We start from the raw sequence: 144,179 nt of genomic DNA, 5'->3' as shown, positions 1-144,179 counted from the left end.
AATTTAGAATTTAAAGTATTTTTATCAACTAAAATTTAGAACACAAGTTAGCAAATCTCATATTTAATTTAATTAACATTATATTTATTTTTTAATTTTATTTAAATTTTATTTTAAAATTTTTAAAATATTTTTTTTAAATATTCATATATATATATATATATATATATATTAAATATTTGTGAATTTTAAAATGTATATGAATATTTTTAAATATTTTTTAAATAAATATTCAATGAATAATATAAGAAGTAAAAGATGATTTTTCTTTTCCTGACAAATTACTGGTATCTAATTTAACACGTTGAAATCCCTGAGTATACTTGTTACTCCTTCCAAATCGAAGGATAGAATTAACATTTTACACAATCCCAAATATCAGTAGAATTATTATGATAATTATCTTAATCATAAAAGCACAGATCTATATAAATGTATCAAAAGAATATATAATTTTGTTTTAGTTTAATTAAATTTTAAGATTATGATAAAATTAATCCTTTTTAATTAAGTAATTATTATTAAATATTAAAAAAAAGAATTAAGTATTTATTATTTAATTTTTTTATTAATAAGTTGATATAATTAATAACCGGTGATGTAACTGTATTTTACATTATCATTTTTACTTTTATATAATTTAAAATTTTGTAATTTTATAATATTGAAAGTTTCTTTTCTTGTATACGCATTCAGGATAACCCGTGTATGGTTTACACATTCGAAAATTTTAATCTCATTTGACTTTTCTTCTTGTTGCTTAAAAATATATAACAAAAAATAAAATACAGTGTTGTTGTTGACCTGGCGTCTCCTTACCATCTTCTCCCTAGCGTCGTCGGCAACATCACCGTCGCACAACCCCGGACCACCGCAAACAACATCGTGCCCCCGCACCGCCAGCCACAAGTCATCATCACCGTGCCACCATTCATTTTCCCAATCATCATCTCAGACCTACATATCCAAAAACCCAATCCGATCTGAAAAATCCTTCGAACCCTAAACGCCGAAATCAAACTCCAAGCCAGAATCCCAATTCATTTCGCCACCATCTCCTTCACGCGAATTTCCGAATGGAGATGGCTCTCTTCTGTTTCTGGGTTTGTTTGCAGGTCTGATTGTGGTTACAGGTGGAGATGAACGAAGGAGAAGATGATTCGCGCCATGGCTTTCGAACAGCTGCGCGATTTTGATTTTCTCTGTGATTGGGTTTCTGCGTGTTTTCTCTGACAGGTGCGAGGGTGATGAAGGTTAGTGGTTGCGATCATGGCAGCGTCTTCACGACGGTTTTGTGGCGCTAAGGTTTGGCGAAGCAGCTGCGAGAGGCTTGCATCTCTGGTTTGGGGAAGGTTGCGGCGAAGCTTGCGAGGAAGGAGATCGAATCACGCTTGGTGGCGGAGGACGAAGGAATCGCGATTCTGGTGGCTGATACTATTCACGTTTCTGCGATGGTGGATAGCGGCGATTTGAAGGTTGACGGTGGTGGCTTCAAGGTGGCTGACGGCTAGGGTTTCTGGGTTTCCTCCTTTCCCCTATCTGAAACCCTAATTTTGGGTGGGAAAGGGGTTGACATGTGGCAGGTCTTCACTGGTCACGTTATGAATCAGTCAACAAGACTCTTTTGATGTCATGCCACCTCGTAATTAAAGGACACCTCACCATCCCACTCATCAATTTTTTTAACGCCGTCCAGCCAACTTAACGGGAAGGACTCAATTGATCTCAATGTTCAAAATTAAGGACCATTTTGATACACTTTACAAAACGAGGACCTATCTGAGACATTCCTACACAAATAGGGATGTCGAAAAGGATTAAACCTTAGAAAAAAGCAAAAATGGATGACCGAAGATTGACTTATCAAATTTGACTTTGAAAATGCACAAAATAGAATCCCATAACAGAATAGGACACAAAGGACATTTAGACTGATTTTGTAGATTCTGTTTGAATGTTAACATTAGATGTTGACAACAAAGAATTAAAACTATGTATAAACAATTAAATTTTTTTTAAAAGTTTATTAACATTAAGAATATAAAAGATATTAGAAATTATATAGACTGTTTTGATTGAGTTAGATTTTATCGACCTTATTTTCGTATACTTAATTACTAATTTTTATTTTATGTTAATGTCAAAGTTAATTTATAAATTTATTCAAATCCAAATTTCTTAATAAAATGAATTTATGTTTTCTTAAGAATCAATTCTTTGAATTCTTAACAAATAAATATTTTTTAACAACTAATGAATTAATTAAGCTCTATTTTAAAATACAAGTTTCTTTAAATATTTTATTTCAATCCTAAATTACAAAAAAAAAATCAATATATAATGAATCAAATATTAATCATAAGAACAAAAATTCCTCACATATTTAACTTTGGCCATAAATTTCATAAAAATTTGACCTCAACCATAGGGACCTTTCTTGGAGATCACATCATCGTGAAGATGAAGAAAAACAAGAAGAAGAAGAAGTGGAAAGAAGAGCTTATGGGGTGTGGGTCTCGGAGATTATGCTTCAGCAAACAAGATTTCAGACTGTTATTGCGTATTACAATCGTTGGATGCAAAAATGGCCCACCATTTACCATCTTGCACAAGCTTCTCTCGAGGTTTTGTTTCCTTTGCTTTTCCACTCCCTCTTTTCATTTTTTCTTTCAAAAAAGTGTTTTTTTAATGTGATTTTTGATGGGTTGTTGTGATACTCTTGAACATCAATGCAACTTTTTATGTTAATCCGTTATCAAGTTCCTTTCTTTTAGAGTTTGGGGGATTGTCATTAAAATGGGCAAGACTTTATTTATGCTTTGATGTTCTGGTTTTAACAAGTTACGTTCTTTGGGGCAGATAACTTGATCCCATGATTTTACATTCTAGTTGATAGTTTTTGAATTTTGTTGAATGACTGTTTTACCAAAATAAGTTGATGGTAGTGGAGTTGCCTCTGCTTCAAGACGGTTGATCTTTATTTTGTTTACTGTTGCACGGTTGTATATTATTATTGGAGCCAATGTTTTAGGGCTTCGTAAGAGAAGAAAGGGAGTTTTACATTACAGTTTTGCAAGCAAGGCTGTTGAAGGTTTCTGAAGGAAGAATGGGCTGCAGAGGGCTGCAGGCACCCACTACATACATTTAGGAGCCTCTGAAACCCTATGTGTTTTGGACTACTGTAGATAGTAGTACCATATTATTTCTTCTGATTTCTTTGTTCTCTCTGTTTTTCTTTTTTTCTGAAATTTTGTTTTCTTTGTGTGAACTTATTTAGAAACTAAAAGCCGTTATTGTGATTTGAAGACTAATTGTATACTCACCATGTGATTATTGCCATTTTTGTGCAGGAAGTAAATGAGATGTGGGCAGGTTTGGGCTACTACCGAAGAGCTCGTTTTCTCCTAGAGGTGCTTCCTCATGACAATTGACTTGTGTTTTCATCTCCTTCTCCTGTTTATCTTTTACTAGATCCTACAAGTTACCCTAATGGTCAATTTGAGATTGTTTTTGAAATAGTTAATTATGGTGTTAAACCTTCTTCATTATGTAGTTTCTGTCTTCTTAGTAAAAGCAGCAAAAAGGCAAGGCATTGAATGAATACATCAAAATCTCATAGTTCATGAACTGGATATTGCAAACATAGAGTATCTGAAGCCTTTCATGTCAAGATCTTTAATGTCTTGTTGTAGAACTTCCTTTACACGGCAATTTTGAATGGCCAAATACCAGATAATGACTATCATCACAAACTTATCATTAAATAAAAAATTGCCATGCACGACATCCCAACAAACTAAACTGCAGACTAACTTACATTTTTCTGATTTCAAACCAGGGGAAGTGAGAGAAGAGGGAGGAATAGAGCAATGTTTCTCGGCTATAAAATACTTAATAAAATGGGGGCCTCGAAGATGAAATAGAATACAGAACAAAAATGATATAAATTTTCACACAAAATACCCTGGGCAATATGAAAAATGAAGTCATGCAACATTATTAGATGCAACCTCTCTTTAATTTACAAGTTTCTGTTTAGCAACAAGAGTCTGTAGAAAATTTTTGGAATTGTATACTTGCATTTCTTGACTACAGTAGCTGGCGTTTCTCCAACAGAAGCACCATGTTGCACAAGTTCTTCACACTACAATCAGAAGTTAGTAAGTCAACACATAATTGAGAGCTCCATAGTTAATAAACACTGTAATTTGCTGACTACAAAGTATATCTAAACTGAAACTCATGTCTGAAGGTAAACTAAGGAATCCAATAAAAGAATTAAAAAATGATATTACACAAACCATTACAACAAAAAATGGATGTGCTGTAATATCAACAGTTGATTTTCTCAACAACAGATGAGATTCCTTACTTAACCCTTATTTTAGAGAGCTAAATCTATGTCACACAATTTTCTGAAGTCACTTGTCTGACATCATCTATAAGAAAACAGATAAATTTGCTAAGCTGCATTCCAAAATGCCAGGAGCAGTACCTCAGCTCATAACTTTCTGTGCAACTTGAAGTATGGTTGATGACATATGAGAAGAAACTATGCTACGGAACCCCAAATTAAAAATACACAAAAAAAATGCAGAAACTCATATTAACCATAATAATGAACCAGTATTATTGAAAGAAATGATTATAAGGACACACACAAAGGTAACAGTAAAGAAAAAAGTGAAACTTGAAAAAGTTGGAGGAATGTGTATTGAGACCTTGGAGAGGGTTCTGTTCCAAACAGTGACTTTGAAGCCATGACGTAGCAAGTTGGTTGCCATAGCCTAAAGGACTAAAATTCCTAAGTTAAGACATTTGTTTTAATATTTGTATGACTGTGGGTCTTGTTATTGTTTTCTTCATTTATTTATTGTTTATGTTTTCATTTGTTTATGATTTGTGTTGGCCAAACCCGACAATAGGTGAATTGTGATCGGTGGAAATGAAAGTATAGAATGAAAGGTTACATAATACTTCCATCATTTGCATCTATTCAACCTCTTTTCCAACAAAACTATTTTAATTTTTAGTTTTTTTTCTCCACTTTTTCTCTTTCTTCTGTTTTATTCGTCCACGTCCTCAACTGTCTCCTTCTCTTCCTTTTTTATTTCTTTTTTTTTCTTTTTTTTTCCTCCTCCACATGTTCTCCATATTCGACCGTTGTCTTATGTAGTTATATCATGTCGTGCTGCTGTCACGCCTTTTCCATGCCACTGTTGTTCCATTTCTTTCTTTTCCTTTTCTTCTTATTTTCTAGCTCATTCTAAGATCTTTATCAAATTAGATAAAAAAAATTGATACTTTTTTTTGAATAAATTTGATGACGAAATTTTTTATCAATAATAAAAATTATAAATTATTAGCAAATTTTATCGATAAAATTTAAAATATATTATTATCTGTAAATTATATACAAATTTGTGAAAATCTAAAGTGAAAAGTTATAATTGACCGATTTTATAGATGAAAAGAACAAATTGATAATAAAAAATATAAATTATCATCTAAAACGAAAAATAGTTAGGTCATTTTGGACTGAATTTTTCAACCAAATTACTTTGAAAAGTAGGTGTATTTTTTATCAAGTTTACATATAGTTTTAGTTTATATGTGATTAAATTACATATTACTATATTTTTTTTGTCAGAATTTTCTAAGATAAATTCTAATTTATTAATTAATTATCTCAATTAAATTTTTAGTTTTAATTGTTTCAAAATATGTTAATTTATAAACCCTGAAAATTTTGAAAACACAAAAAGAATGTGTTGATACATTTTCATGTTTCCCGAAATTTTGTCTTAGACATTTCAATAAATAACAATTATATATGAATTTTGGATATTACTCGGATGAAAATATGCACTTTCATGGCATAAATTATTTTCAATCGTTGACTTTAGTAACTATTTTCATTTTCATGCAAACATTCTTTTATATATAATATTATTAGTAGTCAAACAATAGTGATGTCATTATATTAAAATATTTCATTCCTAAAAATTGATATTATTTAATGCATAATTGAGATGTTTGATTTAATATCACTTTGTATTATTATTATTATTATTATTATTATTATTATTTAAAGGGTGGATTTATGCTTGGACAAATAATTTGATTTTGTAAATACAAATGAGAGTAAGATTCTTCAAAATATACGATATATATATATATATATATATATATATATATATATATATATATATATATATATATATATATATATATATATATATATATATATATATATATATATATATATATATGTTCGAGTACTCCTTAGTTATATTAGTATTAATCTCATCTTTAGATTATTGCACATGTTATAAGTAAATGTATTTTAAGTATTTGTATTTAAACATGTTCAATGTTCAATCTACGGTTATATGTGATTATTACTAGAATATCAAGTGATCAAACACTTGCTCTGATAAGATAAATGTGTTACAAAGCATAAATCAGGTTCATTCAGGTAAGGTTCCACAAATAATATAATTTATATTATAAATAGTACAATCTTACATTATTTACAATCTTATTAATTACACATTTAATATTCTATTGACGTAAAAGACTAAGTTATATGTCATATTTTTTTCTACAATTACCACCTCGTTCATCTTACCAAATACAAATACTTTGGAAATCAAAAGCTAAAAACATTCATAAAATTGTTAAAGTTTACAAAATATGCCTTCAACTATGTAATAAAATATGATATGAAATTTCTTTTTAATATATTTAAAACATCAAAATTATTATTGTAAGGACCTAGAAAATAGAGTATTAAAGCATATAGGTGTATTAAAATAATGAGACAGATTATTTTACTTTAAAATAATCTTATAATATAAATAGAATTTTTATAAACACGTCTCATTATTCTAAGAATACTTCATCTCTCTAGAACATTATTCCTCTGAGTTCTCTGACTTCTCTCTATCATCTCTCACTTCAGTGTTATCTGTTCGATGATCAGGAGGTGCCTAGGCGATCCTAGCGTTAAAGGCTTCGATCTTAACCGATCAATTTTGTGATTCTAGCTGGTAAGTTGTTTGTCCTCTTTCTCCTCTTGTTCTTGATTCTTGATCATTCAAGTAGTGTTGTTGCATGTGTCTCTCAGTTTCCTTCTTCAATTTTCAGCTCAATTTAGGTTCTAAGAGTTGTTTTCTATCACCAATTGGTGAGTTGTAGGTTTCTGTTGAGTTTCCTTGCGGTGCAAGGTACTGTTGGAGTGATCTTGTGAGCTGGACAGTATATCTCTGAGGTAAGGGGAGCTAGATTTTTTGTTTTAATTAATAGTATGACATGTGTCTGAGAAATTTTGTGTTATGGTGTTGTTTGAGTTGAATCTTAGGTTTTGAGCATATTTAATTGTATGTCTTTGAATGCAAAATCATGAAAACTGTGAAATGATGATTGTGAACTGAATTGGATGGTGTGTGCAGCTGTAATTGAACATATTAAATGGGAGTAATCTGTTATAGTAGTGATCAAATGGTAAGTGAAGTGAATTGTGCTTGTTTAGAGTCATTTTAGAGGAAGTGAGGTAGTGAATTTGAGAATTAGAGATCAAGTGCTGATATGGTCTGTTGGGGCAGTCTAGATAAGTTATATATGACTTGTTGGAGTCATCAAAATGGTCAAAAATAGGTTCAAAGTAGTAGATTAGAATTTGGGTTCCTAAGTTGATGAAATTGATGTTTTAGAGTAGGAATTGGATCATAAACACTTTATATGGATGTTAGTAAGGTTTAGAATCACTTAGTCAAGTCTAATTAAGTATATACAACAATCTAGGGGTGTTAGAAGTTGTGAAAAATGGTTAAAATTTGTAATGGCTGATTGAGTTGCATAATTCTGCAGAATTTCGTTGTACAGATTATGCAGACTCGTTGTGCGAATGGATTCGCATAGCGAGTGACCCTGGCGAGATGTTCTCTGCTAGGGCATTCCCATAGCGAATGGGCTCGTTGTGTGAATGGTTTGAGAGGGTTGCTCTCTGTTTGATGATCCGCATAGCAAATCGGGGCGCTATACGACTAGTTGGGGTCTGGAACTACTGCTAATTTTATTCGAATAGCGATTATGTTCGCTCTACGAGTGTTTAGGAAGTTTGAGCCACTGCCTGGGACTCTCGCATAGCGATATGGGGTGCTATGCGAGGGGTTTGGGGTTTGATACAATTAAGAGTTTATTCGCATAACGAGTTCAACCGTTGTGTGAAAATTTTTGACGGGTTGGTCTCTGTCCGGGGATTCACACAACGAGTTGGGTCGCTGTGCGAGAAGCCTCTGGTTTTGCTATCTGAATGTGTGCGTTGTGCCAATGGTATATGTTTAGTTCACTCTTTTTCTTTTGATCTTAAGTTGTTTTAAATGAAACATTGAGTGCCTTATGAAGTATGTTGGATTTGTATTATGTTAAATCTTTGGTTATTGTTGTAAGTTGTGTTTCAAAGTGAAAGTTGGTGATTTCAAAGTGTAAAGTTCAAAGTATGTTTAATGGATGTAATTCCATGATCCTCAAGGAGATGATACATGGTGGTGACCTATGTTGTGATTCAAAGTGAAATCTCTTGTTGAGATTCAAGTAAGTTTAGAATGAATGTAGGAGCTTAGTCTTGGGTGCTTGGGTGCTTCGAATTGATCCATGTCGTGAGAATTGATCCAATGGTCTTTCATTCTCAAGTAGAGAGGATTGATCCATGTCGTGAGGAGTAGCAGGAGGTCCTAGTCTTGGGTGCTTCGAATATGACCCAAGGTGAGTGATAACGGACTAACCTCGTGAGTGTGGTAGGGTGAAACCCATTGGCAATGGCTTTGCAAAGCAGTAGAAGCTACCACGAGTGCACAACCCGCCATAGCTCGACAATCATTCTAAGTCCGAACAGTCAAAGTCAGTGTAGTGTCATGTGTGAAGAGTTTATGTGATGTGAAGGAATGAGTATTATTCTATGAATCTTAGTAAACGAGTATATGATTAATCTTTGTTTAAACTAGCTTACCATGTTGTGTGCTTGTGTTTTTTATGTATTAATGTTCTTTCTTCTATAATGACCATCCTTTGGGTGAGAGCAGCGGAATAAGAGGTATCTCTAGAGCAGACATTGGATGGAGGTGATGCTGCGGAGTAGTTAGTTTGGTATAATTTTGTATTTAGTTTTGAGTATCCTTTAGTATGTATATAAAGCTTTACATTTGTAGTTGTTTTTGGATAACTGTAAAGTTAATACTTTATATTTTAGTTGGATAACTGTTCTATCTTATCATGTACGTGATGACTCTCTGCTATAGTTCATACTATATTTTGGGATGTCACATTAATGATATCATAGTAGTTCTTTCCTTAGGAATCCTGTAGGTTTTGAGTGTGTCTTGCTTGTGCTTGTGTACTCTTAGTTATGTCTAATAGTAATCCTTGTCTCTTTGAGTTGGACTGATGTCTTTTCTCTCTGTAAGCAGAAGATGGCACCTAGGCCTCCTCCTCCCCCACCCACTAATCCTGATGCACCTGATATGATGAGGATGATGGAATCGGTGATTAGTGCGATGCAACAGCAAAATACTGCTTTGGTCCAACAAAATTCTGCGGCAATGCAACAATTGGAGTCTGCTCAGGTTTCTGCTGAGGCCTCTCAGAGGCAGTATTTGGATCTGTTGAATAGTGGTAGGACTTTAATTGGACCTCATCTTCTTCTTCTACTCAACCTCAAGAATGGAGCCTTGAGAGTTTCTTGCAACACCGTCCAACTAAGTTTAATGGCCAGGTTAGCCCGGATGAAGCGGATAGATGGTTCAAAGATATGGAGCATATCTTCAACGCTAAAAAGAGGTGTTCATATGAGAATAGATTGACTTTCACGAAATATTTACTATCCGGGGAAGCTAGTCATTAGTAGAGGGCAGTAATACTCCTATCACTTGGGAGTTGTTCAAGGGAAAGTTTTATGCTGAATATTTTCCTGAGAGTGTCAAATTTGCCAAGGAAATTGAGTTTCTTCAATTGGTTCAGGGAAATATGTCAGTTTCTGAATATGCATACCGGTTCAAGCATCTGATCAGGTTTCATACAGTATCCATGAGTGAAGAGTAGCAGTGTCAGAAATTTGATAATGGATTGAAAGAACGGTGAAGATGTCAGGAGGGAAAACCACTTTAGGACGGTGAAGAAATCCACTTTCGTGGCAAGAAGAAAATCACTTTCATATTTATTTTGTGGCAGCAAATTAACAACAAAAATAATGTATTCCGCCATGAAAAAGCAAAGTTATGGTTAGGCATTAAATGATATATACTGTTAACCTTTCCTATCAAAACAAAGAATAAAGAGTTACCATTACATTACTATATTAATAACTTTAAATTTAGGCTTAAATATTAATTTAGTTATAATATTTTTTTTAATTTAATTTTAATTTTTGTCTATTTTCTTAATTTGGTTCTTTTTACTTGTATAAATATCTAACGAAAGTAAACAATGTTGACTACGTATTAGTTTGTGATTTTTTATTTTTATTTTGTTTAATTTAAAAATTAGTATCAATTCAATATGTCTCACATATTTTATATTTAATGTGATTTTTATATTTTTTTTAATCTTTATTTAAATTAATTTCATTTTCAATAAAATAGAATAATTTTGTCTTTATCTAGAAACCAAATTTAATTTTTATATAAATATAATAGTAATAGTTTTGTTAAAATTTACAACTTTATTAAATATTTTTAATTTAGGGTTAGAATTGGTTTAAAATTAAAATATTTTTAAATCAATGGTGTTATTCTTCATGTTTCATTTTAATTTTAAATTAACTGCAATCATAAACGAAAAATATTTAATACAAATATTAGTATAATATTTATATAAAAATTTAATTTAATTTTAAATTAAAAAAATAAATTATTTTATTTTAAAAAATTAGATTAAATTGAATATAAATTATGAAATTAAATTGAATATATAACATTGATTGATACGTGAACAATTTTTTTAAAATTAAAAAAAGTAAAAAACTATAAACTGATCTATAACAAATATTATTCACTGTTTATTAATTATTTTCATCAATAAAAAAACTAAATTAAACAAAATTGACAAAAACTGAAAATACATTGAGAAAAAAAAGTCAAATTAAATAAACTCAACAAAAATAGAAATTAAATAAGTATTTAAACCTTAAATTTAAGTTTGAACTGTAATCTCTTTTATTAAATTGAATTTCCAAAACAAATACTTAATTTCAATAAAAACTAATACACAATTTAAAAATATAAAAATTTGTTCATAAATATAAAATACCATTTATTTTATTAACAGTTCATTGTAATTTAAAAGTAGAATACATAAATACTTTTTTTTATATCTACTATTAATTTCAATTAATTATTTTAAATTAAAAAAGATAGATAACAAATAATTGTAAAACCCCGCTCATTTCCCCATTCGTGAAAAGGACTGGGAAAATTCCGTGGGAAAGGCGGTGGTCGAGAAACGTAATATTAGTGACTTTCACGTATCCTTGCGTTAACAAGGGTCTTAACCACGATGGTAACCAGTGTCTTAACCACGATGGTAACCAGGGTCTTAGCTAATAAATAAGATGTAATCGTAGCAATACATGCAACCCCTCTCTGTCGCACAAATGGCGGGTGACGGTAATGGACGGAGGCATGTTTCCGACGATAAAACGAAGAATGAGGTCACTTCTATCTCACGTAATCCTCTGCTGCTATATGCTTTGAACATCACGTGTTCAAATTTAAGGGTTAAGAGAAAGAAGAGGGAGAAAGGTGAAGATAAATGTTCTGTAACAAGTCAACTTTAATTATGATAAACGTTCTTCCTTTTAATGCGTTTTCAACATTATTTTCATTTCTTAAAATTTATATATATCATTGAATTATTTCTTAATAATCACTGTACGCAAAAGTTTACTCATACCATCTTATAACACAGTTTAAGGAAATCAAAATCACTTTTAGTAGCAAAAATAAATGTGATGAGATTTTACCTACTGTAAGAAATCAACAATCAATAACAACTAAAAGATATATTTAAAATTTAGAAGACTAAAAGATCGTGTATGGAAACAAACAATCACGATCACTCTCTCTCTCTGACACATACACAAACTCACTCTCTCTCACACACCAACTCATCTATAACCCAACAATAAGGTGATCTAAGAGTTATATGATATAGTAGGAAAATTTAGAAAGAAGGATAGGAGAGGTTTCCCATTAACAAAAATACTAACGATTAATATTTATAGATAAAAAAAAAAAAACAATACTGGTGATGTTCATAGGTAACCGATAAACCTTTAGTCACTTAATAGGAGGAGCAGGTGCGTGCTTCTTGGTGTTGTTCAAAGTTATCGTCCTCCACAACCACGCAAGCATCTTCTTCACCACCCGTTTCTTCTGCCTTCCACTTTTCCCTATCTTCATTGCAAAAACAACTCATCGGTATATATAGTAACTCTATAATTTAACCCAACAATAATGGTGATTTAGGAGTTATAAGGCGACTTAGTAAAAGTTGAAAAAGAAAAGAAGAATAATTGAGTTTAACTCTTTTCAATAACATATAGAAATTATAAAGTTAGTTTAATGAATTTATAAGAGAATAGGTGAGATTATGGATTTAACTCTTCCACGGCACCTACTTGTTCATAAAAAAGAAACAAAATAATGGTGATGTTCATAGGTAACGAATGAACTAGCATGAGATGAGAGGTTTACATGAGAATATTAGAAGGTGATGAAATAAACGTTAGAAGTCACCTCATTCTTCGTCTCGTGGCTGCAAACCTGTTTCTTTCCATTACCGCCACCTGCCATGTGTGCCACCACTATGTCCAGAATACAAGACAGAGGGAGAGGTAATTGTTAGTAAGGAAAAACAAATGGCTCTTGCTATATTTATAGGAGGACGAGTGCATGCCGTAGTGGTAAAATACCATAGTACCCTTTGCTTTTATCGCGTTTTTGCCCTAGGAGTATCGTGGAGTGGGCCTCTCTTGTCTGCTTATCAATGTGCAGTGTTGTGGAGTCTTATTAAAATTTTTCTCTCTCTTCACTCACACACACAGAGTGAAACCATTTCCCTGTAGAGTTTTCCTCTCTCTTCACTCACACACACAGTGTTCAACCCTTCCTCTGCTTTCCCTTTCAAACCATCGCATGACGAACAAAAAATGCAAAAATAATGCAGAAATTTTATACTTTTGAATTAAGTAATTATTATTAAATATTAAAAAAAGTCCAATTGAGTATTTACTATTTATATTTTACATTATCATTTTTACTTTCATATAATTTTATGATTTTGTAATTTTATAATTTTAAAGGAGGATAAAAAGAGAACCTCCTATCACAAATATGATTTAGGTTCTTCGACAACATATGATACTGTTATTTGTTTCATAATATCAATTTGTTGAATAACATGCTATTGGAAAAAAAGAAACCTTACATGATAAGCCCGTCCAATTATCTTTCCTATCATTAAATAAAGTAATGCATCTAACAACTGTCTGTTTCCCTTCAAAGTTTCTCTCTTTCTCTCTCTCTTTCAAAGTTTCTCTCTGTCTCTCTTTCAAAGTTTCTCTATTTCTCTCTTTCTCTCTTTCAAAGTTTCTCTCTTTCTCTCTCCTCTTTCAAAGTTTCTCTCTCTCTCTCTACCACTCCTATAATATTGTAAAAGTAATTATTATAAGAGTATACCTGTAATAATTATAGTAGAAAATGCTAATAGAAAATTAATTATTGTTATGCATAGATTATGTTCTTCTCCACCACCGTAACGATCCAGTTAGTAATCTCATATCACTAATTAAGTTGTTCCACAAATGATTATTATTATTATTATTATTATTATTATTATTATATATATATATATATATTTGGAATTGAATATTTTTGCATATGATGGTATTTGAAAAATAAATTAAGATAAAAGGTATGTATAATGGATGAGGTATGTGCTTTGTATGAATGAATATAATGACTCTTAAAAAGGAAATATTACGCTGATATGATTATTAAGTGGTGTATTAAGAGAGATAGTGATAAAAGTTTTGATTATGTTAGTATTAGATTCACATAAAACAAAAAGTCGAAATTTATGACTAAAACTCAGAAAAAAAAATCTCAAATAAAATATATATCTTGTCACAGAGAAGAGATTGATGTTTGAAATGCGAATCTATACTATAAATGAGTTACTAAAGCGTTTTTTTAATTCACATGGTCTAGAATTAAATGTCTTTTGTTTAAGCCATGATGTGTCTTTGTCATTGGTAAAGAGTCGTGATAATATAACTATGTGGGTCTGTCTATTATATAGCAAAGTCTTATTGTGTACCGTTTTGCATCGTGCCATCTAAATCTTAACCGTTAATTAATAATAACAACATATAATTGCAAAAAAGAAAAAATATTTGATGGAAGGTTGAGTTTCTGGTAGAGAAAACGTTCTGTTGAAGAGGATCTTTATTTCCTTTCTAGCGTAGTAGTACTGATAGTGATATTTTTGTCCAAGAGGATCTCTCTCTAACCATTCCTCCGCTGTCCCTTTAAAGTTTTCCGCTTTCTTATTATTTCCCTTTCAAACCATAGCAATACTGTGACGAACAAAGAATGCAGAAATAATGTTACTCAAAACCTAATGACAAAAGATGAAGTCGAATGAACCGTTATCTTATGTTGTATTTAGTATTAATCATTGTTTCTGCTGGAATGGGACGAAAAAAACGCCTGTTGTTTCCGTTCGGGAATGTTCCGTCTTCGCCGATCGGTCCTCCTTACTCTGGTCTTACATTCTGGATCTTCTTCTCTCAATGCCAAAATGGGAGTGACCGACGCTCAAGTCAGAATTTATCTCCGCAAGTCTAGTCAAAATCAGAAATCAAAGAATTTTCCTTCTTAATCAATTGTTATTTATAGGGTTTCAAGGAATATCATCACGAGTATTATTCTAGTGTCCGACCGAGAATAATTCGGTCGGTCTAATCTCAGTAGTAACACTTTCATCGTCCTTGGCCGATCGGTCTAACCTACTCAGTAGTAACTCAAGCATGTTCGGTCGGTCTAACCTACTCGGTAGTAACAATCATAACAAATTTTCTATAAAATAATTAGTATATTATTAATCCTAATATAAGAGCTCCACACACTTTATAATAGCAACTCAAACAATTACTCAAACTTCAACTCATATACTCACTTTATATTATTTATAGTACAATTTGTATTATTTTATTCTCTCATTAATTTGAGTGTTAAAGTATAATTCTAAAATGCAACTTCTTCCGAAATGTAGAGTTTTCTTGTTAAAATTCACAATTGATCGATCAAATACATTCCATACTAATATTGTACCGATTCGTGATTAAATGGGCATGACAAACAAAAAATAGAAATCTTCCTAATACACACAAAAACAAAAAGGAAAAAGCAAAAAATATTTTAATAAAAAGCTAGAAACAAAATTTGTAAAGGAGTTAAATCTAACAAATATTTCCATAGTATACCTATGGTGTTAGTTCATAGTCTACTATACCTATGGTCTTAGTGGATACCCATGCTTTCCAACATCACCTTGTAACTATATACTGATGAGATGTTTTTGCCATGAAGATAGGGAAAAGTGGAAGGAGCAAGAAATGGGTAAGAAGATGTTTTGCGTGGGTGTGGACGAGGACGATAACATTCTATATGTATGTAAAATTGCATTACGTACTTATTTTCTCATCACTTAGACGAAGTTATACATTTCATACAAAATTTACATAATTTTAAATACGTTTTTGTAGGTTTTGTTAATTGGTAGTGGGGTACATGTCTCTGTACGTAAAAACAGTGAGGACAATGGAGTTTGGTACCTTGTGTGGAAGAAGAAAATAAAGGAACGAAAGTAGAGTTGGTGGTTCAAAAAGAAAAGATGGAGTTGATGCATGGGGGAGGGATTCAACGTAGAAGAAGGAGAAGTGTGTTGGAAGGTTAGTATGAGAAACAAAGGAGAGAAAGGGAGGCTAAGGGTGGTTTATGTTTCTTTTTACACCAGTGAAGAAGATGGAGGAAGGAGGGGTGTTAGAGTTTTAATTGAAAAGTGAGAGAAATGGGTGTGGTTTACATGCATGTTACGTAGAAAAATATATAATAAAAGAGAGAGGAAAAGTGGGAGTTTGTGTATGTGTGTTGAAAGGAAAACATGAAAAGGAAATTATTTAAATAAATGTAGAGAAGAGAAGAAGAAAGTGGTTTTTGGATTTAAAGGACTGAGTGTCTGGGGTGGTTTACGAAAGGAAGAAGGAATGGTAGTGTGAGGTGTAAGTAAAAAAAATAAAATAATATTTGAAGAGAAAAGAAAGAGAGAGTGAAGTGTGTTACGTAATCAATGTGAGAGTTATGTGTTTTATAAGGGAGGGAGGAAAAGAGAGAGAAGAATTTGGAGTTTTGTTGAAAAAATAAAAAGAAGAAGAAAATGGGAGAAAGAAGAGGAACGCTACGTAAAAGTGAAAGGAAGGAGAGAGAAAAGGAGTTTGAATTTAGGATTTAGTGGGACCCTCGTGGGACCCACCTTGGTGAGAGAAAATGGTTTAAATAATAAGGCTAATGAGAGAAAATGGTTTAAATAAAGAGTTGATGGAGACAAGGAATGTGGTTATAGGAAAAAGGTTAATAGAAATTATAAGGTTGTGTATTTATTAATTACAAGAGGTGCGTTAGAAATTATGTTTTAGTGGACAGGAGTGTGTAGTTAGTAATTCAAGGAGATGCGTCAGAAATTGTGTACTTAGTAATTTCAGGAGGTGCATATTCTGTTTTAGTACACAGGGAATGTGAACTTAGTAATTTCAGGATCCTTGAGTAAAAAAAAGTATTTTAAACAATTATTGAGAATTATTAGTTATTTTGTTTTGCCTACATTTTCTATTGGTTTTATACATATTATTATTATTGATAATTATTGGTTATTTTGCTTGTCTTATTTTTGGTTTATTTATACATGTTATTGAGAATATGTATGAATTTGTGATTGAGCACAATTATCTTACTTTTAGTGTCGTGTATATAAACTATGTTATTTATTTATAATTTCGTCAAACGTGTACCATAGTAAGTTTAAGTCTCGTGTGAGACACAGATTCGAGTGTCACATTTCCTTCTGCACGAGGAAATAAAATGGTGAATGTTTTGTCCAATGACTTCGACTCGTGTTGAGTATAGTGCACCGATGCGTGTAGTATTAGTGTTTTTACTCGTTAGTCAATAAAGAGTCGGGTTGAGTTAGGCTTAAAGTCCATTTCTTAACACAAGTAAAGATTTTCACATCAACATAGATTTTTGTTCTATGACAAAGATTTAGTTCTTATTCTAGATTTTTTTTTCTTAAGTAAAGGATTTTTGACTTAAAAAAACAATATTACAACTCAATTCATGGTTGTATTCAAATTTCATTCGAACGAATACTTTTTTCTCGGACTAAAAAATACACACAAAAAATTAGTATTTAAAGGAGGATATTTCCATGAGATTAACTAAACCTCAAAAAATGAATTTAACTAATGGAGGTTTTTAACCTTGGTTAAGTTTTAAAGATTTATTTCAAAACTAAAAAAAATATAACATATTTATTTCAAAACCCTAGGAAAATAGAAAATATTTTAATTTTAAATATCTTTTCATTTTTTTTGTCAGTAACATATATTTTGATTATCAACAAATTTTATTAATAAAATTCGTCAATAATTTTAAATTTTTATTATCTACAAATTTTTTAGTAATAATAAAAAATAGTAATTTTTTCGTTAAAATTTGAATTGGTGGTGAGTGCAATGCACCCCTCTCTCTTTCTCAGTCTCACTTAGAACATAATTATTTGGCCAATAACCCTCTCACTCCAAATCAAACATATACAACACACCACTTTCTAATTCTCTCTTTTCTCATTCTATCACCAAAACGTCTTGTGTCTTGTTTGTGTGATGGAGATTTCTAAGGTTAAGGTTTATCACATTCTCATTCTTCATGTTTTCGCATTGGTTTTTCCATTGGTTTCAAGATATGATATTTCTTTTTTTCTCTTTAATAAATTGTATTTGAATGTTTATTATAAAAATTTACTTTATTCTTTTAAAATGCAAAAGTAGTATATAGTAAAAAAAAAAAGAAAAAATCTCCCCACATACGTTAATACTAGAATAAAAAGGTAAAATGACATAATTCAACTTTAATTAAAAATATAATTTTTTAAAATATTTTTAAAAAATTCATAAAATTATCTGAATTTATGAGAGCTTAAATTTTGTTAAACCTAAATTTAAGTACAGTATAATTGAAAAGTAAAATTCATGAATTTTTTACATTGACTGTTGCTTTTAGTCAAGCTATATCATTTAGAGAGTATGTAAATTAAGAGGGATATATCCAATATTTTTAAAATGCCAATAAAAAAATATTTTTATAAAGTTAAATACTATTTATTAAAAACTATGTATTTAAGTAATCACTAAAAAGTTTTTTTAAATGATTAAGATGGTTAACTATCATAATAACTCTGGTAGAATGAAAATATATTTTGATAACTGTCTATTTAGGAAACAACTATTTTATAATTTTTTAATAATAAAATATTATATTTAAACAGTAATTACAAAAATAAATATTTTTTTTCAGATAAATAATATTATATGTACTTGCTACAAGGTTGTATAAATGATAGAGATATGTCAAGAATCATAAAGATAAATATAACGAAAGGTCATGTTTTATATTTTTTTACATATTTTTTTATCAGCTAAATCTCAACCATTGATTAATAATATATCAATAATACTAAGAGAGAAAAAAAAGGAAGTGGTCAAAGGGTTGTGGGAGAAATTACATTGGGTTGCCACTGATAATGCTTTTGATCATAAACCACCCGGAAGTTACGTGATAATTGTTATACTAATATTTTAAGTATTTTTTATATTATATTATTAGATTAAATAGTAAAGTAATTATTTTATATTTCAAGAATCTTATTCATGTCAGTGAAAACTGGCAAGGAAAGAACAACGAAAATCACGTCGTGGACGATAAACTTGAAAAAACATATCTTAAAAAACAGCCATGGGTTGTAGGACTGTATACAACCGTGCTTATTTTAAAAAGAAATATATAATAAAAGCTGTAATTAAATGACGTAAAAAATTAATAAAATAATAGTATTGGGAGTTTTTAAATGAATGTTAAACTTTTATATTCATTTTACAATTATAACTTTTATTTTTTATTTTCTCTTCATAAGTATAATTTTTGTTAATGACTTTATTATCTCTAAAACTAGGTAAGTAATTGATGAAAGGAAATATTAAAATATCATTTTTAAAAGTAAATAACGAGAAAGTATAGATTGATACTATTCAAAATTTATTCTTCTCTTTTGCAATTATTTTTATCAAATTTTTATTCAATAATTTAATTAATATTTTAATTAAATAACTTGATTTGCTATTTTATTACTATAGACGTTCATGAAACAAACACAATTATGTAATAATTGGAAGAAATAAGTTGACATTTTTTTTTCTTTCTATTTTTACTCTAAAATTAAATAAATTATATTTTATTATAATATAATATTTTATTTTAAAAAAATGTAGGTGTGATGGAGGTTATTTGTAAACAGTAATGGTTGAATAGAACTAATATGGTTGTAGATCCACAACAGTGACAACAACGGCCACCCTTTATTTTGTTGTAGCAATAGATAAAGGAGCACAATGAAGCATGAAACTGTTAGATTATCTATCCAAAGCACATCAATTATAAATAAAAATAATTAAACCCTTTAATTAAAGAATCAAGTCAGAATAATATGCAAAAATATACCTAAATTAATTATTTCAATAATATAAATTAAAAGTATTTGATTTTTTAACTATATAACATTTTGAGTCTTTTTTTTATGAGGATAAAAAAAATGAAACAGTCATAATGTGTATATAAGAATTATAACTTTCTTTTATTTATTTTTTAATGGTTACTTTTTTTATCAATTACTTATCTTAAGTTTTAATATTTCTAATTATTTGACTTTTCATCAATTAAAATATTATTTATAGTTTATATATAATTATTTTTTCATAAAATATATACCTTTAATCATAATTTTTTTAATTAAATTTTTTTAATAAATTAACTAATAAAATTTAATCAACTCAACACACATTTAATATAAAATATAATCAACTCTAACGCATTTAATTATATACTATATATATATATATATATATATATATATATATATATATATATATATATATATATAACACAAATTCCTAACAGAAACTGTTCTCTATTCTCTAGAGTCCTCGTTGGCACATCCATGGTCATGATTACTAAAATAAAATTTATAATATCTATTTTTATAGGAATGTGATCTTTTAAGGAATTGAGTTGAAGACATTAACTTGGCCAAGTCAACTTTATAGTAAGCGTCTTTTAATTTAAATATATTATTATATTCCTTCACTTAGACCTATTTCTTAAACTACATACCATCTCATCCTAATTGATTCGATAGCTTCTTAAAGCTTGAACCTCGTTATCTTCTTTAATAATGACTATAAGCAAAAGGTTTACTTAGATTACCGTCTTCATACAATTTAACGAAATCAAAACAACTTTTAGTAACAAAAACAATGTGTTCTCATTGGCTGTAAAAGAACATTTATATTCACTTTTCTTCCATTGGTATTATTACTAAGATCTAAAAGATATATTTAAAATTTAGAGCAATCAAAATAATATTTTTTTTCTGGAGAGACATTTAATATTTTTAAAAGCTTACTGTCAAAATATCGTTAACCCTTCTTAATCTTTTCCAGTAGCGTTCTTAAAAGTCAACTTAAGATAGATACGTTCATAAATTTTAGAATTTCATAAACTGAAGAGGATGTCCCCACCTCTTAATCATGATTCGTCAATTAATAAAATACAATTATTTTTACATTAAAATGATGACAGATAAAAGTCAATCTCAATGGTCTTTTAATTTTCATAATTACCAAAATCCATCAATTTTTCTAAAAATATATAAAACATGAAATGATATACAAATATAAATATATAGACGGACAATAACAAAAGTAACCTTATCCGTCATTTAATAATTATAAAATAACTATGCATTGTTATTATAATTATTCTGTATATATCAACCCATCGATGAAATTACCAATCATATAATATCGTAAAAGTAATTATTATATGAGTATATATATATATATATATATATATATATATATATATATATATATATATATATATATATATATATATATATATATATATATATATATATATATATATATATATATATATATATGCATTGTAGTAGAAAATGCTAATAGAAAATTAATTATTGTTATGCATAGACTATATCCTTCTCCACCACCCGTGTAACGATGTAGTTAGCAATCTCATATCATTTATTAAGTCGTTTCACAAATTATTATTATTATTATTATTATTATTATATATATATTTTTGGGTTATTGAGCTTCCTTCCTATGTGGAGAATAGGTCCAAATAAAGTGATCATTTATGTCTTACTAGGTTAAATAGAGATAGGTCAAATTAGTAGGACACATGAGACTCATTTGAAGAGAGACAAAAACCAAGTGAGAGAAAAAGAAAGAGAGAAACTCATTCCCTGATGACGGAAGGCTTGAGCTGAATCGGGAGACAACGTGAAATCTGGACTTGATCGGGCTGAAGAACCGGGAAGCAGCGGAAGAAACGGATTTACTCGAGAACCCTGGGTTTTGGAGGATTAATCGGTGAAAACTCTAGGGTTGAAGGTAAGGAAGGATTTAATCGGTGGAGAAGAAATATGCAACGATTAAATCGATGAAATGGAAAGAAATCATGATTTGAATCGGTGAATGGGCAAAGAACGATGGTGGAAGAAATGATAGGGCACCAAACAAAGGTTAAATCGGTGCGAAGGTGTCAAAAAGCAAGGATAAGGCAAATCTGAGATATGGATCGGTGGAGATGACTTACGTGAGGATCTGTGAGGGTGGATCTGTGAGGAAAATGGATGCTGGATGAGACGCGCTGGAAGAAAGACGAACGCGAGAGTGATGGTTTGTTCTCTCGAATGATTGAGAGAGAAAAATGATGAGTTAGCGTTGGGGCCTTCCAGGGACAGGCTTACGTGGCAGAGACGTAGGCGTGACGGATGACGCAAGCCACGCAGAAGTAAAGGATTGGGCGAGCGTGATGTACGGGAATGAAAATCTGATTTGGAAAATGAGAGAATGGATGATGTGAATGGAAGGTAGCTAAAGAAGATCCTTTGGGATTCTCTAGCCTTGACTTTCAATGGAATTAAATTCTGGAGTTCTCTCTACAGAAAGTTTACTCTTGAATTTTACTCTGCTGATGCATTTTCCAGCACCTAAAACTCTGCCCAAAAGTCATCCCAATGAGCTTCCCTTATCCATCTAGTTTCCTTCCAGTGGAAGGCCGCCTGAGCTAGATCTCCATCTTCCAAACAGCTCTGCAACCATCACTTACACCACTGGTTTTCACCCTGCATCTCTGCTGCCATCTCTGGATTCCTTGTTCCGATGCATTCCATCTGGCATTTCCGCTGGAGCAACTTCATCATTCCCGCATAACCTTAAACCTGCACTTGTGTTTTGGTTGCTATGAAGTCGCTCATTGTTGGATCGAGCTGATATTTGGACAGTAGGTTCCAGACATATGGTTCTTCATTCTGACCGTTCGGATCGTCAATCGGAGTTCTAGATTGGAAGAAATCAGTCTTGCACCAACAGCCGTATTTTGGAGAATTTTCATCTTCTTTTGTTCTCATTTGTAAGCATTTGGGCTTATTTAAATTGGCTTATTGAACACATCATTTGGTGTTATTATTGGAGACTCTTTTGTACCCTATTATTGATCATAGTGGATTTTTCTTTGGTCTGGACGACTCGTGGTTTTTACCCTTGCATTGAGGGGTTTTCCACGTTAAAAATTGTTGGTGTCTATTTGTGCTTTGGATTCTATTTTTGTTCTATTTGTTTGGTGCTCTTCACAGATTCTCGCAAGAAGGGGGATTGAATTTCCGCTGTGTTATTACTTTTTCCAAGTTGTTATATATTTTGGCCTTTTCCCCATCAGAGTGGCATCAGAGCTCTTTAGTTAAGGGACTGTTTACTTTGTGTGAATGATGGAGGCACATACAAAATTGATTCCTTTTAATGGAGAAAATTATCACCTATGGAAAGGCAACATGAAGGACTTTCTAGTTGTGACAAATTTGCATCTTCTTGTTTTTGCTTCCAATAAGCCGAAGAATGAGATTTTGAACATTAACAGGTATGTGAATTTATCAGACAGTTTGTTGATGATAATGTTTATAATTTTGATGCTAATGAGACACATGCGAGAAGCCTATGGGATAAGTTTGAGTCCTTGTATGCTTCTAAGTCAAGGACTAATAAATTGTACTTGCTGAAAAATTTTGTGGAGTTGAACTACAAGGAAGGAACTCCTGTTTCAAATCACTTGAGTGAATTTCAAGGACGTTATGATCAATTAGTAGGAGTGGGTATAAAATTTGATGATGATTTATTGGGCTTATTCTTATTAAATTCTTTACCGTAATCGTGGGAGACATTTCGGGTTTCCGTGGATAAGTGCTACCCCTAATGGTGATATTTCTTTGCAAATGACAAAGAGTGGTACTCTTAATGAGGAGATGAGAAGGAAGACACAAGGTACTTCATCTCATTCATAAGTGCTTATTACAAAGAATAGGGGGAGAAGCCAGAATAAAGAACAAAGTAGTGGTAGAGATAAAAGCAGAAGCAAGTCCAGGTCTCGGTACAAGAATGTGGAGTGTCACTATTGTCACAAAACAGGGCATATAAAGAAGAACTGTTTTTTGTTGAAGAAAAAGAGCAAAGACAAAAAGGGTAAGCAAAGAGAAAAAGATACCGATGATGGTGATCTTGTTACTACTACTACATGTGGTGACCTTATTTGTCTTCATGATTATGACACTATTAATTTTGTATCTGATGAGAGCATGTGGATAATTGATAGTGATGCTACACTGCATGTTACATCTAGGAAGGAGTTCTTCACATCTTATACACCTGGTGATTTTGGAGTATTGAAGATGGGTAATGATGGAGTGTCTAAGGTTATTGGTGTTGGTGATGTTCACTTGCAAACAACCATGGGGATGCAATTGTTTCTTAGAGGAGTTAACCATGCTCCAGATGTTCGCTTTAACTTGATTTTTGTGCAGGTACTTGATGATGGTGGATTTGATAACCACTTTGGTTCTGGAAAGTGGGAGCTCACCAAAGGTAACCTGATTGTGGCTAAAGGGGAGAAAAACTCTAAGCTTTACTGGACAAAAGCTTTGGTTGCTAAAGATAGTGTGAATGTCGTGTATATGGAGTCATCTTTGTGTCACAGAAGGCTTGGGCATATAAGTGAAAAATGACTTAACTGCTTAGTTAAAAAGGATGTTCTCTCGGGATTGAAGAGTGTAGAGTTGGAGAAATGTTCTCACTGCATGGTTGGTAAACAAACCAGAGTATCCTTCAAGAAGCATCCTCCTTCCAAGAAGTCAGAGTTGCTTGAATTGGTGCATTCTGATGTTTGTGGCCCATTGAAGGTAAAGTCTTTTAGTGGTGCACTTTACTTTGTTACTTTTATTGATGATTGTTCCAGGAAGCTTTGGGTTTATGCACTATAGAGAAAGGACCAAGTGTTGGACAAGTTTAAAGAATTTCATGCTTTGGTTGAGAGGCAGTCAAGCAAGAAGCTGAAGCGCATTCGTACTAACAATGGTGGTGAATATTGTGGACCATTTGATGCTTATTGTAGACAGTATGGTATTGCACATGAGAAGACTCCTCCCAAAACTCCTTAACTCAATGGTATAACGAATAGGATGAACATGACATTTATTGAAAGAGTTAGGTGTATGCTTTCTGAAGCAAAATTGCCTAAGCATTTTTGGGGTGAGGCATTATTTACTGCAGTGCATGTTATTAATCTAAGTCCTGCAATTATTTTGAACTCTGAGGTGCCAGACAAGATTTGGTTTGACAAGAATGTTACTTATGATCATTTGTGTGTCTTCGGTTGTAAAGCATTTGTTCATGTTCCAAAGGATGAAAGATCCAAGTTGGATGTGAAGACAAGGCAATGCATCTTCATTGGCTTTGGTCAGGATGAATTTGGCTACAAGTTGTATGATCTCGTTGAAAAGAAAGTTGTTAGAAGTCGTGATGTGCAATTCATGGAAGATCAACCCATTAAAGATATTGATAAGGTGGAGAAGTCTACACCTAAGGAAGATGGTAATGTGGCTGAATTTGATCCAATTCGGTTGTCTATTAATAATTTGGATATTGATGTTCATGATGATGAACAACATGGTGATATTGATAATTAGCATATTGGAGATGACTTGGATGTTCCTATTGATAATGTTGATGAAGAAGAACATGATGTGTCACTAGATGAGAGTCTTGGTGATATACCTGAGTTAGCAGAAGCTCAACCCAGAAGATCTGAAGGCCAAAACAACCTTCTAAGAAGTACTCTACCAATGAGTATGTAATGTTGACTGATGAGGGAGAACCTAAATGTTATGATGATGCCATTGAAAGTGAAGAAAAGCAAAAGTGGTTGGATGCAATGCAGGATGAGATGAAATCTCTGTATGATAATCACACTTATGACTTGGTGAAGTTGCCTAAGGGTAAGAGAGCCTTAGAGAACAGATGAATTTTCAAGGTGAAGCAAGAGAGCAATTCTACATCTACCATATATAAAGCCAGATTAGTGGTGAAAGGCTTCAGACAAAGAAAGGGTGTTGACTTCAATGAGATTTTCTCACCTGTGGTCAGGATGACATCCATCAGAACTATGTTAAGTTTAGCTGCTACTCTAGATTTGAAGGTTGAGCAGATGGATGTGAAGACAACTTTCCTTCATGGTGATTTGGAGGAAGATATTTACATGAAGCAACCAGATGGTTTTCTTGTTGAAGGCAAGGAAGACTATGTGTGTAGGCTACAAAAAGGCCTATATGGTTTGAAGCAAGCTCCGAGACAGTGGTATAAGAAGTTTGAGTCTATTATGTGTGAGCAAGGCTACAAGAAGACTACTTCTGACCATTGTATTTTTGTCAGGAAATTTTCTGAGAATGATTTCATTATATTGTGTTACCAATAAGGAGTATTGGTAAATCTTGAAGAAATTTGTTTTGATGATGCTACAAGAAGTTTTAGTTGAAGAAGATATTAAAATTAGTTAAAAGCAATTTGTAGAAATTAAATGTAGTAGGAAATTCTTGTAAACCTTGTAAACTTGCATTTTTAACTGCAATAATCGATTATGGAATGGCAATAATCGATTATCACAAAGTCATACAGGAATAATCGATTATCTCTTCATATAATCGATTATCACATTTTGAAAACCCTGTAACGGACTTGAATAATCGATTATCACTTACAATAATCGATTATTCATGGCAGTTGGGAGCTGACCTTTGGCATTCAGTGTACTTGGCTATATATTTTGATTTGGAGAAATCAGAAAAAAAACGTTGTTGAACAGAAGCTCTTGCAGAATACTGTTTGTCAGAGGAAGTTCTCAGAAGCTATAGTTCAAGTTCCCTTGCTTGGTCTCGTGAACAGGAGAGGCTCGTGTGTCGTGTGTCGATAGTCGGAGCAAGCTCTCTTCGAGTTAGCAAGGTGCTTTGCCTGGTCTCGTGAATAGGAGAAGCTCGCGTTTCGTTTGTCGATAGTCGGAGCGGTTCTCTTCGAGTTGGCAGAGTGTTCTTCTTCCGGTTCGTTCGTCGAAGGAAGGTTTATTTATCTGCTTTATTCACTATTAGTTGTAATCTGTGAAACCATTTTTAGTGAAAAAGGTTAATCACTATTTATAGTGATTAACGACTGGACGTAGAATCTTTTGATTCGAACCAGGATAAAAATCCAGTGTATCAATTTTTCTACTCTCTATACTCTTTACCTTTTACGCATGTTAACTGTTTGATTAATTTTCTCTAAGAAAATTGTTTTTCTAAAACGAACCATCAAAACTTGATTTGTGACCGTAACACGCTTTCCGAATATTTTATTCCGCTGCGCAACTCTATAACGGTACTGATTGTTCCAACAATTGGTATCAGAGCTTGCTTTGATATTTTTTCAAATTTTTTTTCGAAAATGGCCGGTCATCAAACTCAAGTATATGCCGAGGGTGCCTCCATCAACAGACCACCACTCTTTACTGGTGATAACTATGCATTCTGGAAAGTCAGAATGGAAATTTTTATGGGGTCTGTTGACAGAGGCATCTGGGAAGCTGTACTAAATGGTCCCTATATTCCAAAAAGAACTATTGATGGTGTAGAAGTAGAAAAACCATACTTTAACTGGACTCCAGAGGAAAATAGAAGAGCTCAATTTGATATTAAGGCTCGTAATATTATTTCATCTGCTGTTGTGCTTGATGAATTTTATAGAATTTCTGTGTGTAAGACAGCACAGGAAATGTGGGAAGTTCTGAGAGTCACACATGAAGGAACAGAGGATGTGAAACGTGCAAGGAAGAACACTCTCATTCAGGAATATGAGATGTTCAGAATGCAACCTGGAGAAACAATTTCTGATGTCCAAAAGCGTTTCACTCACATAGTGAACCACTTGACAGGGTTGGGTAAGACTTTTGATACTGATGAATTGAATGTAAAAATTTTGAAATCATTGGACAGGTCGTGGCAACCAAAGGTAACTGCCATCTCTGAGTCTCAAAATCTCACTCAAATGTCAATGCCAATTTTGTTTGGGAAACTCCGTGAGCATGAGCTTGAGTTGAGAAGATTGACGGCTGAAGAAGATCAAGGCAAAAGAAAGACACTAGCCTTCAAGTCCGAAATCTCCAAAGTAAAGAAATCTAATAGGATTGAAGATGATGATTCTGATGATGAGGAGAACATGAGCCTCATGATAAAGAAATTTGCCAAGTTTATGAAGGCAAAAGGTAAGGACAAATTTCATAAAGAAAGGAGAGAAAATCAAGAATCTTCTTCAAGTGTTAAATGCTATGGATGTGGAGAAAAAGGACACATGAAAACTGAATGTCCAAAGAACAAGAAAAGTGAAGAAAAGAAAGAAAGGAAATTCCCAAAGAAGAAGAAAGCTTACATAGCTTGGGAAGACAATGCATCTAGCTCAACAAGCTCAAGTGATTCAGATGAAGAAGCCAATATTTGTCTAATGGCTGAATCAGAAGATACTGGAAGCCAAGTATGTGATTCCAGCTTTGAATCTAGTGAATTTGATGTACAAAAGGTTTTTCTTGAATTGCTTGATGAATCTGAAAAATTGAATGTTGCTCATAAAAATTTGAAAAAGGAATTTAAACAATTGCAAATTAAGTATGATAATGCATTAGATGAGGAAGTCATATTAAGAAACAAAGTTAGTAATCTTGAAACAAAATTGTCTGAATCTAATTCAAATGAAAAACCTGTTGAGTGTTTATCTTGTAAAAGTCACATGTTTGACATTGACATATTAGAAAATTTACTTTCTAAAGAAATCAAGCCTATCTCACATGTTCAAAATGTTTTTAGGAAGAGCAATCTTAGAAATATAAACATGCATCTTCATAAAAAGTCTAAAGTTAAGAGAACTCGTAGAGTTTGGGTTGAGAAAGGGACTTTTGTGAAAAACAAGGTGCATGATGTTTGTTGTTTTTATTGTATGAAAAAGGGACATACTTCTAACAAATGTAAAATTAAACATTTTGATGTTCCAAATGGAAAATATGCTTGGATTCCTGTTATAAAGTAAATTGTCTCTAACCTCAAAGGACCCAAATGAGATTATGGGGACCAAAACTCTATTGTTTTTACTTTGCAGGTTAAGTTTTCAAAAGGATAAGAGAGCTCTATGGTATTATGCTCTTTGAAGTGATGCTACAAACCAGGATGTAACTCCATCAAGTGGTATCCAAAAGCCTTCATTCAAGCACCAAGTAATTGAGCTAAGTGTTGTTTAAACTGTGGTGTTGCATCCTGTATTTACTTGATCTTCCATTATTTAGTTACTGTTATATCCATGCCTGGTTGAGAAAATGATATGTTGATCACTGTTTCATTCATCCTGTGGTATGTTCGTGTCTGTTTACACATTTTGATCAAGTGAATTCATTTATTTAAAATATTCATGTGTTGAATTTCATTCATGTCATGTAAAGCCATGTGCATTGTTATTTCAGTGCTTTGTTGATAATTATCTATTGAATTTGTGTTTAACTGGCTTAGTATTCAATTTCATGAGTACTTTGAAGTTACTTTGGTGTAATCTCTGTCAAGCATCAAAAACTATGAAAAAGTCATTTAAATGAGTTGGCCGACATATTTTCATTAGCAATTTTTAATGATTGAGATATGTGAAAATTAAATTGTCATTTCTATTTCAAAGTTGGTTCTGTGGAGATTTATTTTTAAGTTCAAATGCATAACGAATGAGCTATGATAATATACATTGAGAGCCTGGATGCAGAAAATGAACTTATCAAATTTGCATAATTTTGATGTAAATTATTTTGTTTAAAAAATGTTGAAAGATAGCACCTGAATCAGCTCTTGTGATTGAATTTTTTCATATGTTGTTTTGATATGCATAGTTGAATATATGAAGTTGAACAAATTGGGATATGAGAGTGCATGAATCATAGTTGGTGTTTGGGAAGTTGAAATTTGTGTTGTCAAAATTAGTTTCTGAACTGATTGTGCTAGCTGAAATGCTTTCTTGTTAAACTTGGAGATAGATTTTTTGAGCTTAGAAGAGAGTTAGGAGTGTTAGACATATCTTAGAATCAAAATCTATGCAAATTTTTGCATTTTTCGTAAACTTAACGCTTCATAATCGATTATCACTAAGTTATAATCGATTATTCATGCATTAAAATCAATTCTGGAAAATCTTGAGCAGATAATCGATTATCATTATGCATAATCGATTATCATGCAATTCTGGGCAGTAATTATTGAACTGATAATCGATTATCACAAGCCATAATCGATTATCACGCTGACAGGTTCAAAAATAGAGCCGTTGGAGCATCCCATAACGGCCATAAACGACCATAAACGGCTAGTTTGTCCATTCTTCTTATAATGTAATATTTATTTTCATAAATAAAATGATCTCTTGATTATATGCATCCTTTGATTAATTGAGGGGGAGATCATATTTAGGGGGAGCCTTCAACATCCGATCTTTTTGCTTCTGATCAAAAAGGGGGAGAAGAATAATACAAGGGGAGAAGTATAAATTATTACAGGTATTGCTAACCTTGTTGTTGTTTGTTAGCTTGTATGTTTTGCAGGTAAGCCAAACTTGCTTTTAAAATTGAATTTTTGATCATCATCAAAAAGGGGGAGATTGTTACCAATAAGGAGTATTGGTAAATCTTGAAGAAATTTGTTTTGATGATGCTACAAGAAGTTTTAGTTGAAGAAGATATTAAAATTAGTTAAAAGCAATTTGTAGAAATTAAATGTAGTAGGAAATTCTTGTAAACCTTGTAAACTTGCATTTTTAACTGCAATAATCGATTATGGAATGGCAATAATCGATTATCACAAAGTCATACAGGAATAATCGATTATCTCTTCATATAATCGATTATCACATTTTGAAAACCCTGTAACGGACTTGAATAATCGATTATCACTTACAATAATCGATTATTCATGGCAGTTGGGAGCTGACCTTTGGCATTCAGTGTACTTGGCTATATATTTTGATTTGGAGAAATCAGAAAAAAAACGTTGTTGAACAGAAGCTCTTGCAGAATACTGTTTGTCAGAGGAAGTTCTCAGAAGCTATAGTTCAAGTTCCCTTGCTTGGTCTCGTGAACAGGAGAGGCTCGTGTGTCGTGTGTCGATAGTCGGAGCAAGCTCTCTTCGAGTTAGCAAGGTGCTTTGCCTGGTCTCGTGAATAGGAGAAGCTCGCGTTTCGTTTGTCGATAGTCGGAGCGGTTCTCTTCGAGTTGGCAGAGTGTTCTTCTTCCGGTTCGTTCGTCGAAGGAAGGTTTATTTATCTGCTTTATTCACTATTAGTTGTAATCTGTGAAACCATTTTTAGTGAAAAAGGTTAATCACTATTTATAGTGATTAACGACTGGACGTAGAATCTTTTGATTCGAACCAGGATAAAAATCCAGTGTATCAATTTTTCTACTCTCTATACTCTTTACCTTTTACGCATGTTAACTGTTTGATTAATTTTCTCTAAGAAAATTGTTTTTCTAAAACGAACCATCAAAACTTGATTTGTGACCGTAACACGCTTTCCGAATATTTTATTCCGCTGCACAACTCTATAACGGTACTGATTGTTCCAACATATTGTTGTTATATGTTGATGACATGCTTATTGTTGGGAAAGATGTATCCAAAATTGACAGGTTGAAGAAGCAACTGGGCGAGTCATTTGCCATGAAAGACATGAGAGCTGCTAAGAAGATTCTTGGTATAAGTATCACTCGTGATAGAAAAGAGAAGAAACTTTGGCTATCACAGGAGCACTACATTCAGAAGGTGTTGCAAAGATTCCAAATGGAAAATGCTAAAGTTGTAAGTACTCTTCTTGCTACTCATTTTAAGTTGAGTGTTAAACAAAGTCCTTCAAATGAAGCCGAGAAGATGGATATGAGCAAAGTTCCTTATGCTTCTACGGTGGGTAGTTTGATGTATGCAATGATATGTACAAGGCCTGATATTGCACATGTTATTGGTACAGTCAGTAGATTTCTGTCAAATCCAGGTAGAGAGCATTAGAATGCTGTGAAATGGATTTTGAGGTATCTTCGTGGTACTAGTGGTTTGAGGCTTTGTTTTGGAGGTGATAAGCCTACTTTGGTGGGTTACTTAGATTCAGATATGGCTGGAGACATTGAATCCAAAAAGTCTACTTCAGGCTATTTGATTCATTTTGTAGGGGAGCCTTGGCTTGGCAATCAAAGTTGTAAAAGTGTGTAGCGTTGTTTACTACTGAGGCAAAATTCATTGCACTTACTAAAGCATGTAAGGAGTTGTTATGGGTGAAGAAATTCTTGCAAGAGGTTGATTTTGTGCAAGGGAAATACTTGTTGTATTGTGACACTCAAAGTGTTATTCATCTTAGTAAGAGTCCAACTTTTCATTCTAAATCCAAACATATTGATGTGGTATCATTTGATACGTGATGTTTTGGATGTTAAGCTGTTAGAATTAGCGAAGGTTCATACAGATGATAATGGTGCTGATATGATGACCAAGGCATTGCCAAGAGGAAAGTTTGAAGTTTGTTGCGAGATCGCCGGTTTGGCGAATACATCCACATAGTCGTGAGGGGGAGATTTATTGGGTTATTGAGCTCCCTTCCTATGTGGAGAATAGGCCAAATAATGTGGACCTTTATGTCTCACTAGGTTAAATAGAGATGGATCAGATTAGTAGGGCACGTGACAGTCATTTGAAGAGAGGCAAAAGCCAAGTGAGAGAAAAAGAAAGAGAGAAAGTCATTCCTGCATAACCTTAAACCTGCACTGGTGTTTTGGTCCTTGTGAAGTCATTCACCGTTGGATCGAGCTTTTTTGTGGACATTAGGTTCCAGACATATGGTTCTTCATTCTGACCGTTCGGATCGTCAATCGGAGGTCTAGATTGGGAGAAATCGGTCCCGCACCAGTAGCCCTGTTTTGGAGAATTTTCATCTTCTTTGTTCTCATTTGTAAGAATCTGTGCTTATTTAAACTGGCTTATTGAACACATCATTTGGTGTTATTATTGGAGACTCTTTTGTACCCTATTATTGATCATAATGAATTTTTTTTGTCTAGACGACTCGTGGTTTTTATCCTTACATTGAGGGGTTTTTCACGTTAAAAATTGTTGGTGTCTTTTTGTGCTTTGGATTTTATTTTTGTTCTATTTATTTGATGCTCCTCACATATTCTTGCAAGAAGGGATATTGAATTTATACTGCTTTATTACTTTTTCCAAGTTGTTATATATTTTGACCATTTTCCCCTCAATATATATAGAGAGAGATTGATAATATAAAAATAAATCATTTAGGAGCAACTATGTATATGCATGAGTAAGTTCATAAAACTTACGGGCTCGTTGACCCTTTTGAATTTATGCATTATTCTACGTTTACATATAACATACTATTATTACATGTGAAAAAATATAACATAATAGTAAAATTTTAACTAATTATATACTCAAACAAAATATTAATTCGTCCATTTGGTATACAATATAATATTATTCAATCACGATTTTGAAACATGATGAATTTTTTAATTATATTTTAAAATATTGTGAATTCGTAAATTAGATTTCACATGAATTTTTACACTGAATTTCAAAATTTAATAATATCTTAAATCATATTTTAAAATCTGATTAAGTGAAAAGGAGACGTATCAGGTTAAGAAAATCCGGATAGAATAATTATAGAAAAGAAAAGAAAATTATATCCTTATTAAAACGGTACTTTAAACATTAAGAGAAAGTTGGGAGATACAAGAAAAAAATGAATAAATTAAACAATAACATGATCTATAATCAAACAATGAGATTGTATATAAATAATAGGGTGTACATAGCAATCCAGATTCAAAAAGGGAAACAAATGAATTACAAGACACTATAAGACATAATAGGAGGAGGAGCTTCGTGCTTCTTGGTGTTGTTCAAAGTTATCTTCCTCCACACCCACGAAAGCATCTTCTTCAGCACCCATTTCTTCTGCCTTCCACTTTTTCCTATCTTCATTGCAAAAACAACTCATCAGTATAATAGTCACAAGGTGATGTTGGAAATGAATTAACACCGTAGCTATACATTAGAAATAGTTAAATAAATCTTATAGAACTCACCTCATTATTCTTCGTCTCACTGCCGGAAAGATGCATCCGTCGTCCATTATAACCACCTGCCATATGAACCCAGGAAGAATGTTGAAAATTGAGAGGAGTTTGCAGGTATTGCTGCCATTCTATTCCTATATTTATTCCTCGAAAGGAAATAAAATTCTTCTAAGACACCAACCATATCACTATCAACGTCCGCACTGCTAAAAGTCTTCTTAAAGGCAACGATATCACTATCAACTTTGCTGAATGCAAATAAAATTATAAATTGAACTATATTTATAATTCGTAAATTAGTTTAGGCAAATTAAACTATATTTTAATTTTATCAAACTGTACTGAATTGTACTATAAATTGAACTGTGTTTCTTAATGAATTTTTAAATAACATTAATTTTGAACTAAATTACATTATTTAATTTTTTAACTTGAATTGTACTAATTTTAAATTAAACTCTATTAATTTTGAATGATACCATGATATTTTTAGGTTTTAAAAAAATAAAAAATATAAAATTAAATAGATAAGAAATATTTTTCTTTATAAATTCTTTCCTAAACAACAAAATTAATTATAAATTCTTTCATAAACAACAAAATTAAAGAAATTAATAGACTTTAAATATAAGTTGTATTATAAAATACAACACATTTTTAATAATTCAAATTACTTAAAGGTCTTGCTCTCATGAGATTATCTCTATAAAAATAAAATAAAATATTTCATATTTTTTAAAACTTAAATATAAATTAAAAAAATATATAATTTTTTTTATATAAACTTGCTCAAATATTTATCATGTTGTTATAGAAAAAAATATCTCTTAGGAACTAATTTTGTGTGCCAATTAAATTATATAATTCAGTTTTGATAAAAAATAGTTTAATTTTTCGTATAAATATGCACTTGAATTCTCAGTTGGCACAAACCCGTCAAAATCACACCCCTTTAATTATTGTATGCAGGAAAACGCGTTCAAAAACAAAAGACACATTTCTAGAACTTGCACTTCAGCTATACAGAACCGTCTGCAAAAAAAAATTTCATCTAAATCTTAACTGTTGATATAGATTTGAAAACGTTCTGTTAATTATAAAAAAAATATATTTGAATTTTGTTTACGATGAATTAAATTATTCAACAATTTTATTATAGAGATTAATATTTAAATGAATTGGATTTTTATTTGAGATTAATTTTAATCAGGTTGAAAGAAAGAGAAATAATAATTTAAATCTAAATAAATTATAAGAAACATGAGTATAATTTTAAATTGGATTTTTTAATTTAATTTAGAATGTTAATTATTATAATTATAATGGTTTGCATAAAATTTTAATGAAAGATAGTAGAAAATTATAAAATTTTATTATATATTATTATAAAATTTTATTATATATTATTATTATTATTATTATAATTTTTTTAGACTAAAAGTTACAATAATATGAGTACAAATTTAATGTATTCGAAATTTATATTTTCCTTTTGTGTCATTAATGCAATACATCTTAAAATTATAATGAATATAAAACATATTATTAAACATTATAACAATGAATTAAATTATTTTATATGGTATAGAATAAAGTTATATAGTTAAAACTAACGATTAATTGAAAATAATGTTAATTTAATTTGCTGAGAAAAATTTTGGAATGTTTTTGAGTTAAATCATGTTATTCATCCTTCTCATATTTAATACTTTTCATCTGGAAGGCGTTTTTAAACTTCAACATATTGAAATAAAAATTTAATTGATTACAATTTAAGATTTTTTTTATTGAACAATTTGCTTATAATGATAAATCCTTAGTTTCCACAACATTGACAAATTTCACAGTAACAATAATTTATATTGCATGGTCGATTGGGTTGTAGTGATTGTGTTAAAAAATTCAATGTTTTTTCCTTAAAAAAAAAAACATATCAGAATGAAAATTTAATTAATTGTAACTTGTGATTTTTTTCTTACAAAAAATTTCATCATAATGATACATTTGTAGAATTTTAATTAATAATACCCCATTTCATCTAGGTAAATGAATTTTTGTTTTAGTGAAAAAAAAATATAAAAACTAGGTGTTTAAATAATTTTTAAAAGAAGAATCGAAATATTTTTTTAAATTATAAATTGAATTAAATTAAAACAATTTAGAAAATTATTATTTTTAAATAATTAGATAAATAATAATATTAATATAATAAATTAACAAAAAATGAAAAGAAAAAGAAGAAAAAAAGAAAAAGAAAAGATATAAACAAAAAATCTAAGCACAATTTGTTTGATCCATCTTTAAAAAAAAAAGAAGAGAAAGTTTTATGAGCTTCTTAGTGCTTTCTTGTATCTTCAAGTTTTCCCTTGATTCCCATTTTACCCTCACCTTATCACCTTATTTCATTATTTTGTTCACTAGATTTGGCTCTGCATTAATACACATTTAGGCTGTGTTCACTTCAATTAATTTACTGTTAAAAGAAAATTTAAAAGACGGATTTGTGAGTAAGTATCGTGTTCAGATACGATGATTTAAGAGGAAACGAAGACGCAGATTTGCGGGATCAATTGAAAATCCTACCCCTATGAAGTAAAAAGATTTGCAGAGAAAATAAGCTTTTTATAATATTAACCCCATTATCATTGTTCAGTGTGAAATTGCAAAAAAAGAGAATTACTTCTTGATTTTATGAATATGATTTTTGGAATCGAATACGAAAAAATATATATTTGATTCTGATAATGTAACTGAATACATATTTACGTGGTACTGTTTTTTGTGGTTTTATTTTATTTTTTTGTGTTGTTTAATCCATGCAGTAAGTGATCTATTTTCCTAATTTTAATAACAATGACAAACACTAATAATCATATTAACACTAATAATAATAATAATAATAATAAAATAATAATAATAATAATCTTTTTTATGTTAAAAATTAATTTTTATTTTTTTCTCTATTTATAATAATTTTTATAAATATATATAATATTAATAATTATCATTTTTTATTATTTATATTATTAAAGATATTTTAGTAATATTTAATTTTTATTTATTAAGTTATTTTTTATTTCTCTTATCAATCAAATCCTAATCCTGTGTTAATTTAAAAAAAAAACTGAGCACGTTTTGTTCGTCCCAGCTTTTAAAAAAATTGAGAAGATTTTATTGTTACATCCTGTTTTTGTTTTTAATAAATTAAATCCGTTTTGTATTCGTTTTCTTTGGGCTAGAACCCAATTTCTTTTAACACCCATACTCCCTCAAATTTACTGTCACACCCCCAACACATTTGACATTTTTTCATCCTCTCTAAAATCCTTTCCATTCACTATCCTCAAACACGTACAATATTAAACTTTTCAAATGTTAAGTGATTTAATAAACATGCTTAAGTGATTTACCAACACATGCTTAGCAATATTAAACTTTAATTTATAAGACTTTTCAAATACGCATTGATTTGAGAACTCGAACTACTTCCGCATACCAACGTAGCTTTCATATATTAACCAATATGTTTTTAATAAGAACAGTAAAAATTAATTATTATTTTTTATTAACTAAATTATATTTTTATATTAATCACATAGACAAATAAACGATATCCACTCATATTAACGGAAAAATAGAGACTTTTCTATGCATCTTTTCTTTAATAATGGTTGAAGTATAACATTTTGAAGATATTACATGATAAAAAGATATAATACATATACAGACGGAGAACATATGGCAATCGAAATTCAAAGCAGAAACAAATCACGACACGACACGACACGACACATCATCATATGTTATTTGTGTGTAGCTTATAATAATTACATGTGATGTTTAACCTTGAGTTACTTAGGAGCAGGAGTTTCTGTATCCCCCTTCATGTTCTTCAAAGTGATAGTCCTCCAAGCCCACGCAAGCATCTTCTTCACTCCCAATTTTTTGCGCCTGCACCTTCTACTTTTTCCTAGCTTTATTGCAAAACCAACTCATCAGTATATACTAACGGGTCGGGTCGGTCGGGTCGGGCATACTTTTTTCCAAGTAACCAATGAACTACCATTAGAGGTTTACATGAGAATATTAGAAGTGATGAAATAAACTGTACAGTATAAAATATTAACCGAGTGGTTACAAACAACCAACCGGATATTCAGGTAATCTGTTTATATCTTATTCTGTTTATATTTTATTGGGCTTATATCAGCTTAGGATCCATGAGGTAAATTATAAATATAAAGTCAGGGCCGAAAGCCAGGTACGTTCCACTTACGCATTATTCACTCTAGGCTACTCTCAAATACTTAATAGTGATAATCATTCACTAAATATTCAACCAAGAGCCGAGGCTCTTCAAATCACACGCCTAACTTGAGCGTCGGACTATCTTTTGCAGGTACATCCACCCTCGTCAAGAAGGAGACCGATCGGCTTGCGCCAACACCGATCGGTCAAAAGTAGGAGTTTAGAAGCGAGCGAGCGGCCCAGACGCGTCAGCAGGTTAGTCTCTCGGTCCCCAAAAGTATCTACCGAAACATTTTGGCGCCCACCGTGGGGCCGAGCGTCAAACCCAATGATGACCACGCGGAGCATGGATGAACAACAAAGCACCAGAAAGATAATTAGAAACCACAAGAAACCAAGACGAGCGTTCGGTCTCGACATCACTATTTTAGATCAACACCAGAAACTTTCGACAAAGTGAAAACTACACTAGATGAATCATCATCTCTACGTGAGACGTCATCAACAAGATAAGTATTTTTTGAAATATGAATATTTCATAAAATATCTAATTGATAATAGATATTATAACAACTATTTTTATTTTAAATATATAGTATAATCCATAATATATTATATGATATATGATATATTATATATAATATAGTATATAACTATAAATATAGTTATCTAATTATTATAACCGAAACATTTTCTGACATGATTCAAATAGTCAAAGAAATTGTTGTGTTAGAGATAACTATCAACAACAATATTATAAAATCTCGAAACGGTTTTGATACCTTGTTTATTATCTATGTTATTTATTCGGTGCAATTCATAATATCTGGTAACCGAATCATTTATTATACGGTTATATACCATAATATATATCATCATGAGAATTTCAGCAATGAACATCTTGAAGAAATATATATCAAAATCCACGCCATCAACTATGCAAGTGCAGACTAAGATCTAGTCATAAACGAACTTCATGCTTAAAGTATCATGGAATTCAATTAACAAAGGGGAAGTCTCCTATTCCAAACACTGATTGTCAATTTTGTCAGTAAAGTTCATAATTAACGATCAAGTCCAAGACCGAGCGGTAAATCCCTCTCGGGAGAGAGGTAAAGCCCTCTCAAAGCCAAACGGTAAAGCCCGTTCACTAGGAAGCACTCCTAGCTCAAAGCAGAGAGGTAAAGCCCTCTCAAAGCTGAACGGTAAAGCCCGTTCCCTAGGAAGCACTCCTAGGTCAAAGACCGAGCGGTAAATCCCTCTCGGGAGAGAGGTAAAGCCCTCTCAAAGCCGAACGGTAAAGCTCGTTTACTAGGAAGCACTTCTAGATCAAAACAGAGAGGTAAAGCCCTCTCAAAGCCGAACGGTAAAGCCTGTTCCCTAGGAAGCACTCCTAGCTCAAAGATGAGAGGTAAAGCCCTCTCAAAGCTGAACAGTAAAGCCCGTTCCCTAGGAAGCACTCCTAGGTCACAGACCGAGCGGTAAATCCCTCTCGGGAGAGAGGTAAAGCCCTCTCAAAGACGAACGGTAAGTCCTAGGTTAAAGTTGAAGACCGAGAGGTAAATTCCTCTCGGTTCCTGTTGAAGGACGAGCGGTAAATCCCGCTCGGTTAGTGTCGAAGGTCAAGAGGTAAAATCCTCTCGGTTATTGTTGAAGGCCTAGAGGTAAATTCCTCTCGGTTCCTGTTGAAGGACGAGCGGTAAATCCCGCTCGGTTAATGTTGAAGGTCGAGAGGTAAAACCCTCTCGATTAATGTTGAAGACCGAGAGGTAAATTCCTCTCGGTTCCTGTTGAAGGACGAGCGGTAAATCCCGCTCGGTTAATGTTGAAGGTCGAGAGGTAAACTCTCGATTAATGTTGAAGACCGAGAGGTAAATCCCTCTCGGTTCCTGTTGAAGGACGAGCGGTAAATCCCGCTCGGTTAATGTCGAAGGTTGAGAGGTAAAACCCTCTCGATTAATGTTGAAGACCGAGAGGTAAATTCCTCTCGGTTCCTGTTGAAGGACGAGCGGTAAATCCCGCTCGGTTAATGTCGAAGGTCGAGAGGTAAAACTCTCTCGATTAATGTTGAAGATCGAGAGGTAAATCCCTCTCGGTTCCTGTTGAAGGACGAGCGGAAATCCCGCTCGGTTAATGTCGAAGGTCGAGAGGTAAAACCCTCTCGATTAATGTTGAAGACCGAGAGGTAAATTCCTCTCGGTTCCTGTTGAAGGACGAGCGGTAAATCCCGCTCGGTTAATGTTGAAGGTCGAGAGGTAAAACCCTCTCGATTAATGTTGAAGACCGAGAGGTAAATCCCTCTCGGTTCCTGTTGAAGGACGAGCGGTAAATCCCGCTCGGTTAATGTCGATGGTCGAGAGGTAAAACCCTCTCGATTAATGTTGAAGACCGAGAGCTAAATCCCTCTCGGTTCCTGTTGAAGGACGAGCGGTAAATCCCGCTCGGTTAATGTCGAAGGTCGAGAAGTAAAGCCCTCTCGGTTAATGTAGAAGACCGAGAGGTAAATTCCTCTCGGTTCCTGTTGAAGGACGAGCGGTAAATCCCGCTCGGTTAATGTCGAAGGTCGAGAGGTAAAACCCTCTCGGTTAATGTAGAAGACCGAGAGGTAAATTCCTCTCGGTTCCTGTTGAAGGACGAGCGGTAAATCCCGCTCGGTTAATGTTGAAGGTCGAGCGTTTAAACGCTTTCAATTCCGCAAACGCAGCCTCCCTCAAACTCATCAGTCCTATAGTTAACCACGGCTAAAGCCAACCGCTTAACTCGGACTTGGGGGGCATAGTGTACAGTATAAAATATTAACCGAGTGGTTACAAACAACCAACCGGAGATTCAGGTAATCTGTTTATATCTTATTCTGTTTATATTTTATTGGGCTTATATCAGCTTAGGATCCATGAGGTAAATTATAAATACAAAGCCAGGGCCGAAAGCCAGGTACGTTCCACTTACGCATTATTCACTCTAGGCTACTCTCAAATACTCAATAGTGATAATCATTCACTAAATATTCAACCAAGAGCCGAGGCTCTTCAAATCACACGCCTAACTTGAGCATCGGAGTATCTTTTGCAGGTACATCCACCCTCGTCAAGAAGGAGACTGATCGGCTTGCGCCAACACCGATCAGCCAACAGTAGGAGTTTGGAAGCGAGCGAGCGGCCGAGACGCGTTAGCAGGTTAGTCTCTCGATCCCCAAAAGTATCTACCGAAACATAAACGTTAAATAGTTTTATGTCAGCACATTAAGTGGGCACCATGTCAGTCAATTTTAACTCCGTTTGTGAAAACTTAGCGGACATGACTTTTTCAAATATTTGGACTTAATTAAGATAATTTAAAAGTTTATGGACGCAATTGACACCGAAAAAAAAAATGACCCACTTGAGATTGACCAACAAATATGAGGACCAAATGAGGGTTTAAATCTTATTATTATTATTATTTTGCGAGTAATGAGTATTCGCGGGTCGGATAGTATAATATCTGCACCCGACCCGTTTAGAGGCGAATATTAAAATACCCGTTATCCGTTACCTGCGGGTAATAAATATGCGCAGATAGTAATCATCCATCACGAATTTTATCTGCGAGTGTGAATTTTTTTGCCATCCCTAATGATCTACATGTGTGACTATTTAGTTTGTCATTTTAGTGAATAAACAACTAGATTCATGGGAATGTGACTACTATATCATGCCTTAGATTAAAACCATATTCAAGTAAGAATTACATATGACTGGATTGAGATAATGATACTTACCTTCTATACATTACAAATCAAATTTCAACTTTGAACATTTGTATGCAAACATAATGAATTTGACTTAATTTTGCAGCGTTTTAAGAACACATTACCTATAGCAGATAACACAATTAGGAAGATACGAGAAGAATGAACAACTTATCTTCTATAGGGATGGACTTAGGACCCATGGCCATAACTTTATGAACAATTTTATTGTTGTTGAATACATTAATTAGCTTACTTTTGATAGTTTAAGTTTTGGATTGCTTTTTAAATTGTTTATTATAATTACTTGAAACACACAATATATATAATTTTGTGATTGCTGAGATCACTTTCTGTATTTTAGATATGGTTTTATTGTAAAAAAAGTTATTTAAAAAAAACAAAATAGATGTCGTTTAGTGTCAAAACCAACGTCGATTAAAGTTTGGTAATGCATAGTCCAATGTCTAAATGCTTACAGTGGCCAACCAGAAATTTCACGCTCAGCAATGCAGGAGCACGCTTAGCATGAGTTAACATCAGTCCTTTCTGAGCTGATGTTAAATTGACGTCTCCCAAATAAGATATGAAGGTTAGATTGAACTTTGAATGTTCAAAATAACAAATATCAAAAACTTTTTTTTGCAATGATGTCTCATATACTTACTATTTTTATTTTTATTTTAATGTCAAATCAATCCATAAATTTATTCAAATCCAAATTTCTAAATAGAATGAACTTGTGCTTTGTTAAGAGTGAATTCTTTGAACTCTTAACAAATAATTTTTTTTAACAACTAAAAATTAAAACAACTAATGAATTAATTAAGCTCTATTTTAAAATACAAGTTTCTTTAAATATTTTATTTCAATCCTAAATTACAAAAAAACATTTTTCAATATATAATGAATCAAATATAAGTCATGAGAACAAAAATTCCTCACATATTCAACTTTGGCCATAAATTTCATAAAAATTATAGAAAATAAAAATAAATTATGTAATTTAAAGCATAACATACATTTTACACCAGACCGAATAATTACTTCACATTAGAAAATATGTGCAACTAAGCCGATAGAAAATAATTCTAAAATAAAAAGTTGAAAACCAAATTGAAGATAAAAAAAAATGGAATTGACTTATCAATTTAACATAGTGTTTTTTCCTTGTTACATAAATGTTCTCTTGAGACGAAACATGTACTTCCGCGTCTTTTCAAAATTTTGACCTGGAGGCTAAACTTCCGTTCCGTATTTCTTTTTTCTTACCCAACTCTTTCTATTCGGATGGAGTTAATTTCAGTTTTTCATTATCACCATTGCCACTAAGTTCCATCATGTCAGAGAAGAAGAAGAATATGCGTGGAAGGAGAACCGTTGGGGCGAGCAAAAAGCCTCAACCTTTGGTGGAAGTGGAAGACATAGAGGACGTTATGTCCTTCTCCAAAGACGAGACTCACAAATTGAGACAGTCCCTTTTGAACTGGTACGACCTCAACCGTAGGGACCTTCCTTGGAGATCACATCTACGTGAAGATGAAGAAAAACAAGAAGAAGAAGAAGAAGTCGAAAGAAGAGCTTATGGGGTGTGGGTCTCGGAGGTTATGCTTCAGCAGACAAGGGTTCAGACTGTTATTGGGTATTACAATCGTTGGATGCAAAAATGGCCCACCATTTACCATCTTGCACAAGCTTCTCTCGAGGTTTTGTTTCCTTTGCTTTTCCACTCCCTCTTTTCATTTTTTCTTTCAAAAAAGTGTTTTTTAATGTGAATTTTGATGGGATGTTGTGATACTCTTGAACATCAATGCAACTTTTAATGTTAATCCGTTATCAAGTTCCTTTCTTTTAGAGTTTGGGGGATTGTCATTAAAATGGGCAAGATTTTATTTATGCTTTGATGTTCTGGTTTTAACAAGTTACGTTCTTTGGGGCAGGTAACTTGATCCCATGATTTCACATTCTAGTTGATAGTTTTTGAATTTTGTGTAATGTCTGTTTTACCAAAATTTGACAAAATAAGTTGATGGTAGTTGAGTTGCCTCTGCTTCAAGGTGGTTGATCTTTATTTTGTTTACTGTTGCTCGGTTGTATATTATTATTGGAGCCAATGTTTTAGGGCTTCGTAAGAGAAGAAAGGGAGCTTTGCATTACAGTTTTGCAAGCAAGGCTGTTGAAGGTTTCTGAAGGCAGAATGGGCTGCAGGCACCCACTCCATACATTTAGGAGCCTCTGAAACCCTATGTGTTTTGGACCACTGTAGATAGCAGTACCATATTATTTCTTCTGATTTCTTTGTTCTCTCTGTTTTTTTTTTTTCTGAAATTTTGTTTTCTTTGTGTGAACTTATTAAAAACTAAAAGCCGTTATTGTGATTTGAAGACTAATTGTATACTCACCATGTGATTATTGCCATTTTTGTGCAGGAAGTAAATGAGATGTGGGCAGGTTTGGGCTACTACCGAAGAGCTCGTTTTCTTCTAGAGGTCCTTCATGACAATTAACTTGTGTTTTTATCTCCTTCTCCTGTTTATCTTTTACTAGATCCTACAAGTTACCCTAATGGTCAATTTGAGATTGTTTTTGAAATAGTTAATTATGGTGTTAAACCTTCTTCATTATGTAGTTTCTGCCTTCTTTGTAAAAGCAGCAAAAGGCAAGGCATTGAATGCATGCATCACAATCTCATAGTTCATGAACTGGATATTGCAAACATAGAGTGTATCTGAAGCCTTTCATGTCAAGATCTTTAATGTCTTGTTGAAGAACTTTGTTTCTGAATTTGATATATGTGAAAGACCTTCAATCTGATGTTGTTGTGTAATGATAATGAGAATGAAAGTCCTACTTGAAGAAAGTAAAAGTGTACATCAACAAGGGATAATTTAGTTTTTACCAATATATGCTGCAAGGTTTGACCAGATTCTTTCCATATCTGCTGTCAGGGGGCAAAGAAAGTAGTTGCAGAAGGTGGCAAAATTCCTAAAGTGGCTTCCATGCTACGAAAGATTCCTGGAATTGGAGACTACACATCTGGAGCAATTGCTTCTATTGCATTTAAAGAGGTGGGCAGTTTCTGTGATTGTGCTTCCATAAAAAATTGTTATTTCTCATGCTTTACGTTATCAGGTGGTACCTGTTGTTGATGGAAATGTGGTAAGGGTGATTGCTAGACTAAGGGCTGTTTCTGCAAATCCAAAAGACTCAGCGACTGTTAAGAGATTTTGGTGAGTTTATGTCAACTTTTGGAACAAATTATAGTTTTCATATTTCAGTTCTCAGCAAATCTTTTACCCAGTTAAGAAACAATGGGAAAGAAAGAAGCTTTTTTCTTTTTTTTTTTGGTTTTGCATCAAATTACACATTCTAAATCTATCTTGCATTCTTTTCCACAACTAATGGGGATACACATGTACGGCACAGATAATTGAGTAGAGTGGAATCTCTGAGTTTCTTATCAGATATGATGTGTCTCTAAAACCTAAAAGAGGTGGCTTTTTTTAATTGGTTGTGCCTAACAATAGTTAGTTTTGCTAATTTCTTACTGGCACTATATATTTATTTTATAATCAATTTTGTATTTCTTTTCATTTACTCTTTCTTGTTGGGTTGGAATTGGAGATTAAGGAAATTAGCAGCTCAGTTGGTTGATCCTGTTCGTCCTGGGGACTTCAATCAGGCTCTCATGGAACTTGGGGCAACTGTATGCACCCCTTTGAACCCAAGTTGTTCCTCATGTCCAGCATCAGAATTTTGTCAAGCACTATCAAATGCTAAACACAATAGTGCAGTAGCAGTTACAGATTATCCCGTTAAGGGTGTGAAGGTCAAACAAAGATGTGATTTCTCTGCTGTATGTGTTGTTGAGTTACTTGGAGCTGAAGCATTGTTAGACAAAAGCCAGTCTATTAGCAAGTTTATTCTTGTCAAAAGGCCTGAAGAAGGGTTGCTTGCTGGTCTCTGGGAGTTTCCATCTGTCTTACTGGATGGAGAAACAGTTCCATCGACTAGAAGAGAAGCAATGAATCGCTTCTTGAAAGCAAATTTCAAAATTGACGTCAGAAAGACTTGCAATATAGTTTTGAGGGAAGATATTGGGGAATTTGTTCACATTTTCAGCCACATTCGCCTCAAGTTGTATGTTGAATTGCTAGTGTTACAATCTAAAGGTGACAGCCTATTTCTATATGGCATTGCAACTTGCTTATGAAATGTTTTCTCCTAAGTTTTTTGGTTCTTCCAGATCACACTTGCTTACACATGCTTGTTTTTTGAACTTTTTTTTCTTCCAGAAGGAGAACATGATTTGTTCAAAAGCCCAGATAATAAACCAACTTGGAAGTGCGTTTACAGCAATGCACTTTCTGGTATGGGACTGACAACAAGTGTAAGAAAGGTAGTATTCTTTCTTAGTCAAGGATAAAATTTGAAGTTTCTTTTATTCATCTGGTTTTACACCATATTTTGTTATTAAAATTGCCATGGTGCTGCAGGTGTACAACATGGTTCAAAACTTCAAGCAGAAAGCTCTTCCTTCTAAACATGTGCCAACCAAAAAGAGAACTAGAACTGCACAAAGAAGCTAGCCTCGTGGATCAGATTTCCCTCATCGTGCTCATTAATTAATTACATATTTTAAACGGTGTAACACTTTTATTGCATTTATTCTTATTTGACTGCGTTGTTAATTGTTCAAGGTACTTTTACCTTCTTTATATTTATGCATTGGAATATGTAATATCTATAGCCTTGCATATCTTTGCTACAACTGGTATGCTTCTCCATAATTTTAAGGTGCCAATATATTTAATTTATGAAAATCAATCTTCTGCTGTTATAAGTTGCAACTGATTCAATCTCCCCGGTTCAATTTATTATCGTACACAGTAAATTAATAGTCAAAATTTAATTTTGAGTTTTGAGGTTTAGAGTTGTAAATAGTGCAGAGTTAGCAAAATAAAATTCATTTCTCCTTTTCTCTTTACTTTTTGTCATAATTTTTTACATATAAATTTATTAAACAAGATTACAATTTAAGTATAAACTTCTCGCAAATAATTATAATTATAATCTAAAAGTATATGTGTAATGTAAAAAGAATCAACTTAAAAATAAAAGAAATAAGCCTTTTTAATGTTTTTCTTTGTTTATTATCAAAGCTATGTTCAACATTTGTAATCTATGATTGAAATTTACGTAAAGGATTCTCTACATTAGGAAAGTCCTTCCTTATATCTACACATAGAAAATGTTTATAATTTTTTTTTACCTCTTTCTATTTTTCTCTAAAAGAAACTCTAGTGGTGAGAAATGATTGGAGAAATTCGGAAAAAAATAGAAAGAAAAAAACAAGCTAAGTTGTATTTGATTTGCGTAAAGCAATTTTATTGTTCATAGATTCATTGCCACTTGTGGTCACTATTTATGCCACTCTTAGTTTTGTAGTCTAGTGTTCCCAGTTTATGTGTTTATTTATTTATTATTCTTAAATAGATAGATAGAAGAAAAGGCTTCAAAATCAGTGGTACATATTGTCCCAAGACCGTGTGGATCAGAAACTTCTCTCATTTTGTTCCTCCCACGCATATTTCTGACTAAAACCATTAACAAACCACTGAAAGAAAAAAAAATGGTTGGTGACTAAACAGAAAAAAAAGAAGAGAAGAAAAGAAAAGTAAAAGAACACAATCAAAGCATCAAGAGAGAAAGAATGCAAATGGCAACTTTGTTAAGAGGTGGAGCACTTGGTGATTCTAGCTTTCGTTTGTGTTCATTACCATCAACTTCTTCTTTGCATGTCTCTCAGAATGTTGCCATACCCACCTCATCATCATCATCATCATCACCAATACTACCTTTGGTATGTCTCTCTGATTGTTCGACTTAACCTCAAATTTAATCCATTAAGAAAATTTTCACTTGTAATATTATCCAAGGACTAACTTTTAGTTATAGCTTTCACCTGTAAGTATTGGATGAGATAATATTGTAATGAACTAACACAACGGAAATATAAAGTGATGTGAAGATTCTTTTCAATATTTGTTCTTCCTGTGTTGCAGATTGCAAGTAAATATAAAACATCCAGCAGAAACAGAATCACCTGCTCTGCTGTTCAAGAGTCGTCTCCTAGCACAACAGCAGGTGAATTTCTGCATTTACATAATGAAAAGTTTTAAAACTCTTTGGTTTGATTGTTTTATTTGCTAAAATTTTTCATTGGGGTGACTGTGATTAGTCTAATTGAAACTGTTACTGAAATTTCTGGTCTTAGCTACTGCTGAAACAAAAGAGGAGGTAAAGGAAGCTCCAAAAGCTGCACCGGCAAAAAAACCTCCAGCTAAAGCACCTGTTAAGCCTCTACCTCAGATGATGGAGGAGGATGTGATCCCTTCCCTGAAAGATATATTTGAAGCCCAAGAAGATTTATCAAACATTGAGCTAGTCTTTAAGGATAATAGGGTTAGTAATGCAGATATACAATGAGAAACTATTATGCAGTTCATGTCATTAATATATAGACTATTGATTCTTTGACACACCTAAATTTTGTACATTCATTTGATATTATCTTTTCTTACTTTTTACTTTCTTTCTTTTTGAAAAAATACAAAAAGCTTAAACTTTTATGATCGTTTTACCTTGTGTTCTGTGTCAAATGAATGTAAAAGTGTGTCATGGTACCATTACTCTAAAATCTGTATCACATAAGTAATTAATTGAGTGTTATTAACTCTTTTTTCACTAATAGAAAATCTTGAATACATGTGAAATATATAACATTAGAAGAACTCAATTAATTAAGTGTGTCTTCATAAGCTTGCTCTTTCTGACATGAACATCCTTTGAAAGTGTTTTTCTGTTAAAACTTCAAATATTTGATGAAGTACTATATTAAAAGTAAAAATGTTTCAGAAGAATATAAGAAAGTGATTACTGTATAGAATTATTATTCATCTCACAAAGCTTTTACATTATTGAACAATTCATTGGGTTGTGATTGACAGTTAGAAGGTTCTCTTTTGAAGAAAGGCAACCCCTACTCATTTTGGGCCTTCTTTCCCACAGGACTCATTGGTATGCACCATTTTTTTAGTTTGCTTGAGAAAGTGGTATCACAATACATTTATTGAGTTAGGAATTTAGATTCTCTGTTGGATTTCTCTGTGCTGTTCTTCTGTTGTGTCTTTAGTATACAAACATCTGTGGACAGCACCAAAAAAATCTAACAAAAAATCTTGAATTAGATGGCTCATGTAAAGAAATGATAGCATGAGATTGTGTTTCCGTTGAACAGGTCCAAAGGGGTTTTCTCTGTCATCGTATAACGGAGGAGCAAGCACTGTTGAGCCATTTCTTGTTGATGAAAAGAAGGTCACAGCAAAACACATAATCTTTTGGGTGGAAAAACGTTTGGCAGCACAGGGGATTCTTCCTATATGGAAAGATTAATCTCTAAAAGATGAAATTATAGTTTGGTTGCTAATGATGTGTAGCATACAATTCAATATTCTCTTGTTCCTTTCATTAATGACTGGTATACAAAATGATAATGTTCATCAATGCGTCACTGCACACATGTTCATGATAAGAATGACTTTAATTTGATTAGTTCTCTACTAATGTGTTAAAATTGTGCATAATGGTTTTTATTTTTATTTTTTTTAAGTGAAGTGATACACAAATTGTCTTACTTTTAATTGAAATTGTGAATCTAATGCATGATTCATTATACAAATAAAACAACTCTTGACTTTATTTAAAAATATTAGAAATCATTTTTGTTATGTATGTCTTTAATATATTAATAGAAAATTAAAGTTGTTTTCAAGGTATATGGCTTCTGGAAGAAGAAAAAGAATCAAAGTCAATTTTATCAAGCACAATGTAATTTTCAATTTTATAATTGAAGTCAATTTTAGTAAACGAGTTTTCTTCAATACAAAACTATACTAACAGAACATGAGAGCATAAGGTTTTTGTTACTTTTTGTTTCTGATTATGTTATTTATTCATGTAAATGTCAATTCCTAGATTTTATGATGAGAGAATTAATTATTAAATTTTATATTCTCATTTGATATTAATTACTAATTCGTTTATAAATTTAAAACTAGCGAACCAAACCAAATAATTAATTTAATTTAGTTTGGATGATAATAGTTATAATTCACTTAAATTCGTTTTAGTTTACATAAAGTAATTAAAATTTCTTGTTGTAAAACTTTTTTTTATTTCTTTAAAATTGAAAATCCCTACTTTTGATTTTAAAAAGTGTTGAGAAGTTAATTCCCTCATACATAAAATTGAATGTCCTAAATATCGCATGTAAATTTTTAAATTACTGTAATTTCTTAATATTAAGCAAAATCGTAAGCAAAATTGCGGCTGATACAGTTGCAATCTCGTTACAGAATAAACTAAAGCAAAAAGCATAATATTTAGTAACAGAGTAAACTTTGCTTTATTGTATTAAATTTTCCTAAATTGGGTAAGAAAAAGTAAGAGACAAAATCCCAGAATTGCTGTATAAATTTTTGAATAAAAGAAAAATCTCAGAAAATTAGGAAAAAGGGAAAAACCCCATAGAGCCTAGTAGAATCATTCAAGTGGAGCTGAAATTATCTAGCCTTAATATTTGGTATAACAAAATGAACCATATTGACTCATTTTTATCATAAATAAGAATTACATTGAAAACAACAAAAGTACCATTAGCTGATTCTACCAAATATTAAAACAAAAAAACTTATTAATTTTTTTTCCATGGTTCCAAAGACTTAGACTAACATGAGCTAATCAAATGATAATAAGTAAGACTTTAAAAAAATAGTGGGATATATGCATAAGTATAGTTTGTATACGTTTTAAAAAATATTGTAATATAAATCGAAATTACTTATATTTGATGATAATAAAAAAAAAACAGTTTATTCATTAAATATGTATTTTTAAAAAAGTTTCTTCAATATAGCGAATCTGAAGCTATGTGAGAGATCACAACCTCCTTCAAAACATCCTTACACCAAACTATACTTAATTATCCAAAGCTTGATATCCAAAGTCCAACCAAAATAATCGATTTTCCCGCTTTGTTTTCAACTTAGATCAAAATTATTATTTTTTTCTATCGATAAATATTAGTCATTAATATTTTCTTAACACATTTATAAATTTTTCTACTAATTTTTTTTTTCAATTTCTTCAAATCACAAATTATAATTAATATCAAAAAGTTCTTAAAGGATATTTTCAATGAGAATTTTAATTGTGATAAAATTGAGAATTTTGAAGTTCTTTTAATAAGATGGATTTTGGATTTTTTTTCTTCTCGAAATCATATTTCTTAACTTAAATAAGTCACCTCTCCTAATATAAATTGAAAGAACATTATTCTTTCACACGAAAAACTACCATTTAACAATCTATTATAAAAACAAAATGATTTTACTAAAAATAAACTTTTTGACATTTATAAAAAAAATCGAGTGAAAAATAATAAAAGACAATATCAAATAACAGTAAAAGCTTTTTACAATAAAAGACAATCCTTAATATTATACGAAACAAAGTAAGAGATTACAGTTTAAAATGTAAGTTTTAGAGATATAAAGAATAACACTATTACTGCAATAACACTTCTGTGTCAAACAGTGTTCAAAACCTTAATTGCATATAATGAGATCAAAAACAAAAACATGTACATTCCTAAAAAGGAGAGATGTTACATGAAAACCAGAAATCGAAGTTTGCTTCAGCTTATAGCGATATCTATCAAGTCTTCCATAGAAAGTCCAGCTGTCAACATAATATATTTTAAAAGTTTTCATTAGCGTATTCTGAAATGATAACAGTAAGATAGTATGAAAACTCAACAGAGAACAGAAATTCCACTTACGAAGTTGAAAACTTTGGATTAAAGAAGAAGGATGAGTTAAAGAAGATTCAGGTTTGAAGAAACTGAGTTCCTGATTCTTCCAAACACAATACTTATAAACAGCAAATGCAGACGCAAAGTTTCCAAAGGATATCCATAACATTCCAGTTTTCGACATTCTTGCTTCTGCTTCTAAATTTAGAGTCACAAAAAGAGTATTCTGTGCAGAGAAATTAAACCTAAGCATGTTCTACCTCTCCCAAAGCTTCCTTTTATATTAAGATAATTTTTAGAGATATTAAGATATACAGATAACACATATTAAGATATACAGATAACAGATATAAATATGTTTTTCCTTTAAAAATATGGTTATTTCGTTATTTAGTTCAGTATATAAAATAAAAAGATATTTTCTTGATGCTACTTTCAGGATGTAATGTCGTTTTTTAATATATTGTTACTATTTTTTATCAAAACTAAATTTATTTATAATATAATCATGATTTTTTCGGTTTTGAATATAAATTTATGATTTGAATAATTCAATTTGATTTGCTCAAAGTATTCCTAGCATTAATACGGGTGAGTTTTTAAATTACAAAATCTACTTCCTAGCATAAAGAATCAAATATATATTTATACTATTATACTAAAATTAAGTATTTCAATGGAATTAAAAATAAAATATTAATAACCTAAGAGAAAATAATTTTATCATCATGTGTTAATATAACAAAATTATCTTTAAGATAACAGTCACTTTTACTTATTTTTAGAAAAAGAATATTAGTAATGGTGGTTAAATATTGGATGTATATTGAAGCATATATATTCTATATAGATTTAAAACATATTAATGATAAAATATGAATATAAAATATAATATTTAAAAAATATAATTAAGAGTAAAATATAAAATGTATAAATTATTAGCGAAAACACATGTATACTTTTTAAAATTTGTATTCTCTATTGGGTTTTATGTGTGCACTCTTTTATTTCATGGTAATAAAAACATATTTTTATTACAATGAACAATTTTATTACAAATTAGTAGTTTTTTAAAAGTATAAAAATAGAAACTAAATATAAAATGAACAATTTTATTACAAATTAGTAGTTTTTTAAAAGTAGTTATTAAATTTAAAAAAACAATTTCAAAATCAAAAGGATTTATATTCTTAGAGATAAAACTTGTAGTGCAATGCGTACACCAAAATGGCGGTTAGAAATAGTTAAAAAAATTAAATCCTTATAATGGTAGATTATATATTAAATTTATTTATTATAAATCTACGTCTTATTTGGTAACACTATTCCCTTCTTTACAATAACAAAATATAAACATATAGTTTAAAAAATGAAATATTATGATAATTATTAAAAGTTGTTTTCTAAATTTATTGGACCTTATCAAATTTTGAGAAGGATTGATTTAATAGTTTATGATATTGTTTTATTTCCTCATATGACAAATCTTCATAATGTATTTTACATTTCTCGGTTAAGAAAGTATATGTTAAACTCGTTTTATGTGTTGGAAGTTGATGAGATTCATGTACGTGTTGTTGAACTGATAAGAATAGAAGATTATCATACCAAACAATTAAGAAGAATGGATTATATGAGATGTTAGGATGATTCTAAATGGGAGTTAGAAGAGAACATGAGAAAGTCTTATCATCACCTTTTTCCTAGTAAGTGAATTTTCAGGATCAGAATTTTTGTTTTTGAAGAGAATGTAAAGACCTATAAAATAATCTAAGAGTATTGATGACTTTTAAAAATAATACTCAATTATTTTATTAATAAAAGGTCAAGACTATAAATAAAATTTCTATTAATAGAGCTTCATTTTATAAATATCACCATCACTCTAGAATTTTTACTTAAAGCTTTTCTTTATCTTCTTTATAGAATTTTGACCTTCTTCTTCGTCATTTTAAAGATTAGAGATCATAGAGTGATCCTCGCAGAGAAGTCTACAAATCCATTCAATCAGAGTTAAGAATAAAGTAAGCAAGTTCACTATTTACTCCTTTCAAAGGTAAATGAGAGTTTTGAGTTGCATGTGGCTTATGGTTTAACACATGTAACTCAAAATAACTCAAAGTGAATTTTTGTTTGTCTGTGATCATAAGGATATGTGTAATTGGTTGAATTGATTGAAATCTATGTGGTTCATATATAGTATGGTGAAATGAACTATCAAGGGGCATCATATTGGTCAAATTATTCCATCTCTCGAAGTTTAATCTTGTATCTATGTTTTAAAACAAAGGAACATGTAAAAGGAGTTAGATAGGCTAAATTAAGTTGATTTTCCCTTAAAAAAAGAATCATAGAGAGCTTCAAGACCTTACACTCACAAGGTAACTCAGAGTTTGCTAGGTGAACTTGATTTAAACAAGCTTCCAAAGTCTAATTCATTCGATAAGTGAATGAGTGTAAATTTTGAAAAAGTTCGAGAGACAGAGGAGGTTTGGTCATTTAACAAGTTTTCCTTTGTTGGATGAATTTATATGATTTTAGTTCTAGTGCTTTACTTGCTAGACGAGTAACCTATTTGCTTTGCGAGTACATCCCAACGGTAACTCACTAAGCGAACAAGTTGACTCATTTAATGAGTATATGATTGTTTACACAGAAATATGTTTGAAATTTTGGAAATTTTAGGTGGATTACCAATTCTATGGATAGAGATGTTGAGTGCAGTGTATGAATATATGTCTTTCTTATGGAAGAATATCATATTGGTTAATCTAGTGATATGCATTGAGTATGAGTCCATATTGTGAAGTCATCCTAACTTTACTAAACTCACATACTCATATTTAATATTGTTGGGCATAACAAAGTTTGTGAGCTTACTGACTTGTAGGTGTTGGGAACCACTTTTGGACCATTAACGTTTGGTGTCACACTATTTTTCTATTCTAAGTCACCTTAGTAAAATTAGGTTTTCCATTTCGTTAATTGTTAGATCAAACTGAAATTTTGACAACTAGTCCTAGACACGTGATTATTCACTTTGACCGTTGACATCTTTATTTAGAGGTTTGTGGATAGATTAATGCATCTTACATTTTTGTTGTATTTAATGGAAACCTGATAATTAAATATTATGCTAATGTAATAGAAAATTAATAATGAATTATTAACATCTAATTTGAAATAAATAATAGGTGAATTATGTTATGAAACGAGTTTGTATTGAGGAAAAGTACATATACATGACATGTTGATGATTTAAGATTATACGAGAAATTGATAAATAAGTTAAGTGTGATATGTTGTTCTTTAACTTCTTTCTTGTGATTGTGTTGACTATCTTAGTGATGCTTATTATGATGTTTGATGTTCAATGAGTTGTTAAATCTATGTGTGTGTTAGTGGTGGTTAAAGTTGAATGAGATGAGATGTTGTTATGAATGTGGAAAGGCTATTGAAGTTTAGTCTTCTTTTTTTCAATAAAAAGCTAAGAGTCTTGAATCAAAACAAAACATATGTAGAATTATCTTAGCTTTGAGTAGATAACACTAAGATCAAATTTATTACGTCTCTTAATCAGAAAAATTTAAGATTTTATTTATAAGAAAGACAACTATAAATTGTTTTTATTCTCCAAAAATATAAAGATGATAAAAATAATAACAAAAAAAGATGGTAAAGATAATAACAAAAAGAGCAATGTAAGTAATAGAGATATATAAAAGAATAACACAATTACTGCAATAACTATTAATGTTCAAAACCTTAATTCCATATAATGAGATTAAAAACTAAAACATGATATAATATTATTCGATAACATGAAAACGTATATTCCTAAAAGAAAAGGGCAAATCTTGGATGAAAACAAAAAACAAAAGAAGGAAAAAGAAATTGAAGATTGATTCAGCTCACAATGATATCTATCAAGTCTGCCCAAGAAAATCCACCTGGAAAATAGAAACAAACATTTTTTTGTGAGAAATCTTCAAAACAATCAAAAGCAACTGAATCTGAAATCATTCATTGCTCGAAGGTATAGTAATCAACCTAAATATTGATAACTCTTTGGAAAAGATTCACCGAAAGAGATCATAACAATGAGAATTGAGTGAAAGTATAAGAAATTGAAAACACTTTTAATCTAAAATATAATAATAAGAAGAAAAAAATACCAGAGCGAAGACTTGAAGGCGAAGAAGAAGAATTAGGGTTTGAAAAATTGAGATCCTGATTCTTCCGGACATAATACTCAACCGCAAATGCAGGCGCCACCAATGCAAAGGATGCGAAGGATGCCCATAACATTCTAGTTTTCCCCATTCTTTCTTTTTTCTGCTTTTGAGTTTTGAATTTAGAAAGCCAGAAAGAATGTTATTTGCAGAGAAATTAAACCTAGAGACCCAATTTCACCTTTCTACCTTAGATTTAGAAAAAGTGTTATTTAGATTTATAATTAATAAATATAAATCATTTACTCGTTAATTTAGAGATAATTAATATATATTTTGAGCACTGTCTTTTATTAACAAAAGGTTTTTATCATTCCTAAAACTAATAACTCTACCTAATTTTCAATATTTGAAAAAAAAAAATTAACATAAAAAATTACATTTGTCTATGACAAAAATATGTGAGAAATGACAAAAATATTTAGTTAATCACTAATTACTCACATATTACCAACCGTTAAAATTTCATAGATAATCTTGATGTTGGTAAATTTTGAATGAATTTTTGAATTGTGGAAAATATCAATTCATGAGTAATTTTTTATTGTTTAGCTTTTATGAATAATGCATACGCACCATCGTTTCATCAATATTTCCCATTAATAAACTTTCATGGGTAATTTTCCACCACTTAACATCTGTTGGTATTATAGATGGACCATAATCTGTGGATAATTTTCATCTCAATGCATCCTATCATCAAATAAAAGTACCAAAGGATGTTTGTTTGGTTTGACAATTCAAAAAACATGCTTTTAATATGACTCAATTACTCATTTTGTTCTCATTTTAGTTGAAAAATTACAAATAAGTTTTCACTTTTATTTTTGTTTTAATCAAGTTTCAATTTTTGAAAAATTAATTCAATTAGATAATTTTTGTTAATACATTAGAAACAATGTTAAAGGCGTGTTACATTTTTTTTTAATTCACTTAATTATATAAATATTTTTCAAGCATTCAGTGTATTATTTAATATATTCAATTGAATAAATTAAAAAACTATTAATTAAAATTTAATTTATAAATATTTTAAGTTATAATATTATTATATAATTTTTTTTTTAAATATTTTTCTTAATTTTAACTAAACATAGACTTTTATGAATTGAGTATGATTGTTTCAACATGTAAAGAAACTAATATAATAATCCTCATTATAGTTTTTGGAAACCTTTTGGAAAACCTAATTTTGTCTTCTCCCTCTTCTTTCACGTTTTTTTTTTCTATTTTTTTTTTATTTTTTATGTTATTTTTGTAATACACAAAGTGTTAAGCTTATGAAATTAATTGTTTGTTGTTATTTATTTGTATATACGTCTTTTATCTTCTAATCAAATAAAACTAATCATTTTTACATTATAGCTTATTAACATAATGTTTAATCTACATGCAAATGAGTGAAAAGATTTTTTATTTTAATTAAAGTTTTTTAAATTTTCGTATGATTGAATAAGCTTTTATTAATAATTGAGACTATACCTTAATTAAAAATAAAAACCTTAACAAGAATTGATTAAGACTTTACAATACTTTACTTGGGTTGAAGTGATAAAAGAATATATATAATTAAATATAATAAAATTTGATTGAAACAGTACTTTCCTTGAATTTACTATAAATAATATAAAAAATTATCACTTTTAATTGAAACTGTATTTTAATTAATAGTAAAAAATGCTAAGAAATTAGTTGAAATTTTATGTTAATTGATTGAAAATCTAAGATAATAATTAATTAAACAATAATATTAGGAGAAAAAAATATGAATTTCTTTATCATTTTTACATGACACCACCAACCAAATTTCTATTTTGCTTATTGGAAATGCTCTGAGCGAACATTATATTCATTGGTTTTGAAACTTTTAATCGCATATCTCCTCATGGAAGTAAGTAAACTAACTAACTTACACCTATTTGATTCTAAATGTTATTGTACTTGGAATGTCATTGTACTTGGCTTCTATGATAGAACATTTTGTTTCACCAATGTACATTCATTTCTATTTTATATAGAGCACTTTCTTTTAAAAGTTCATTTCACATTTTCCATGGCCTAACTGCAAAAAAATGAGATACACCCTTGGAAATCCTCTACATTGTCGCTAATGACAATTACCACTACCTCAGGAATGCATAGAAGAAGAAAAAAAACAAAAATGACATTGATGTACCACGTCAAAATGTAATTATATTTATCTCACTGATGATAAATATCTACTTTATACAAGAGTATATTTAATGGTGGTGTTGATTGATTGATTTTAGTGTACTGAGACATGAATCCAGGTTTTAAACAAACTGGATGTATGAAATTTCATCAAAATAGTCTCGGAACTGTACAGCTAAAGCACGATATTTAGTAACACAACAGACTAAACATCACTTCGTTCATACAGTTGGTTAATTTCCCAGGAAAACAAAAAAGCATGAAAAAAAAATTACGGTTGCCTCGGGCCTGTTTTATTATGGCCATTTCTTCTCCCAACATTAAGTCAAAAGCATAAATCCCATAGAACCAAAAAGAAATAATTTCACCGGAACGTTATCTAACCTTCAACCTGCCAAAGACAATAAAAGTTTTTCAACGGACACTCGCCTAAATGTGAGTGATCATGAAAGAATTAAAAGTAACTGCAATTGAAAAATCTCTAGCAACAGAAAAAACATATCCAATGTTGTCTTCTATCAAATGTAATGTTGAGGTTTACCTATAGAAGTTCAAGTGCTAGGATCGGTGAAGTTCAAATTTATCAAACATCACTTGTTCCTCCGCCAGATGCACTTAGAAATTGGATTTGAACCAAAACGTTAACTCTGAATGAGGTTACCCCAATATTTTTACGATAACATCAGAGAACATGAGATCTCAAGCAAAAAGAGTATGTACAAAGCTCATTTTCTATATTCATTCTATGAAGTAAAGATCACTGTTCCTTCAACAGATGCACAACAAAACAATACCAAATTAAATTTAATCAATCCACAACCTCGCTGACAGGCGTAACCAGTCTAGTTATAACTACAAGACAACTGCACTATCCTGATCTTAATATCAAACTAGCACTTTTAAGAAGAGCTCGAAGAATACAAACACAGAGGATGTACATTCCAGAAATTGATTCAAGATTGATAGAAACATAATACAATCTAATTCAATTCCCTCATTTTTCTCATTCAATCATTTATATACAGTAATAAACCTATGTATTTAGTTACAACAATTATAATAACATAAATACGCAAAAACAAAAAAAAAATCTAATTAATACAGAAATTGTTGGTTCCAGACTACAATATTTATTAACCACGAATTGCAAACCCTAAATGTGAAAATTTTCTCCATTGAAAAAAAAATATAACAAAACAGGACGGGTTTGGCGTGAAATTAAAAAAAAAAACAGAGAGAGAAATGAATTACCTAATCGGAAGCCGAAGGGGAGACGGGAATAGAAGAAGGTTTTGCAGAAGAGGATTCGATTTGGGAGATTCTGTTTTCGAGAACGCGAAACTCATGTTCCAAGTAAGAGGGAAGCGCATAACGCTGAACCAACAAGTCCTTCAAAACGGTTTGGGAAAATACGGCATATACTGATGCGAAACCAAAAGAGAACCATAACAATCGACTTCGCGACATTTTTTCTTCTTTTTCGCAATTCTGAGCCTGGACAAATTTGGAGCGGAGTGATGAGAAAGATGGACAGATAAATATAAATATTAACTTTAGATATATAAAAAAATATGTATGAACAAGAGAAAATTCACAATTTTGTATTGGACATTTTTTACAATTTTACCCTTAATAAATAATAATTTTATTACAATTAAAAGGTTTAATCTTGATTTTCTTTTAATTTTTGTAATTTCTTTTAAATCAAATTTAATTTTATTCCATTAAATCCTTTTTTAGTAACAGTTTTGTTTACAGCATATAAACTATGCCAAGTATAATTTTTTTCATATTTTATTTTCTTTAAAAATGTTAATTTTTACTTTATTTTATTTTATTTTTAATTTTTTCATTCATTTTTTATATTTTTTATTTTTATTTTATTCATCCTAATTTTAATAATATTCAATTATTATAGGATATAAAACATTTTTAATAAAACACAACAATTAATCAAATAAAAATAAAAGACATATAATTGTCATTACAATTATTTAAAATAATATAAAATAGTAAGATATATTTATATACATGGTTCTATATTATAAGAAAATATACTACATCGAATCAAAAGTGTATTATAAACTTTACAAATCAAGAAGAAACAACAAAATATCTTATTCTAAGCTCCTCCGTCACCAACTAGCTCATGCTCACTAGAGACATTTCCTAAGCTCACACCATTAAGGTAATCATTGCAAACGAGATAACATACACACAAACGAACCAACAAAGACACAAGATAAGCTAAAGTACCAAAAGAACATACATGCATTTTAAAACATTAATATTACATTCATAATATAAATCAAGCAATACAAAAATAATTCATCAACCTTAAACTTTAACCATCCGAATACATGTATTGATGTCAGACTCATGAGGGACCTGCCTCGTGTGTGGTGAAATAAATTGCCCAATATCAATATACCACTCCATCAAACTACCACCACTAAGGTTAATCCGTTAAATATTTTTGGCCAAAATCAGTGACTATAGACTAAGACCTCTTGGTACTCTCCACGACATATTCCCTCATCTCTACTTGAGATTGAGAATTATTGAGAGTTTCATAATCATCCCCCAATCTTGGAGCCCCTATTTCAATACATTACACAACATTACAACCAAAAGGATTTCTCCATGGAATCCTTTTCACATCATACGTAAATTCACACTTTCCATTTCATTTGAATATCACCACACATATAACACATACTAAAAATTCATACATAACCTCATGCACAACCATCATAACATGCAGTATTGATCACTAAACAAACATTACAGTATCAAACATACCTCCCATCCATAAGAATAAAAGAAAAGAATCAAAAGAACTTAACCCATTAAAAGTTACACTCAGCACAACTACCCTGGCGTTAAGCCCCAATGCTATAGGAATAGTGGCGCTGAACACAACTATCTTGATGCTCAGCGTCAACAAGAGCAATTGCTCTCGGGTTTAAGAGAGCTAAGCATCATACAAAACCACTCAACACTATATCATAAGAGAACAACTTGCTCTTTAGATGAACCTTGCACCCATCCAAATGATCAAAATGGCATCTTAGGCAATAGAATTTATTCAAAAACAAATTTATAACTTAAATTAGATACCAATTTGGTGACTTAGTTAGGAATCAAGGTTCAACCAAACAACCTACAACCCACAACTCATGAATCATAATTCTAATGTTTTAAACAAGATTTTCCAATGCACTAACTAGCAAACTAAGTCCTAAATGGCCTCAAAGTAAACACCAAACAATAGTTTTACTAATAAGACCCTTCCTCCAAGATTTCACCTGATAAAAGCCCCATTTCTTGGCTAAAACTGATTCATACATTGTCTTATTGACAAACCAAAACCCTAAAAGCTCATATACCAGATTCTACGCAATTCACATCAAAATTTGTTGAACTAAAAACCTACACAAGTCTTAAATGGCCTTAAAACCAACTCAAACATTAGGTTTCTCTCCAAAACACTCCTCAAGAAAATCACCTATTAAAACCCTAAATTAGACCCAAAACTAGACAAAACTTTCACTTTCAACTACTTCAAGGTTAAACAATAGTTCGTAACTAATTACAATAGCTCAAGTGGTCAAAACAGGAAATATACAACAAGTATTCATCGTAATCATCTCCTAATATCAAATATCACACATATAGGTAAAGTCCAAGCAATTTCACCACAACCCAACAAAATTTCCACAAGCTAAATCTCTTTAAATCAAACTCTAACATACCAATTCAAATTATCAAAGCATTAACATAATAGAAAAGAGTTATTTAACTTCCCTTACCGGTTAAAGGATCAAACGATCCTAAAAAAAATCTAAAACTACGTCCTCAGTTCAGAGATCTCTATCTGTACCTACAAACCACAAAAACATGACTAGGGTACACAGTTAGAACAACTGATTAATAGAGAACTTAAAGGAAAGCTTAGATGACACGTAGTGAAAAATTGCTCACATGCATTGAAAAATATGAAAACTAGAGAAAACAATAGAAACTAACTTACTATTTTGCAAGAACTCTTTGGCTATACCAGAAGGCCTTGTCGCAGTGGTCACTTTGACACCTTCTGATCTTCAAACTGATGACCCTGTAGGTAGAACACCTAGAGAAGGAAAAGCTCAAGAGGAAACTGCTTTTAGAGGAATAGTAAAATTTGAAATAATGAATTTCATTTTATAAAACTTCTATTTGTAATTTGAACTTTTAACAATAAAATATTTGAATCTCATTACTCAGATATTTTATGGTTTTTACCGTTACAATTTTTTTAATAATTTTTCTTCTTCAAATTAAAACTAAACTTAATTTTTATATAAATATTATATTAATATTTTTATTAAAATTATATTTTTATCAACCAGTATTTTTAAAATTATTTTTTTAAACAAATTCTAATAATTATATTAAATAATATAATGAGAGTTGATTTAAAAATAATTTTAAATATTTGTTAATCAATAAGAAAATAACAACACATAACATAACATTCTTATATGTTGACATCCATAAAAAACGCCAGCAAAATCTAACCATAAATGATAAAAAAAAATAACTCCAGTGTCAACTTAAATAATTTTATTCAATATCAATTCGAAACAATTTTCGCCAATATTAATTTAAAAAATATATATTGATGATACTTGTAATAAATTTTGAAAAAAAAACATAAATTAAAATTGACTCAAAATATTACCAATATTAATATTCTTTTGATCATTAACAACTATTTAATCTTATACACGGGGAAGATTTTTTGGAATTTTATTTTATTGATTTCAACTACTTTTGAGATAAAAAAATATTTACAATTTCAAAAATATGTTTAGAATAATAGTTTGATTTTGTAAATTTTTATGAAAAAAATAAATTGTTGTGTGATGAATTAAAAATTTCTCTCTTACTATTATTGTTGTATGAGCTAACTATATCATACATAATTTTTGTTTCTCATGTAAAGGCTTTTTCCGTTTTAAAATGAAATTAGGTATCGTAAAACCATTTTCTTGGTAAATTTACTCAAAATATTAATTTGATTATTGAAATAATTTATTTTGAAAGATTTTATACGAAGAGGTAAAGTTAATCTTGAATAGTAATTTAAATAATTTATCGTAGATTAAAATATAATTTAAAATTGAGCATTCCATAAAATATGAAATTATTTCTATCAAATTAAAATTGTACTTCATAACATTATTTTGATATTAGATGAATATATTTTAGAATATTCCCGGTCTGATTTGAGTTCCGTATGAAACTCGAGAAGGTTGGAAGTAATTTAAAATGCACATGCCAAACTAACTCACCTTTCTTCTACTACTATATATAGCCTAATACCCTTGATCTCCTCTCCTCCCATCTATTTGGACGCAATCATCGCCAACAACGGAAAACGAACGATGCCTCCTTTGACCTCGTGGCTGCTGCTCGCTATTCTCGCGCTAACAGCGCTGGCGATGCCTCCAGCACGCGCCGCGCCGGTTGCGTCGTTCGACGATCAGCGAGAGTTTGACTATTTCGTGTTGGCCTTGCAATGGCCCGGCACTTACTGCCAGCGCACGAGCAGTTGCTGTCCAACCAACGGTTGCTGCAGAGGGTAATCTAGTAATTTACACCACTTTTTCCTTTCCATTTCTCAATTTGTTACGTTCCATTGGTTCAATTCTTAGGTTTGATCATTTTGCAATTTTACTTTGACTTGAAAACGTGGAGTGATTAATCCGTTTGTGTTGTGCCTTTTTTTGTCGAATTTGGACTGTTTTTTTTTTGTTGGTGATAAAATTACTCTATGGAATGGATTTTTAAGAGGACAAAACTTAGTTATAGTTCTACAGCTACTTTCGTGTTATTCTCTAACCAGAATTGGAATTTTACGTCGGTAATTTGTGTGGATCTTTAATGCAAATCTAGGCGAGTTAGCAAAATAAAACTCTAATTCTGATGGCAGAATAATGGCAAAGGTAGCTAAGGAACTTTATGTAAGCTTTATCTTTTGTTTTTTTGTTATGCAACTTATGTGAAGCACTTGATGAGAGGCTGACATGTTTACGTTTCTGATTGCAGCTCCAATTCTCCAAAAATATTCACCATACGTGAGTATTAGGTTTCAAATGCGGCATTGTCGTGGTGGTGGAATACTTTTTGCTTGTTGTTGTGAATCTAGACCTCATGGAATACTTATTACTTGTTTTTCTTCAATTTGGCTACTTGCTTCGACTGTGTTCTGAGTTAATTTCTCCTTCTGAGGTTGCCGTTCTAATTATAGTCTGCATGGAATACCCGTTACTTGTTTTTCTTGAATTTTACTACTTGCACTGACTATATTCCAGTTTAATTTCTTCTTTTGAGGTTGTTGTTGTAAATTTAGACCATGTGGAATTCTTTTGTTTTTCTATGAAAATAAGTATTCAAAAACATCATTATGTTTAAGACCATGTGGAATCCTTATTACTAGTTTTACTTGAACTTTCCTACTTGCATTGACTATGTTCTGAGTTAATATCTTTTTTGAGGTTGTTGTTGTAAATTTAGATCATGTGGAATTCTTTTGTTTTGCTTTGAAAATAAGTACGCAAAAACATCACTATGTTGAAGACCAAGTGCAATCCTTATTACTAGTTTTACTTGAACTTTCCTACTTTCATTGACTATGTTCTGAGTTAATACCTTTTTCTCAGGTGTGAATCCCTGGTCCGGTCTAGAAAAGCAATGTAAAATTCTACTAATATTTTAAATCATTGAGAAATTAGCTTAAAGTATGACTTTTTGGTTTTTGTTTCGTTCTGAGTTCTTTTGTCTGTCATTTCTTCCTCATCAATCATTTTCTTTTAGATTACTTTGTTTGTTAAAAATAAATCTGTTTTGGGTGGTAAAAAACATATTGATCGTTTTGCTTATGTCCGTTGAGTAACGAGGTTCCAACAACAAATAGCTTAACAGGTTCTGTCTACGTGTATGATAGATGGACTCTGGCCTGACTACAATGATGGAACCTGGCCATCCTGTTGTTCTAGAGCCAGTTACAATCCGAAAGAGGTATATTGCCCTGCCTTATTTTGCAAGTCATTTGATAACAAATAACATACACTGGTTTCATGCTTTGACTGATAAGAGATTTCCTGAAGAATGAAAGTGAATTGGCTCTCAGAGTTGTACTGGAAAGTTTATGGCCGTTTCTTGTAGTTTTACTATGTAATTGGTTCAAAGCCAATTAACTATTGATTGAACAAAGCCAAGACAGCTCTCTTTTTTGCTTTTGAAACTGCAATATTTTAATGCTTTCAAGTGTTAATTGTTTGTATTTTGGTTGGTTGCATTAGTGTTACTTTTATATATTATTACAATTTGGTGTCTTCATTTCCACCATTGTTTCATCTTGTGTGTAGATATCGACTTTGACTAATGCTTTAGAGCAATATTGGCCATCATTGAGCTGTGGGAAGCCATCATTATGCCATGGTGGGAAAGGAACATTTTGGGCTCATGAGGTGGTTGTTGGAATTAGTTAGCTTCCTATTCAACCTTAAATTATCATGGACTAATTTTTCTTTTTTCAATTGCGCTTCTTGGGTTATCAAACCTGGCTGGCATCGGCAGTGGGGTAATAATCTTTCATAGCTTTTGGTTTCTTACCCGGTTTAATGAGTTTATTCATTGTTTTTCTTGAGTATTAGTAGCGTTGTTTTCCTAAAACCTGCAACTTGTGGATCGAGTGAGGTGTATCCGGTGTTAAATTGGTGCAGAACAGAATGTTCAAAGTTTTTAATACATCTTTGTTTTTACTCTTTTTGCTGTTTTCTGAGGCAAAATGATATGGTTTTCTTGTACTTTTACCAATTTTCTAATAGTGTAATTTCATTTGCAGAGACACATGGCACGTGCTCTTATCCTGTATTTCGAAATGAATATGATTATTTTCTGGGAGTTCTGAATGTCTATTTCAAATACAATGTTACTGTAAGTTTGCAAAATCTTTGCTTTTTTAGTACCAGAATTTTCTCTGTTTTTTCTTTAGGCAATGACTTCATATGAAATATAATCAAAATACATTGATTGACATAATTAAATAAATTTGTACGTTTCTCCATTCCATTGATCATTATCATTTTTCCTCATAGATATAGCATGAAAATTTCTTTACTGAATACTATTAGTTAGACAACTAAAGGTTATTACTCAATGCAACTGTCAATTTTTACTTCTATCTTCCCGCTTCCAATCATCCATAAAAACTATTAAAATTGTATACTGATTAATAAGTTAGGCATCCCCTGATTCCTCCTGCAATAGGTATAACGTTTCAGTGCCGATTAATGGATTATTTGACCAATAATACCTTCCTCCGGTTGCTAGAATTTGTCTGTTGATTAATGAATTAATTAATTTGTGGTCTTTTTGGCCATGGTGCATTTGAGAATATGTGAGAGATGAGTTAGGCCATGGCTATAAAGGAGAAGCTATCCACGAGAGAGAATAGTTTCAGAGTAGGAAGTATTGGGAGGAGACTTTAGGGTTTCTCAAGTACTCTGGGAGTGCTTTATTCTTTTCAATTCTGCGTCTAAGTTCTCCCAAATTGGCTCTGCTGAATATAGTCATTTTTTTCTCTGTTCTGCACCTATTACATTTTCATTTTTCTTTTTCCTATCTGCTGAACCACTCCAATTAGTCTGTTGCTAGTGTGGTCCAAATACATGCATAGAGCCTGAATTATACCAAAAAAATTTTGTTGGTAACTTGGGCTGCCATCTTATCAATTGGCATTGAAGACATAAAATCTTGGTCACAGGTTCTCAATTGTTGAAAAACTGCTTAATTGGTTTGGTGCTTACTCTATTTTCAGAATGATTACTAGTTGTGTTTGCAAAACTTTTTCATTGTTAGAACTAATGCTTGCCTGCATTGGCACACACTCTGAATATTGTTTTTTTCAACACTTCTCCAGAGTGTTCTAAATGAAGCTGGATATGTTGCCTCTAATACAGAAAGGTATCCCCTTGGAGGCATTATCTCTGCCATTGAGAATGCTTTTCATGCCTCTCCTTTAATAATTTGCTCAAAAGATTCTATTGAGGAACTTCGTCTATGCTTTTACAAGGACTTCCAGGTATGAAATCTGCTCTACTCTGTAATATATGTTTAGCACACAAGAAACGAAGATATGTGCAAATATTTGTCTTATTTATGGTGGGAGATTGGCATATTTAGATTTCATTTGATGAGTTGAGAGATAAATTGTTAGGAGTTGGATAGTTTATGAGAGAAGAAAGAAAAGAGAGTAGACAGTTAGGAAAAGCCGGGAAGTATGGGTATAAAAGAAATAACGCATTATATTGTGGGGGATAGAGAAAATGATATAATTTGTATAGACCGGTTTCAGGACCTGGTGAGAGGGGTTAGGCCCTCGTCTTACATGTGTTCTCTTTATTCGTTACAGTGAATAATATACCCATTATTTGATTCTTTCTGTTGTGTGAGAGTGCATATCAGTGAGTGAGGTAGACAGTTAGGAAATTATTCTCGGATTCCTAACAGAGTGGTCCGACCTGCTGGATCCTTGCAGAGAGAGATCGGAGTAATGGAGGGAAGAAATGAAGGACGTCTAAACGTGGTGGAGAACCAGCTCAAAGCGATAGAGATTGCAGTAGACAGACTGAAGGCTGAAAACGTAGCGATAAGACAAGACTTGGCGGCCATTTGCCAGGATCTTCAGGAAATCATGCGGATGTTGGAGAATCGCAATCGCGAACACGAAGATGGATCGGATGGGAGTCAAGTATCGGTGAACAGTATGCAGAGGACGAGGCGAGGCGAGAGGGTGAGAACGGAGGGCGCGAGGCGGATCGAACGGAGGGACAGTTCCATTGGAGGAAGAAGGTAGAGCTTCCCGTATTTGATGGAGTGGATCCTCTGAACTGGATCAACCGGGCGAAGCGTTTCTTCAAGTTACAAGGAGTGACAGAGGAAGAGAGGGTCAGCATCGCATATGTCAGCATGGAAGGGAGTGCTGGCTATTGGTATCGGTTCTGGCGGGAAAAAGCGACAAACCGCACATGGGAAGGGCTAAAATGTGTGATGATCGGAAGATTTGGGGAAAGGAACCAGGGCTCGATTTTTGAAAGGCTCATGATGAACTGTCAGACTGAGACGGTCGAGGAGTACATTAGAGACTTCGAGATTTTGATAGGGCAAACAAGCGGAGTGACGGACGAGCAACTCCTAGGCTATTTCCTCGGGGGTTTACAGGAAGACGTGAGGAATCGAGTGCGACCGCATGATCCACAAAAACTCATGACGACGATGCGAATCGCGAGAGATGTGGAGGTTCTACCGGGAGGAGCTAAGACTTGGGGAGGAGGCGCGAATTGACCACAGGTATTGGGGGGACGAACGTTGGGGACGATAACCCGAGTGGAACCGATGCACAATCCGGAGGGACGGACGGCCGACACGGAGAATGTAGGCTCTGGGGAAGAGATGGAAACTTAGGACAGACTACGGGGAGGGGTGTGAGTGCTACGGGGAACAACACCATGGGCAGAGGGGTGCGAAACCTTCCATATCACGAATATCTCAAGAGACGGGAAGAAGGACGTTGTTTCAGGTGTGGGGGGCAATTTGGACCTGGTCACCGTTGTCCGGAAAGCAGCTTGAGGGTGCTGATTTTGGGTGAGGATGGGGAGGAAGACCCTAGAGAAAACGAGGCAGAGGTTGAACACAAGCGGCTAGAATTATTCTTTCTCTCGACAGGAGGATTGACCCAGCCGAGAACCATGAAACTTCAAGGGAGTTTGCATGGTTGACAGTGGCGCTAGTCACAACTTTATATCCAAAGCATTGGTTGAGGAGTTTCAACTGGAGGTGGATAAAGGCCAGACTCATTCGGTCTATTTGGGGGACGGACAGAGGAAACAAACCCAAGGTCGTTACAGAGGGGTAGTGTTACAGATTGGAGGAGTCGAGATTATAGAGCAGTATCATGTCTTCGAATTAGGGGGTGTCAACTTGATTCTGGGAGTGGATTGGCTAGCTAAGTTGGGGGAGGTAGTGACGAATTGGGACAAGTTGACCATGTCCTTCAAACAAGGAGGAAGAGAAGTGATAATTAGAGGGGACCAGACCTTGGTGCGGGAAGTAATAGCACCTGAGGCCCTGCTAAAGATTCCTAACACTGAGACAGTGACAAGGGTATTGGTTGATGATCAAGTTAATGTGATTGAAAAAGTTGATCATCCGTTTGATGAGAAAGGGCGGTGGAGTCGGTGTAGAGTGGCCAAAGTTAGTTTTTTAATCTGCCCATTTTGGTTTTTGGCTCAACTCACCTTTAACTTGTCATTGAAGTATACTACAGTCACATCAAACACAATCTTAAGCAGCGCATCCAGTCTTTTTACCTTCTTGGTCTCCCTAGCATTCTTGGGATTATATGCAGTTTATATAACTCTTATTCGCATGAAATTACCGGATAGTGATGGAAAGAGTGGTGAAGCTAGTACAGCTCAGTTTCTGGGATATCTTGGGCTTTTCAATGTTTTAATTTTTCTTCCCGTTGCCCTCATACTAAATATTACCAAGATGGAAAGTTTTCATTGTTGGCCAATACGTGTTTTGAATAGAAGACAACAGCAACTTGAAGAGGAGTTAAGAGAGCAAGTGCTGATAGAAGGGAATGAAGGACGGGTGGATGGAGCAACAAGCAGTTTCCAGAATTCAACCTTGGGGACAAGGTTGATTTTCAGGATGGGGGTAATGTTAGGAGTTGGATAGTTTATGAGAGAAGAAAGAAAAGAGAGTAGGCAGTTAGGAAAAGGCGGGAAGTATGGGTATAAAAGAAATAACGCATTATACTGTGGGGGGCAGAGAAAATGATATAATTTGTATAGACCGGTTTCAGGACCTGGTGAGAGAGGTTAGGCCCTCATCTTACATGTGTTCTCTTTATTCGTTACAGTGAATAATATATCCATTATTTGATTCTTTCTGTTGTGTGAGAGTGCGTATTAGTGAGTGTATCAGGGAGTGAGGTAGATGGTTAGGAAATTATTCTCGGATTCCTAACATAAATAGCTTAGTCTGCGTTAGCTAGACTTTTGAATTATTGATGTCAGTGTTGTACTCTGGTCAATTTTGATGTAATATTGCATAAGACACATGTAATAGTTATGAGATCATTGAGAAGTTTTAGACCTGTATGACAGACATTTAACTCAATGTATAGAATTGGTAGGAATTTGGTTTATTTGTAGAAATTTAAGAAATACGCCACTGGTTAAACAAACTTTCATGTACATTATCAGAGAATCCCCATTAATTCTATGATTTCATGGGATTCTATTCAAAAACAGTAATTTGGCCATTATTAATTCTAGAATATATTGTTTGCCGTTTTGCAGCCCCGAGATTGTGCTGTTAGTTCTGATGTTAAAATTGACATGGTTACTTCAAAAGGATGTCCCAAGTATGTTGGCTTGCCTGAGTCGGTTTCAGTAGGTAAGTTCACTGCCATTTCATCTTTTATATTCTTATTTTTAGTTGTTTCAGTTGCTCTTAGCCACCAAACTAATTTTCTATAACTTACATATTGACATTAGTGACCAGTGGATTAAGGATGAAGGAGCTGGTCTGTAGTCTGTTCTAGTTATCATGTAATGAAGCATTTGTTTGGAAAATGGTTAATAATTTTTGGACTTCGTGGGAAAATCTGAAATTAATTGACCTGAGGCACGAGTTTGGTTAGATTAATTTAATGTGAATTGAACTATCGAGTATTATTGACACTTCGTCAATGGTAGGTGGCCGCAGATTGATTTGTTCATTAGCTATTTTTTTCTCTTTTTGATTTAATTGTAGCAACATGTTGGTTGTTAATTGAACTAAGTATGAGCAAAGGCTTCCCAATCCTTGCTAATCCAAGATTGCTAATGCTACACCCTTGAGGTAGTCCTGGGCTTAAAACAACTGGGGAGCCAAGAAAGTATTTTTTGGGCCAAGAAAGTATTTTTTGGGCCAAGAAATCACTTGAAAACAGTTTTGTCCCTCTCCAACTGCCACAGATACTTACCCTCTCACATACCTAGCTGAAGATAACTAATAGAATTGGAATTTTTTGTTATTGGTATAATATAAACTATTGTAGTTAGTCTGCAAACTGCTCAATTACGTGAATAATATCTCAATCCCAGTAGTGGCTTTGAGTGAGAATCCCAGTGTCAATAAAGATGCCTCCGGTATGAATTTCCAAGGGTATCACCGATGTTTGGAACGTGTTTGTAATCATGTGAGACTTTTCAGAACTTGTGAAAGTATACCCTAGAAATGAATGTTTAAAAATTGCGAGGCATACCAAAGCCAGGGCATAACACAGGCCCAAAAGAGTAAGGGGACTAACAGTTGATGTAAAACAAAATATTCCTAAATATCTATGCATCATATACCTAGCATTCTTAGACGGTGTTCAACTTAATTGCTAATTTGTTCCAAAAATTTACCTCAAATTTCAAAATTATAGTGAGAGTGGAAAGGGGTGGGTCTTTCCTTTAGAAGGAGCTGCTTTTGTCCAGGTTTATGTTGAGGTACTAGGCAATCTGTAACTGTTATCTGCTGCTATTTTATTGCTGTCTCTATTGTCAAGTATTATTACCTAGTGGATGAAATTTCTTTGATTTAAGCATACCTTTTAATATGAAATTTTTTTATCTCGTGAATTCGGCACAAAGTTGTGTGAAAACGTTGATCATTACATATTAGGAAATCCATTGCAACTTATTAATGCCACAATTATCTATGCGTTTGTAGGGCGCGACGGACTTCAAAGTCAAGCCTCTGATGATGCAGCTATATAAGGTTATGGTACTGTAATTCTATCTGTAAATTTCTGTATCTTGCGCAAGAACAAAGGCACACGAATAAAATTATTTAGATGTTGTACCATTTATCAATTTGGAGACAAGTGAATTGAATGAAGACCTGGACATGTGGATTGGGATCTAGACGTGCTAAAGTCTGGCCGAGAAAAATGAAGTGATGCTTGAAAGTATTATTTGGGAATTGGGAGCTGTCCCGAGCCTATTGCCATGTATTTGGAGTCTGGGTTTTTATCATTTTCTTTATTATTGGAAGAGTGTACATCCGTATAATGGAATATGTTGTATCATATATGGAACTATGAATATATTTACTTTTCCTATAATTTACCCTACATCTCTGTTTCTTTGCATACATTTGCATCACGTATGAATTCATGTACGAGTTCGTGTTACCTTTAATTAGGTGAGTGAAACACCAGCCAGACTTCAGTCGACAAAAACTTGCCATTTTTATTTTTCGTTTTTTAATCATTCATGTACTTCAATCTTCGTTTTCAATTTATGATCATAATTGAGAATAGGCCCTGCACCATGTTAGTTACAAAATTACAATCATTACATCGTCTATTTTCCCCCTTTCTAGCTTCAGTAGGAATAGTAAGCCCGGCTTCAATAAGATTAGTAAGACTTACTCATGCTTACCACATCTTTCAAAGTGACACCACTTGCATAATAATAGAGACAAATGAAGGCTCTAAAACTTCTCTTCGTGATTACTTTTCTTTGTTCATTCTTTCTTCCAAGCCCGGAAGCAGACTCGTGTACCAGCAATCTAAGCCTCAATGTTTCTATTCCCTTTGATACAACCAACCTTCTCTGTCTTTCTGTATGGGATGCTCAAAGTTTCATCCTCAGAGTAAGTGCACCATTTTTGAATTTCAATCTCATGTATATGACCTTATTCCAGTAGCACCGCATGTATATACTAACCTATGTGTAAACTTTGCAGTATGCTCAGACTTATGCAAACATTTGGAGTTTCATTCTTTCTACCCCAGACACAAATTCTTACATAGCCATGGGATTCTCTGTCAGTGGCGGCATGGTTGGTTCAAGTGCCATGGTGGGGTGGGTGGCATCAAGAGGAGCCAGTGGAGGGATCAAGCAGTATTATCTTGGTGGGGTCACTCCAAATCAGGTGGTTCCTGATAAGGGCAACCTACAGGTGATAGCCAATTCAACCTTCATCACTTTACAGAACTCTCGTCTGTTCATGGTGTTTCAGTTACAAACCGCTGATCCTTTGTCCTCGCTGATATTTGCCACTGGATCCACCGGTTTATTTCCTGCACCACCAAGCTTTGCACTAACCAAACACCTAGACAAGGTTTCCACAAGAATAGACTACTCAAAAGGTTAGTTAGAAATACTCTCTTAAATGATTGTTTTCTTTTAAATAAATTTATTTTCTAAACGACAGTCTACGGACTTATTAATCGTATATGAGCTAAATATAATGATTATTTTCCTTACAATTCGGTAATAACTTAGCTGTTGTGATTTTTTTTTAGCCATGATCTGAAAAAGTATTGCTTGAACACTAAACCTTAATTTTCTACGTCGATAACTGAGTTTTAAGGCAAAATCAAAAAAGATTTTTTAGTTATGCTTTGGCTTGATTAAGTTTTTCTTTTTCCTATTATTAATTTAGTCTTTATTCAATCTGGTACCTCAATTAATATAAGTTTATATCCCTCAATTTAAAAAATGCAATAATGTAACTGTTTTCAAATTTAGTAAAATTCCTTAATTTTTAAAATGCAACAATATGATGGTTTATTTTTGTTGAAGTAATTTTATTGGTTGTATAAATTGTCACTATATAATAAATATAAATTACATTACTTGTAAATTAAAATTATTAATGTTAACTTGGTGCAGATTAATGGTTATATTGTTAATTGTGTAAAAATATTAACTTGGTGGATATCAAAATGAAAAGACCTGATTAAGTTTTTTATTAATAAGACTAAATTAAATAAAATAAAAAATTATTGAATACAAAATAATTAATTCCTTTAATTTTTAACAAACTTCTGATAACTGAAACAAACAAAGTTAACTAGTAGTGAATAATATATGTTTTTCTTTTCTTTACTTGAACCCTCTACATAAATATGATTAGTGGCTAATATTGAAGTGTGCGTCATTATATATCATTATGCCTGTGGTTGAAATTTGACGGCATACTATTCAGAATTCATTGATTCAGCCGGAGAATTCTTTGGTTGGGCATTATAGAGTGGGTGAAGTGTTCAATCAAAAACTATACTAGTAAAAGCCAAAACAAGTAGAGAAGAGTAAATAGTGGAACTTCACGTGTTGGTTGTGACAGTTCCATTTCTTAGAACATTGAGTCCTCTTTTCGAAACACTGAGAGAGAGAGAAAAAAAAAAACAGCCGACAAACTGGTTTGTGTTGCAACAACAGTCTTTAGTCTTAGATTCACACGTTCTTTTATGTTCTCTACGACTTGGAAGTTATGGAATAACAACCAGATCGAGTTCATTTGAAGCAATCTGATTCTTCAACTTTAGGCCTTAGGTTAGGTAGGGTCAACCTTAACCGTATTTCTATTTCCCCTGTCAATATATGCATATATTTACATTAAAAACTTTCGGTTCATAATTTTATTCTAGAATTTATAAAACCGTAGTTTCTCTCTCTCCAAATATATAATATCTTTTAGCTATTTCTATTGCGCTCATTTTAGTGAAGAAAATCAAAGTCAAAGTTAATAAAAGAAATTTTTTGTTTAAATCTTTTTTAACGAAAAACTAAATAACTAAATGTTTTATTACCTGAAGTTTTAATATATTATCTTAAACTGCAAAAGTAAAATAAAAATCGAATCATTTGTGAAAAAAAGAATACATATTTCAAACTATTAAAGGATCCCGATTTAGATTTTTGCCTAGGACTTCAAATGTCCTTGAACCCATTTTTCGTCCAAATAAAACTTCAGTAAGATGTATTACTCCTTTTTTCCTCTTCCCACTCATTTAGAAGTTTCAGACGATACATCCTTTAGTCAATTATCAACATGTATTTTAATTTTAAAAAATCGTATCCTCATCATTTGGTTATACACTTATTATTATTATAAATTCATGTTGTTGATCTTAATCTTAGTAACTTTTAGTGCAGGTTGAATCAAATAAGATTTATTTATTTATTGACTTTAATTTTTATGCGTTTTTAGTATATTTTTAACATCAATTAAAAATCAATTAATTTTTATTGACTTTAAACTTTTTGGTAGATGGAAAGTATACTGACCCAAGGACCCAAGAGAAAGAATAAGGAAAACAAGCCGGACAATAATTATGGAGAGTTGCGTGCTTTAAGGGACCTAAGTTGAAATATAAATGATAGATATATACATATACAATACGATATACAAAGAGAGGATACAGAAATAAAATATACGACACAAAGAGTTAATGATGGAAAGATCACATAGAAAAAAATAATAATTATAGTTCTATTTAATGATATTGAAATTCCCAATTTAAGTTTTTATTTTGATCTCTTTTCTCAAATCATCCGTAGACGAGACTCAAAAGTTAAAATTCATGAGAAAATCTCAAAGAAAATAAAGCAAATTCCACTTCACCCACTCCATTTCATGCATTCTAAATTTGAAGTTTCGTAGGGTTAATAAAATTATCAACATAATAGGAAAAAAAGTGCTTTCAGTTTCTATTCTTCCAATAAAATATTTTGTATTAATAATTGCGTCTTTGAACTTTTAAAAATATATAGATTTAACCCTTTTTATTAATTAATTTAACCACATTAAACCAGAAGTATAGAGGACTGTAAAGACTTTTTTCCAACTTGACATTATTTCTTTGGAAAATGGAGGTTATTAAGACAAATACTGTTTCTTTAAAATACCGGGTTAGCGTACTAAGGATCACTGACTCCATACAAAAGGATGCTTTAAATTTGAAAAAAAAAATTCTCTTTCCAAAAAAAAAATCAAAGTAGATATAACATAAGAAAATATAGGGAGAGATTGCTTTTTCTTTATAAGAAAAGTGATATTTTGACATAAAAAAACTTTTTATACTCATTTTGGCGTTATCTTTTAATTTTTTTTTCTTTATAAATATAAAAGTTGACCTTTTAAATGATTATTTTATCCTCAGTATGTTCCCAAATGACTCATCTATCATTTTCCTTTTCATAATTTACCTTACGTTGGCAACACTTTATTGTCTTTGAGAACATGATGATTTTTCCATAATCAAAATCAATATTTTGTTATGAATAAAGGAAACTTAAAAATAATGATAAAATATCACATTTTTATATTCGTTTACATATAATATAAGTATAAGAATAAAATGGTGATAGTGAATTTTGGTATTTTTTAAGAAAGAAGAGAATATAAATAATGAAAAAAAAAATATCAAAAGAATATAAAATATTTATGTGTGTCAAATTATCATTATTGGAAACTTAATGGGTTAAGTTAGCTAGCCTTCCTTTCACCATGATTATTGATACACCGCTACCTGTACCATTGTTTATTGTATCAATCTTTCCCTTTCCTTTACTTAATCATATAGCAGTACGTCTTTCTTGCTTTAACAATCTCATGAATACGTTTGCAAACACATAACACAAGCATAAACAATAGAGAGAAATGAAGATATCTGTAGCATTTCTCATGTTCACTATTTGTTTACATGCTTCAGCCAACATTGGAAGTTCACAAGGGGATGGAAATTCTTCACAAGTAGATGGAAGTACTTCACAAGCACCAGACTCCTGTGTCTCCAATCTAAACCTCAGTGTTCCTCTCCTCTTCGACACAACCAATCTCAATTGTCTTCCTGTTTGGAATGCTCAGGGGTATATCCTTAGAGTAAGTCGTGCATTATTCTTGAATTAACCAGTTTTTGTAAGTTAGTTCAAAATAACCCTTCAAAGTTATGTTATTGTCATTATAATATGATTGTGTATCCAATTTCAAGATCAATGTTTGGATAACAAGTTTAACGGTGACCAATCATAAATTAATATCAAACCAACTAACCGTATATGGATGCATTAACTGTGCAGTATTCTCAGACTTCTCCAAACATATGGAGCTTCATTCTCTCAGCACCGAACACAAATTCTTATATAGCAATGGGGTTCTCTCCCAATGGAGGCATGGTTGGTTCAAGTGCCATTGTGGGGTGGATCTCATCCAATGGGGCAGGTGGAGGCATGAAACAGTATTATCTAACAGGACTCGCACCAAACCAAGTGGTGCCAGATAGAGGCAACTTAAAAGTTCTAACCAACTCAACCTTCATTACATCACAGTCCTCACGTTTGTACATGGCATTCCAGTTACAGACCAACCAACCTCTGTCCCGGTTGATTTATGCCTTTGGACCTAACGGTGTGTTCCCTTCAGCACCAAGTTTTGCATTAACACAGCACCAAGACAAAGTCTCCATTACGTTGAATTACGCAACAGGTTAGTAAAAAATCAGCCATGCAAGTGTTTTTGCACATTCTTGTGAATAAATTAACTGAGTGAATCGGGCTAGGGGAACATGCATGAGAAGAAATTACATTAATCCCTTTTTCACAAATTTTACTCCGGGATACACAATCTTTATACAGTAAAGGTAAGAAGAAGAAAATGAAATGGAAAAATATGCTAAAATCAGTGATACGATGAAGATGGATGGACAGATAAATTGTGTAGTATATATTGCATAAATTATGCATCTCTCATGATTTTATATGTGCATATGACAAGGTTTGAAAAAAATGATATTTCGAAAACAGGTAGACCAATTAGGATTATTCTAGCAATGACCTTTTGGTTGAGTTGATTTTGACAAATGATTGGACCAATACCTGGCCCATTCTTGCTGTCAAAAACTATTTTGCAGTGGTTTGTGGTTGTTGAGAGGACATTCTTTTCTCATATTCATGTAAGAATAATCTAGTTGAAATGTAAATCTGACTCGACCTTCCACCAAACCAAACCCACATATGTTCTTCTTTTTTGTATATATATACATATATATATATATACATATATATATATATACATATATATATATATATACATATATATATATATATATATGTATGTATGTATGTAGTTGAGTAGCTTGGCCAAAAGGTCGACATTTTGCTCTTCCTTGTGGACTTTAATGTAAAATGGGAAATGCTACTATTGTTCATGCTTGCCCTCAGTAAGTTCGTGAATAGATATAGTAGTCATATTTGAATATTAGGGATGACATTGAAAAGGTTTTTATTTTTGTTGGGAACAAACATTGAAAAGGTTTGTTTATGATATTATTGGAAACAGGTTCAAGTGCATTAGGAAAGTCATATATGAACCTGAAAAGAAGCCATGGAGTGCTGAATATCTTGGGATGGGGCATCCTAATCATAATGGGAGCAATAGTTGCTCGTTACTTCAGGGAATGGGATCCATTTTGGTTTTATTTTCACGCTTCAGTTCAATTCTTGGGTTTTGTTCTTGGAGTAATTGGTGTAATTAGTGGTTTTGTGTTGAATAATCAACTCCATGTTGACGTTACTCTTCACAAGGCTCTTGGAATCATCATTTTCGTTCTAGCCTGCTTCCAGGTATACTTTACATTTTAAATAATTCTGCACTTTATCTTAAACTTTTTCAAACTATATATCCTTTGGAATACTCAAAAACTTTATATGGTTTTTGTAGGTAATGGCTTTGCTTGGTCGACCAAAGAAGGAATCAAAAGTGAGAAAGTATTGGAATTTATACCATCATAACATGGGGAGAATTTTGATTATACTAGCCGTGGCTAACATTTTCTATGGAATCCAATTAGGGAAGGAGGGAAGTGGATGGAATATAGGTTATGGTATTGTGCTGGCCATATTACTTACAATGGCACTTACTTTTGAGACACAACTCTGCAGTAAAGACTAAATTTTTTTCCTTCATACATTTTAATTTCTTTCACCACTGCCTTTTATTTGCAACTTTACTTCCATTTGTAACTTATTTTTGTACCAAGAGAATTTCTCATCAATTAATTTTATGTTTAACATATATTTTAATTATGCATGCCTCTTCCTCTTAATGCCAAAGCTAGCTTCAACAAATTGCTGTCAGTAGTCCATTACATTATATAAAAATGAGATTGTACAAAACTCTATTGTTGATAAAGTAAACATACATTAATTAAAAAATATATTTCCACCCCAACGTTTAATAACTGGTGTTGTACTAAATACTTTGAGAAGTTTGCAATTTTTTTATAAACAAAAGACACAATTCTACACATAGTAGTTATAATGAAATTAAATCTCCAGATTTTTCGAATCTCCTAAGTGGGGATGAAAATATATAATATAATCGTTCGATCAGCTCAAGAACCAAACTGTCCAGTTAGCTCAAAAACTGGAGTTATCATTAAATATAGTTATAGACGTAATTAAATCATCTCTAATCATAGATTTGTGATATTGTGATAGGTTGGTTACATTCTTTGTACATTTATTACTATTATTGTGAGACATTTACTCACTTTAGTATCGGAGTGTTTTCTGCATATAGCTTTCCAATTTAATTGAATAGTGCAAGTGTGAAGTGGAAAAAGAACTTTAAGGATGAAAATAAAAAAAAGTAGAAACATATAGAGTGAGAATATGAAGTAAAAATAACATTAGTTAATGTCAAAGTTTAACCTAAGTCTAATTTATACATCAGAATTGTTTTTTTTTTCAGCATATTCCTATGCAAGATTCACGTAATTATGAGTCTTCACATGCATACATGAATGCCTGATTATTATTTTGCATAAAAAAGAAAATTAATTAAAATGATTAAAAATATTATTCAGATATACTGATGTCAACTCTTTATTTTTTATCAGTTCAATATTCTTATTTTATATAGCAGAAGTTCAAGTCACATTATGAAGGTATATCATTATTACCATGATAAGAGGTATGCTACAAGACAGTAGTTCCAACAACAAAGTCTCCTCAAACTAACTTATTATGATACCATTTTGGTTGATTTTGCAGCTCAAAATTAACACCGTACGCAGTTGGCTGGTTGGTCTTCTCTAACATTTGAATGAAACAATAGCAGTGCCTGCATGTCTTGTTCCAGCCGGCAATGCCAATTGTCAAAAACAACCATTTATAATTTCAAGGATCATCATACTTTTTCACTATAAAATTGAACATAATTAGTGACACACTCTGAGTAGTTACTTCTGCCGTCTTTGGTGCTTAATTATCTTCCTCCACACAAAGATGAAGTTAACAAGTTTCTGTCAGATAATCTTGTTCATTATGCTCTATAGTTCATCAACCTTTGTGACTTCTCAAGATTCATGCTCCTCTAAATTGCAGCAACTTCAGCTTCCTATCCCTTTCGATACAAGTTCACTCCTCTGCAGTTCTGTTTGGCCTGCTCACAGTTTCATCCTTAGAGTATGTGACTTACATTTTTCTGTCAACAGACTCTGAATAAACTTTTCAGAAGCATTGGTTTTATACAGCTTCATCACAACACTTTAAATATATTCATTAGAGTATTTGAAATATACATAACTGAACTTGAGTGTAACATTAAAAATTTAATCAGGTATCTTGTTTTTGTTTGGTTCTCTGATCAGTATGCTAAGGCTTCATCAGATGTGTGGAGCTTCATATTTTCATTCCCATTAGACCCAAAAGCTTATGCAGCGATAGGGTTCTCGAAAGATGGAAGCATGGTGGGTTCTAGTGCCATTGTGGGGTGGATGCCATCTCCAGGTGCTGGGGGCATGAAATATTACTATCTGGGTGGAAAATCAAAAGATGAAGTGATTAAAGACAGAAGTGATCTTTATATTATGAATGCATCATTTGTTCCAGCAACTGGTTCACTTGGTTACTTGATCTTCCAATTGAAGACCACTCAACCTTCTTCCAATCTCATATTTGCCATTGGACCCAATGGCCAGTTTCCTGATTATCCAAGCTATGACTTGCCCAAACATATTGATGAGACATCAGTAACCATTGATTATTCAAAAGGTTAGTGAAGAACACTTTTGTTGTTCATCATCAACATCAATACATGGCACATGCATAACAAATCATGAGTCTGTTAAAGTATTAATTACTGTTTTTTCTTATCATAGATTGAAATTACTCCTTTTAATGAACCAATTTGGATATTAATCTGCAGATCTTTATACATGAATACGTTATACATGCGTTGAAAAAAGTTTTTGGAACACAACGCCTTCATATTAAGTAACACTGATAGGATTTTGATGAATTGGAAAGTGATGATAATTGTGTGTTGAAATCTCACCTTGATTAGTAAGATGAATTTAGAGTATATAACTAGTGAATGTAAATCTTATTTTATAAACTAATTTTATAAGATTGAATTAGATTTAAAGTTCACCTCCATATCAAAATGTTCCAAAATATATTCTACCAAGATTTGTTCTTTATTAAAACTATCATGTCACTTGTCATATCACTATTAAACTACCATTAATGTTTAGTCCACACTCGTAACGTATATGTCTCAGTGTGAGGGAATGTGTTGAATCATGTACACGAGAGATAATGTAAATTTATGATATATAAGTGAATACAAATCTCGTCTTATACACTGATTTTATAAGACTAAATTAGATTTAAAGTTCACTTCTTAAACTATGTATACATGTTTGGCATATATCTCATGGTGTGGTTAAATCTGAATGTTATAACTTTGGCTCTCTTGCAGGAGGTTCAACTAAAAACAATTCTAAACTAAATCTTCGAAGAAGCCATGGAGTTCTGAACATTATGGGATGGAGCATTCTAATGATTATAGGATCCATAATTGCACGATACTTCAAAGAAAGGGATCCCATGTGGTTTTATCTGCATGCTTCAATTCAAGCATTTGGGTTCCTTGCTGGCATACTTGGAGTTTTATGTGGATTGCTCTTAGATAGGAATCTCGAAGTCACTCATCACAAAAATGTAGCATTCCTCATCATCATCCTTGGCTTCCTACAGGTTAATTAATTAACCATTTTGTCTCTCCTTTAGTTTTATATCGAACTCATTTTCTGATATAAAATCAAAGTTATTTTCACTCATGTTATTTATTTGTGACTTGATTTGGTAGGTGTTAGCCATTATATTAAGACCAGGAAAAGAATCAAAGATAAGAAAGTATTGGAATTGGTATCATCATAATGTGGGGAGGATTTTGATTATCTTTGCAATTCTTAACACCTTTTATGGACTCCATTTGGGAGGAGAAGGATCTAAGTGGTTTCTTGCTTATGGAGTCACTATTGCTATCTTGGTCATTGTCTTTGTGTTCTTGGAGATAAGAATGAGAATCATTGCAAGAAGAGACTCTAAGTCATATCCTCAATCCGTGGAGATGCCTTATTAGCATAAACATGTTTATTTTGAATCCAAAATCATTCATATTTTGTAATGTATCATAACTATTTACCACATCCCCAAATACAAGTTTCAATATGGAAATGGGACAAAAAGGAATATAATTAATTTAAGGGTTAAATATGTTTTTCGTCCCTTAAGTATCACACGATTTTGGGTTTAGTCTCTACTCGAAACTTTGATTGCTTTTAGTCCTCATAGTTTTGAAACTATTACTATTAGTCCTTAAAATTAAACGGTGTTAACTTTTATTTGATGTGGCAAATGGCGAGGCCACGTCTTATGCCAGCTTGCCTCTTCACTCTCTGCCACGTTGCTTGTGCTTGAGAACTTCGTTCATCTTCTCCGGCAGAGCAACCACGATTTCGCTTCGTTCATCTTCTCCAGCAGATCAAGCAAGCATCTCCATTCTTCACCTGCAAAGAATCCAAACAGCGGAGCCCCTTCTTCAAACAAGGGAGCCCTAGGGAGGGGTTTGCCTCCCCTTACACGCGTGCACCCTAGCCTCCATCGGACCAGCCACCGTGTCGGACCTTCCGCTCAGTCTAAGGCGTCGCTGGCGACACCAATCGCCACCGGGACCATTGTCAGCCGCGGCGTCGATTTCTCCCTCCTTGCCTTTTCTCCGTGCGCGAGAGAGAAAGTGGATCTCTGTGGGAATGTGCTTTGAATTGATAAAACGATATTATTTCTAGACTAGAGTTTCAATTTAAGCTCTCAAAGATTCCCTGCTTTATTTTAATTTTCAAAACTATGAGGACTAAAAGGAATCAAAGTTTCGAATAAGGACTAAACTCAAAATCGTGTGATACTTAATAGACGAAAAACATATTTAACTCTTAATTTAAAGACTCATTTAAACTATGCACCAAAAAGGAGTATAATTAATTTAGAGTGTTTTTTATTATCTTTATTAATTTGTTTTGTTAGCTTTGAAAACGCTTCATCTCCCAATTTGATATATTTTCAATTATCATCAAATTAGATAATGTACAAATTTTAAATCAACCTTAGAGAAAACCAATTTGAAACGTCGTCATTTTAATAGATTTCAATGCAATCAATTTAATAGATGGATTTTTAAATAGTATTTTGAAAATTCGATTTGAAAAGCATGTTTTTAAATCTGTTGTAAACTGATGTTGAATTTTATTTATTTTTTAACAAAACTCTTAAATCGGTTGTAAGGCCAAATTTTCTTTTTTATAAGCCTTTTTTTAGTTGTCTCTTGTATTAGTTATATTTTAATAAAAAATATTCTTAACTATTTTGGATCATAGATAATAAATCATAGGATATGTGATTTTTCGGAAGATGAAAGATTTTGAGAAGACTTAGATGTACTTTTTATCTTTGGTAAATTGTTGGAGTTATATTTTTTATTCTTAATAAAAAAATTATGATTGCTTCCTTAATACATTTTCCATAATTTTTCTGTTTCTCTTTTTTTTTCTTTCAGATTTCTCTTTAAATAATGAAATAAAGTTATGTAAACAGAGCTTTATAGTGTAAAACAAAATAGATTTCTTTTTATTGAGAACGAAAGGTTAAAAAAAATCATCAGAAACTAAAGAAACATTCAAGATTTTGTCATAGACTAAAAGTTAAAACTCTAATACTATTATTCTATCTCTATTCATTAATTCAGAGTAGTTTTATATTATAATTAAAAAACAAATAAGATGTATTAAACTAAATTAACAATTTTTTTTAATAAATGTAAATTAGTTATAAATTTCTTATATGTAAAAGTAGAAACAGCCTTAACAAAAAAAATTTAAAACTGAAGACCAAGTTATGAAGAAGCTAAAAAGACATGAGTTGGAAAATAAGAAAATAAAAGAGATTAAATTTTTGGGTTGGCTTTCTACTAATTATATGGTTGCATGGAACATATTTATGAAGAATAATTGCATGCATGATTTTTCTTCACGAAAAGTATTAAAATAAGATGTCGTTTTCTCGACACTTTTCTAATTGTCATTGAATCTTGGTGAGTTTTTTTTTTTCAATCATTGTGTTTCAAAATTAAAAAGAAAAATCTAATTAATGAGTAAAAAATTACTATTCTGTGTGAACAACTAGTTTGCTATTTACTGAGAGTTTCACACTTCATTTTGATACTTTTATGTTAAGAACTAGTTTATTAACCAAGAGTTTCAATAATTAAGTTTAGAAAAATTTCTCTTTAAATATTTGTGAAGGAGAAAAATAAGAAGATAAAAATAAAATTAACTTCTTCATAAATTAAAACTAGCTTATTCTTCTTTATAAGTTAAAATTAGCTTATTAACTCTTTCACAAGTTAAAATTAGATTATATTATGAGGTAAAAGTAAAGTTTTAGAAAAATTATATTAGAATTTTTTTACAAATTAACTTTATTTTACCTTATAAAAAAAGTTAATTTCAAACTTTCTTCTTATTTCTCTTTTCTAGAAGTGTTTGTAAATAACATGTAGTAAGTTTAACTCTACATTAATGACAGATTTATTAACAAATGACATCATTTTTAATTCCAAACTTTAAGACATTGATACTAATCAATGTATTTTAGTTTTAAACAAGTCACCAAAATGAATAAGTGATCTTTATTTTGAAACATCGAATTTATGAGTTTTTTTGTTATATGATATTTAACTTTGTTATTTTTACTGATTTAGACTCATGAATTATCTCCAACAATTAACACTTAAAAGAAAGTTTTATATTATTTTTTCAAATTCAAAGCATAATTTATTTATTTTTTGTTACAAAAACGTGTATATAAATATTATCACATTTTTTACTCAAGTAGAACCTTCACTTATTTTCTTTGATATTATAATAAATGAAACTTATATTTTCTCATGTTTTTACTAAAATGGCATTCATACCTATATGTTTAAATACACATTGACCTCCCTCTTATAAAAGGATAATTCCAAAGAAAAACAATTTACAGAAAGGGATGCAAGTAGAGTGCACAATGTGTGTTGTGTGGACAAGTAGAAGAAAGTATAAATAATTATACTTTGAAGATATGATTTTCTTTTTCAGATTGAAGCATGAAGCTAATTTTATTAGGCAATCATCATACATTGACCTCCCTCTTAGTAAATGATGCTTAGTCCCCTTATATTTTTATTTATTAAAAATTCTTTAATTTTTTATGTTTTAAATTTTTTAATTTTCACAAGTTTTATTTAAGTTTTTGTTAAACAATATTTTAAAAATAAGATAAAAAAAAGCTTGTATAACTTTATTGAAAATGTAAGAGGAGAAAACGATGTTTATTCTAAAACTAGTGAGAATTGAATCTCATAATAAATACAATTTTTCAGTTAATTAAATAGTAAATTTTGTTAAAAACCGTGTTTTAACCTTAAACCAACTTTCTAAGATATTGGAAATCATCTTAGTTCTATTTATATGTCACTTTAAATGTCTATGAATACTAACATCATTGCATAAACAAAAACATAGATTAATAAACGCAACTTTTCATTAATACTAATCCCATAATTGTGGATGGCTCTAATTCCTTATAACAACTAGATTTGGAGATTAAATAAGAAAGGGAGAAAAATGAATAAATGAATAAGCTAGAAGAGATATACAAATAAAACAATAATGTTTGAGAAATGAAACAAAAGGGGATTTAATTTAAATATGTTATAATCATTACTTTCATTCCCTATTAAAGCAAAATATAAATGAAAATATATAAAAAATGTGTTGATCATTGAGAAAAATTAACAAATAAATAACTATCAGCAAAGATCAAATGAGAGGATAACAATAAAACTATATTTCTTTTGATATAATTACAGGTACAAATCGAAAGCGATCATCCAAATATACTGCAAAATCAAATATACTTGACTAAATATTACACCCTAACATGTTTCAACTTGCAAACAAGTGGTTTGTTCTAACTTCTTTACACATGAATGTTGCAGTGCTTAATTAGTAAAAGTTTCTTAATTATATCACCATAATGATACTTTAATCATGTGCATGACAGTGCCAAAGTATAGTGTGTCAACTACATGGACTTGCATTCATTTCCAAGTTCAGAGATGGTTCTGTTGTAACAATGCTTCCTTTTGGAATACATTATCTATCTACAACTCTGGAAAAATTGGCAACAGTCTTCCTTACATTTTAGCCCCCAAAAATGGTTTGGATTTGCAGGCTTAGTTCCCAGAAAGAGAGAAAAAACCTCTTGAATTAGGGGACCTGGTCATGAGTGAAGGAATGGCACCACTGTGTTGAACCAAATATACAATAAATGAAATCCATGCTGCAGCACCAAGGCAGACCACAAAACCAAACAATACTCCATCTACTTCTTCCAGGAAGAAATCTAATAACATATATCCATAAACCAATATTACCAGCACAGCCACACTCCAAGCCACTTTCTGCATCAGTAAATGAACAAAGTTAAGAGGTAAGTATGGAAATTAACTCGAAGACCAGTACAAAATCATTATGAGATGATTTTATGTTGATCCATTTGGAAATCCAAGTGAGTCTAAATTCCATGTTAGATAAAAATGAAAAAGTTGAACAACATGTAAGGTAGAAGACCCATAAATCTATTATTGTCTTAAGGTTTTGGATTCGAAATGATATCAATCTTCTATCTGAGTTAAACTTAAGTCTCGTTAGTGTTGTATATCTCTACTGAACCTCCTTCCTCAATAGAACTATCAGTAACTTTTCCGTTGAAATCAAATTTAGCTTTTAATTTAACTAATGCATTTCAGAAACTAAATTGGAGTTTGGAGGGGGTCAACTACAGTAGCAGTGAAGGTAACTTCAGTAATCATAATAAAAATAAGTGTTTCTTTCTTCTAATATTTAAGTTAAACTGCGTATGATTGAAGTGCTTTACATACAAAATTTCTGTTTGTCATTTGACAAGCTTCTAGACAGTGGTGTTTAATTTACATTTTCCTTTTCTTGAGTTCTACTTGGTGGTGCTTCATTTATCTTATGAACAAAAGGAAATACAAGAACAACTCTGTATTATTTGCTGTATTATACTGAAATCATCCTGTCATGTCACGAGAATTTCTCAAACCAACCTCATTTACCAAAATGTCCCCTTCAGTTTTTAAGGTCATATGTCTTCAGCTTAGAAAATCCATAATATGAGTGAAAAGAAAGAGTCCTTTATCAAACAAATAAAATCAGAGTTCATAACCAACTTTGTTTTAATATAATGAGAGAATTATGCAGGGAAAAGGAAGTAGCCTCAAATTATGTGAAATAGCCAACTGAAGCTTCATTAATCTGCCATTTCATTTTTTGCCACTGAAAACTGATTACAGGCACATCAAAATTGCTAGGCAAAAGTTGCCAGCATTCTCATGCATAACTCAAGTTTGGCATTTAGTCCTTATACCAAGTCTAATCAATAAAGAAAACATACTATCTTTTGAAGAATAAAATTACAGCCAAAAAGGTCACTGTTAAGTATGAACAGTCTTACATTCTGCTTTGCCTTGTTATCAAATTCTTGGTATTTGGAACTTACAGCATCATAATAACAATTACCAAGTAAGAAAAAAGGATAAATATAACCAAAGGGTTAGATGTTACCTCTACTATAGGCCCTATTCTGAAGGTTCCCATCACCTCCTCTTTGGACACCAAAGTGAGAAGGGGGATAAGAGCAAAAGGAATCTGTATTGCCTGGACCACATTAAGCCATTCATTCAAGGTGTCCAATGAACTTTCTGATGTATTAAAAACAATAGCACAAATCATAGTTGGAACAATTGCACAACTTCTGGTAATCAATGCCCTCAACCACTTCTTTATGTTGAGCTTAAGAAAACCCTCTGTTATAAACTGGCCAGCATACGTGCCAGTTATGGTACTACTTTGGCCAGCTGCTAATAAACCAATACCCCATATGTAGAGAATTGGAAACAACCCTCCCCCATACCTTTCCTCAAGATATTGCCCTGCATTTACCAATCCTATGCCATTGGCCTGTTCTGTACCATAGAACACTCTAGCAAAAACTGTTATTACAGATAGATTGATCAACAGTGTGACTAAAAGTGCAACTGAGGACTCAATTGAGTAGTAGTTGAGAGCCTCTTGAACCTGGCCTTTGTTACGGATATCAATGTCCCTTGATTGTACCAATGCAGAATGGAGGAACACATTATGTGGGGTTATCACACACCCCACAATTTCCACAGCCTGGCGAAGAGTTTTTGAACTCAGTCTTGGGATTAAAAGACCTGCAAGAAGCACCAATATGGAGAAACATATGAAGATTAGTGGTAACATGTTTTTGGACATTGGAAATAAGAATGGATTATGATCAAATGAATTAATGTGCTCAAACTAAGTCGTTTGATAAATTTCTACCCATCATTAGTTCTTCTTCACTGGGGTTTGTATCAAAGAACATCCACGCAAAAGAAAGGCCCATAGTGCCAATGAAAACTGCGAAAACTCCTTCCAACTTCCTCACTCCATAGTTCTCGAGAAATAGAAAAAAGAAACTGTTCAACCAGACACCAAAAAAAAAACCAGAATTAAAAACAGTGAAACACAAGATTTATTTATCTTTCCACATCTTTAAATTTAGCATAGTAAACTGGTGTTATTGTATGATTTGAGAACTTTAACAGCCAGGATAAGAATACAAAAAAGCTTAACACAAGTCTTGCAAAAGATTGTTTGAGTAATTCTAAACCATCATACATCATCTTGTTATAATCTTTTTGTTTCCTTTGTATAGTAACTGTCGAATATTTTTTACATCTTCAAAACATTTAGTGCATGCTTAGATAACCTTAAAGTACGTTTAAAAGATACAAAAAAGAATCATTTTCCAAAAGTATGTTTAGAATATATATATATATATATATATATATATATATATATATATATATATATATATATATATATATGATATTACTCAATCTGATAAGCTTACCAATCCGTGGCTGTGATAACCACACCAGCCCAAATGGGGATAAGGCCATGGCTAAGAATCTTGAAAGCAATGGCACTGCCAATAACCTCCTGAATATCAGCAGCAATGAGAGCCATCTCAGCCAAGATCCACAGAACCAACCTTGCCCAATTGGAGTACTCCTCCCTGCACAGCTCCGCCAGGTGCCGCCCGGTCGCCACCCCGAGCCTCGCCGACAGAAGTTGTATCACCAACCCCATGATGGTGGACCACATCAACAACCAAAGCAAGGAGTAACCTGCAATCGCACCAGCTTGAAGATCCCCTTCGAGGTTCCCCGGGTCCAAAAACGCCACGCTCATCAACAACCCTGGCCCTGTGAACAGCCACAGCTTCCTCCACGAAAACGGCGGCACCGCCGTGGACCCTGCTGCGCCGGAAGACTCCAAGTCAAATATCTGCACCTTGTCCTTGGCTGCATACACGGAGTCTTTCTCTTCTTCTTCTTCTTCTTTGTCTGCATGTTCCCAGTTTGAGGGTAATACATGGGGTGAAGACAACGGTATTGACTCGCATTCTGAATGTAACAAATGGTTTTCTTCTTCCTCCTCTTCTCGGTTTTTCTGTTTGCCTTGTTGCTGTTGTTGTGACTGAGAGTTCATGTTGCATGCAGTTATGGAATAACGACATCTTTTCTCATGGTGTTTGGGGTTGATATATTTTCCTGTTCATCTTGTTTTGGTTACGTGGGATGGGAGAAGAAGATGGAGAGAATTTAGTGCAATGATATCTATGGCTGCGCAATCAATAATTGAGACCGCATGCTATTTTTGTACAGTTCTCCTATGTTTATGTCCAAACTGCTATATTTTTGGAGATACTAATCAGATCATTTGATTCGCTATTTTGAGAGCCTCGCGTGTTGCAAAAGTTGGTGAATGAAAGCAGATAAAATACCGATTACTGAGAAATTGTTACAAGCTGAATTAACACAAACCAAACCCATCGTAAGTATAACTTTATGCTCTTTGTATTGATCACTTGAAGTCTTAGTTTTCCAGTTGAGAAGATTTGCTCCACATCGAAAAGAGTAAACTCCAATATTCTTCTTTGTATTGAGTGGCATATGAGAACATGATCTGATACTTCAGAAAAATATAATGTAACCAGAGAGCATAACCCATTTGGAAATGAAATCTAACCTCAACTAGGAAGTTGCAATGTTGGTTTGGTTTGTTTTGTTTTTGAATTCCAACACACAGGTTGACATTGGGTGTTACACATGTAATTATGAGAGGTTTAAAGATTTTGTAGGATGGCACTAGAATATAAAAGATAATTATATATAAATTGTCTAAATTTAGATAGACTTAAAAAGCATATTCATCCATGAAATTTTATATTTTTGTAAATTCTGTCAGAATTTTTAATTTCACAAATTTTACTATCTCAGTTTTAAAATTGTACGTACTTCAAATTCATATATATTTTTCTCATTTAAGTTATTTTACCACTATTCAGATATTTTTTTAACGTAAGAAAATCAATAGGATAAATTAAACAAAAATAGTTCAACATAGAGAATTTTTACGTAATTCATTGGCATGTCGTTACCCTCCCTTCTTGTAAAAATTGTCTCACATGAGTCACTTGTCACACTCGATAGTCAATTAAAAAAATAAAATATATATAATTTTTATAGTATATCACACCATTAGTTATTTAATAATTAATTAATAAAAAATAATATTTTGAGACTTAAATTAAAACTGTAGTTATAAAGATAAACAAAATAGTAATTAAATGATAAAAGATATAATTGAATCAATTAAAGCTAGCTGGAGACACACTAAACAGAACAGAAACTACTTACTGGCTCGTGTTTTTCCTATGTGCTTGTTTGGTTCGTCAAACAAAAATCAAGTTTATTTTCAAAAAGATTGATTTTAAGGTGTCTTTTTTGTCAAACATAGAGAACACATGCACAAGTTGAGAGCGTCAAGACAACACTAAGAAGAAAACTAATGACTGTCTCCTCTGTTATGAAACTTCAGTAATAGGAAATATCAATAACTGCATAAATACCATCGTATAGTATAATCCTTGAGCATATACAACGGGAAATGATACGAAAATTTAGGGCTTACAACTGAGTCCTGGTACAATAACCAAACAAGCAAGCCAAAACTTCAACTCATAATACATACAGTATACTAAGCAGTGATCAAATTTTTCATACAGCTGCTCATCAAACCTTTATTTGACCCGATTACAGTTTCACTTTGCACAGAGTGTAGAGTACAAAATCTCAATCCAAACATAAAAAAATTACAAAACTTTAGAACAGCACAACATAGTATTTCATTTGGAGTATTCATTAATTAATTGATTAACCTTGGAAATTCAAATGATATAATCTGACCACTCAGAGATAAAGGAAGTATGGTCCATGGACTCCCCAGGCACATCCTCATGCTTAGAGGGTGTCTCCTTCCCACCAACCAACCTCGCCGGGTTCCCAACTGCGGTGGTCCTTGGCGGCACATCAATCAAAACCACCGAGCCGGCACCAACCTTTGCACCTTCCCCAATCTTGATATTTCCCAGAATTGTAGCACCAGCGCCAATAAGCACCCCATCCCCAATCTTGGGATGCCTGTCACCACCAACCTTGCCAGTCCCGCCCAGCGTGACATGGTGCAGAATGGATACATTGTTCCCAATCACCGCTGTCTCCCCCACCACCACCCCAGTGGCATGATCAAACAGAATCCCCTTCCCAATCCTCGCCGCCGGGTGAATATCCACCGCAAACACATCAGCAATCCGAGAGTGCAGTGCCAATGCCAACGGCCGCCGCGATTGCCGCCACAACAGGTGTGCCACACGGTGCGCCTGCAAATCCCAATCACACAAACAATTAACCCTAAGATTCAATAATTAACAATAGTAAATAGTCCTTGTACTGATGTAAATTGTCACCCCAGAAATTGTCATTGTCATGTCTGACAATCAGAAATTATAATCTAATCAGAAACGATGATGTATAGTCAACCCAGAAATCGTCATGTCGGATAAATTTGTGAACTTTATAATAATTACTTTAGAAATCATGACAGTACAATCAATATTAAAACTCAACTAATCAAAACCATAAACCGCAAACTGTCAATTAATCAAACTTAAATTATCAAACCAGAAATCGTTATGTACGACAAGTTTATCCACTTCAACAATAAGTCCGTCACAAGCTATACATACATGATTTCTGAATGGATGATGATGTGAATGGCAATTAAACTGAATTAGCACAAAAACCTAGAACTGAAGGATTCAGATCCCTAGAATTGAGGATGAACAAGGAATTGGACCTGGCAGGCGAGGAAGCCTTTGTAATTGAGAAGACAGTGAGAGTAGGAAACGCAGGCAGGGTCACGTTCGCGGGCAGCGCGGAGGTCCGCGACGGCGGCGGAACTGAGCGAGGGGTCGGAGGAGAAGGCGTTGAGGAAGAGGTCGTAGAGGAGAGTGGATAGTAGCGTAGAAGAACAGAGCTTGTTACCCAGGTGGAACGAGAGAGAACGTTCGAGCGAGGAGTGCGAGAGGATCGTCGAGTACAGGTAGCTCGCCAGCGCCGGCTCCGACTCGGCGTCGCGGCGCGCCTCCGCCTTGATCTGAGCCCACACCCAGCCCTCGTCGTCGCTCGAGACGACGGTGTTCGCCGCCGGTAGCCCCGTCGGCATTGTTTGGTGATGTGTTGCGATTATGGTTTGGCGTTGGGGTTTGTGCGGTTGAGAAGCTGTGAAAAAAGTGTGGTACTGTGAGAAACAAGATTAAGATCCAAGAAACGAAGAGGGACAAGACAACCATTCACTCCTTCGTTGGGTATTCACGAATCAAAAGCATTCATATTCCTTTGTTCTTCGCTTGATGTTTCCTAATGCAATCCTGTCACCTTCAACTTCATTAAATTAAATATATATATATATATATATATATATATATATATATATATATTACGTATTATATAAGAATTTTTTTTTATAAATATAATTATCAAAGTTTAAATAATATAGAAAAAAACAAGGGAAATAAATGTCACTTCTCAACTTAGTGAAAGAAGATGATGTTGACAAGAGACATGTGATTCTATATAAATTTAGTCAATATTTTTATAATAAAATTTGTTATTAACAAAATTAATAAATCTTCATGTAATAAAGTGAAGGATTGTTTCAAGTTTTACATAATTATTTATAGGAATAAAACGTTCTTATTCCTTCCGAAATTAAAAAAATTGTTAAACATGGTTTCTTTTTTAAATCTAATTATCCATTTCTTTTCTTGTATTATCTGATATTGGGAAGATGATAGTTGGTTTTTAAAATAGTCCTTTACTTTCATTTTATTCTATTTTTTATATTAAAATAAATTTGTATATATTCTAAGAATAATAAATATTTACTAAGAACATTTAATGATAGTAATATTCTTAATGATAATATTGGCAGAGACAATTTACAGAATTTGTCACAAGGGTCCTCCTTCAAACATTAAAAAGAAACAAGTTGATTTTTTTTAATTTTTTTTTCTTTTTGGTCTTTTGAATGTGTGTTTTTTCTTGCAGAAAGTGATGTGTTCTATTAACTTGCACTACCAGACATGTGAAGCTATCCATGAATCTGGTTGTGATTATGAGCATGGTTCCTGTGTTCTTGATGTTTACCTCTTTATATAACTCCTATATTTTTCTTTCTCTTAAAAAAATATTCTATTCTTTTTAGTCGAGTAAAATTATTCAAAACAAATCTCTTTCTTTTAATATATAGTTGTATATTTAGAACAAAAATATTTTATTAAATTAAAACGATGATATATTAATTAATCTTTCATTTAATTAAAACGATGATATATTAATTAATCATTTAATTAAAACAACAGTGATAAAAAAGACACGCAACATCTGGAAAAATATCTATTACGTTATAATAGAAAGGGAACTATATGGTCTTTTTAAAACTTAAAGGTTCATGGGCAAATTATGAATTTAGATTTTATATTGGATTTTTTTTTTCTATTGTGTTTTCAAAACAGTGAATACTTTTAAATATTTTAAAATATATTAAAAAAATTTAATAAAAATCTGGACTAAAGAATTATAGGGGCATGAAGAAAGACCCCACAAAACCCCACACTTCTTCTCCCACTGCTTGGAGCTGCACTTTTCGGCCTTTCTTCCATTCTCTGGTTTTTCCTGCACGGGAAAAAGGTTCCACTTTTCCTCGCAAACTCGAGTACCCTTTTACGGATTTTGTCCTTTTTCGCTTTACCAATTCCAATATTGCGGAGCTTTTCGGAGATATTTGTTTGGTGGTCGAAGGGCAAGAAGGTTCTAGACTTCCCGTTGCACGTGGAGATTGTGAGCGAGCGAACTGGGTTCTACGATCTCCTTCTTAATCTTCTCCATCTTCACCTTACTGGGTAAGCGCAATGCAATTCTTCGCATGTTGATGTTTTCCATTCACTTTGTTTTACGCTGATCAGTTTCTGTTTCCGTTTCTGTAGCTCTGCCATGCTCGCATTATCGAGAGGCTTTGTTTGGCGTCTGCAACGTTTGGCCATCGATTCACCCTCGCCGCTCCGATTTCTTAGTTACGATGCAGCGATTCAGACTCCGATTATTGATCCAAAACCCGGTTTGATGACCTCAAATTCCAAGCGAACTGGGCTTATAGCGGTAAAGTGTGGAATGAGCGCTCTTTGGGATAAATGGGGTGCTAGAATCCCAATCACTGTGCTTTGGGTGGATGATAACATTGTGTCTCAGGTTAAGACCCCAGAGAAAGAAGGTTTTTGTTCTCTCCAGGTAAACCTCTCTTCTCTTCTAGTTAACCTTTCTAAAACCTGTAATTTTTTTCTACTGTATTTGTTGACTGCATTTGAAATTTAAGGTTCACCTGAGTAACATTAAGTTTGTACAGAATGTTCACAACCATATGACTATGGTTCTCATTTTCCCGGATTTGCATTTACAGCAGTTTTCTGTCCTTAGGCTTGCATTTTGCAAGGTAGACTTGTGGTGCTGCATAATCTCAAAGAAATGATTGGAAAATTAATAGTCAGTCTAAGATTCAATTGTTTAGATAGTTTACATGCTTGGTGGAGTTCAATGAAACGATGTACATGAACAACTGCATTGCACTAGGAAGGGAAGAAATGATAATTAAAATAAGGCAGTATTCAAGTCGGTGCAGTCATTACTCACAGTTGTACTACTCTTCGTTAAGGAAAAAGCTTCTTTAAATCGGAAGGGAAATTTACGAAATTTCGTTTTGCGCTTTCCCTATTCTTCTTTCGTTTTCGTTCGAAGTTACGCTCTTTCATCTCTCGTCTTTTCTCATCTCTCTCGTTCTCTCATCTTTGTGGTGTTGAAATCCTACTGGCGTCTTGTGCCTTCTCGGTGTTTCGAACCTCCTTCTTGTCCAACATCGAAGTCGTCTTCGACGTCCCTGTGGAGCATTGGTATTGTCGCTGTCGTGGTGTTTTTTGGTAAGTAGAAGTGCACGAACCCTAACCATCTTTTCCAGTATTGGCGTTTCGTGTTTTGGTAACCCTAAGCATCTTCTCATTGTGGATTGTTGTTTTGTTTATGTTAAACTGCAGGTCCAATGGCAGCCCAAAAAGGAAATGTAAGATGAAATGTAATTTTTTATTTTTATAGATGATGTGTTATCCTCTGAATCTTAGTTAATAATAATTTTTTGTTAATGTTTTGTAGTGGCGCCTTCGTATCTCGATGGATTCATCCAGCATTGTTGAAATGAATAGCTTACTAGGACACGCTCATGTAGAGCGCATTAAGATGACTTCATTTAGGTGATGTTTGCATATTCTGAGCCATTTGGAGGTGAATTTAAAATTATTGAAGGTGATGGTCCAACACTTGGCTGGGCATGATGTTAGTTTTAGAGTTAGTCAACAATTGGTCTCATTTACTGCTTTTGATGTGTTCATGACAACAAGTTTAGAAATAGGTGGTCTAGGATTGTTTTCATTTGTACAAATTTTGTTTGTTTTTAGAGGAAGATGGATTTTTTCAATTAAGATTGTTATATGTACAGATTATAACAAACAATGATATATATGTACAGATTGTTATTGCAATAAGATCATAGCTTTCATGATTACTTCATGGTATAATGTTATTTTATTTACGTTGTGTGTGTTTTGATGACAAAGGAACGCACAATATTAATAACTCTTTTAAATTAATCCAATGGTTTACCAAGTTAAGTGAAATCCTCAAACTTTTACACCAAAAAACACACTTGTAACCTAGGTGGTGCCCAAACATTGTTCCTTTCCTCAATCATGGGGTGCCTAAACATGACTTATCAGCGTCTACTCATATTTAAACAACAAAATCAAGTGAAAATAACAGGACTTATGCCAAAAAATTAAATTTTTTTACTATGGTCACTTAGGTTACCACAGCTGGCTCCTATAGTACAAGTTTCTGTACAAAACCCAGATTTTGTTCGTGTAATCGTTTATCAAGCACCTGTAAACGATTACAAGTGTGTTTTTTGGTGCAGAAGTTTCAAGACATCACCTAAGTTGCTTATCTCATAAACATTCTTCCTTTCTTCAATCGTGGAGTGTCCAAACATGACTTCCCAGTCTCCACTTACACTTAGACAACAAAATCGAGTGAAAACCATCGGATTTATGCCCAAAAATTACAAATTTAGACTATGGTCACCTAATTTATCACAATTGGTTCCTGCAGTACAAGTTTTTGTAGAAATCCCAGATTTTGTTCGTGTAAGTTTACAAGTGTGTTTTTTGATGCAGAAGTTTCAGGACATCACCTAAGTTGCTCATCTCATAAACATTGTTCTTTTCCTCAATCATGGGGTGTCCAATAAAGACTTCCCAACCTCTACTCACACTTAAACTACAAAATCAAGTGAAAACCATTGGACTTATGCCAAAAAATTAAAAATTTTGACTATGGTCACCTAGGTTACCACAGCGGGCTCCTACCGTACAAGTTTCTGTACAAAACCCAGATTTTGTTCGTGTAATCGTTTACCAAGCACCTGTAAACCATTACAAGTGTGTTTTTTGGTGCAGAAGTTTCAAGACTTCACCTAAATTGCTCATCTCATAAACATTGTTCCTTTCCTCAATCATAGGGTGTCCAAACATGACTTCACAGCCTCTACTCACACTTAAACAACAAAATCGAGTGAAAACCATTGAATTTATGCCAAAAAATTAAATTTTTTTACTATGGTTACCTAGGTTACCACAGCTGGCTCCTACAGTACAAGTTTTTGTACAAAATCCAGATTTTTTTCGTGTAATCGTTTACCAAACACTTGTAAACGATTACAAGTGTTTTTTGGTGCAGAAGTTTCAGAACTTCTGCTAAGTTCATTATGTCACAAGCATTGTTTCATTTATCCATCACAAACATGAATACTCAATCAAAGTGACCACTTTATTCATTAACATTCCAAACAAAACCTCATTTCACAATGACAATAACGAAGGGAATAACATTTCAATTAACATTAACAATATTTAACGGAAGCAAAGATGCATCTTTTATAACATTGAACAAAATAGGTTACATTACACTCCTTTGTTCATCTAAGTACATTATTGCATAAGTTTCTTTTAACAAATCATTACAATTATCACTCATTTTTTATTCTAAGCACTCCATTTCCAATGTACGGATTAAGCGCTCTGCTCTTGTAACGCCTTCGTGATCCAACTCTCACATACATCTTCATACGTTCGTTCAAAGTACAAATATACTTTGTTGAAAAAGAGTGACGAACAGTCAACTGCATCAACCAAAATAAAATAAGCAAACACCAAAACCCAAAAACGAAAACAACACAAACCCAAATCAAAAACGCAATGAAGGAAATGGTAGGAGAAAGCATTTACCTTGCTCGACAGACCATGCTCACGGGACGTTGCCATTTCGCACAACATCCTCAACGAAGAAGACAACCTTGAAGAGAAAACAAAAATGGAGGGAGAGAGAGAACGAAGAGCGAGAACAATAAATGAAGAGAGACAACGAGGGGAATAAGAGAGAACGTTGATTCCGAATGAAACAGGGTCATGGATATATTTGGAATCTCAAATTTGAGAAATCCTAATCAGTTTCAACCAGACTTTAAAAAAAAAATTAAATTGAAAACGGACCAATGGAATCATGACAAGTGGCATTGTCAAAAGAGTGTTAAAAAATCGTTGTTAAAATAGTGGAGTCCCTTCATTAAAGATCTTTAGATTGTTTTGGGTTTGATTGCAACTTAGAACCAAATAAACAAACTGGATTGAAAGTTGGCTCAATTTACTGAACTGGTTTAAGAAAATGGGTTTGGGTTATTAAACTGTTTAAACAATTTGAATGTTTTGTGGTGTGGTTCATTTAGCTATGCCTTGGTTTTTACGGTGTTATGCTTTAAAGCGTTTGGGTGTATCTAATTATAGACTTTTTTGGTGTTTTGTTTCTTGTTAGATTGGTTGTGGACAGAAGAAGGAAAAACATTTGACCCAGCCTGAAGTTGGTCATTTTAGGGCGCAAGGAGTTCCACTGAAGAGAAAGCTTAAGGAGTTCCCAGTGACAGAGGATGCACTACTTCCTGCAGGAACATCACTTAATGTTCGCCATTTTGTTCCCGGCCAGTATGTTGATATCACGGGAATAACCAAAGGAAAAGGTTTTCAGGTGTTTTTCCCCTTCCTTCATGTTCAATATTGCTTTTACCTTTCTTGTTGGAAGTCAATTACTTTGTACATGTATCTATCCTGTGATGTTTTCCTTTTATTTATATTTCCTGTATACTTGCGAAGAATCCTTCAATGTGAATAAAAGGGCACCAAAAGGATGCTCCAGTTTTGTGGATCTCTTCAAATCATGAGCGTGAATTTTAAATATGATTTTTGTTTCCAGGGTGTGATGAAGCGGCATGGATTTAAGGGAATGCCAGCATCCCATGGTGCTTCATTGTCCCACCGAAGCCTTGGTTCTACTGGTCATATAACTGGTCCTGGAAGGGTAAGTTGTACTCTTTTAGTTGGGTATGTTTGTTTAGTTCCTTGAATAAGTTGTAATTTGCTTACAATAATTTTTTCTCCTTCAGGTTTTTAAAGGTAAAAAGATGCCTGGGAGAATGGGTGGAGATCAAAGAACAGTTAAAAATGTATGGGTCTACAAGATTGATCCAGCAAGGAATTTGATGTGGGTGAAAGGCCAGGTAAATTCTTTTTCTATTTTGATGACATTGAGATTAGAGGCTAGAGGTTTATTTGTGTTTGTATGATGTGCACAACAGGTTCCAGGAGCTACAGGGAACTTTGTTTTTATAAAAGATGCTGTATACGAAAAACCTGACATATCTCTACTTCCTTTCCCAACTTACTTTGCCCCAGAAGACCAAGATACTCATAATTTGAAACCATTGGTTGCTGAGCTAGGAGATGTGGATCCATTTATCGTTACTGATTGAAGACCTGTTTTTTTTTATAGGTTCACTTCTGCATTCATGTTTTCTGAGTATAGATGGTAAAATGAGATTTTTTAGGAACCTTTTTACCTGTCTTTTTGACCAAATCTAAATTAGATTGGGCAAAGCATGGTTGTCTTGCAATGCTACAAATAATGAAAAAGTAATAGAAAATGAGTATGAAGATGGGATGATTTGAGTTGCATCTTTGATCTTCTTTTGCTTAATTTTCATGGTTGACTTGGACTTCTGTGCTTCACTATCTCTTCCTCAAAATAATAATCTCGGATCAGTAAATGTAGTTCTGGGTGGAGGACCTGTTTTTTTTTAACAAAATGAAAAATAAAAAATTTAAGTTTTTATTTGAATTGAAAGTCTTATATAAAATTTGTGAACAAGTTAATTTAGTGTTATTAATTAATATCATTCATTCTGAGATTTTGTTTCGAGTTTACTTTTCATTTTATTTTACTAAACAAATATTACTATTACACCTATAAGGAAAAACCTTACACTACTCTTTTTAGTTTTTCATAAGGTTGGATTTTTTAAATATTTTATTTGATGAAATAATTCAAGTTTATTGAATTTTAACTTTTTTTGTTTAAATAAAGTATTTTAATTATAAGTACGTGTAGAAAATGATTTAAGTGTTGAATTATTATTAATAATTAAAAAATGTTAATATTAATTAACTCTTATGTTCTTTTTTCCGTCAAAGATCATTGTAATTTTTTTCATATTGATGAAACTTATTTTTAATATATTGTAACTAATATTACTTTTTTTTATATCCACAATTATTTAGACTATATAAATAAACTGAAATTATTTTTACCACATTGGTTGAAGCTTGTTAATTAGATTTTCCATCCATATCAATTAAAAAATTTCTGTAGTCAACATTAGAAAGCAGAATTCTAATTAGCATTAGAAAAATAATCATAATAAAATTATCAACAAATAATAACATTAGTCTTGATTATGAAAAACAATTTACAACAAAATAATTTTAACCACTGAAAGAAAGAAAAAACTCTTTTCAAAATAAACTAAAAAATTATTTTAACTGACATCACTAAAAAAAATCATTTCAAGAATATGATGGTATTAGTTAAATCAACAATACTAAAATCAAGTTAAAAAAAGAATACGAAAAGAAGACATAAATTTGAAAATACCAAAAGAAGACACATCAGTTTGATTAAAAAGAAATTTACTATGTTCTAACAAACTGTTGATTTTAAAGAAATGATAAAACTATAACAGACAAATTTACCATATTCTAACAAACTGAACTCAAGTTTGAAAACCATTTCATTTTTCGCAGAGGTCAAAACTTCAAATACTTTGGGAAAAAAGATAGAAAAAGAGAATGAATTTGAACTATCCTATGTATTTCTTATGCTTCCTATGGATAAAAAAAATTACAAAATCTCCCCTTTATTCGGAATCAGAATCTGGGTCTCCATCCACAATATCAGGAAAATCATCTTCATCAGCCAGTGAATTGTCACGATCCACTTTAAAAGAAAACTCCTGAAAAATATTAGAGCCTGTGGTTGTTTGCCATAAGCTATTACTCTGAGAAGCAAATTCAAAGTCTTTATTAACAGAGTTTCCTTGGTCCGATTCCATATGACTAGCTTCATTATGAGGAACAGTACTGTCTGGAAGAATCTTCTCAGACATTATATCATTGTGATCTTCCATCAGGGTGAAAGATCCAGGATCCTGAAATTGCACTACAGATTCTCCAGGTTGATATGACTTGAAATTGGTTTCATCCCCAACAGTTTTCATTTCAACATCTGCAGAAGTGGCTGCCTCAGAATCCATTTGGGCCCTCTCCTGTATATTTGTGTCAGAAGATACATGCACAGGAAGCACTTCAGGATCATTATCTCTGCAAGCTTCAGAAGGCTCTTGGTTGTTTTTTGTATCTTTATCCATTGACACATCAGCTTCATTGCCATTTTCAAGCCATTCAGCATAAACATCGTCATCATAGTCAGGAGAAACTTGAGGTAAACCATATGGGGTTTTGTTGCTTCGGCCAAAATATTCATGTTGGAGATTACTATGGGCTTCACCGAAAGAATTGTTATCATCATAGGTGTAATCTACCAATGGAAGTGCCCTAGGATGTATAAGCACTTCCAAGGTTAACAGAGCATGGGCACAGAACTCAGCTAGCTTTGTTATAGAAGTTTGTTGCTTCCCTGCAAACAAAGATTCCATGTTCAAGCAAAAGCCATGCAGGATAAAAAAAAATTCATGAAATTGTAGGTACAAGGAAACATAAATGCTATTTTACTTTATCAGAGTCTATATTCAATACTATGTTTTTGTAGTAGATACCTTGTATCCTGAAAAAGTAAGAATGCCGCTAGATCTAATGCAAAAGTTAAACATAAATAGTTAATGCATATTACAGTTAGGAAATGTAGATTATATGAAGCTATACTGGGTCGTCAAGCAGCTTTAGAATGTATAGGGCGCCTCAAACCCGATCTTTCACGACAAGACCAAATGTATAGAAATTGATAGTAACTTTATTCAAGAAAAAAATTCCTTCAAAGGAAATTACTTAAGTCTGTTAACTTTAGTGATTAGAGTGCTACATGGTCTTCTTGTGGGTGCCGTAACCGCTATGTAAAATGTTTAGTGCATATAATTTGTATGCTTTGACTTATGGTGGAATGTTGGAAAATATCCCCTATTTAAGGGTTGTATATTTGCTGCTGAAAATTTGGATTTGATTTGCAATCTGCTTCCCTACAAAACGTACCATGTTAAGGATTTTCTCAAGCAATTCAGAAATCTTCTCTCCCTTTTTGTCCACAAAAACAGGCATAAATTGAAATATGAAAATCAGGTTTTAATTATTAACAGCAAATACACCATGTAATAGGATATACTTCCAACAATATCACCAAATATGCAGATTATAAAATCCTAAGCATCTTGCAACCATATTCACCATTTTTTGCATAATTAAAAGCATCAATGACAACGACTGTCACCAAAATCTCGTATTTAGACACATAAACCCAATATTTTACAACCTGCTAAAATACCAATACTTGGTATCATAATAAGTAAGAATGAAACAAAATTCAAATTGATATATATATTGAAGTACCTCTACGGAAAAGTTCAAGCCCCTCGGATAAATATGGAGGTCGCCCTCGGGCAAATGAAAGAAAAGATGCTAGTAAAGCCCGCAATGCAGCTAGCTGCAAATCTGTGGCAGTAGCAGCAGGTTCCTTTAGATGAAGCACACTGAATTCTTCACCAACTGTTCCTTCCTTAAAAGAATCCGTTGCAATGACTATCAAAAGGCTATCAATTTTTGATCTCCAGGGTTCAGATTTTAAAGCACCCGCCTGCAGAAAATTATGAAAAAAAATCATACAGATCTCTTAAAATTGAGATCTCAAGGGTCACTTTGATGTCCCCTTTAACTTAAGAGGACAATTTAAGGGATGGCTTTTATGTGAAAAATTCATCCCCAAATGTTTCAGAAGGGAGACACCAAACGTATTCCACAGGTACAAAACAAAAACTGCTGTAAGTAAGCACAACAATATTTTACTCCATTTAGATTCTCTTTATTATTCTGATTATAGCTGTTTAAAGAGGTCAGTATCTCTGGTATGTAGTTTATAGAGCAGGTTCACTGTACATTTATCTGTTTTTCATGCTCTCATCTGTGTGTAGTTTTGTTGGAAAGACACTAAAATTGTGGCTACCCTTAGCCCACCTTGGATTCAGCCCCTTTGAAGGTTACCTTGTTGGGATTCTTATTATATATGGAGTAACTGTGATGGGCTCGTACTAGGTATATTTTACCTAAAATATCTGTGCAAATAACAAGAGTCACAAGCCATCTTTTGCATCACAGCTATAAAGTCACGTTAAATATGGTTTTTATCCTTTTCCATCTAAACCTAAAATTACAACACAAATTATGAACAAGAATAACCACTGAAGGTAGGGAAAGGTTGATGAAGAAACAAATAGCTATTTTTATAATAAAGTTACTCAGAAACATGCATACCACGGTAATAAGAGCCTCTAATGTCTCCAGTGCAGCTATTCTCAGAGAAATTGGAGTCAATGCACGATTCTTGGGAACTTCCAAGCCCAAACCACCACCTTGATCATGCTCCTGAAGGGATCCCGTTGCATTGATGTGCTTCCTTTTTCTATGACTGGATGGTTTCTTTGCTCCAGCAGGGGCGTTTGAATTTGAACCATTTAATATGTCACCATTCGTATGCTCAATACTACTTAAATCAGTAAAAGCATTGTTGATAACTTCCTGTGCAAGGTATAAAGCCATTCCTGCTCAAGATGAATGATTAGTAAAGGCCAGTATGCATCGTCAAATTAAATGTATCGTAAACGTACATCAAGATAAGGGAAACAGAAGAAATCATGTGTCAACAAAGATAAGCTGAAAAAGGAAAGAATTTCCCATGCAGCCTAATAATAGTATTGCATAAAATCAGATACAAGATGACAACAGAAGAGAGGACATGGAACTAAGCCTAATACACTTAAGCTCAAGCATTTCCCTTTCCAGCTTTGCCATTCACTCTTCCTCTCCCCTTTCTGCCTGTATTTTAAGGTTTGAAGTTATTTAATTTCAAAGCAAGCGAGTATTTTAAGGTAGTGTTTGGCTCAACACTTTCGGGCTTCCTTCCTTAAAAGAAGTTAGGCAAAAAAAATATCCACAAAGCTCAAAATCATACATGTAGCTTTTGGAAAAACCGCAAAATCAAATATCCTCTTCAAAATCTAATCAGAGGAGATTATTCTTTTAAGAGAAAAGCCCAAAAAGTTGGATCAAGCACTACCTTAGTATAAAATCTTAAGCCCCACTCAAAAGCTACAATTTTTAGCATTTGATTTTAGAAGCAAAAAGCACTTTTAATGACAAATAAACAACCAAACATCATGTTTTCCCCAGAGTCGTGTTTTCTTACTTCAAATTTGACTCTGGTGCCCCACAATACTTACCCAAATATGCTGATATTGATGTTCAAAGTAGTGGTTGCACATAACGGTTGATGGATGAGAAATTGGGACACAATATAAGAGAAAATAAGACGATCATACACAAGACTCTCACTTGGTATATAATGGAGAGAGTAGATGCATACCGATTTACCACAAGTAGCCAAGATTTAATTCAGAGCCCTCTAAGTTAGAAGGCAACAAACCTTATCATTGAGCCAGGGCCCTTCCTCTAGAAAAGTATAATATATCTACCCAAAATATAAAAAAAGCATAACAAGGAGTATGAAAAGAATAAAGAAAGACATTCCAATACAAGATCATACCAGCGTAAGCGGAAAAGCAATTAAAATGAGAAATTTACATACCAACACCCATGGTTATGAGCAAATTCTTTGTCACTGAATAGACCTTAATCCTTAACTCCGGCAACTCACATGTCTTGAAGTACTTTGTAATGATAAGTACAATATAGGCAGCATGTGGTAATAGTTGACTGCAATACAAATATTGGCAATAAGTAGAGTTCTTCCTCTAGCAAGAAATAAATACATGAAAGCATATCAGAGGAAAGAACTTGAAAGTCATGCATAGAAACAGGAACAGAACACCAAAACAGTGAAGGGTAAACTCTTTGATGATAACAGGGATCATTAACAATGGCATTAAAAGTAAAGACAACCATTATTCTAAAGTGTTAAGGTTTGAAGAATGTTAGATTTAATTTATCGCAACCACAGTTTTTTTATGTTTATCTTTTTTCATTTTCTTTTGAAGGGAGAGAGAAGCTATCATGTAGTTATACCTGCCCAGAGACTTTATGATAGCTGTGAGCAATTCCAGGCTACTCAAGTGCAAAGCTGGAAGTTCTGAACAAATGTTCTCTTGCTGCTTGGCAGTCACGAATGGCATTGACATTTGTGGCAAAGAACCATTTACCTTCAGAACTCTCTCAACCAAGACTAATAACAGGCGAACAGGAACATTTACCTAATAATGTAATTACATTTCGTCATTTTTTTTCCAAACTAAGTACACAGAACTGACAGTCAATTGTAGGAACACATTGTATGAACTAAAAAGTACCTTAACAGGATATGAATTTGTAAGCATTAGACAACAGACAGACATAAGGGTAGAGACATTCGACATCAGTGATTGCTCAGTCATTTGTGATCCCTTGTTTCTAACTTCTTCTGCCAATATGTAGCCTCCTAACGGTGGTGGAGGATGTTTTCCTGGTAAAACCAAAAGCCTAGTAACCCCATCACGCATGGTTTCTGCAAGACATGGAAAAAGATTATCACACTGCTTTTAATGGAGGCATTTATGAAACAGATATTATCAACATTTACCTTCTTCTAGACCATGAAAAGCTAGATTTAATTGATCATTTATTAACACCAAAATTTTCTGCATCATCACAGACCAGCTTTCATTGTCTCCTTTTGATTTTGGAAGCAGTGCAAGGCAATGAGCGAGTTTCTAGATGTACCCAAGAAGATAACATAACACATCAGATTAAGACTATGAGGGTATTCTTTCTATTTATCAGAAAATATATCCATACAAAACTGAGTTAAACATAAAAGATTAGGAATTATTCTAAACTGTTAAAAATAAGAGAATTAAAAAATCATAAATGATGCCCCCGCATGTTGAATAATGACCAAGCAAAATGTGGGTGCTGGTAGAATTGTTTTACCTTGTTTGGAAGCATGGTAGTAAGTATCGTGCGATACATGATATAAATCGTATGTATGATACAATACGATTCTTCTCTCTCACAATAAGAATCGCGGAAACACTTGTTTTTACTTCATTATCACTATTGTATCATGTGATTCACTCTTAGAATCGCATGAACCATGATTTTGGTGTGTATCATGCCCTGAATCATACTAAATATGTATTTGGGTTCTACCTTGAATTGGACCATGTCACGCAACCCGGTTTGATAAAAGCCCTAAATTTGTTTTATTTTTCCACTCTAAACACAATAGAAATGTGTTGTAATGGTTTATTTGCTTCTTCTATATGCCATTACCACAAACTTAGTGAAAGAGCACGACGATCACAACAAAAGGATCAAACAGTGGGGAAGAGCAGACTGTGGGAGGAGCAAAACAGCTGCAAGAGCGGAATAGCTCCAAGAGCCGACTGCAGGAGGAGTGGAAAATGAAGAGACAATGGCACAGATGAGAGAAGACAACCCTGATTTTGTATCCTTTCTTATTCTCCTTGGACCAAACATTTATCTGCCCAAAGAATTGAACCACAGGAGGAACGAAAAGAGACAAAATTAGGATTATGTTCTCTTATACAACCTGTTACGTCTCCGAGTATGGACAGTAACTAGAATGTTTCCTCACACACTCTCACAGACAAGGAACAATGTAAAATAGCTGAAATAAACCTCTTTTATTGAAAGAAATACTGAATCAAAGAAAATAAACAATAACTGAGAGTAAGATCTCCGTCCATAACCTCTCTTACAAAACTTACAAATCAAAAGCATACTATTAACTCTAGTCTTCCCCTTTATTTATACTAATTAATTCCCTCCCCAAAAAGTACTGAATATTAGGAAATAATCCTATTTACTATAATTATCTTAGTAAATTATCTTATACGAATATATTTAGCCCTATTTACTATATTTAATTTATACTAAATAATATACTAAGATATGGCTTTGTTACTCTAATTATCCTTTGCTGAATATCTTCTCAGAATAACTCTCTTATTACTCTAATTAATTTTCCGTCCATCCTAACTGTTGCGGCAGTTAGAATGCTTCCTCATTGCTTCCACCGTTCGACCTGGTCGCTCCCCCCTCATCTATCGCTCGTCCTGGTCGCTCCTCCTCTTTTACCGCTTGTCCTGGTTGCTCCCCCTCGTCTATTGTTCGACCTGGTCGCTCGCCCTCTTCTACCGCTCGTCCGGGTCACTCCCCCTTGTCTACTGCTCGGCCCGGTCACTCCCCCTTGTCTATTGGTCGACCAACTCACTCCCCCTCTTCTACTGCTCGTCCTGGTCGCTCCCCTAGTCTACCGCTCGGCTTGGTCGCTCCCCCTCGTCTACCGTTCGGCCAACTCGCTCCCCGCCTTCTACCGTTCGGCCAACTCGCTCCCTGCCTTCTACCGTTCGGCCTGGTCGCTCCCCCTCGTCTACCTCTCGGCCTGGTCACTCCCCCTCGTCTACCATTCGGCCAACTCCTTCTCTCTCTCCCCTATACCTCCTTCTCTCATATACTTTTCAGCCCCTAACACAACCACTATTTTTGAATGTGGTTATTATTAATTACATCTTACATGTTTATATGTCTTATATGTTACATTTTTTAAATGTTTATGAATCTTATGATTCCCGTTACGAAAGGATTCACGATACAAAAAATAAACTCTCTGAAACATAGTTTATATCCCGATTCAACTACTATGTTTGGAAGTTTTATAAGAAATGGAATGAAACAGGTAGAATATACATTTACAATGACATTGATCCATTCCGATAAAAAGTATAAAACAAAAATAAAAGTAAAATAGTGAAATTATTTTTTAAGAAAATTGTAGCTGCTGCTAACATATAGAGGCAGACAAATAATGCCCTTTCACCCTTCTTATACCAATGATCCAAACAAAATTTTATGAGCATATTACCTGCGACATATCAAGACTGCATCCTCCAGACAAAAGTTTTAAAGCGATAGCAGATTCAACCTGCATAAATCAGAATCACTCGTCAAAATGTGAATCCGGGCACCAAGGGAAATAGTTTTTCTTTTTCCCTCGTAAAAGAAACAAAAAATTAATAACTGGTATTAATCACATGCAAAAGTGGCATGCTCGTCATCTTCCAAACATGCACAGAGAGACATCAGAGGACTATAATAAGAAAATCTGTGTCAATACGAGTGCAAATGCGGATACATTGTGTAAAAGCATTAACATCCCAATTATGTAAATCTCAGAACAAATGTCCATCCTTTGTTTGTTTTATGACTAACTTTTAAGATTATTAAAGTAAATATACAAAATAAAACCCCATTAGAACCATTGAATAAACATGGGTATATCCCGAGTATTTATTTTAATGGAAAAGAATTTCAATGAGAAAGTGAGGATAAATACAAAGCGATGACAATAATAAATCCTTCTACACCAAAAAAATATGTAAGAGAAAATAACATAAACTTGAGAATGAGGCATACAGCACAACATGCCAAACTCTACCTACAGCATGTCAATATCTACCAGCCTAATAATAAGAGCAACAGGAACATAGTAATGAAGTCATAAAATGAAAGATCCGGTGAAATTAAAAGCAAAGGAACATATCAAAAATACCACTTGAGTTTGAAATTCTTGCTCTGGTAAAAGTATAGAAGGAGGCAGTGGAATTTGTCTAAAGCAAAATTCTACTCATGCAAACAGAAACTAAGGACTTCCAAAAAAAGAGAAGCTTACACCATCATAATGACTACGAATCGAAAATGGAAATGAGGTTGCTATGGTGCATAACAAATGAACTGCAGCATCCTGCATTCACCACAATTCAAATATTAAAACGCTGTAAGCAAATAAGCATATAATTTCTGGAAAAAAAAAAAGAATAACAGGCATATGAGAATTGACAAATAAAAGTAGGGTATCTAATGTCAACAGCAAACAGAACTTATATTTAAACATTTGTCTGCACTCAACCAAAACATTCTATCTTCCACATTAGATAAGTTTAAAACAAAAAGACATTACATCTCTTAACACATTGCACATATAAAATACCTTCAAATATACTGATTCCAAATGCAAATCTAGGAACTGCCAAAACCAACTTACCCATATTGCCTCTGAGTTCTCATCAGTCAACATCTTCAATGTAGGCTGAACAACTTTAACAGCACAGGAAGATGATTCTTTCTTGATCTTAGGATATCTACTTAACCTATTTTGTAACAGAAAGTTAGTACAGGAATCTGCAAGCTATTTTAATGAAGACAGATCTCACCAGCGATAGGACTAAGACTGGTTCCAAGATTTACTAGTTTGACTCACACAATAAGTGACAGAAAATATACTACAAACAAAATATTGGAAACATTTAAACATATAGAATAAGTGCATGTCTATATTAATTTTTGTTTCTGTAGAGATCCTGCAAGCTATTAAACTTAATAAGCAGTTAAGTATATGGAATTTCAAATCTAAGCAACTTAATAGGACCATCCATTGTTCTCAAACTCACCCGTAAACTTGTAAGTTTAAGATTACAAATTTGGGCTTGTTGGAATAATTATTAAGTCTATTTATGTTAGTGAAATTAATTTCAATCAAAGTGTGATTCTAGTTTCTCTATTATCCATTCTAATATTTGGGGACCTAGTCGCATCTCATCTTTTGGTTTTAAGTATTTTTGTTACGTTTATTGATGAATATTCGAGATGTATTTGGGTTTATCTTATGAAAGATCATTCCGAATTGTTACCCATCTTCACATCTTTTTTGAATAAAATCAAGAATCAATTCGGTCAAGAAATCAAAATCTTAAGAAGTGACAATGTCAAAGAGTACTTCTCATGCACTTTTTTTTGCAGTTTTGAGTTCACATGATATATTACATCAGTCCAATTATCCCCATATGCCACAACAAAATAGTATAGCAGGAAGAAAAAATAGACACTTAGTTAAAATTGTTCGTACCCTTTTACTAGGTGCCCATATTCCTATTCATCACTAGAGATGTCATCTTAACTGCATGTTTCCTCGTTAAGAGGATGTCCTCCTCTCCAATCATAAGGCTCCTTTCTCCATTCTATTTCCAAATAATCCTCTCTTTCACACTTCTCCTTGAGTTTTGATTGTGTATGTTTTGTTCATGACATGTCTCCAGGGTTAGACAAGTTTTCTGCTTGTGCTATCAAATGTGTCTTCTTAGACTATTCACGACTTCAAAAAGGGTACCGGTGTTATTCTCTGAAACCAAGTACTACATGTTTGCCAATGTTACATTCTTTGAATAGACTCCTTACTTCTCCCCCTCAGTTCGAGATGTTCATGTCATACAGAAGGTCCTTCCTATTCCAGTGGTTGATTCCAATATTTCTAATGTCTTTGTCAATTCAAATATTGATCAAAGTCCTCCTCAACCATCATCTCCACATATCGATATCCTCCGACTCTAAGAAAATGGTGAATCCCCTACTTCAAATTCTTCTCCCTTGTCACTTAATACCACGACTCCTAGTGAAGATGATTCAGGATGGCCCATTGCTCTCAGAAAAGGTACTTGTTCCACTCGAAACCCACATCATGTTTATAACTTTCTTAGCTATTGCTTTCCTATTGTTCTCTTTTATCCTCAGTGTCTTCTATGGTTATACCCAAAAAAATGTGAATGAAACACTTGGTCCTCCTTGATGGCAACAAGCCATGATTGCAGAAATGCAAACTCTTGACCACAATAATACTTGGGAGCCATGGCCCTTCCACTAGGCAAAAAGGCAGTTGGTTGCCAATGGGTATATGCAGTTCAAGTCGGCCCCGATGGTGAAGTTTATCGACTCAAAGCCCAGTTAGTTGCAAAAGGGTACACTCAGGTTTATGGCTTTGATTATTGTGACACTTTCTCTCCAATGGCCAAGATGACTACAATTGGTCTTTTCTTTGAAATGGGAACAATTCATCATTGGTCACTTCATCAATTGGATATCAGAAATGTCTTCCTCCATGATGATCTTGCGGAAGAAACTTATATGGAGCAACGGTTTGTTGCTCAAGGGGAGTCTAGTATAGTATACAAATTGCATCGCACTCTATATGGCCTGAAGCAATCACCACATGCTTGGTTTGGAAAATTCAACTCCATTGTTCAAAAATTTGGGCTAAGACACAATGAAGCAAATTATTCGGTCTTTTACTTCATACATCTCTCGGGAAATATGTTTACTTAATAGTATATGTTCATGATATAGTCATTACAGAAATGATAATGCTAGAATATCTCAACTAAAGGAGCACTTGTGTAGACATTTTCAAACCAAGGATCTTGGAAGCTTTAAATACTTCTTGGGCATTGATGTAGCTCAGTCAAAAGATGGAGTTGTAATCTCTCAATGAAGTATGATCTTGATATATTACAAGAAAAAGGTATGATTGATTGTAGATCACTAGATAGTCTTATGGACCTAAATCAGAAATTATTGACAAAAGAAGGTGAATTATTTTCTGATTCAGAGAAATACAATACAGTAGACTGGTTAGTTAGTTCATGCAGGTTCCATGTATTGGCAATTGGAATGCTATCATTCACATTCTAAGGTACCTCAAAAAGGCTCTCGAAAAAGGGTTGTTATATGAAGATAGAGGAGGCATTCAGGTCTCTAGGTATTGTGATGCAAATTGGGTAGGTTCGCCTATTGACAAACAGTTTACTACTGGATATTGTGTTTTCCTTGAAAAAAACATTATTCATGGAAAAGTAAGAAACATAATGTAGCTCCTCGATCAACAACTAAAGCTAAATATAGGACAATGGCATCACTAATGTATGAACTTATATGGGTGAAGCAGTTCTTCCAAGAACTTAACTTCTGTGACATCCAGACTATGAAGATGTATGTGATAATCAAGTTGCTTTCCATTTGCATCAAATCGAGTGTTACATGAGAGAACTAAATATATAGAAATTGATTGTCATTTTGTTCGTGAAAAGTTGTTGACAAGAGCAATATGTACAAAGTTTGTTTGATCAAATGACCAACTCACAGATGTGTTGGCCAAGTCTTTAAGGGAACCTCAGATTGAGTTTATTTGTTCCAAGCTTGGTACTTACAATCTGTATGCTCCAGCTTGAGGAGGAGTGTTGGAATAATTATTAAGTCTCTTTATGTTAGTGAAGTCGAAAGCACTAAAGTAGGGAGGAGTGTGTGGGTTATCTCTATTTATGGTACCTGGCAGTCTAGGACATAGTAGAACATGAGAAGGGTCTATTAAGCCCTCTAAAATTATATTTCTCTGGTTTTAATCCCGAGTGGGCTCACCAATCAAGTCACCTCACTAACACACTTGGACTTGAGCAACTACTACTGGCCTCTATCTAGTTGGTTGACTGCCATTATGAAGCCTAAATTGTGAACAAGGTGTCTCTGTTTCTTTTTTCTTTCTGATCTTGCAGTATTAGTTGAGAACTGAGATCACTGTTAAAGAGTGGATTGTGTAATTAATATCACCAATTTGTTTGGTTTGTAGTCCAAAAGATATCTCACATTAGAGGGTGGTCGAGGTGCTCAAGCAATACAGTTGCTAGGCTCATTTTCAAAACAAGGAGGAATGCCCTAAAAATAAGACTGGTAATATATTGAAACTTGGGGCATGGAATTTCTTTTTATTAATTTATGGTATTCATTTATTTTAGATACTGCAAAAAACAGATTAATACTGTTTTTTAATCAAGTAAACTCTGGCAGGTTTGTTTGACAAGTTTTTGCAAGCTCAAGTCCAACAACCTTGACCTCGTCCTATTGAGTATTATGCATAACAGAGAAAGAAAAAATTATTGCTGACGTAGGTGACAACCATGCAGTAGCATGCAGAGAGAGAGAGAGAGAGAGAGAGAGAAATCAGATGCATCAAGCATGAGCACTCTACATTGCAGACCAATATTTGTACCAACTAATAGTCTCAAGGTAGGAAAAAAAATATCTAACCTTATAAATATATCAGACAATGAAGCACAAGCCGCTACCCTCACTAGATGTGAATCTGCTGGTGACTGTTTCAAACAAAGATCAAGGAGCTCGTCACATTTGACCATACAAAAATACAAAATTCATTTCAGAGATTTGTACAAAGATGAATGCAAACAAGGACATCTTTTTGAGTGTGCTCGTACTTTAAAAGATTCATAAGAAAGTCAAAGGAAATAGACAGTATAACATAAATGATGTATAGTGTTAATCAGTAACATATCATGTAGAAAAAGATGGCATCCTCATAGAATACAAGAAAGGAAGCTTTGTGAGCTCTTTAATGACATACAGAAGGAACAAGCACATGTTGTAATTCCAAAAGGCATCCGCAAAAGATAGACTGCCTATTTACAACAATTTACAGGAGGGATGCCTGAAATCTGTAAAGGTGAGTAGTACAAGCAGATTAGATATAAATGGTATCAAATGCATTAACTTCTCTTTCAAGCACCAGCATTGGCTTGTATGCTAAAATATGTGCAGGATAGCATACCAAGCATTACAGTTAAAAAGAATCATTATGTTTTAGATCCAGAATTGGACCAGAGATATTCTCACTACAGACTACAGATAAGAGATCAAACCCGTGTCATATGCTCAAAAGAACCAATGTACTAGCCACATGTGAGCTTCACTGAGGTCTAAATTCATCTAGGATCTATGTGGATAAAGTTCTCCATAAACACAGAAAAAGAAGATGAATAAGAAAAAATTAAATGAGTTTCTCTATAAACTAAAACTAGTTTATGCATACATTAATTTATAGAAATTCTCTCATTCCAATTTCTCTAAAAGATTACTTTAAACTAATAAATAAGTTAATCTTGGCTAATGAAGAAATTTATTTCCTAAAGCCTTACTTTCTTTTCCTAGACTTATGTAAATGTTCATCCAAACAACTACTACCCTAGGCAACTGTATATCTACAGTGAACAGCACTTTGTATTCCTAAACCCAAAAAGTCTGACAATAATCATCAGCATGAAAGGCAAAACATCTCTGTACCTGTAGAAAAGCCAGCAACTTGTTGAACCACGCAGAGTAAGACTCCAGAAATCGCTCAGAGCTGCACTCTTCACATGTCACCCCGAGCAGAGAGATCCCCGCCCAGCATTTATCAGGCTAGAAAAGAACAACACACCCATTTCAACTACAAAAATCATTCAAAACAAGAAAGAAAAAAATGAAGAAAATTTAAAAGCTTGCTGCTTTTGATTCACACCATGGAGGTGGAGAGGAGGGAGAATATGCGGTTGAGCCATGAAGAAAATGCGGACTTCCAGGCTTCGATTACTTTGGCGGACGTGGAGTCTGCGAGGAAAGACTCGGATAGAAGAGAGTGCGTTTTTACGAGTGACACGGCCTTTGAGAGTTTAGAGGGGTCGGAGAAGGTACTATTCTCGTCGGGAAGATGGTCTCTTATGAGTGAGAGAAGCAGGCGGGGCTTGAATGCGACTTCGTACATGTTTCCGAAGTGGTCGAAAGCCGCCATTGGAGTCGTGAAACCCTGCAACCTCAGAGACAGTGAACACGGGTGCGGCGGAAGAGAAGCAACCTCAAAAAAAATTATGTGTGCTGCGGCGTCAAAAGATAGTTCCTCCTTTTCTCTTCCGTTCTGTAAGAAAAGAGGGAAAGGGAAAGAAAAAATAATAATATATATATATATATATATATATATTATATATATATATATATAGTATTATTATGTTTGTTTAATTTGTTTATTGACGGGTTGCATCCAGATTTATAGGACCCGTTACCCACATTATCTCGGGTTAGGGTTGGCAGAGACACAAAAATATTATTTACATTTTCTATATATTTTAATTTACATATTACTGATTGAAGAAATAATATATATGTTAATAGGTTTAATATGTTTTAAGATACTTTTTAAAACAAAATTTATACTATGTGCGTTGTTTTTAAAAAATAAAAAATATAAATATAAATTTATATTTATATATAAAAAAATAATTTTATACTAAAAAATATATATTATTAACTGAATTTTTTAAAAATATATTTTTTAAATATAAAATTTTTTTTGAAATGTTTTATGTAAAATATTTTTAAAATTTATTGATTTTTTTTCTTTTTTATTATATTTATAGGTTTTACTATTAATATTCAGGTGTTACTATTGGATAATAATACGATTAAATTTGTGTCACACCAATTTAAAATCTAACTATTCATATTTAAAAATATATTTTGTTTAAAATGTTCTCTTATAAATTATGGTAATTTAAATATTATGTGCAATGTTTTGTTTTTTTTTAGTTTGTCAGAACAGCATTAACTACGATAATTACATTCAATTTTAATATTAAGTGCAGTGTTAATTATTTGGTTAAGTTTAATTTTTATAGTTAAAGTCTAACTCCCAGTACATATAAAACTAAAATTTATAAATTACCAGAATAACTTAATTTTATTTATAAAAAAAAACAGTAATGCACTTATATTTATATTTAATTAATATTTTACTATTTTATTGTTTTATACCATTTTTTTGTAATATATAATAATCATGCATCATACTATCACTGCTTTATATTATTTTGTTGTATTCAGTTTTTAATTTAATATATTTATTATTCTATGTAAAAGTATTAACACAAATTAATTATCATGATAAATAAATAAATAAAGGAAAATTTGGATGTATCTTATCAAACTGGATGGATCAGTGGTCAACAAATTTTAAGTAGACGTATACTTCGTATTAATTAATACAATAATAAGGAGCCGAGAATTATTAATTCATGAGTGTGGTTTATTTATTTCTATTCACACAATTATTAAATATTTACTAAAAATCAATTAATAATACAACTTAGTCACTAAATAGTTTTATGCAGTGTTAGAATATGACTAAAAAAATAATTCAAAATGACCATGTTTGAACAAACACAGATGCAAAATACAGAATTATTAAATGATCGGTCCGGTTTATTTTATTTATTACTGTTAAGACAATTATTAAATATTTAAGATAAATCAATTAATAATACAACTTCATCACTAAATAGTTTTTGTGCAGTGTTAGAATATGACTAAAAAAATAATTCAAAATGATCATTTTTGAACAAACAAATAATGCAAAGTACAGAAATCATATTTTTAAATTTTTTTTGCAATTTACACACTTGTTCAAGAATAAGAAAAAATTACTGAGATAATTTGATCAACATTTACCTTTCCTTGTAGTTTAAGAGAACTTTTCTTGAAAATATTTAAGGATTGAAGATGGCTTTTGATTCTGAAAGACTTTAGAAAAATTAATAAATTTAAATAATGAAAATATGAAGTAAGTTTAAATTATAATTTTTGGTATAAATAAAATGATAAAATAAGTTAAATAATTTATTTGATTAGAATATTTGGATAGTATATGGAAGTATTTAGAAATTGGTAGGATAAAAGGAAACACAAAAATATTAAGGATGAGAGTAGGAATAAACAATTCAATGTAAATTCGAGCTAACTCTTTTAAATATTTTAACATGTTTTAGTTTGTGTTTTGTATCTTATTTGTTAATTGTGAATGTGTAAGGAGTTTTGATGTTGTAATGATGTTGCATGAGAAACATTGTATGGGTAAGAAGTGATTATTGACATATTTGAATGTGTCTTTGTCAACACCAGGTGACGTCTTATGTTCTTAGTAGACTTTATATAAGAATTGTGTAAGTTTCTTTGAGAGAGTATAGAGGAGTGAACTTTATTTACAAGACTCTAGGAGTAGTAAGGAATTATAGTTTGTAGTTGAGAACCTAATATTTTGGAGAATGAATGGTTGAAAACTCTGTGAAAGGACGTAACACGAAAGTAGTTTATCAAGTAGTTTTGTATGAGTCAATATCTTGCATTGCCCATTTGTGTGTTGAATTGGTGTGTGAGATCACGAGTGGTTGCATAGTTACTTTGATAACATATGTTGGTCAAGTGATATGATATGATTTTTATATTGTTTAATTGTGAATTATGACTATAAAGATGATTGTTTGTATGTTAATTCACATTTATTTTATTTATGTGTGACTCTGTATGTTTGGTTGATGTTGTTAGTGAGGTCATACTTAGATAACCTTCTCTCGAGATAACTCTTTTTTAAGGTGATATATATATATATATATATATATATATATATATATATATATATATATATATATATATATATATATATAAACAAGATAGCTTTACAATTGATATTTATTATACAGATATTAATAACCTAGATAAAGTCTAATCTGTCAGTTGCAAAGAAGACAAATCATGTCTACAAACTTTAAATTTGTACAAATGTATATACAAAATCAGAAAATGATATATAAAATTTTAGAGGAAAAATAAAATAGGGTGACAGTTTAATACACGAGTAAAGATGATAATAAAGAACCAACCTGTTGTAACAACGAAGAACATAAGTGAAGAACGTTGAAGAAGGAAAGGGAGTACACACCACGGGTGAATCACGAACCAATTCTTTAGTTGTTAATGCCCTCAAAGATGATGGAAGAGGTAAGCCCTTTGGCCTCGTGGAAGGGAGAGAATGAAGAAACTTGATTGAGTTGTGGAAGAACGAGAATCCTCGAAAGATAGTTGAGTGAGAAGAAGAAATTTCAGACTTAGGGGTCAGTCTCACCCTAACCCAACCTCCACTCATTTCCTATGGGCTTTGGGGGCTAGGGTTTCAGAAAAACCCCTTATTGAATGGGCCAAAAATAAAGGGCTTAATTTTAAATGAGGTTAGGACCAACCTATCGACATGAGGTTCAAATGATAGGTCTCTACAGAAGTATATGATAAAGAGAAGTTAAGAAAGATGCATAGGAAAAATAGTTAATATGAACAAATGTTTGGAATATTTCACTATTAGGTTTTTCCTTTCAACAAAGTAGATGTTTATATAACATATTTTTTATTAAATTTTAAACAAGAGAAAAATGAAGTTTTATTTTAATTATTTAATTAGTGTTAATTATATATTTTAGTAAGAGAAAAATTAGAGTGTTAACTTTTATTGAATATTCTATCAAATTTTATTTTAAATTTTTATCTTGAAATTTAGTTAACTAGTCTTTCAATTTAAAATATATACGAATTTAATTTTTTAATGAAATTTTTATGGTAAATAAATATCATTAAATGTTATAATTATATATAAAGATTACATATTATATTAGTCTAACATTTTCTATAAATTTTATGATGGTAAGTTTTAAAGATTGAATTCGTTTATTTAAAAATACAAACACCAGAGATAAGTTTGAAATATTGTATATGACAAAAAATATATATCCATTTATAAATAATAACTAAATTTCAAAATAATATAATAAAAAATACAACTACTCATACTATTGAAAGTAAAGAACATCCACTTATATATATATATATATATATATATATATATATATATATATATATATATATATATATATATATATATATATATATATATATATATATATATATATATATATATACATTTATAACTATATGTATATTAAAATCGAATGTCCATATAATACAGTAAGTTTGGAGATAATTAGTAATTAAAGATAAATAAATAAATAAAGTACAAAGATAAAAGGTAAATTTTAATAACTTTGTATATGTGAAATGATATTATCTTCAACCTACAAATTTTAATTCATACTGTCTCAATCCATGACACTTATTTTAGTTGTGATTTGTTACACACTTTGATACGAATTTTTGTTTCAAACTTTTTGAGGTGAAATTTTAGGTCTTTTACAAAATTGTGATATAATTTATCAATTTACACTAAGTTTTCAAATGCATGGTTTTGTTATAGACAAAAAATAATATTGTACTTTGAATTTCTTTAACAGTTAAAACAAATTAACGTAATGTCTAGTCATGTTTTTTTTTAATTGCTCCACAACAATGACATGAACATATGTGATGATAATAATATTTATAACAGTAATAATAAGTCAGTACATATTTTTTAGTAATATGAAATTTATAACTTCTAACAACAAATCACAGGTGTCATAAATACTCATAGTGAATAATGATATCAAAGTAGAAGATCAAATATCCAAATGAAATTACAATACTCCTTGACTTAATAAAAACATATTTAAATTTGTCAACAAATAAAACAACTAACTATGATCGTTAAAGTTACTTTTATCATAAACATCCTGCCTCTCAATTTTCTCAGACAAAAAAAAATTTATAAAAGACATACTTATATTATTTTTTAAAACATATTTTTTTTATTTGTCTTCCTTAACTAATACTAAAGATAAGTTTCAATCTTGCGATATATAAGTTATTCTTTCTAATCTTATAATTGATTTACACACTTTGTTTTAATGAGATTTGTGAGAGAATAAATGAACGTATATAAAGAAAAATAAAGAAGATTATCATGTTATGTTATTTGTTTTAAATGAAAAAGATTTGAAAGAATAATTTAAGAAAGTTGTGAATGATTTAATGGATGTCATTAAACACTAGTGAAAAATAGCATATTATGACGATTTATTATGACGGGTGAAAACCATTCATCATAATAGGTTGACCAGTGGTATAATTGTAATAAAAATAAGAAATATTATGACGTAATTTTGTATCTCTATTATAATATGAAACGTTGGACTTGTAAATAAGTTTAAAACATATTATTAGGTAGTTATGGACATCCATCATAATATGAAATGCGATGACAAACTTGCAAATAAGTTCAAAACCTATTATTATGTAGTTATGGACACATGTCATAAGGTGGAAAATTTTGTAATGTATTCTCACTAGTTTTTAGAAACTAGTCATAATATCTCTTTCTCTTTGATTTTCCCATTTCCCTTCAGTCCACTATCTCTAATTTCACATTCCCCTAATGTCTCTTCCCTCCCTCTCGTTTCTCTCTTCCTCTCCATTGAACCATTCTTCCTCTCTTCTTCACTCTTGTTCACTGTCATTCAATCATTCGTTCATCCACCACATTTCTCATTCGCGTAGCTTCACGAGAGTGTTTCTCTCGTCTCCACCCTAATATCATCTTGTTGAATCACAATTCAAGTCGTAAGCAATTTCTTATACCTCTCAGCCTCTCATTTGTATCTTTCACCCTTACCTGCTAGGGTTTCTTCATATCTTCATCTCCTCACCTTTTGACCAATTGTTTTGCCTTTTTCTTCATTTATCACTGATTGAAATCGGTTTCCTCAATGTTTGTTTTGGTCAAGCAGTCATTTGATCCGCTTCAAAGAAAGCTCCATAGGAGTGGAGGTAGGAGCTAACCTAGGTATACTCTTTAAAGATGATAATGGAAGAGACGAAGATGAGTTTCATTATCTCATATCTAAGCTTAAGTGGTATGAAATTTGTGTTTCATCCTTATCCTTACCGATTAACGGATATACACTCTGAATTTGTACTCATACCTATTTTCTTTTTATTTTAATAATTTTTATAAAATAAAAAACATCTTACAAAAAGACCATAATATTATCAAATATTTAATATTAAAAGGATGTATTATCGTTCTTCAATATCAAACATATAAAAATAAATTATAATGGTATACATTTCAAATTAAATTATCAAATAAAATTCATGAGATCCAAACATTTATTAAATTTGCAAAGTTAATGAAACAAAGTTGATAAAATTTAACAATATTATAAAAATAGTACAAAAACAATTAGATAATTAAATATAAAAATATTTTTAATTTTTTTACTCTCGTACTTTAAATTCTAATTAAATTTCTTTATCTAAAAATATTAAACTAATAATGATTGAAATTTAACCTAAATCTTTAATCTTTTGAACTTTGACATATATTAGATAATGATAAATAAGATTCATGTGACAATGACATTAAATTATTATATTATAACAAAATAATTTTTTTATACATTTATAGTGATAGAATTACATTTATAATGATGAGTTAAAAAATAAAAATAATTATATAAAAAACATCAAAACAATATTCTATCTTATAAAAATAAAAAACAAATAAAAATATTAAAAAGGAGTCAAATGTGTGTTTAAAAACCATTGAATACAGTGGAAAACTATGTATGAGACTAAACTTCCTTCTGTAAAAAATACAATAGGGTACTTTATTTATAATGAAGGAAATATGAATTAAATCCAAAATACAAATTAAAAAATAATAACAAAGTAACAAAAGATAAATAATTGAATATAAAAGATAAAAATAAGTTATTTAACACTCCTTATCAAGCTAATGCATATAAATTGCATGTATCAACCTTGTTACAAAATCAATTCTCGGTCCCCATAAAAACTTAGTAAAAATATTTGCTAATTTGTCACTTGAGTTAACAAACTCAATCTTAATATTTTCATATACAATCTTTTCTCTAATGAAATGACAATCAATCTCAATGTGTTTGATCCTCTCATGAAATACATAATTATAACCAATATGAAGAGCAACCTGATTGACACATAAAAATGTCATTTAAGTGATATCTTTAAATTATAACTTTATAATCAATTGTTTAAGTCAAACAAGTTCACAAATGGTTGATGTCACAACTTTGTATTATGCTTCTGCACTAGATCTTGCCACAACACTTTATTTCTTTCTTTTCCAATAAATCAAGTTACCTCATTCAGAAGTAATCTTTTATCAAAAAGAGACTCTATCCAATTAACATTTGAATAATTAACGACTCTTGTATGATTATTGGAACCATATAACAACCCTCTTCCAAAAGATCCTTTAATGTACTTTAATATAAGGATGACTACATTCCAATGATCTCCACATGGGGAACTAAGAAATTGGCTTACCACACTAACTATAAAGGAAATGTCAGGACGAGTAACTATAAGATAATTCAATTTTCCAACTAATCTTCTATACTGCTAAGGATCTGACATAAGCTGTAAGACCCTTGAAAATAGTTGCATTTGAGATGTTAGATTTTTTTTTTAAAATACAAAAAAATTATGTACAATGCTACAGAAAATATGTATAATGCTACAGTAAAATACATATAATGCTAGAATAAAATACGTACTAAGCTACAATAAATACGTATGGTGCTACAATGAAAATATCTCATGAAAAGTGTGTTGCTACAGTAAAATGTAGTACAACTACAATAACAATGTAGTGCAACTACAATACTGCTATAGTAACAATGTAGTACATCTACATTACTGCTACACTAACCATAACTTCAACTATAAATATGGGTGAGAAAATGAATTTTTTCATCATTGGAGTGAAATTTGTGAAGAGAGAACAAGAATTTAGTAACAGATAAGGAGATTTGAGGGTTAGGATCTGAGTTGTAGAGAAGGTTGTGAGATCTTCTAAAAGGGTGTTTAGATTGAGTTGTAGATAAAGTTGTTTGTAGATAGGGGTTGTCTTTGTGAGTGTAGAAGGTTTTGAAGGATAGAGAAGGTAGGTGCTGCTCAAATTTTGTAAAGAAAGGATCAAAGTAGTTCATCAAAAGGTAAAGGGAGTTAAACCATGTCTCTTTATTTTTGTGAAAAGATAATGATATGAACTTGTTGGTTGGACATGAATGTTGATTGTTGTTTGGAAAATATACTTCTTGAGCAATTGTTGTTCTGTTAAGTATGAAATTTTGTTGATTGTTGGCAAATATAGTGATGATATATGGAGTGTTTTAAAGTGTAAGTTATTAAGTTTTGTTAGAAACATGATGTGTGCAAATGGATGTCAGATTTGTGAAACTTGTTAGGAAAAAGAAAAGATAAGGTACTTAAGTTGTCCATTAAGACACACTTCTTTTTCTTGGAAGTCTACTCAAAATGATTTCAACTTATATCTTTTCAAGAAATAAAGAGTACATGTTGTCTTGATGCAGAATTAAATGTGAAGTTGGTTGTTGTATTTAACTTGCTGCTTTTGTTCAGAAAAATAATTGTTACATGCTTTTTTGGTGCAGATTTTAGAGCATAAATACTTGTTGTATTATGACTTGCTATTTTGTTTTTGAAAGATTGTTATATGGTGTTTTTGGTGTATATTTTTAGTAGGAATATTTATTGTATTCATGTAGTAATTTTTGGTGGTTTAATGTATAAAAATAAGTTTAGGGAAGTAGTATGTTTGATAAGTAAAAGCAATTGTGTAGAAGCTTAGTCACGTAATGGTCATACAAGATGAGTTCGAAATAGGAAATATATAGCTAAATTAAATTGATTATTAGTAACGTTACTTTTGTTGCCATTTATTAAGTCAGTAAGTCAAGTCTTTGGTCCCCAATTCATGTATATTATAAGAGACTTGAAAAGTGAGGATTTGGGTTGTTAATGGATTGAAATATACTCTCGAGCGTTTATAAATTTTAATTATAGAATGTGTATTACCTTTTATCTTTGTTAAACTGAATGATTATTTATATATGCCTGGACAATTATGAGTATGAATATGAATGAATGAAGTCATTATAATGTTTTCATGAGAAGCTTAAGAAGGAATGAGTTTCAATTGATGTTAGAAATGTTGAATATGAGTGTGTTTTGAACAACTAAATGATTGAATAATTACCTGTGAGAGTCGTGGATTTGGTGTGTTCATGTGATAAGTATTTTTCTTTGCCAAAGTAGTAATGTTAAATAAACATTTTTCTGATGTGATAAATGTTAGATTCCTATTACTTTGTCCATGAATTGAAGATATGTAAGTGAGAGGCTAATATCTCCTTGTTGGTATGTTATTTAAATGAAAAGTTGTTCATTTTTTTTAATAAGTGATGTATCTATTGTGGTGTTGGAAACGATTCCAACCTTGAGTGTTTTCTGTTGAATGTTTGGCATAACCAATGTTAATAATCTTTGGTAAGTTGGATGTTTTAATAAAAATGGACTCTTTGAGAATACTTGTGTGTTATTTGGACAATTATCTTGGATTAACATGGAAATGACTATAGATGATTGTCAATACCCAATTTCGTCCGGGTAAAATAAATAAATAAAAACATAAAAACACAAACATGAAAAAATCTCCACATGGGGAACTAAGAAATTGGCTTACCACACTAACTATAAAGGAAATGTCAGGACGAGTAACTATAAGATAATTCAATTTTCCAACTAATCTTCTATACTGCTAAGGATCTGACATAAGCTGTAAGACCCTTGAAAATAGTTGCATTTGAGATGTTAGATTTTTTTTTTAAAATACAAAAAAATTATGTACAATGCTACAGAAAATATGTATAATGCTACAGTAAAATACATATAATGCTAGAATAAAATACGTACTAAGCTACAATAAATACGTATGGTGCTACAATGAAAATATCTCATGAAAAGTGTGTTGCTACAGTAAAATGTAGTACAACTACAATAACAATGTAGTGCAACTACAATACTGCTATAGTAACAATGTAGTACATCTACATTACTGCTACACTAACCATAACTTCAACTATAAATATGGGTGAGAAAATGAATTTTTTCATCATTGGAGTGAAATTTGTGAAGAGAGAACAAGAATTTAGTAACAGATAAGGAGATTTGAGGGTTAGGATCTGAGTTGTAGAGAAGGTTGTGAGATCTTCTAAAAGGGTGTTTAGATTGAGTTGTAGATAAAGTTGTTTGTAGATAGGGGTTGTCTTTGTGAGTGTAGAAGGTTTTGAAGGATAGAGAAGGTAGGTGCTGCTCAAATTTTGTAAAGAAAGGATCAAAGTAGTTCATCAAAAGGTAAAGGGAGTTAAACCATGTCTCTTTATTTTTGTGAAAAGATAATGATATGAACTTGTTGGTTGGACATGAATGTTGATTGTTGTTTGGAAAATATACTTCTTGAGCAATTGTTGTTCTGTTAAGTATGAAATTTTGTTGATTGTTGGCAAATATAGTGATGATATATGGAGTGTTTTAAAGTGTAAGTTATTAAGTTTTGTTAGAAACATGATGTGTGCAAATGGATGTCAGATTTGTGAAACTTGTTAGGAAAAAGAAAAGATAAGGTACTTAAGTTGTCCATTAAGACACACTTCTTTTTCTTGGAAGTCTACTCAAAATGATTTCAACTTATATCTTTTCAAGAAATAAAGAGTACATGTTGTCTTGATGCAGAATTAAATGTGAAGTTGGTTGTTGTATTTAACTTGCTGCTTTTGTTCAGAAAAATAATTGTTACATGCTTTTTTGGTGCAGATTTTAGAGCATAAATACTTGTTGTATTATGACTTGCTATTTTGTTTTTGAAAGATTGTTATATGGTGTTTTTGGTGTATATTTTTAGTAGGAATATTTATTGTATTCATGTAGTAATTTTTGGTGGTTTAATGTATAAAAATAAGTTTAGGGAAGTAGTATGTTTGATAAGTAAAAGCAATTGTGTAGAAGCTTAGTCACGTAATGGTCATACAAGATGAGTTCGAAATAGGAAATATATAGCTAAATTAAATTGATTATTAGTAACGTTACTTTTGTTGCCATTTATTAAGTCAGTAAGTCAAGTCTTTGGTCCCCAATTCATGTATATTATAAGAGACTTGAAAAGTGAGGATTTGGGTTGTTAATGGATTGAAATATACTCTCGAGCGTTTATAAATTTTAATTATAGAATGTGTATTACCTTTTATCTTTGTTAAACTGAATGATTATTTATATATGCCTGGACAATTATGAGTATGAATATGAATGAATGAAGTCATTATAATGTTTTCATGAGAAGCTTAAGAAGGAATGAGTTTCAATTGATGTTAGAAATGTTGAATATGAGTGTGTTTTGAACAACTAAATGATTGAATAATTACCTGTGAGAGTCGTGGATTTGGTGTGTTCATGTGATAAGTATTTTTCTTTGCCAAAGTAGTAATGTTAAATAAACATTTTTCTGATGTGATAAATGTTAGATTCCTATTACTTTGTCCATGAATTGAAGATATGTAAGTGAGAGGCTAATATCTCCTTGTTGGTATGTTATTTAAATGAAAAGTTGTTCATTTTTTTTAATAAGTGATGTATCTATTGTGGTGTTGGAAACGATTCCAACCTTGAGTGTTTTCTGTTGAATGTTTGGCATAACCAATGTTAATAATCTTTGGTAAGTTGGATGTTTTAATAAAAATGGACTCTTTGAGAATACTTGTGTGTTATTTGGACAATTATCTTGGATTAACATGGAAATGACTATAGATGATTGTCAATACCCAATTTCGTCCGGGTAAAATAAATAAATAAAAACATAAAAACACAAACATGAAAAAAATACTATTTATTTTACTTTTTGCACCTCCAAATTTTCTTTTAAGCACTTAATCCAATGGCCCAAAATAATCCCAAACTTTTTACTTCCTCACCACCTTTTTTCTCTTACCACACCCCACTCTCCACATCACCCTCCACATCACCCTCCACATCACATTCCACATCATTTACCTTTTTTCATTCACTTTTTTCACCTCATTTCCATTTTATTTTTCATATACCAACTTTTCTAATTATTCCACTTACATTTTTAATTATATCTTCTCCACCAAAATATTTTATAATTTTCTTTATCCATTTTCTCCATCCACTTTTCCACCCCACTTTTATATTAATTTCTTTATTATTTCTTTCATCTATTTTCTTCATCTACTCTCTCCACTCATATTTTATATTATTTTTCTTTACCAACTTTCTCCACATAATTTCCTCATTAACTTTTTTTATTATTATTTCCTCCATCCACTTTCTTCACCACCTTCTCCACCAACCTTATTTTATTATTTGTTTCATCTATTTTCTTCATCTACTCTCTCCACTCACATTTTATATTATTTTTCTTTACCAACTTTCTCCACATAATTTCCTCATTAAACATTTTTTATTATTTCCTCCATCCACTTTCTTCACCACCTTCTCCACCAACTTTATTTTATTATTTCTTTCATCTATTTTCTTCATCTACTCTCTCCACTCACATTTTATATTATTTTTCTTTACCAACTTTCTCCACATAATTTTCTCATTAACATTTTTTATTATTTCCTCCATCCACTTTCTTCACTTAATTTTTTCACCCACTTTTTATATTATTTCTTTCACTTATTTTCCACACCAACTTTTACTATTTACTTTTTTTATTATATTTCATTTCATCTAATTTTTCCACCCACTTATTATATTACTTTTCTTCATCAACTTTCTCCATCCATATCTCTATAAATACCCACATTATCTTCACTCCATTTTTACACACATACACACACAATTACTTAATATCCATCTCTTCTCTCTCAAAAACCTCTTCATTCCATCCCAAAACTCTACTTCATTTTTCTCTCACATTTTACAATTTCCTAATCCCTCTATACATAGTAAATCCCATACCACATTTTTACTATAAATTCATCTTCTTCACCATCAATCTATCTCTTCTCACAACTTATTACAAGCAAAGTCTTGCTTCATCATTCAAATCTTCAACAAGGTACACATTTTCTTTTCATTCTATTTATATGCATTTTGATAATTTTTTTTAGTTTATAAATTTATCCTATTTTCTACCACAATTTTATCCTATGCTTTTTTCACATATTTATGTTATAGATATTTCAACTCACCTCTCTTCTTAATAAAAAGAAAATAAAAAATATAAAACTTTAAAAAACATATAATGATATAAATATCGGTATGAGTACTTGTGCGATCGTACGCATCAGCCTAGTACTCATTACCCAAAATATAAAATAAACAAAAAAAAGTTGTATGAATACTCGTGCGATTGTACGCATCAGCCTAGTGCTCATTACGCAAAACAATAAAAAACAAAGAAAAAGCCGTGTGAGTGCTCGTGCGATCGTACACATCAGCCTAGTGCTCATTACGCAAAAAAATCTAAATATTACATCAAAAATACCAAAAAAATATAAAATCTTCAAAAAACCAAAAACATCAACACTTTTAAACAACAAACAATCTTCCTAGTCAGAACTACGTGATCCTTGATTCTCCATCAAAAGTGGAGATACGTAGGAGCAAGGCCAGTCCTTGTCAGGTTCATTTCCCCAAAAATCCAAAATCAATTTCTTCAAGCAAATTTCTCAAACAATTTCAAAAAGAACTACGAAACCCTAATTTCTCATTCTGAATGAGAATACGTAGGAGCAAGGTCAATCCTTGTCGGGCCAAAAAAACTAAAAAAATATTGTTTGTTTCTTTCAAGTTTTATTTCAAGGGAAAGTTAAACATTTTGAAAACCACATCATATTTGCATATTTAATTAAAGGTACTGCCTTAAGGCAGGCGTTGTAGGGTACTAATACCTTCCCTACACGTAACCGACTCCCGAACCAAGAATCTGGTTCTAATAGACCATGTCTTATCATTTTATGGTTTTTCCGTATTTTTCTAGAATAAACTATGGTGGCGACTCCAAAATCTCTTTTTCAAATCTTTTGTTACGTTATTTTTTTCGGATCGTCGTCCCGTCGCAATTCCGGTTGCGACAATGATATATGCATATGTGAAACTATGTTTATGGATGTTGTTGTGATTAACAATAGGACAATGAGAGTGAAATGTCTTTTCAGTTGTTATTGAGGAATGATTCTATATGATGTGTTACATGTTGATTGTTGGAATCATGATTGAGTATGATGTGAATGTGATGGATATATCTATATGATGAGTATGTGTATTGACTGAGTTGTGAGTTATTGATAAGTTGGATGATTTAGGTTAATGTTAGATGTTAAATCAAGAATGAGCATGATTGAGTGATGATCTATTGAGGTAGATGATTTTTGTTTGTTATATCTTTATTGTTGTAACTGTAAAGCCGTGATTGTTGTTGGTTTCCTTAGTAAGGCTTTGGGCTTAAATAGAGTGGCTTTGAGAGAGGCCAGAGTAACGATATGATATGGGGAAATGAAAGACATAACAACAAAATTAAATTGATGCCAATTATGTGGTCATGTATATGAAATTTGATGATGTATGTTGAAATGAATTATTTTAAGTAGCGTGGTGAGTGTGTTTTGTTGTATACTCTTCTGTGTTTCTAGTTAGCTCACCCTTGCTTGTTTGTATTTTGTGTTTGTGCGATGATTGTATAACTCATGTTGTTATACGAGAGCAGATGATATCGTAGAAGAAGTTTGACATACGTATATATGAGAGATATTCTGGGTAAAATATTTGAGAATTTTCTTAAGGATTGTAATTTTAAATCAATGTTATTTTAGGATGTGCACTCGATTTTCAATATTTATGATGTATTAAAAATAGTTTTTATCGAAGAAATCGAAATTTCAAAATTTTGGAAAGTAAATGAATGTTTTATGAATAAACAGTGACACCCCGATCAGGGTGTTACATAAGCTCCCTCTGATTTGGTAGGAGTTTGGTATTATGATCCGTGGTTGTGTCAACAAATTTTGAATTCATCAACCCAATTTCTTCCAAAATATCCAATGCATATTTCCTTTGAGATATAACAATATCATCGTTGGATTGTGCAACCTCAATACTCAAGAAATATCTGAGTTTGCCATAATCTTTGGTTTGAAAATGGTGACAAAGATTTTGTTTCATCTAGGAGATGTCATGGTTATCAATTATTATAAGAACAATGTCATCAACATAAACTATCAAATAGACACATCCAACACTCGAGTAACAATGAAAGACTAAATGGTCTACCTCACACTGCGTCATACCAAATTGTTGAACAACATTGTTAAATTTTCCAAACCAGACCATATGAGATTGTTTTAGGCCATATATAGATTTACGAAGACGACATAGCAATTCAAAAGACTTCCCTTGAGTGACAAATCTTAGAGGTTGCTCCATATAAATCTTTTCCTGCAAATCTCCATTAAGGAACACATTTTTGTCATCCAATTGACAAAGAGATCATTGTTGAAGAACAACAACCATGGGTATAAATAAACTAATAGAAGTCATCTTTGCCACTAGAGAAAAAGTATCACAATAGTCCAACCAAAAATTTTGTGTGTAACCTTTGAGTACAAGATGAGCTTTGAGGCGATCAATAGTAACATTATGACCAACTTTGATAGAAAAGTCCATCTAAACAAAAATTTCTTCAAACAGTAATGGGGTGAGCTCTCAAGTTTTACTATTTTTTAAAGCATTTAATTCACCTACCATGGTATAATGTCAACCAAGATGAGCTAAGGCATCACTGATAGGTTTAGGAATGGTTAAATATAAAAATAAATGAAAAGACATGTATAAAAGGTAGATGGATTACGAGTAGAATGTATATCTTTACAAAGAGAAATTGGGAGGTCTAACTTAGTTGTTAGAGTCAAAGGAGACATGGTAGTTGACACTTAAATTGAGTCACTTGATGGTTGTTGAGGCTTATAATGGACTAGGCACAACTTTATGAGCACAAATAATAGGAATATGAATTGTATTATGAATATTGATTATATTAGACATATACATATAAGAAGAAGAAAAACATTTAAAGTAAAAAGAAGAAGACTCGTTGAATGTGACATTTGCATTAGCACTTACATCCATTTTATGATATAGGAAATCATAAAAAAACACATTTGTGTAATCGAGGAGATAACTTATCAAGACGGGAACTAAAATTATGAACAAAACATGAAGACTCAAAAACTTTTAAAGGAAGGGATGATGATGTACATGAAAAAATAAAATAGAATGAGGTATTTTATTATCTAAAACTAAAGAGAGATGTGATTGATGAGATAACATGAAGTAAAAATAACATCACCCCAAAAATATTGAGCAACCTCATCATGAATTAAAAGAATGTAAGTTGTTTTAGTAAGATATATATTTTTTAGCTCCGTTAGCCCATTTTGTTGGATTGTATGAATACATAAGTTTGGTAGACAATATCATGAGAAGTCATAAATTGTTTAAAAGAATGAGAAAAATATTCACATTCATTATCACTTTGCAAAGTTTGAATAAAAACATCAACTTAAGTTTTAATTTTATTAAAAAAATATTAAAATATATAAAATAATTCAGAACAATTTTTTATTAAAGTGGCAAAACACCTAGAAAGTTGTTTTTTAAGTCAAAATTTTGCTTTGAGTTTTGTTAATATCCTTTGCTTTAGCTTGTTGTTCACTTTTGTTGTAGGAACCATGGAAGATTCACCTATTACATACATGCCAAGCAAGGGCAAAACAAACATACGTTAGAGATATCACCTCGTCAAGCTCCTACATTATTTTATAATTTTTTCTTATAATGTTCAAAGTTAAAAGTCTTTTCACTAGAATGACAAAGAGTTTGTCATAAAAGTCACAGGTTTTTTAGAGAATGTTTCACCGTTAGTTTGATTTTCCATTTTTTTTTTGTTCTCATATATATGCTTTTTAGTTAGGTTGTTGTTTGTTGATAGAGTAAGTGGTTACATATATTGAGTATAGTTTATTGGTTTGAGATGAAAAAAATGAGTCACTAAGTTTTTTTTTTACTTTTTTATGATGATGGTGAATGATCTTATAAGGATTATCAAGGAGGAAAGAAATGATGTAATAGACACAACGATATAAAAAAATAAAGAATCGTCAACTATAGATAATAGTTGATGAATAGACTCATGAAAAAAGAAAGAAAGAAAAATTGTATTATGATGTAAATATCATATAATAGTATTATAAAAATTAAATTAATTTAATAGTTCATAATAATAGTAACGTAATATAAGTCACATACTACATTGTAATATAACCCTTAACATTTTAATTGACCATGCTTTCCATTTATTTTTTTAATATATTACTGTAACGGTGAAACTTATTAATCTTAAAAAAAATTAATTATAATGTGTTTATTTTAATATTATTTTTTAATATTATTTAGTAGTGTTTATTTTAATACATAATCACTACTTATCTCATCTTTAATGGAAGCCTTTTTAACAATAAAAATATAATGTTTTTAAAGAAGAAAAGCTAGACAAGACACTAATTCAAGAATATATAACTCAATTGTAATTAAAATACAATTGAATGAATGTTAAAAAAATATTATAAATAATTAAATCATGCTAATAAAAGAAAGTATTAAATCACAATTATAACAACTAATATATATTATACACAAATTTATACATTTTTAACATTTAAAATACATATAAAAAATATAGAATAAAATATTTGTTCATGCTTAAGTTAAATTTTCAATAATATAAATTGATATTTATTGTTAATATTAAATCTACATGTAAAGTAAAAAAAAATTAAATTAATTTAAATTTTATAAGAAAAATTTAAAATAATATATTATCACATTTTGATTATTGAATCTATTTAGGTCAACTTTTGATTTCCAATTTTTTAAGTTAATTTTATAATTTTTTTTGACTTGATTAAGTTTTGAATCTTTTATAAATTTATACATTTTCAATTGAGTCTTTATTAAATTTATTTAGATATTATTATATGAAAATATACAAATCATTTATCATTACAAATTTATTGGACAATTATGGTTTAGTTTGTGAGGTTTTGTGGTTAAAGTAATAAAATGATTTATCTATTTATATTAACTTTAATATTATTTTATTAACAAAAAAATCTTATATTTTTTAATTTATAAAGACAATGAAATAAAATGACAAAAGAAAAAAATAATTACATCACCTAATTAACAAACAAAACTAAACAACAAAAAATAATTAAAAAATATAAAAAAATTTAAGTACTACACATACAAACAAAATGCAATAAAAATTCCATTAAAAATACAAGTATTTCCAAAATGTAAAACTTATCATGTTAGAGAATATAAACGGGAATTTGCATTATGACATTAATATCACTCTCATGATGATTGATGATTGATGTCAATGGTGTTTAGTTTCTAAGTTTAGGGTTTTCCTTAAATTCTATTTTGGTTATCCATAGTTATTGTAATTAAAAGAGCCTAATCCAATACATTATTACTCTTTAACCAACTTGATTTAAACTTAACAATCCAAGCAAAACGAACATAAAACAAAGGCTTGAATGTGATTTGATTGAATTTCTTTCTCACTCCATATCAAACCAACTCAAACAAAACAAAGTTTGTAAAGGAGAAAAAATGATGCCATTTTATTGAGAAAGGACTTTATTGTGATAATTTTACATAGTTTGGTGATATGTACCCTAGTGTGAAATGATTGGTACCTTAAGAATAAGGGCATTTAGAAAATTGGGTGGATAATGTCCCAATTTCAACATGTCTACTATGATACTATTGTACCAAAAACAAAAAAGAGAAAATCTTTCCTATGCACATTCATGGCACTCACTCTATTTTCCCAAATAAGGTGGCAATTGCTGTAATTAAATAAAGACCTGATCCAATAGCAGAAGCACTGGCCAAGGGTAAGATCGATAATTTACCCATACTTAGGGCTAAATATAAATTCAGAGGTGGCAACTGGCATCGGCAATAGAAGAGAATTTTGGGTTTTGCTGTTTTTTTTACACTGAAAGAAAGAGGAAGGAAGAAAGAAAAAACAGAGAAACACAAACACGAGCGAGTTGCGAAGGAAAAACAGTTTGTTCCAGAACTGAACCCAAAGATCTTCTCTTTACGTGTTGTTGTGAGGACCCAAATCTTCTTCTTCTTCTCCCACTGCTTGGATCTGCACTTTTCGGCCTTTCTTCCATTCTCGCACGCCAACTCCTTCACGGGTCAATTCTAATTCTCGCGCTGGTTTTTCCTGCACGGAAAAAAGGTTCCTCTTTTCCTCGCAAACTCGAGTACCCTTTTGCGGATTTTGGCTTTTTTCGCTTTACCAATTCCAATTTTGCGCAGCTTTCCGGAGATATTTGTCGGGTGGTCGAAGGGCGAGAAGGTTCTAGATTGGCGTTGCTCTGGTTCTTCAGAATTGGGTTTTTTGTTTGCTTTCAAAGCCAAAATTGCCTCACTTCATGTGAGTTTTCTTCACTGTTTCAATTCCTGCATATTTTTTCTTCTTATTATTGTTATTATCAACTCAGGTGAGGAGGGTGGTTTGTTTCTTCTGGGGTGTGTGTGGTGGTGTTTATTTTTACCAGTATTCTGCTCAACGATACTGTCTGAGAAGTTCTTCTAATTTTTTGTTATTGTTTTTTTTTTTTGAACGTTACGTTTGAATATTTAGTGATCCCAAAATTTGAAAACTGGGAGAAGGGGAATTGGAAAGCGGTTTTGACTGAAGAGATGCTAAGTATTGAAAACCGATTAGAAATTAGTGTTAGTATTTCAAAATTCAGATGAGGCTGTGTGCGTTCAACTGTTTACATTCTTGGATCCCCTTGCCCCCTTTGCTTTTGTGCTCTTAGAGGACTAACCTGGTGTGGGGGTTAAAGATTGATGATTCTAGGGTTTGAATTTTTGCTTCTTCTAGTAAAATTCGTGTAGGGTTACTGTCCACTTCATATGCTGGTCATGGTTGAGCTTTCCCTTTTCTGAAAGCAGGGACTTAATCTTTTCAAAGCCTAACCAATCAAGATCAGGTCGCCTTCAAAAAACAGAAGAGAAAATTGCAAAATAGTTATTAGTATAGCCTAAATTAAAGTAATTAAGCTAATTTTCTAAGTTTTAAGCATAGTAGTTCATAGGCCACCACAGTGTGATGCCAAGTGGAGCAGCCTTAGTTTGCTATGGGATTCAAATAACAAAGTGATTTCCCATAACAGCTATAAATAACGACCAAAATAATGCTAAGATAACAGCTATAACGACCAAAATAATGCTACCAAGGTAACAGCTATAACAACCAATATAACGCCTTTTTTGTGCTAAAATAATGCTACCAAGACAACGGGTTTTGGTGCGTTATGCTGGCACTACCAAAATAGCCAAATTTGGTTATTAGTATCAACAAAATTAAAGTAATTATGGCTAATTATCCAAGTCTTAAGCCTAGTAGTTAATGGTGCCATATAGTGTCTCTATAGTGGGATAGTGGAATGGAGCAGCCTTGGGTTGTAATTACCAGAGATGACGGCTTTTCACATGCTATAGTGGTACCACCAAAATAACCAATTTTTAACCTGGTACATCAAGATTTGTTATTCCACAAAAAGTTGCCTCTGTTTTGACATTTATTTTTCACCATCTTCTTCATTGCTATGTTGTTGCTCCTAGATTGATGGTGATTGTATGTGTAAACTGTTACATACTATTTTCCACAAAATTTCTTCAGTTTTATGTTTTTTGTGTTGATTTTGAGTATATAGATATGTAGTATAAATTATTTGCTTTATATAATATTTAAAATAACGGTCATCATTGCCATACCATTTTCAGAGTTAAATGCAATAAGAGATTGATAATTGTAGTTTTAAGGTTATTTATTTCCATGTAATGAGCAAATGAGAAATCTGCATATTATCTTTTTGAAAAATACGAGCTACTCATTTGGATGCTCAAGTGCAGCTTTCTAGAACCCTAGTTTAGTTTTTGACAATTCATTGTTTTTGCTTCATTTCAGAATTGGATTTAAACGAGCCTAGTATCCAAGTGAATTTGTCTCTAATATATAAGTTACTTCCAGTCGCATAATTTTTTGTTCTTTTAGATAGCTGTCAATAGTTGTGTAGATCCGTCAAGGGCTGCTCCAAAATTTGGACTAGCAGTGTAGCACCCCTTTCAAATAAACTTATTTATGCCCTCAGAATGGCATTTGGGGATGGGAGATACGAGTAAATGTGAGATTTCTCTTTGCATTAAAAATTTTAAAGATCCCTAATTGGATGATGATTTTTTGTGCCATAGGGAATTCTCTTGCAAGATTTTCTTACCTATGTGGTTTGAAAATTAAATGTCTGTAAATAGGGAAAAATATAAAATAAACTAACAAGGAGAATAAATTATATAGGTGCATTTTCTGTGTGCAGATTTTTGACTGTGGGCAAAGAATAATCTTTACTTTTTGTTAATTGATGTTGTACACACATTGGGGATTTTGACTCAGGTCGAATGATGTGTTGTGGGAAAGCTAGGTGAAATAGGTTGCAATCCTTAGTATTTAAATCACATTAATATTTAATAGATGTTGGTGTAGAATGTTCATTCTAAATAAACTTTTACTGGCTAGGGTTTTTTTCAGTCATATTATAAATATTAAGTTTTATGGCGCAAGTAAAATGATGTTTTGTTGGAATACTATTGCTTTTTCAAATGTCTCAGAAGCTTATTCACAGTAATTTAGCAGAAAGTAATTTGAGGCAGAGTGATTTATATATATTTGCTTGGTATGTCTGTGAATGCGGTGAATGGTTACTGAGGATATATGAAGAGACACGTGCTTTTACTTTATGATATTGATAAGTTGCAATACATTTTTAGCTTTTGTGTTAACTGTTTTAGAGTTCTGTGATGGTAAAGAGCTATGATAGCCAGCGGAATTCATGGTTGATCACCTCCATAGATATACATAATTCGGTTTGGTACTGCATGGGTGATGGGTGCACAGTTTCTATGTCATTTTTGGCCATGAAAACACTGACTTTGGGTGATGGGTGCACAGTTTCTAACTGAAATGACAATTCTGGATCTTACAGATCATTTGAAATTCTAACCATGCAATGAGTTATTCTGCCAATGGCCACTTCGCAATACAAATATAAAAATACAGCGTGTTTGAAGTGTCTTTGTTGCAATTTTAGTTTTCTGCTTTTTCATTTCTGCCTTTTTTTGAAGAGTAAATTACACTAACTAGCCTTGAGGTTTTGTGAAATTATAAAAATTCTCCATATTGTTTTACACTAACCTCCTATAATTTTTTCGTTTTGTGAAAGGTTATTCTCTTCTAGGCATCACTACGAAACTCTGGCCTCCCGATTAGGTTCTCCCCCCAAAGTTCACCAATCATTTGCTCTTCAAGAAAATTGTATTATTGAAAAGAAAGAAAGGAATAGAAATAGTACAAACATGGTTGACCAAACCAAACCCATGATACAATCATGAAAACCTGAACTCTGGAAGTCCAAACCAGTTTCTAATTAATCTTGCCTAATACTAGTGGGCAAGTCTTCAAACCAAACAAAATATTTCCTAGAATCAATCACTAAATTTGCTAGTTTGTCAGCACTCTTATTACCTTAAAAAATTTAAAAATACTACAAATAATCAAACAACAATGTCATCACCCCCTCAAAGTTCGGGGAACAATAACAGGTTTCTTGAAGGCTTCAACTAATAGCATAGAATCTTCCAACCAAATGGATGACCATCCTTTCACCACAGCTAACTCAATTGCCAACATGGTTCCCATAATCTTTGCCTTCAAGGCAAGAACACTGTGTAACTTCCTAGATTCTTCTTATACGTTACACTAACCCCCTTTTTTAATTGCTTAAAGAACATTTCACTTTGTTCCCCAATGAAGGGAGGCTGTTGTAAATGTTAAGAAAACATGGGGAGTTTGTGTAATTTCATGAAACTTTAGAAGTAGTTATTGCAATTTACCTTTTAAATGGTTCTGCGGATACCTTATTCACACTCTTATTTAACTTCCCTAGTTTTTTTTTCTTTAATACAATTTTACCTCTTTATCAGAAAATCTCTGCCCTTGTATGCAGAACCTGTATTCATTTTGATATCTTGCAATTGAAACCTATTTTGACATTTATGGATGAGATGCCTTGTGTCATATAATAAATTGCAGTTGGTAATGGTTCAACAACTCATGCAAGATTGAATTATGGATCCTGAAGGCAAAAAGTTTGGAGGAGGTAAAAAGCTTGTTACATTAGTGTTATTCATTATATTATTTTATATAAATCTTTGTTTGTTGTGTAATATTATATTAGTATGGTTTATTTGGGTAAAACTCATCTATAATCACTTTTAAGAAAGAAAAATATGAAGAAAGAAATTAAATGAGCTTCTCCTAAACTGAAATTATTTTATGTGTGCTAAATTTGCATTAGCTCGCTCATATTAGCTTCTCTAAAAGATGAACTTTAACTCATGCATAAATTAGTTTTAGCTTATACGGAAGTCTATTTCATTTTTCCTTCTTATTTTCTTCTCCTAGAAATGCTTACGAAGAAGTTTATCGAAGCAGACCCTATTGATGTAACATTGAGTGTAAGAGTTGTCCATTTGATGAAACTTAAGTAAAATTTCAAACAGTTAGTATTTATAACTTTTAACAGTATATTCATTTGCCCATTTGACAGTTTTTATTTTGTCAATTAGTGTTTGTTGACAGTTTTGAAATTGAAAGGAAAAAGTAGAATGCATTAAGTAATCAGACTGATGAGATGGTTGATTTCCTGTTCAGCTGAAGGATAGTATGATGATGATGAATTATTTTCATCTTCAATTTTTGTGAAATTGGTGTATGCTTTTCTTTTTGGTTTGGACTTTTGGACATGGATATATATTTGTCATAAAAGTTTTTCTCTTATAGCATAAAAACTGAAATCAGCATGTACATTGATTATATATTTTTTCCCAAGAAAGATAAACTCTTCTACTCTAATTTTCAACTTTGTATCTGTGAACCCAAAACTATGTTATGTTTATAGGAACTCAAAATTTGCCATGTTTTTTTGTAAGTGCTCAAATGGGTTTATTTACTGTTATGGCCGAATTTATTTGATGAAAAGAAATTAGAAAGTGTGGACATATAATGCTCTAGACATCTATTCAGAATTTGTACCGTTGTCTTACAAAAATTACCATGCAAGCATCCCGTTTTCAACTTTTACCGTAAGCTTTCATGTGTTTCTTTTTGTCCTATAATATTGTCTTTTGAACCATTAGGACCAAGAGAATTGACAGGTGCTGTGGATCTTATAAGTCATTTCAAATTACTACCCCACTATGAGTTTTTCTGCAAGAGGCCTCTCCCTGTTCCTATTGCGGACACACACTACCTTCACAATGTTGTAGGAGACACAGAAATAAGAAAAGGAGATGGGATGCAATTGGATCAACTTATTCAGTATACATCCTCCTTTAGAGATACAAATGCTCGTATTCAGCCTTTTGACCTAGATGTTCTCAAGGAGGCTTTTCAACTAAGGGAAACAGCTCCCGTTGACTTGCCTGCTGTAAGAAGTTTTCTCTGATTTTTATCCTAATTAATCTGGTTTTGTTGCATAAAATTAATTGATATGCTACCATTTCTTCTTCTAAAAAGCAGCTGAGTTTGTCCTTTTTTGACATATACATGCACTTATTCCTTGTTTTTCCCCCTAATAGGCGGAGAAAGGGATTCCTACTATTTCAGGAAAATCAAAAAGTGAAAACAAAGACAAGGAGAAGAAGCATAAAAAGCACAAAGACAAGGACAAAGACAAGGACAAAGATAAGGACAAGGAGCATAAGAAGCACAAGCATCGTCATAAAGACCGAAGCAAAGACAAAGACAAGGACAAGGATAGGGACAAAAAGAAAGATAAAAGTGGACATCGTGATTCCAGTGCTGATCACTCAAAGAAACACCATGAAAAGGTTGAGAAATTTTAGATGGCCTCGTGTTCAAATTGAGAATAAAAATGGTTCTAAAAGTCCTTCCATAACCTTGCAAATTAACTCAACAATTTTTCATTGTAGTGATGATTAAAGGTCATTAAATTGTTCTGTGATTTACGATCTGATTATTGACATCTGTCTCAACTGATGTTAGCATTTTAAAAGGGGATTTGCTCCACATTTTACCTGGACATGTTGCAAAAACTTGGTTGTATTTATTAATCTTTTTTAACTCACTATATTTCAGAAAAGGAAGCATGATGGAGATGATGATGTTAATGATGTGCACAAACACAAAAGGAGTAAGGTAATAAAGGAAAACACTTTGTCTGGAGATTAAGCTTTCAACCTTTATTTTCTTCTTTTTCTTTTCTATACATTTCTGAAATGTCCATCTCTTCTCTGTGGTTGATCATGTCCAATCTCACGTGAACTTCTCTATTGATTTTCTTAATATCATTGCAGCACAAGAGCTCAAAAATTGATGAATTGGGAGCAATTAAGGTCGCTGGCTAAGTGTTGTCATACTGTAGTTCATTTCTTTTCCTCAATTGGTTGTTGTCATTTGTTAAAAGTTGGAGGGGCCTTCAATTGACATTATCAAATTTCATGAGGTACTTCATTACATCTACCACAATCTTCAATTTATCTTCTGGCATAGTTGACAGCTATGTGGCATCTGGTAATAATATCTTGTATTTTCTTTCAGGGTAGCTAGTGATCTGACTAAAGATTTCATGATGGTGAATTCACCTGATGAAGAAAAAGGGCGCAGGTAAAATTTTATGAAGACAATCTTTTTTCTTTTGTACAATAACAGTTACCTTATATAGTTGCCAGTACTCTGCAAAACTTTCCTCTTCCTTTTCCCAGTCTATTGGAGCACTGGATATCTCAACATGTATACATTATTTTGGTCTTTTAAAGTATTTTAGTAGTGTTCTTAATCAATCTGTAGTTCAAACAAACTAGAGTTTTCAGTCTTTTTGTTTAGGATAACGAATTAACTATGGGGATTACGTACATTGATTGCGTTCCCCCATATCATGTATCTAATCTAATGTTACGTACATTTGAATGTTTTGCCTTAGCCTCTAGCAAATCCACTATTGTGTATGTTGATCATTGTACAACAGTACAAGGTTAATCCATCAAGTACCTTTGAATCAGATTGGATGTGCCTTTCCAAAGGATGGCAAATGTTAACACACTCCTTTTGTCTCTTTAAGTCTGTACCTATGACAGCACTATCTGACAACTGCTGCAAAGCAACCTCTTCACCATTTTTAGTTTTGAGAAATGTTATGTTTATAACAATTTATGGAACAATTCGGACAATAATTTTGTTTATCTACCACTTTGCTACACATAATTCGCTATGTTTGAATGATAGAAAAAGATAGACAAACAATTGTGTATAAACTGTTGTATATGCCTAAACTAGCTTTGGGACATTTGGTGAACAAATGGCAGATTAATTGAACAATGCTGTTGGCAAATCAAAACTGATATGCGAGATTAAATTTGTTGGGGGCGTTTCTTAATTATTTAGGGTTGAATTTTTGTAATTGTATTTTTTGGTTTCAGAATAAACAAAGGCTGACAAAAAGAAATTCAATAACGCTTACTCAGAAACCTATTCAAATGGGTTGGGTTTAACTTATCTTTTTTATTTAGCAATTCTATCTAATTATCTGGGGCGAGTTGAATTATTGAATTGAAAATATCTTAAAATATACTTTTTAAAGGTAAATTTTTTTCATGATAAATACCTTTTAATATTACTTCATATTTGTAAACAAAATATATATATATATATATATATATATATATATATATATATATATATATATATATATATATATTGCACTTTTATCAGTAACGTATTATTTTGTATATAATTATCATTTTGGGAAATGAAAAAAAAGTGATTGTTCATAATATAGTCAAATAAAAAAAATGTCATTATCTTATTTACGAAAATATTAAATAGGTTGGATCAAATGTATTGAAATTGAAATTCACGAATTAATCAAATAAAAAAAAAATCAATCTAATTAAAAAAAAGTCATTGAATGAATAAAGGCAGCAAATTTCTAAGTAAATAAAGAAACTACTACTAACCTTGACATGGCACAAATAGAAAGGGTAATTTTGATGGATGAAAATTTAAAAATAGAGAAAGAGGGTGTGCAAATAGAAATCCTAAACTTACTTTTCAGTTAATGGACTTCGCCTTGTTAAGTGGCCCAAAACCTCCCTCATGGGTAAAACATTGGTTAATGAAATCCGCACTGTTTAATTCAGCCTTTAATGTTTCAAAAGGAGAAAATTCAGTTTTAAACTGCTACATTAACTGTTCTAACAACTAATTTTCACAACATCATTTACTAAACTAACTTTTAGTTATCAAAATTAAGGACAAGCAAATTTAATCCTTAATTTTGAACAAATTGTCCAAATTGGATGGACAGTGCCCATTTCAAAGATTTTTAACTTGATGTTTTTTAATGTATTTTTTTAGGTGTGAGACTATAATTAGAATATTTATCAATTTGAATTAGTATAGTTAATTTAAAAATTCAAATAAATTTAGTTAAATCGATTAAAATTTTAATAAAATCAATAAAACGTGTGGGTTTGAAAATTAGGTTTGTATCTAACAGATGAGTATACGCTAAATCAATTATATTAATTAATTTTATTATTAACTATTATATACGGAGTTTTACGATTTAATAATTATTTTTCAAAATTATTTTGTCATTATTAAGCAGATATAAAAGAATTTTAGCATAATATATTGTTTTTAATAAATTCATTTTTTAACATATTATTTCATACATTTATATGAGAACAAGGATTCAATTTTGTAAATCAAATCAACCCTCTCTTGATTCGATTCATTTGGTTCAATTTATGATTTTTTTTAAATAATTGAATCAAAATGAATTAATAAAAAAATAATTTGTTTAAGATCTTCCCTAACACACTTATCTTGAAATTGAAATACAGACATTTGACTAACCAAGGCTACCAAAACATAACTCATGCTAATAACCCTAGGCATCATACTTTTTCTGGTGGGTATATTAGGCATCATAATTTCATAGGTTAGTAATGTTCACTATAATCCAAATGATTCCAAAGTTGAATTATTTAGCAAGTAAAGTGCTCAAGATTTTGCATCATATGTGAAGAATTGGTAGTTGAGAACTTATGATTAGTTTGAACCCTTAATAATGAGCATGAAAAAGTGTATGCAATTTTATCCAATTCTAGAAGTAACTTTGTTTAGAACAACCTGTGTTTTTAAATGTTCATGTACGGTTCATTTTAAATTCAAAATTTATTTTTGAGAAATATTATTAAGAATTCAAATGAGTTTAAATCTCATAAGAATTAAAAAATTAATATTATATATATAACTCATAAATCTTTTATGTTAAAGTTTTAGGTTAAGAATGATTGGTTTTTCAGTATATTTGACTCATATCTCGTTGGTATTGAATTCATGTGATAAATCAGTATTTTTTTTTTGAACAATTTTCGTTTTTGTAATTTTTCTACAAGCATTATCTTTGCCCATGCTCCTCTTAAAGCTACCCTTTTGAGAAATGTTGGCACTTGGTTTTGCATGTGGCAAGTGGGTGATTTTGGGATATAGAATATTCTGTCAATTGTGTGCTTTTGGATGTTTGAGGCAAACAATATACTTACTTACCTTTGCTTTCCTTCACCCTTTAACAAAAAGTTTTTATAACATTGAATAAGTTTTTTGCCCAAATGTTCTTTAATGTGTATTTAATTCTAGAAATAAGTAAAGCTGGTTTATTTTGTTGTTTAACTTTAATCTTACCAAAGTTATATGTCATTTTCTTATTTAATAACAATAGTAAGAAAATAAAGTAATTATTCATTCATGTTAATGGTGTG

General features: G+C 31.9%; 10 protein-coding genes and 2 long non-coding RNA genes across 15 annotated transcripts; 7 read left to right on the top strand and 5 right to left on the bottom strand.

Moving 5' to 3' along the window:
- Positions 1–43,177: 43,177 nt before the first annotated feature.
- Positions 43,178–46,797, top strand: LOC108322583 (adenine DNA glycosylase). The gene is made up of 7 exons (XM_017554720.2): positions 43,178–43,676; positions 44,400–44,459; positions 44,919–45,038; positions 45,103–45,200; positions 45,601–46,142; positions 46,266–46,369; positions 46,467–46,797. The coding sequence occupies exons 1-7, from the start codon at positions 43,311–43,313 to the stop codon at positions 46,557–46,559; spliced, it is 1,383 nt and encodes a 460-aa protein (XP_017410209.1). The 5' UTR covers positions 43,178–43,310; the 3' UTR covers positions 46,560–46,797.
- Positions 46,798–47,552: 755 nt separating this feature from the next.
- On the top strand, positions 47,553–49,590 carry LOC108322600 (uncharacterized). The gene is made up of 5 exons (XM_017554743.2): positions 47,553–47,833; positions 48,036–48,117; positions 48,248–48,435; positions 48,981–49,050; positions 49,271–49,590. The coding sequence occupies exons 1-5, from the start codon at positions 47,684–47,686 to the stop codon at positions 49,423–49,425; spliced, it is 645 nt and encodes a 214-aa protein (XP_017410232.1). The 5' UTR covers positions 47,553–47,683; the 3' UTR covers positions 49,426–49,590.
- Positions 49,591–55,588: 5,998 nt separating this feature from the next.
- Positions 55,589–56,251, bottom strand: LOC128194089 (uncharacterized). Its single transcript, XR_008245393.1, has 2 exons — positions 56,020–56,251; positions 55,589–55,794 (listed from the first exon to the last, which is right to left on the bottom strand). It is a non-coding gene; the product is annotated as an uncharacterized LOC128194089 (long non-coding RNA).
- A 2,000-nt stretch (positions 56,252–58,251) lies between these two features.
- Positions 58,252–58,901, bottom strand: LOC128194107 (uncharacterized). The gene is made up of 2 exons (XR_008245423.1): positions 58,790–58,901; positions 58,252–58,639 (listed from the first exon to the last, which is right to left on the bottom strand). It is a non-coding gene; the product is annotated as an uncharacterized LOC128194107 (long non-coding RNA).
- Positions 58,902–63,579: 4,678 nt separating this feature from the next.
- Positions 63,580–72,472, top strand: LOC108322605 (ribonuclease 2). Its single transcript, XM_017554747.2, has 9 exons — positions 63,580–63,874; positions 64,342–64,370; positions 65,240–65,313; positions 65,664–65,765; positions 65,875–65,878; positions 66,143–66,234; positions 67,220–67,381; positions 70,668–70,764; positions 72,070–72,472. The coding sequence occupies exons 1-9, from the start codon at positions 63,678–63,680 to the stop codon at positions 72,114–72,116; spliced, it is 804 nt and encodes a 267-aa protein (XP_017410236.1). The 5' UTR covers positions 63,580–63,677; the 3' UTR covers positions 72,117–72,472.
- Positions 72,473–72,608: 136 nt separating this feature from the next.
- Positions 72,609–79,204, top strand: LOC108322604 (cytochrome b561 and DOMON domain-containing protein At3g07570). 2 transcript variants are annotated; one of them, XM_052868457.1, is made up of 7 exons: positions 72,609–72,996; positions 73,090–73,278; positions 73,366–73,495; positions 76,847–77,016; positions 77,214–77,619; positions 78,472–78,755; positions 78,853–79,204. In XM_052868457.1, exons 1-7 carry the CDS (start codon positions 72,826–72,828, stop codon positions 79,081–79,083), a joined length of 1,581 nt encoding a protein of 526 aa, XP_052724417.1. In that variant the 5' UTR covers positions 72,609–72,825; the 3' UTR covers positions 79,084–79,204. The 2 variants fall into 2 exon arrangements, with proteins under 2 accessions (XP_052724417.1, XP_017410235.1); XM_017554746.2 differs by having other exon boundaries at positions 73,090–73,495.
- Positions 79,205–80,050: 846 nt separating this feature from the next.
- Positions 80,051–82,628, top strand: LOC108322588 (cytochrome b561 and DOMON domain-containing protein At3g07570). The gene is made up of 4 exons (XM_017554731.2): positions 80,051–80,600; positions 80,786–81,188; positions 81,898–82,175; positions 82,288–82,628. The coding sequence occupies exons 1-4, from the start codon at positions 80,421–80,423 to the stop codon at positions 82,561–82,563; spliced, it is 1,137 nt and encodes a 378-aa protein (XP_017410220.1). The 5' UTR covers positions 80,051–80,420; the 3' UTR covers positions 82,564–82,628.
- Positions 82,629–86,663: 4,035 nt separating this feature from the next.
- LOC108322587 (metal transporter Nramp2) lies at positions 86,664–90,163 on the bottom strand. Its single transcript, XM_017554730.2, has 4 exons — positions 89,523–90,163; positions 88,949–89,085; positions 88,166–88,818; positions 86,664–86,979 (listed from the first exon to the last, which is right to left on the bottom strand). The coding sequence occupies exons 1-4, from the start codon at positions 90,161–90,163 to the stop codon at positions 86,752–86,754; spliced, it is 1,659 nt and encodes a 552-aa protein (XP_017410219.1). The 3' UTR covers positions 86,664–86,751.
- Positions 90,164–91,689: 1,526 nt separating this feature from the next.
- Positions 91,690–93,471, bottom strand: LOC108322608 (serine acetyltransferase 5). Its single transcript, XM_052868419.1, has 3 exons — positions 93,366–93,471; positions 92,873–93,297; positions 91,690–92,396 (listed from the first exon to the last, which is right to left on the bottom strand). The coding sequence occupies exons 2-3, from the start codon at positions 93,239–93,241 to the stop codon at positions 91,905–91,907; spliced, it is 861 nt and encodes a 286-aa protein (XP_052724379.1). The 5' UTR covers positions 93,242–93,297; positions 93,366–93,471; the 3' UTR covers positions 91,690–91,904.
- Positions 93,472–94,698: 1,227 nt separating this feature from the next.
- Positions 94,699–100,224, top strand: LOC108322607 (50S ribosomal protein L3-2, mitochondrial). Its single transcript, XM_017554753.1, has 6 exons — positions 94,699–94,979; positions 95,064–95,364; positions 99,046–99,255; positions 99,481–99,585; positions 99,671–99,784; positions 99,863–100,224. Exons 2-6 carry the CDS (start codon positions 95,071–95,073, stop codon positions 100,034–100,036), a joined length of 897 nt encoding a protein of 298 aa, XP_017410242.1. The 5' UTR covers positions 94,699–94,979; positions 95,064–95,070; the 3' UTR covers positions 100,037–100,224.
- Positions 100,225–101,184: 960 nt separating this feature from the next.
- Positions 101,185–118,468, bottom strand: LOC108322586 (uncharacterized). Of its 3 annotated transcripts, none has more exons than XM_052868691.1 (14): positions 118,217–118,468; positions 115,030–115,422; positions 114,813–114,929; positions 113,766–113,830; positions 109,900–110,005; positions 109,528–109,599; positions 108,721–108,780; positions 106,414–106,543; positions 106,145–106,338; positions 105,864–106,048; positions 105,427–105,554; positions 104,097–104,383; positions 103,179–103,422; positions 101,185–102,255 (listed from the first exon to the last, which is right to left on the bottom strand). In XM_052868691.1, exons 2-14 carry the CDS (start codon positions 115,297–115,299, stop codon positions 101,477–101,479), a joined length of 2,637 nt encoding a protein of 878 aa, XP_052724651.1. In that variant the 5' UTR covers positions 115,300–115,422; positions 118,217–118,468; the 3' UTR covers positions 101,185–101,476. The 3 variants fall into 3 exon arrangements, with proteins under 3 accessions (XP_052724651.1, XP_052724652.1, XP_052724650.1); XM_052868692.1 differs by having other exon boundaries at positions 115,030–115,314; XM_052868690.1 differs by lacking the exon at positions 118,217–118,468 and having other exon boundaries at positions 115,030–115,447.
- Positions 118,469–134,217: 15,749 nt separating this feature from the next.
- On the top strand, positions 134,218–141,326 carry LOC108322603 (mediator of RNA polymerase II transcription subunit 19a). The gene is made up of 8 exons (XM_017554745.2): positions 134,218–134,502; positions 134,583–134,700; positions 138,424–138,490; positions 139,530–139,819; positions 139,971–140,222; positions 140,491–140,550; positions 140,709–140,857; positions 140,953–141,326. The coding sequence occupies exons 3-7, from the start codon at positions 138,460–138,462 to the stop codon at positions 140,757–140,759; spliced, it is 684 nt and encodes a 227-aa protein (XP_017410234.1). The 5' UTR covers positions 134,218–134,502; positions 134,583–134,700; positions 138,424–138,459; the 3' UTR covers positions 140,760–140,857; positions 140,953–141,326.
- The last annotated feature ends 2,853 nt before the right edge of the window (positions 141,327–144,179 follow it).

Source organism: Vigna angularis, chromosome 9, assembly GCF_016808095.1.
Source record: "Vigna angularis cultivar LongXiaoDou No.4 chromosome 9, ASM1680809v1, whole genome shotgun sequence".
In the NCBI taxonomy this organism is placed as follows: domain Eukaryota; kingdom Viridiplantae; phylum Streptophyta; class Magnoliopsida; order Fabales; family Fabaceae; genus Vigna; species Vigna angularis.
Note: the sequence above shows the minus strand (reverse complement) of the source record. Positions and strands in the feature narration are given on the sequence as shown.

Coding starts and splice junctions, on each gene's coding strand:
- LOC108322583 (XM_017554720.2), top strand. CDS start 43,311: ATGTCAGAGAAGAAGAAGAATATGCGTGGAAGGAGAACCGTTGGGGCG. Junction 43,677..44,399: donor TTGCACAAGCTTCTCTCGAG/GTTTTGTTTCCT, acceptor ATTTTTGTGCAG/GAAGTAAATGAGATGTGGGC. Junction 46,143..46,265: donor GCTAGTGTTACAATCTAAAG/GTGACAGCCTAT, acceptor TTTTTCTTCCAG/AAGGAGAACATGATTTGTTC.
- LOC108322600 (XM_017554743.2), top strand. CDS start 47,684: ATGCAAATGGCAACTTTGTTAAGAGGTGGAGCACTTGGTGATTCTAGC. Junction 48,118..48,247: donor GTCTCCTAGCACAACAGCAG/GTGAATTTCTGC, acceptor TTCTGGTCTTAG/CTACTGCTGAAACAAAAGAG. Junction 49,051..49,270: donor CTTTCCCACAGGACTCATTG/GTATGCACCATT, acceptor TCCGTTGAACAG/GTCCAAAGGGGTTTTCTCTG.
- LOC108322605 (XM_017554747.2), top strand. CDS start 63,678: ATGCCTCCTTTGACCTCGTGGCTGCTGCTCGCTATTCTCGCGCTAACA. Junction 65,314..65,663: donor CCAGTTACAATCCGAAAGAG/GTATATTGCCCT, acceptor TCTTGTGTGTAG/ATATCGACTTTGACTAATGC. Junction 66,235..67,219: donor ATTTCAAATACAATGTTACT/GTAAGTTTGCAA, acceptor ACACTTCTCCAG/AGTGTTCTAAATGAAGCTGG.
- LOC108322604 (XM_017554746.2), top strand. CDS start 72,826: ATGAAGGCTCTAAAACTTCTCTTCGTGATTACTTTTCTTTGTTCATTC. Junction 72,997..73,089: donor CTCAAAGTTTCATCCTCAGA/GTAAGTGCACCA, acceptor TAAACTTTGCAG/TATGCTCAGACTTATGCAAA. Junction 78,756..78,852: donor TCGTTCTAGCCTGCTTCCAG/GTATACTTTACA, acceptor TGGTTTTTGTAG/GTAATGGCTTTGCTTGGTCG.
- LOC108322588 (XM_017554731.2), top strand. CDS start 80,421: ATGAAGTTAACAAGTTTCTGTCAGATAATCTTGTTCATTATGCTCTAT. Junction 81,189..81,897: donor AACCATTGATTATTCAAAAG/GTTAGTGAAGAA, acceptor GCTCTCTTGCAG/GAGGTTCAACTAAAAACAAT. Junction 82,176..82,287: donor TCATCCTTGGCTTCCTACAG/GTTAATTAATTA, acceptor TTGATTTGGTAG/GTGTTAGCCATTATATTAAG.
- LOC108322587 (XM_017554730.2), bottom strand. CDS start 90,163: ATGAACTCTCAGTCACAACAACAGCAACAAGGCAAACAGAAAAACCGA. Junction 89,086..89,522: donor GTTATCACAGCCACGGATTG/GTAAGCTTATCA, acceptor CTGGTTGAACAG/TTTCTTTTTTCTATTTCTCG. Junction 86,980..88,165: donor GAATAGGGCCTATAGTAGAG/GTAACATCTAAC, acceptor TTACTGATGCAG/AAAGTGGCTTGGAGTGTGGC.
- LOC108322608 (XM_052868419.1), bottom strand. CDS start 93,241: ATGCCGACGGGGCTACCGGCGGCGAACACCGTCGTCTCGAGCGACGAC. Junction 92,397..92,872: donor AAGGCTTCCTCGCCTGCCAG/GTCCAATTCCTT, acceptor TGGGATTTGCAG/GCGCACCGTGTGGCACACCT.
- LOC108322607 (XM_017554753.1), top strand. CDS start 95,071: ATGCTCGCATTATCGAGAGGCTTTGTTTGGCGTCTGCAACGTTTGGCC. Junction 95,365..99,045: donor AAGGTTTTTGTTCTCTCCAG/GTAAACCTCTCT, acceptor GTTTCTTGTTAG/ATTGGTTGTGGACAGAAGAA. Junction 99,785..99,862: donor TGATGTGGGTGAAAGGCCAG/GTAAATTCTTTT, acceptor TGTGCACAACAG/GTTCCAGGAGCTACAGGGAA.
- LOC108322586 (XM_052868691.1), bottom strand. CDS start 115,299: ATGGCGGCTTTCGACCACTTCGGAAACATGTACGAAGTCGCATTCAAG. Junction 113,831..114,812: donor AGTTGCTGGCTTTTCTACAG/GTACAGAGATGT, acceptor TGTTTGAAACAG/TCACCAGCAGATTCACATCT. Junction 103,423..104,096: donor TAGAGGCTCTTATTACCGTG/GTATGCATGTTT, acceptor AATTTTCTGCAG/GCGGGTGCTTTAAAATCTGA.
- LOC108322603 (XM_017554745.2), top strand. CDS start 138,460: ATGGATCCTGAAGGCAAAAAGTTTGGAGGAG. Junction 138,491..139,529: donor AGGCAAAAAGTTTGGAGGAG/GTAAAAAGCTTG, acceptor TTGAACCATTAG/GACCAAGAGAATTGACAGGT. Junction 140,551..140,708: donor ACAAACACAAAAGGAGTAAG/GTAATAAAGGAA, acceptor ATATCATTGCAG/CACAAGAGCTCAAAAATTGA.